The sequence below is a fragment of the Prionailurus viverrinus genome, chromosome F2 (assembly GCF_022837055.1).
Source record: "Prionailurus viverrinus isolate Anna chromosome F2, UM_Priviv_1.0, whole genome shotgun sequence".
Taxonomy (NCBI): Eukaryota; Metazoa; Chordata; class Mammalia; order Carnivora; family Felidae; genus Prionailurus; species Prionailurus viverrinus.
In genome coordinates, this window is record NC_062578.1 from 79,764,986 (window position 1) to 79,906,674 (window position 141,689).

The window sequence follows — 141,689 nt, forward strand, 5'->3', positions numbered from 1 at the left end:
GAGCACGTTGGACGCCGGGCCAGCCGGGCAGGGTTCATGGCAGGAATTCGAGCCATGGACTTCCTCCGCCCAGAACCTATTCATGGCTTCTCATCGGCTGAGGACAACAGAATCCTGGTGGTGGGGCGCTGTCACTGGCCAGAGAAGGCATGCTCTAGTGTGTCACTCGGTCTGATTGGAGAGGCTTTGATTTAATTCAGAGCAGACCATGATCCCTGACATCTCAAACCTCAGGAGAGCCAGGGCTGGGTGGGACCAGAGTTGGATCATCACCTCAAAGTCCCCTACAGGCCTCAGGGCCCAAGCCCCTGGGAGAGGTTTATCCACATGACCTTGTTCTGGTTGCTCTGGTTCACCTAGGGACAACGGAGGGTGACAGGCACGGGGTGGCCCCTGGCCCCACTACTCTGTGCTGCTGGTTTGATTGAGTGCCGTCTGCCCAGCTCCTGGAAGATGCCTGGTACAGAGGGATACTCGACAGGTCGTTTGTTGAGCCCGTGAGAGCAGGCACCAGATTTATCATCAGTGAGGCGAGGGACGTCTGGGGAAGGGGAACAATGTGTACAGAGGAAGGAATCTGCGGCCCCAGTCCCCTGCCTGGCATTGCTGATTAAATATAGACTTCTACTCTTTCCTGCCAGGACTTTAAGAGGAGGTGGCTTGTAAGCTGACAGTGACATTAGAACAATTAAGAGTGCCTGGGGAACTCTAGACCCCACCGCGAGAGAGGTACGGAGGAGGAGCGCTTATCTCCTGTTTTAATTATTATTAAATACTCGGTAATTGTGCTGGGCCCCGGGGACGCAATCTGCCAAGCAATTAGACCCAGCCAGGCCTTCGGAGGGTATTACTGGGGGAAGCGGTATTTCCAGGCAGTGAGCTCCCCAAAGCGAGGCAGGGTCAAGGGGGAGGGGGCCTGCCAAGCTACCTGCGCGGGGTCAAGAGGCTCCAAGAGACAGGGGCAAAGTTGCTCTCCCCTCCCCCACAAAGCCCGGGCCTGGGGACACGTTTGGCCATCTCCCAGAGTGGCAAAGCCGCTGAGCGCCCTGTGTGGCAACCCTAGGTGACTCCGCTCTGGGCTGCCACCTGTGCCCATCTGCCTGGGACTGGGGAGTCCCAGCACAAGGGACATGGAGAGGAAAGTCGCAGGCAAACCAGGATGACTTGAGCACTCCGCGGTCGCTGGCAACACCAAGTGGGGGGCAGACCAGTCTGTCCTCTGAATGGCTCACAAAGCGGGTTATCCCCCTGCAGAAGCTGGAGCGGCTCTGCTCCCCCGCTGCCTCAGTTCATGTCACACACCTTCCGTCTCTCTAGGTGGGCTCCCGCCCACCAGGCCCCAGATCCACCTGTCCGTGGGGGCTCCAGCCAAATGGTTGCCTTGGAGTCCAATAAAAAGACCATAAGTATGGGGCGCCTGGGTGGCTCAGTCCGTTAAGCGTCCGACCTCGGCTCAGGTGATAATCTCAGTTTGTGAGTTTGAGCAACTGTGTTGGACTCTGTGCTGACAGCTCGGAGCCTGGAGCCTGCTTTGGATTCTGGGTCTCCCTCTCTCTCTCTGCCCCTCCCCTGCTCATGCTCGCTCTCGCTCGCTCTCTCTTTCAGAAACAAATAAATGTAAAAAAAATTTTTTTCTTAAACTTTAAAAGACCGTAAATAGAGGTGGGAGACCAGGAAGGGAGGGCGAGGCACCCTGAGCCTAACTGTGGGGAGTCTTCTCCGCTCTGGGGCCAGAAGGCTCTGGGGCCAGAAGGCTCTGGGGCCAGAAGGCTCTGGGGCCAGAAGGCTCTGGGGCCAGAAGGCTCTGGGGCCAGAAGGCTCTGGGGCCAGAAGGCTCTGGGGCCAGAAGGCTCTGGGGCCAGAAGGCTCTGGGGCCAGAAGGCTCCGGGGCCAGAAGGCTCCGGGGCCAGAAGGCTCTGGGGCCAGAAGGCTCCGGGGCCAGAAGGCTCTGGGGCAGGCGGAAAGGGGAGCTGCCAGAGACCAGACACAGACACAGACCACTACCATTCCACGGCCAGGCACGGAGTGGTCAAGGGGTAGCATGTATGCTGTTCTCCCTTCCCGCCCTCTGTCTCCCCCCAGCGTCTGCCACTGACCACCCCCCAGCGTCTGCCACTGACCACCCCCCAGCGTCTGCCACTGACCACCCCCCAGCGTCTGCCACTGACCACCCCCCAGCGTCTGCCACTGACCACCCCCCAGCGTCTGCCACTGACCACCCCACACGGAAGCCGGAGGCGCCTGCAGAGCAGGGCAGGGTGGGCAGGGAGCAGATCTGGAGAGCGGTCGGCACACGCATCCACAGGAAGGTTATCCCAGAACTGAGCCTCGGACCCCTTGCATGCAAGAGCTCCAAAGCCAAGCAGGTACCTCTTCCAAAAATGTGAAGTATCCGGGAGGTCATGAGCCTTCCAGCCACACAGACCCTGGCCTTACCCACAGTCCGGGCTCGGTGTCCTCCACCATCACACGAGGCTAAAGACCCCTCAGTATGGAGGGCACGGAGGGTGGGAGTCAGGGGACGGGGGGCCTGCAACCTGTGTGCAGGACGGGGGTGCGAGCGAATGCACAAAAGTGCTTGTCCGCTCTTCTCAGCTTGAACTCCGTCCTGGCCCACCTCGCCTCGATGCACAGCATCCGGCAGCACTCCTGGCAGAAAATAACGTTTTCTTTGCCTTCTGGCCCCTGCTGGCTCCTGGAAGGGCTTAGACTAAGTTAGACAACCTACTCTCTTCTTTGGCAGGTACCTTTTGATCCCCGGGTGCCAGACAGGGTCTTTGTGAGGATTAGAGGTGCTGAGAAGGTGCCTGGCACCTGGTGAGGATTCCCCAAAGTCCTCTGTGGCTACCATTGCTGTCGGTTCTTGTTGGAATTAGGCCGAAACGAAACCCCCTGGGTAAATCCTGCAGCAAGCTCCCGAAGAGCCTGCCAGCCCCATTCTATCGAGAAGCTACCGGTGACCGTGGCCTTTGTGTCAACCTGGGCCCTGGTTCCTTGGCCAAACTCTAATCTGGGCACTGCTGGGAAGGGTTTGTTTTGTTTTTATTTTTTTAATGTTTGTTTTGTTTGTTTATTGAGAGAGAGAGATTGAGAGTGAGTGAGTGGGGGAGGGGCAGAGAGAGAGGGAGGCACAGAATCCAAAGCAGGCTCCAGGCTCTGAGCAGTCAGCGCAGAGCCCGACGTGGGGCTCGAACTCCTGAACTGTGAGATCATGACCTGAGCTGAAGCCGGGCGCTTGCTTAACCGAGTCACCAGGCACCCCTACAGCGTTTTGTAGGTGTGCTTAAAGGCCAGAATCAGGTGACTTCCCTGAGGAAGGAGAGACCCCACCTGTGGACATGGCTTCGGCCTGTACTCGAGAGTTCCAGTCTGCCCTTCCTGGTGGTTTGCCCTGTGGATTCCAGACTCACTGAGCCACAGCTGGGACTCCACAACTGTGTAAACCAACTCCCTGGAATCTCTTACTGCCTAAGTCCCCCTGGTTCTCCTCTGGTTGGGCATCTGAGCCTTGGAAAGGTTGAGGGACTTGCCTGGGTTTACTTGGTGAGAGGTGCGGACCCTGAGCCCTGCACTCCCCCCTCTAACTGGGAAAGGTCAGGAGCCCAGGGATGAATGGGCACTGGTTATGCCCCCCATGTGCCTGGGGATTTGGTGCCCTGCTCCCCCATCATGCCCAGCACTGCAAACTATAGCATGCAGGTGGTAGATGTTTGGCTCCAGAATGAACGGAAGGGCCACCGCTGGCAAGACTGCTGGAAAGGAGAATCCTGTGCCCACTCAGAATCCCTCAGGGAAAATCCCCTCCCCCAGCCTCCTCCTACCTTTTACGAGACTCCACCCACTCACCCTTCAAAAGCCATCTATTCCTGGTGCTGCACTGGGGCATTACCATGGCAACGGAATGACGCGGGGGGGGGGGGGGGGTCTGGTCAGCCGGCTGGCTTCTCTGATGGCTCTATGGGGACCTCATGGTATGCAGAGCAGCTGTGTGAGCCAGCAACGTCTGCTCTGAGCTAGGATCCCCTCCCCTCCCCTCCCCTCCCCGGGCTCTACTTCCAGACAGCCCATGGTGAGGGCCATAAAAGGAACCCTGGCTGAGTTCTGATCCCAGCTGAAGCCAGGAGCAAATGGGCCCCACCAATACCCTAGGGAAAAACTGGCCCTAGAACCCCCCCCCAAAGGGACCTGCTGGGTGCATGGTGCTCCTGAGGTGAGTGGTCAGAGACCAGTGTCCCAGCTGTGTCACTTCAGCCTGGAGCTGGAGGGGCCAGCCTTCTCTAAGCTGGGCGGTCAACAGACAGAGAGCTGGACTTGAGGGGGCTGGGCCCACATGCCTCCCAGGGTAACGTGTTCCTGGTCATTCCCTCCCTACCCCTCCTCAGGACGGTCCTCCACACCAGGCGAGTGAGAGCAGGTCCTCCCTGTCTGCAGGGGGGGTGGAGGGGACTGTGGGCTGCACATTGGCTACGCCCATCACTCCTCACTGCCTCATAGACTCCAACTCGAACCTGTTCTAGAATTCTCAGCCATGACCCTACAAGGGGGGGGTCCAATCACTTCTCCTTAACTGTGTGTGTCCTGTCGCAGTTCCAGGTCTGTGGAGGAGGGGGGAGAGGCGGCATTGGCTGGCGTGGCTGGCTCCTCTCCTTCCTCAAGCCTTTGCTCAAGTTCACCTTTCAGCCCTGAGTGCCATTTGCACAGGCTACCACCTCCTGCTGGCCTCCAAGTCCCCACTCTGGCTGCCGCCTCCTCCTCCTCTGTTCTGTGACCACACCCTCAAATGTGGGGACAGCATCACTTCTCTACCACATTTATCATCTCTCATCCCGTACTATATACAAGCTCTTCAAAGGTATCTTTGTGCCTGTCTGGCATATCCTAGGCTTACAATTATTTCTTGAATGAACTAAATGAGAAAAGATGGCTCAAAACAGAGCTCGCCTTACTAAATAATAGATGTGTGGTTTTGTGTATGAGGGACTAGGTTTGTGCTAAACATGCCCACAGAGCACAGTCTACCTTTAATTAATACTTTGGCCTATTTGGGGATTCAGCATTTGGTCAGCACCAGGGTGTCTAATTTAGCTCTTCCCTGCATGACCTTGGCATGATGTATTTTAACTTCTCTGGTATAAAAAAAACCATGAAGGCTGCTGCATACAGGTGTACCTGTTGTGCACTGCACAGGCAAGCTGGACCAAGGTGGCATGTGGGAATGGAAATAGGGCTGACCCTCACCGAGCTGTGCTTCTGGGGCCAGAGGCTATATCCATGCAAAGGAAAGAGTGATTTTTGTCTTTGTGAAGGTGCCATCTGCTCATCAGATCCTGTGGCCACTGGGTCGTATCTCAGTTTAACAGACACACCACACTGTCCAGGGACACATTAGTCCCACTTTACAGCTGAACATTGATGGGACTGTGTGGAACCCCCAAGTCCTCCCCACAGTCTTAACCTCACCTGCTCTGCCATCCACCCCTGATCTCCACTTCTTTACCTCTCTCCTAGTAGGTAATAGATGCTGCCTTTGCAGGGCACATGGCCACAGGACCCTGGACAGATGGCCGACCACATTATGAACCAGTCTTGGTGGAGGGAGGGAGGGGACTGGAAGGATGTGCCAAGAAGAAAAGAAGACACCGTGAACACAATTATTAATGGGGATAAGGGAGACCCTCATAATGGGGTGGGGGGCTGGCAATGTAAACAGTTTACAAACGAGGCCGGGTGAGCATCAAAACCTCTGAGAACCTGTAATGTGTTTTTGCTTGAACAGAAATGTTGTCCGCCCTAAGCCACCCTAGCCACCCATAGATGGGCATCATCATGCCAACCACAGATGTATGACCCAAACCAAGTTTGGCTCGTCAGATTCTCTCTGGGAAGTGGAATCGAAATACTGTGAATTAAGAGTAGGAAGACAAGGCAAGAGATCAGGTCAAGTGGGAGCGTGGGTGTAGCCCTAACTTGACGTGAGAGACCCGAGAGCTGTGAATTTGACTTGGGTCGTCGGTCAGGTGCTGAGCAACAGGATTATTGATGACCCTATGTCTAGGCTGATCAAATGATCAGTACCTGATCATGATATCATGGTTCATCAGCTTGAGCCCTCCATTGGGCTCTGCTCTGCCTGTGCATTGGATCTGTTGCTTGGGATTTTCTCCTCTCTCTCTCTCTCTCTCTCTCCCTCCCTCCCTCCCTCCCTCCCTCTCTCAAAATAAGTCAATAAAATAAGAAACTACCCAATTCCCATCGCTGGTTCTGTTCACCTGGAACTACTTGCAGTCCCCACAGCTGCATCCCTCAGGCATCGGGGTTGGGATGATGTGGAAGCCAGACGTTCACAGCAGGAACTGGACCCTGCACAGGTGCGGGTGGGCCATGGGGCTCTGGAAAATTTTATAGCAATATGTATATTGTTCCTCCGTAGATTTTTCCAGTGGCTCAGCCTCCCCCTGCTTTTGTAACGTTCCAGGATGTTCATATCTGTATAACAAATAATCGCCAACAGCTAGAAAGAATGTCCGTGTACCATGGACTGGCACGCTTCTAGAGTGGAACTCAGCAGTGAGAACAAATGCCATAACAGGCAATGGGGGCGAAGTTTACATGTACACAAAAGAAGCAGATATTAGCAAGTACACACACATGGGTCCATTTATTTAAGATCTTAATATAATCAGAGGTCAGGAGGGTAGTGGCCTTGCTGGGGTGTCCGTGCCTGGAGAGGGTGAGGGCAGCCTCTGGGGTGCCCGTCATCTGCTTCTGGACTTGGGACTTGGGTGATGTGGATGGGTCAGTCTGTGGAGGTTCATCAAGCCGCACACTTAAGATGGGTATACTTTTCTGTAACACCTGCCATGCCTCAATAGCACTTAAATTGAAAAAAAGGAAGAGAATCTCAGCTCCAGATTTGCTTTCAGCAGAAGTTGAGTTGCTATTGGATGGCCGTATGTCCATTCAGGTGGTTATTCCAGAATACCACAGACTGGGGGGCTTCTCAACTACAGAAGTTTATTCCTCCTGGTTCTGGAGGCTGGAAACTCGAGACCAAGAGCCCAATTCCTGGTTCACGGACAACCATCTTCTCGCTATGTCCTCGCATGGCAGAAGAGGGGGAGGGAGCTCTGTGGGGTCTCCTTGATAAGGTCACCAATTTCATTCATGAGGGCTCCACCCTTCTGTCCTCCTCACCTCCCAAATGCCCTGCCCCCCGATACCATAGCACTGGGGCTAGGTTTGAACATACAAGTCTGGGGAAGACCTAAACATTTGGTCCAGAACAGACCATTAAGAAATGTAGTGAACACAAGAGTTCTGCTCTAAAAGCAGGGCCATCCTCACTTGTGAAGGGTGCCAGTTCTTGGGGTGAACTGTTCCAGTGGGAAACCCGGCATCAGAAGTACCCAAGACCATGCATGGCAACAGAACAAATGCCAGCTTGTTTCCTAAGCAATTGCTCTCCTTTGCTAGATGACTCGTTAGCTTTCCCAAGACCATTGTTTGGGCAGAGATGTATGTCCAGCTCTCAGAATGGTCTCGTGATCTTTTGTCAACGTCGGTTTAGTTGTGTGCATGTAGCAATCACGTGTGTGCAGCAGGCGGGGTCCACCAGGAGAGAGACTGCATACTCACAGTGGATGAGTTGAGAAGAGTTGATTGCAAGAGCCATTTTCAAAAACTCAGCAGAGTACAAGGAAACCACAAAGGGTGGTACAGTACCTGGGGTGAATGGCAGGGCACTGTGGCCCTCTTGGGGGCAGGGGAAGGGGTTAGTTCAGAACCTTGAAAACCAGAGACTATGAAAAGAAGGCCACCTGGCAGAAGCTGGGACCCCTGCTTTAGAAATCATCCAGAACCCAGAGTCTCCCCAGGGCAAACCAGGAATAAATGTTCCCACCTTCCTTCCCCCCCAACCCCAAACTCCAGACTTCACTCTGGATGCTGCTTATTGGCCAAATCTAAATGGAAGCCACAGGTTTGTTTCCATGGACACAGCAGCGTGAAAAAAGGTGGAGAGATCTGGAGAGGAAACTCCCAGCTCAGCCTCTGACTTGGTATGGTGGATCACCAAATCCCACCTCACACTGGCTTCTTAAAAACTGAAGACCTCATCAGCCAGTCGAAAGGGCAGGGGTGGATCTGGCCTTGATCAAGGATGCCTTGATTCAGGACTTAAATACTCTAGGCTCTGTAGGATGAGTCTGAATTCTGGCCTCTTCCTCTCCACCTGCCTGCTTCAAGGGACCCCATGCCACGGCTGGTGGCACATGGACCCTTCTCCACCAGCTGTGGGGGAGAGAAAGGAGGGCTCTGATCAGCTGCTCTGGGCCACAGGTTCATTCCTGGAACAATCACCTGGTGGCACAGGGGACACAGTGCTCTAATCAGAGCCTGGGTGACCAGCCATGCATGTGGCCAGGGGCAGGGTCTGTTTCCAGTGAGGGGATCCTGCTAGTTGTTGAGCATGGCTACCCCACTGTGCATTCCAGAACTTGAGAAGCAACACAGGGTGACTTGGGAGGCCCCCTGTGAGCCTGGTTGGAGCTAAACTGCACTGATCACCTGACCTCCATGAGCCTCTGCTCCGATGGTGGACCACATGCCAGTGTGGGTCTTCTGGAATTTGTGTCCGTTCAGAGCCAATGTCCAATAATCCCCCCAATTCTGGTTATTCTCCCTCCCACAATGCACGGTCACCCTGGCAAATGGCCATAGGTCCCTTCAGGGAAGGCTGGGAGGAAGATTAATAGTATCAATTTTTGGCAGTGTAGCTGGATCTTTCCTCAAGGGGACCTGGCCTCCCTTTCATCCAGCAGTTCTGCGTCACTAAACTGGCTCAAGCCTGGAGTGTTCCCAGGATAAGGGGCCAAAGGGGGCACGGGGCAAATAAACACTCTAGAAGCCACTTTTCACGGGAGACCTACGGCCACGGGAACGTGCTTGGAATGCACACAGCTGAGCTGAAAGGAACAGCACAGAAACTGCATTCTCGGTGCCTGGCACACAGCTAGCATTTATTATGAGCATTACATATATTATCTCAGTGGGTTGCTTGGCTCATGGGGAGATGTTAATAATAATAATTCCTCAAAAGAACCTGGTTTTACACATGCGAAACCTGCAGTGTAATGAGGTTAAGTAGCATTTCCACCTGAGACTGTGGGCTCTGAGCCGGGCAGCTGACCCCATCCCACGGGGGACGCCCCGCGGCCCCTCCTGGCCCTGCAGGGGGTGGCCAGGTGAGGGAGTCCTGCATGCCAGGCTCTTGGGTTTGTTTATCCACGGTGTTCTTGGTCTGGCTGGGGCTTGAGTGGACAGGAGCTGCCGGGAGGTGGAGAGTTTCTTGGACAGCACAACTACCAAGCTGATAGACCTTTAACTCTGTAATGAGGACTTGAAAAGGCCGCCCAGGCTTCACCCGACACCTGGCCCCCGGAGTTCCATCCAGACACGTTGTGTTCTCTGTTCAGATGAATGACTCAGGGTTCTGATGAGAGTTTGGCAGGACAGGAATCCCAGCCATGGTTCTGCTTGTTTCTCCTCCCCGCTCCAATCACCACCACCACCGGCTCTAGACGCATTATGAAAACCAAGGCCTGGATTGCCATCCGCGGCCAGTGCATCCCAGTCCCCTTCGGCCACTGCTGGTTGACGGACGCTAAGGATTCTGGAGAAGTGGCTCCTTGGCTTTGTCCTTTGTAGAAGGTGTCACCAGCCACTGCAGGGGACTCCCCCAATTGGGGGGGGAGGGGGGTGTGCTGGACGTACCAAAGAGAGGGTGTGAAGACAATCCCCGGCACGGAGATGGGACTGCAATGGGGCAATGCTTGACCCAGATAAGGAGGAGCCAAAGTGGGGTTTCATTGTAGGCAACTGCCCCCAGCAAGATGCTGCTGGCCAGTGGCTAATTCAATGAATTCTTATGTGCCAGACACAAAAGGGCTGAGGACCCAGTGTCCTGAGACACATGGACCAGTTGGGAAAGTCAGAACTCCGGTAGGACTCAAAGGTATTTTTCTCCTTCACTTTATATGTCCACGGTTGGCCAGCTGGGGACTCTATGCTTCATGTCTTCACTTAAAGAACCAGACTCGGCGGCCACTATCTTGAAACCTGTCAGCATGACAGAAGGAAAGAGAGTTCCAGAAGGCCTCACACCGTGACAGTTAATGCTCCAGCCAGGAAGTGACCTATGTCGCTTCCCTCATGATGCATTGGCCAGAACTAGTCCTAGGAATCCACTCACCCAGGGTGGCTCTTCCCGGCCCCCTATCATGTGCCTGGAGGGTAGCGGACTGGAAGGAGTGGGTGCACAGCATGGCTGACCACCAGGGGACACACGCCTGGGGCTCCAGGCACGTGAGCACGTGTGCTGGGGGGGGGGGGGTGGGCGCAGTGCTCCTCAGACCCATTTGCTCAGGAGTCACCAGGGTAACAAAGCTCAAAAGTTTCTTCAGGATAGCAAAGGCTGTGAGAAGTTGTGGTGTGGTAGGCTATGAATCACCAGGAGAAGGACATAGAACACAGCAAGGAACATCACCTTTCGGGGGATGAGGGGAGGAGCAACTTGGAGAACCAGTGTTCTGGGAGCACACTGTGAGAAATGCTGCATCATTCTGTGAAAAGCACTTGGGGGATGAGTAGGAAGACGATTTCAGGGCGGTGAAACTACTCTGTATGATACTCTAATGGTGGATACGTGTCACCACACGTTTGTGCAAGCCCGTGGGGGGTACAGCACCAAGAGTGGGCCCTACCATAAACTCGAGGCTCTGGGTGATGATATGTCCATGTGGGTTCGTCTTATGGCGGGGGATGCTGACAACGGGGGAGGCTTGGGAAGGGGGGAGGAAGAGCTCAGGGAACCTCTCTGAACTGTCCTCTCCATCTTGCTGTGAACCTTAAGCTTCTCTAAAAAAAAAAAAAAATGTTTAGGGCACCTGAGTGGCTCAGTCAGTTGAGCGTCCAACTCTTGATTTCAGCTCGGGTCGTGATCTCAGTTTGTGAGATCAAGCCCCGTGTCAGGTGATGTACTGTCCTATGAGGAGCCTGCTTGGGATTCTCTCTCCCCTGCCCCCTCTCTCTGCCCCTCCCTCACTCAAAATAAATATTTTAGAAGGGGACGAATACTAAAGAGGTGAAAACGTTATCTGAACATCTTCTCCATTAAAAAGCACTTGGCACACAGTGATAGTATCTCACCATTACTAAGCAGTGACTACTTGGCCCTTAGTTAATAGTGTCTCTCTGCCCACGTGTAGATGAGGAATGTCCAAGGACATGGCGCCATTAAATGGTAGAAGTGACAAAGAATTATTAATCATCATAAAATAAAGTTCCTTTTACTGCTCCTTCTGGAGGACACAGAGGTGCCCACAGAAGCAGCTGGATTGAAAACCAGCTCCTGCGATCGGTGATGTCCACCCTGTGGCTTTTGATGATGGGATTTTCCATTTGTGGCAAGGGAGAATAAAATCTTCAAAATCTCACGTTCTTTGCACTGTGACCTGTCCCCCGCCCCCCAATAGGAGTCACAGGACCTCTTTGTCACCTTGGTTTCAGCCACCCTGGTGTCCTGTTTAGGGACCCCCAAAGTGAATGTTTTTTATACTATACTTAATATCGGGCTAACATCAACATACCCTACAATGTGGTGAAAAATCCAACAATGTGATACAGTAACAAACAGAAAAATTACACAGAACTTTACTTAGATGGTCATTTTTATTAATAGGTGCACAGTGATAACTTTAAGGGTGAATGTTGATGAACAGATTCCCTGAGTAGGCTCCAAAGTCACCACCCTGTGAAGGCAGGACATGGAGACTGGACGTGAGCAGGTTCTCTGTGCGGTGCAGGATGTGGGACAGCGGCCCCTGCCCCCTGCCCCCTGCCCCCTGCCCCCTGCCCCCACCTCGGGCGTGAGGATTGCTGCGTCTGGCCCTTACCTGTGACTGCGGGGTCATGGCCATGTCTTGGCCCATGCTGGGGTGGAAGGAGGCATGGCACAGAGAGAAAGAAAGACAATGCATGGGGTGAGGGTCAGGGAAGGCTAGTCTGGGTCTGCCCAGGGTAATAATCTCTCTGAACCCTCCCAAGAAGTGGCAGCCCAAGAACAATGGGTAAAATAAAGGCTCCTCCAACTCGTGACCTGATTTTAGCCCTTCTATCGTAAGAAGCAGGAAGCTGACAACCTTCAAATTCTGGCTCCCTGCCCCCCCAACCTTTTATAATGACCTCACAGAGGGGTTCACAACAAGGGTCTCTGTATGGCCTCCCAGCTCAGAATGACTTTTACATTATTAAATGGGGGGGGAGGGGCCAGAGGAGAATAATATTTCGTTGCCATGAAAATGAGAGGAAACTCAAACTTCAGTCTCCATAAATAAATTTTTTATTGGGCACCATCCCATACGTTCCTTTATGAATCCTCTCTGGCTGCTTTCCTGACACGTCAGCCCAGTTAGGTTGTCGCACGGAGTCTAAGCTACCTAGCCGGCATTCTGTAGAAAGTTTGCCGATGCCTGGCTCAGAAAACCCAGCTCCTGAAGCCAGGCATGTGTTTGGGGAACAGGTGCAGTCACCAAGAGCTCAGGTACTCACCAGGGTCCGTCCCGTTTCCTGTATGAACCTCTGGCAAGCGCCCGAGGAAGCCACACCAAGCTGGGAGGGCAGCTAGGTGTTCCATGAATACAGACATTTCCTACAAGACAGGCAGCAAGGAACCTGGCCTTGTGGGGCTCCCCCTGTGGCCATGATGTGCTTTTGGCCAGGGTCTCCCCCTAATCTCAGTTGGGACAGTACGGAGACCGCTGTCTTCAAGGTGGGGCCCCCACCCCAGCAGCGTCAACATCACCTGAGACCTTGTTAGAGGCACATACTCTCGTCCCCATCCTGGACCTACATTCAGGGTGGGGTCTGGCAGTCTGTTTGTGGGAGCCCTCGGGCAAAGGTGATGCCCAGATTGGGAAGCCACGGCCCCCGGGAAGCTCTGACCCTGGCATCCCCAGGTGGGGCTCCATGAGGCCTGTGACTCCAGAGCACGTGTGAAGTCAGGAAGCCCCCAACGTCGGGGGGGGGGGGTGGCTACCACAAATTTTGCCCTTGATTTAGAGAATACCGGGCACCTGCTGTTTTCCCCATCTTTCTTCAACACTCAGTGGTTGGAAAGGGGCAAAGGGGACGTCTCCTGTTTTGAACTAAGGCTCCTCACTCAGAAAAGAAAAACAAATGCTGTGGGGCGCCTGGGTGGCTCAGTCGGTTGAGCATCCGACTTTGGCTCAGGTCATGATCTCACGGTCCGTGAGTCTGAGCCCTGCGTCGGGCTCTGTGCTGAGAGCTTGGAGCCTGCTTCCGATTCTGTGTCTCCCTCTCTCTCTGCCCTCCCCCTGCTCATGCTCTGGCTCTCTCTGTCAAAAATAAATATTTAAAAAAAATTTTTTAAGAAAAACAAACATTGGCAAATCAGCTCTCGGTTCAGCTGAGGTCTTTGTTGGGCTTTTTAGGACCAAGGCTCCTTAGTGGGCCTGCCATGGGCTGCCCAGTTTTGACCCTGTCTACCTCGCTACAGGAAGCCGTCAGAAGGTGGCTGAGGGGTGGGGGGCCCCACATCAGGGGGACTCTTGCCCTTAGTAAAGGAAGACAAAGACACATTTGCAAACGTGCCATAGAGATTTTAATGAAAAAATTAGAAAAGTGCATTATTTTACAACACTACAGTAAATGATTCTTTCTTTTTCTGTAAAGACATTGTAAAATATATACAGGTTGCTTAGTGCATTCGTTACAAAAGAAAGATGCAATCCCTTGCATAAATTACATATTTTACACGGGCTGGATGTCTACTCGGACTTGTAAACATTGGTGATACAGTTTTGTTTTCGTTCTTCAGGTAAGCTGTGACAATAAATACCTCTGATTTCAGTTGATGGTTATCTCATTCTGTTCAACTTCAGAACGGCATGCTAAGGCCATTTGTGAAGGCGCCCTCTCCACAGGCGGAGAAGGCCAGAGAAGATCAACAAAGGGGAAACACAGGAAAAGGACAAGAGTAGGCTTCTTGGAATTTGGTTCACTGTGGTCCAGTTGGAATCACTGGTTTTGCCGAACCCGGAATGGCTTCCCACTGCCTGGTCCGATGCCCAGACCACAGTTAGACTCGTGGTCCGGTGCCCAAACCACCCACCAGGGTGGGAAGGGAGGTCCCAGCTAGGGGCTCGGGACAAACCATCCCATCCACCTGCAGTGTGGCCGAGCCGGCCCAGCTTCTGGTAGAAACATCCTGACTTCCAAAACCGTCCCCTGGGAACATCCTTGAGGGCCTCCAGCCACATCCACATGCCCATCAGAACCAGACCCCTGTCCTCTTCACACGCAGACATGAAAATGTCCAGCAATGAACGAAAACAAAAACAAAAACAAAACTCAGATACCCAGTCAGTGCACACACACACACACACACACACACACACACACACGCTCTAAATGAATATGTGAGAATCCACATCTCTGTGCCCGCCCCATTCCCGTGCATATATACCCATCATTTCACTGCGTGTGAGTTTGTAACTAATTCAAGCTTAACGACTCTATGCGTGGGGTCACAAATGATGCTTTTTTCTTGTTAAAGTTTTGAGGTACAAGGACACACGGTTGGCTGACATTAAAAATTGTGCGTCTTTGAGGGAGAATCTGTAATTTCTTGGCCTGCTGGGAATAGACTAGAAATTCTTCCTCCTTGTTAACCAGATCAGTGGTTTAAAACCTACTTGTCTTCTCTGAAGTCTCTGCCTGGGTCTGATGTCGGTTTAGTTGCAAGCCCCGTAGTTAACATTTAAGGGCATACAAGACTGCTTCAAACCTTCCAGTGGGGGTAAGCTGGATAATGTAGAGGGTGGCCTAAGAGAACCTCTGGAAGTCCCTGCCATCCCCAGATGGCTGTCAAAATGCTATTTGTAGGCTGAATAAACCAATATATAATTTGCCTTTTTTCAGGAGTGTGTTCTCTGAGGAGCCATCAAATTATAGAGAAATATTATTAATTGTGGGTTCTGCTCCACTGGGTTCTCGATATCATGTTTTTTCCATTTGTTGGATTTTTACGTTTCTACCTAACTCCTAAAATTCAGCTCAAACTACAGTAATTGCTGAAACATGTTCTCATCCCAATATCTGTTCAGCCGACTCTCTTTCTAGACCTCGGGCATCTTGGAAGCATGTGCTAGAGTTTGGTGTTCGGAGGTCAGGGACCTTGATGGTCCCATTCACCACCATGCCTCTTGCTGAGGCTGGCCCATGGCCGATGCCCAGCATGCTCAGTGAATAATCAGCAGGCCATACCACACATAGGGGCCCGTGGAGCCACCAGGGCTGCAGCTCACACCTGGTGGCTGTAGGGTCCCCTTAGATTAAGGAAAGGCAAGACTTTCCCCCAAGGTTTGTCAGGGGCTTGGGACAGACTGTGGGCTTCGGGTCCTTGGAGGACCTCCCACCCACCCCATCACCAAGCATCTGGTCCACTGGGAACTGAAAGGTGGGGCCAGAGAGGAGAACCCATCAACAGAGAGGGGTCGGAGGAAGTAGATGGAGACTTGATTCATCGGTGTGAGAAGGCCTACAGAAAACCTGTACCTGAAAAATGTGCTGTTCCTGGGAGAGAAGAGCTGGTCCAGCTCAGGAACCCTGCGCTGGGAGCACCTGGTCCTGCCCCCCCACTGAAAGGTCAAGCAAGAGCCCCACACATAATGACATGTATTTCCTTCATCACCTATACCTATCTGGGGGACACCTGCTTCTCCTTGGCTATTACATCATCCTTCGTGGAAGAGACTAAGACACGGCTTGCCCAAGGCCATGTGGCCCAATCACAAAGGGGGAGGCAGGAAGCCAGGGCCAGGTGCTGACAGAGGTCCCTGAGGCCGCCAGCTCCCAGTGCTGAGGAGCTGGAAGAAGCAATGCTAGGGCTTTGTTTTCACTGGCCGAGGCTGAGGGCCACACCTCACGAAACCAAGAGCTGCTCTCTGGATGCTGGAGGTCTCCAGGAACCTGAACTGGGACCCAGGAGTGACAGGAAGCCATGAAGAACACAAGCTTCCCCAAGTAGAGATGCCTCACCTTGCAAGTGCCCTCCTGCCCTGACTCCTCCCATGGTCACCAGGCAAGGAGGCACAGGTGCCAGGAAGGCCATGCCCCTGTGCCTCAGGCAGAACCCAGGCAGCATCTAAAGGACCGGGTTTTCCACTCTCAATCCTTCTGGAACAATCCCACCCTTCTAGACCCTTCACAGGGGCCCAGGGAGATGGGGCATGTCCACCCGGATGACCTATCTGAACGTCAGTCCTCCTCCAAGCCATTCTCATGTCTCCCTCCCAGGGACGGTGACCTCCCCAGGCACAGAGTAGACTATGGAGAGGGTTCAGCTGAAGTTCTTCCGTCCCCTTTGGCCAGGCCCTTTGCCTCATGCAGGAGACCCTATGGCCTTTCTGGGAGACCCGCATCTCATAGTCACATTCTGACTCACCTGCCTGGGTCCACCAGCCCACCCTCCCGTAGCAGGGAACTGCCCTCTGGGCTGGGGTCTGCCCTCTGGGGCCACTGCTACTCAGCCAAGACACCTGAGGACGAAGCTTGGCATGATTAATGACAAAGGCTTGCTCTGAGCATGGCTCTCCTCTCGGGCTTTGGGCCCTGGTGATTTGCACAGAGCTGGGCATTTGAACCATGTGAAGGAACCAGCACATTCAGCAAATGCTCTTCCTGAAGGCCCAGAACTTTGTCCTGTCCAATGCCCGCCCATCTGGAAGCCTCCCCGTTCACCTAGAAGTGACCCCCTTCTTCCTCCCCCCTCAGGCAGTCCCCGTGTCCCTTCTGGTAAGCAAGACGACCCACCTCTCCCTGTGAGCCTGAGCACAGAGCCTGGGGAGGAAGAGCCAGAAAGTGTGCATTCAGGGCTCCCTCCCAGTGATGCTACTTCTGAGCCCACCCGCCCCACCCAGCACAAGACTGGAGGAGCAGTAAAGGGGCTGTCTACATAGTGCCACACTGCGTGCAGGCCCAAGAGCTGTCGTGGCTCAGCCCCAGCAGAGAAGAGCTGTCGTGGCTCAGCCCCAGCAGAGCAAAGACAGCTGACCTGAGTCAGATGGGGCCCTGCAGGAGGCCCCGTGCTGAGCCAGTGGCTTCTGTAGGGGGGCGACATATCCTCCCAGGAAGCAAAGAGCCCTGAAGTCAGGACGAGCTGAGAACACAGCAGGGAAGAACAGAGGTAGATGGAAGGGAGAACTGGGGTTTCCGGACTAATGGGAAGGCAGATCCTGGGGAGGCAGACCCATCCTCCTACCAGCGAGGGGGAGGGCTGCAGACACGGCGTCCCAGGGTTCCCCCGGGCACAGGTGCTCTCTCTTTAGAACAGGCACCTTGCGCAGTCAGGGTGCCTTACGCAGACCCAGGAAACTAAGCAAAGATGCACCGCAAGAAGCTATCGATTAATTAAGGATCCATGTGCCATTAAACACGTCTAACTGGGAGAGTTACCTCCAGCAGAAGGTGTCTGGGTTGATACTTCCAGATGCCGGTTGACGTCAGCCCAGCTGGTCCTCCCCAGGCTGGAGCTGGGGGCAGAGAGAATGAGGCAGACAAGGTTTGGGGAGGGGTGGGGCACGGTGGAAATTTGGGACCTTGGCCAAACCCCTCAGTCTAGAAAGGAAGAAACTCGGGCCCAGAGAAGTGAAATGACTTGCTCTGGGTCACACAGCAAATCACAAAGGCAAGGTTTGAACCCTGGGTCACATTTCCTAGGCTAGACTACTTTCCACTCAGCCAATGCCTCCCCTCAGCCTCCACCACTCAGAGGCCTCGCCTCAAAATCAAAGTCTACAATGCATTGCCTACGGGGGTGGGTGGGGAGCTCCATACCAGGATGCCACTCCTTGACCTTGACCGGACATCATGGCACATGCCCGCCAGCGCTCACCACGATGGCAGACGGCCCTGGCTCTTCAAAGGGCCCTGCCCTCAGCACCACAGCCATAAGAGACCCCAACTCGAGGGGAGAAACCTGGAATAAGGGCAGGGGCCCAGACCAGCATCTGCAACTCCCATGAGGCCTTAGCCCAGGGCCCGAGGCCCTAGTCACAGGCAATCACAGAATCTGTTGATCAGGGAGTGGCAAATTCTTCACGCCAAGTGAGCATGACCTTTCCCTTTTCCTTTCATCAGCTCCATGCTAATCTTTGGTAGCTGTCAGACTTTGCCAGGACAAGTCCCACGGATGCCCGAGTGACAGACCAAGCAGCCCTTATCCAAAAATGTTCCCCTATGCAAATTAGAGCCAATGTCCAGAAGACTTAAACACTCCTCCCGCGCCCCACACACACACACAACCATTAATGCCACCTCAACAATAAGACTCCAAAGGCTTCAAGTTTGGTGAGACTCCAGGATCTGCCTGTGGAGTTCTGTCACGAGAGGAGACCCCAGTAGGGACATTCGGATGGACAGGTCCTCCACAGAAGCCTGAGACTTGGGCTAGGGTGTGAGGGGGAAGGGCCTTGAAATAAACTTACTGTGTGGGCACTGGGGAGCCAGGGAATGTTCTTGAGCACAAGACTGGCCCGAACGACTGAGGATGTGAGCAGCTTGTGAAGGGCCTGGACAGTCGCGCCGCCTCCTGTCTGTCGGTGTGGCTCTGGGGCAGGATTCCACTGCTCGCTGGCTGAAATCTGCACTCCCGTGCCATGCCTCTGCTGAAAACAGCACCCACCTGCTCCTTCAAGGCTTGCCCAGAGAGTTCTAAAAGCTACTTCCTCCACAAAGCCCTACCTGAGTTCCTCGACCAGACTCCATCACTTCCTCTCCACGGTATGATTTCAAGTCCAATGCCTGGGAGTTAACCCACGGGAGCCTTGAGGCTGGCTGCTCTGAGAGCAGCAGATGGTGAGGGCACCAGTGGGGCACCTGGCATGGACCGGGTACCCAGTGTCATCCCCTGTGGTTCCCGTAGCCACTCTGCACAGCAGGGTTTATTTCTAACCTCCAACTTAAAGCTAGGGAAACGGAGGCCCAGAGAGGCAAAACCACCCCCCACCTGTGAATGTCAGAGGCCAGTCTTGGGTGTGCAAGGTGCCACCAGACTAAGCGGCTTTCTCCCCACACGCTGCCCCACAGAGGCAGGAAGAGTGTTCCTGTGTCCCAGGGCCCCAGAGCCATGCTGGGCAGGTGCAGAGCTGAGGCCCCAGAGGTTCCGGTCACTCACTGTGCATGGTCCCACACTACTCAGCCTCTACTGGCGGGACTTCCGTGAGAACACAGCGCTGACCTGGCTCCTGGTGACAGACGGGGCCACCACAGGGCCCCCTCCCCCCACTGCAGGGTGAAATGTCAAAAGCGTGCTTCTGGAGACTGAGGATGTACCAATCACCCACTTTATGGGAAGTGCCCAGCCATGGGCAGCTTGGGGCACACTCAACATTGGCAGGCAAATGACACGGAGTAACCAATGGCGGGTGACGGATTTCTAGCACACGGGTGTGCACCGATTTTCAGGGAGGGAGCAACTACCTGCATTGAAGGTCAGACATGTCTTGATAGCGGGGATGAGTGGCCACGTAGGCAAGAAGCTAGAAATGGGACTGTCACGGTTCACCTCTCTGGGTCCTCCCAGCACTTACAGCGCTTAAGGCCAGGGCCATTGCTGTTTGCCCCCCACAATGTTCTTCTGTGACAGAAAGAACTAGGGAGCCTGGAGGAAGGCATCCCTGAATCCATCAAGGGACAAAGGGTCAAGAGCGGCTTTTGAAGGATGAGGGAGAAGCCCCCTTCTCCACTTGCATGCTGGAAAGCAGCAGGGAGACCTTCCAGGTAGCAGGAACGGCAGGGGCAAAGGCTCAGAGGTGGGAATCTGCCTGGGCATGTTTTCTTGATTTTCTTGATCAAAATGAAAGGTTACTTAGCCACGGCAGGTAGGCTGCTTGATGGTATCAGAACCAAAAAATCCGTGCTATAGAACCTGCCGGTGTAAAGATCTCAAAGACAGAGGTCAGAATCACAGTCTTTAATAGCCAAGAGCACTGCCATAAAACCAATTACAGTTCTATGATTATTAATGATAGGAAAGGCTCAGCGATCATTAATACTCATTGAGCAGCTATCAGGTGCCAGAGCACCCTAACTAGCTTACAGGATCCTTACAACAATCCTACTGGGTTCTACCTGCCAGCCAGCTTTGAAATCGATAAAAGCAGATCTCTGTGCTTCATGTGTATTTATAGCTGGATCACCCCTACAGATGTTTAGGGAAAAGATGGCTGGTGTTTCCACAGCACAGCAAAGAGCTCCGTGTCAGAAGTCAGAAATAGCAGGGCGGTGTTGGGCTTCGGTATCCAGGGACTCATGGACACCTCCAGAAGCTTCCACTAGTCTCACCAACACAAGAGAACCACGTTTAATGTGACTTCTCTTTCTACAATGAGAGAGGTAATCACAGAGGTCTCAAGAGAGCCAAACACCTCAAATGTGTTAATCATGGCTACACATCTCCAGTGTTTTCTTGCCTAAAATTCCCTAACCTGAGCAAACCAGCAGATGGAAGCAGATCATGGGTCCGTTCCCCAAGACAACTGGCCTGGACTCTTCAACATGGCAATCTCCCAAAAGAAAAAAATGGTGAGAAAGATTGTCCTAGATCGGGCAAATCTGGGCCAACCAGACAGGCAACATGGAACGTGACCTTGGGCTGTCTGTCCGATTCACAAGAAAGCTCTGGAGGACGTTTCTGGGACAATGGGGGAAATGTGGATGCTGTATTTGAGATATTATTATTGTACGAATGCTAACTTTCCTAAGGTATTAAGGGCACTGTTCTCTAGGACAATGCTCTCGTTCCCAGGAGATCAGCAATTTTTTCTTTGGCTGATCCACCTAAATGTTCCAGACCCCACTTCATTCTCCACCTACCTCAGCATGGGCATGAGGGCATGGGAAGGGTGGGAGAGGTAAGCAAATGTCACAAACTACCAAACACTGGGGAGTCTGGGTGATAGGTATACGGAAATTCATCATGCTGTTCTCTCAGCTTTAATCTGGAACTTTCAAAACAGTCGGTGGGGAGAATCATGCAAACAAGATCTCCCCCCACCCCACCCCACCCCGTCCCCCAACAGCAACGCCTACCAAGGTGTGCGGTCAAGACGGATTTCTGCCCAGGGCTCTGGGGAACCCAGAACGTACGGGTCCTGGTTCACGTGATGACCTCTGTTCTCGGTGTCACCACATGTCCCTCTCTGTCTCCCCAGCACCCTGCCAAACCAAATCGTTGCTGGTATTCTTTCTGGTGTCCTGACCTTCAAATATGCCCATTGATGGGGGCACCCAGGGCACACGTCTTCATGGGTCAAATTCATTTTGTGCTAAGTGCTCATCAATCCCACCCAAGCTGTCCCGTCATGTTATGGGACAGTAAGAGGTCTGGGAAGGTCCTATGACTTCTGGGGGCCCAGCGAAGCAGCTTGTATGCACCAGGTCCCTGCCCTGCCAACCCTTCCTCTACTGGGAGGCATCCAGAGTCCCACACAAGCCATTACCGGAGGAAACCCACATCAGAGCCCCAGCAGCAGGCCTGCACGTGACACGCGCCCAGTCTGACACCCCTCTTGGAGCGCTTCAGAAGGTGGTACCTGTCACACTAGTAGAATGGATGCATTCCAACACAGACCTCAGACCTCACGCCTCTGTGGATGCCCGTAACTGGTATCTTAATTAGGGCCATTTAAAAAGACTGCGTAAAGAAATAGGGCCATAGACCTCAGTGGTGGGTGGCTTTCCTCCTCTGATCATCTGTGCTCTTACCTCCCTCTCCAAGTAAATGTGCACACACAGTGAACGCCTCTAACCCGTTCCTTCCAGCTGCTAGTGATCGTTGCTAGGAATCAGGATCCACAAGGCTTTCAGATCTAGGTGAGGCAGAGAAAAACGACCTCCTAGACTTATTGGTGGGTTTCTGAGTTACTGTCCAGACGGTTCCCCACTCAAGGCCCCTTGCGCAGAGAAGAAACAGCCAAGGTTCTGCAGTCACCCTCCCCTTCTTACAGATGGGGTTTCAGCACCTGCAAAGGCGGGCCTCCTGGCCAACAGCCTGGGTCCATCCACTTCCTCTCCCAGTGGGGATCTTTGGGCTGCAAATGACCTGCTGTGATCATGCCCAGTGCAGGCAGCTCTTCCCCATCAGTGATGCACGGCAGGAGCACAACAGATGCTGCAGGGAGCACCGGGCAGCTGACTGCGCTGAAGGGTCTGGTGCCTGGGTTTCAAGACAAAGGGGTGTGGGTGGGAAGAGACCCGATCCCAGCTCCGGGGCTAAGCAGGCATCTCAAAAACCCAGACAGTGGGTTCACTCTGAGGTAAATGAGAGTCTAACAGTCCCGTGGTGTGATAGCACCTTCCACCCAGCAAGGGTGTGGTGAAGAGGGAAACAGGGAAGGTCTCTAGAAAGCACCCAGACCTGTTTGGGACCATCAGGGCCACTGCCCACCCTCCTGTCTTTGGTGGAGTGGATGGATTAAGATCTCCTAGGTAGAAAACATTCGAGCAAGAGTCCAAAAGCTCTTGAAGGATCTACAAGGCATGTTGACTTTTAGACCCTGCATCTAGAACTGGGTGGCCAGCCAGTCCCCCTGTGATTCAGGTGGAATGCAGCTCTTCTCAGCTCGTCCTAACTGAAGCTGAAGCCTGCCTCCAAATTCCTGTGACTTCTCCCCTTCGCCGAGTGGGCACTGCTACCTGGAAGGGTGTGAGAAGCCTGACTCCGGAAAGAAGTTGCCAGGCATGAGAGGGAGGAACAGAGACTCCTTGAGGTGCTGAAGGACCTTGGGGGTATAAGCAACAGCAGTGACCGAAGAGCCAGAAAGAAAGCAGGAGAAACCCACAAGAAGACCAAGGGCCTGGCTGGCTGACCTGAGATGCCAGCTCACTCTTTCTGCACCTCAACTCCTCCCCCACCCCCCGAAAAAATGAGGGATCTCGGTGAGGTGACTCAGACTAAGCTTCTTCTTGGCTTTTTGAGGATTCTTGTGCTGACTGAGCAGGTCTCAGGTGTCCAAGCCCTAGATGGAGATTCCTCAGACCCATTTTATTGGAAGAGAAGGACCCTGGAGGCCCTTGACTCACTGTCCCCAAGAGAGCACCTCATTGGTGCGCATGGAGAACTCCTTGGCCAGAGACCACGGTAGCGAACCGCTGGGCCATCACCTAAGAAAGAGATGGCCGTCACAAAAGAAGCAAAGCTAGGTTCCCCTCTGTCCCCTCAATATACCAAGCATGAAAAAGGATGTTTAACTTTGGAAGAGAAGACTCACTGATTGTCCTTCAGAGGGCTGAACAGTCGCCAAGGACAGAGAAATAAGAGGGATATGGCAGGACAGGTTCCATGCTGCTTCCAATATTTAAGTTGGTGGTCATCACTGAACGGCAAAAACTCCATCCTATGATCCTTAATCCTATACAGAACAGTCAACTCTGTGGAAATATAGAATACGGAATGTTTTCCCAATCTCCCCAAGAAAGGAGGAGCTCTCTGTCACTGGAGGCATTTAAGTAGAAGGCCACTTTAAATGGATATTTGAGTCAGGAAACCAGCTCTGAATGAAGAGTTGAGCCCATGCTCCTCTGACTCCAGGGTCCTGGTGCACCTACCTGTGGACAGAGAGGCAGGTGCCCTCAGTAGGGGGCCTAACGAGGACACCGTGGTGTGGTGGGGTCCGCTTCCTGGACCAGGACCAGCTCTGGGACATTGAGCAAACCCCTCACCCTCTCAGTACCTCAGTCTCCTCTCTAGATCAAAGACATCTGAGGACACACCTTACAAATGTTTTGATGAGAAACCTCACACTTCTTCTAAGCGGACTCCTCCAATACATGAAGCACTCTGCAAGGATGGGCTAGTATTTTCATACCCGTGACCCCCTATCACCAAAAATTTCTTCCGATGGGAAAAAAAAATTACTTCTATTTTCTGGACAAATTTTTATCCCTAAAATATGCATCTATTCAAAATGAGTGCATTGAGACAACCTTGAAGGTTGAGAATGGTCTATTCTGGCCTCGAGAAGCTGTGGTTCCCAGACCCCTTCCTCAGGCTCTGTGTCCTGATGCAGGCGCCATTTTCAACATGTGATGTAAACACTGCAGTATCTGCCTCTTTGGAGGAGCCTGGACTGCTGCATTTCAGTCCAGTGGCCCAGGTGCTTGGGACTGGTGGCATTTAGTGCCCTCTCCTTTCAGGAAGCTGGAAGGTCCACTCTTTCTAGGGAGATCCTCCCTTCTGGGAGATCCCACGGGGGCTCCCACTGCTGCTTCTGGGCAAAGCAGTTAAAGCCCTTTTCTATCCAAGAGCCGTGACCTTTGAGTTTATGTAGAAGCCATGGGAGGATAGGTGAGTTTTACAAATGACAGGGGTGGTGACCAGGCAAATGAAAGGCACCAGACTTTCCTTTACTCCTGTCATTGAAAAGGCCTGCAACATGCCATATTCAATGACCTAGCTGCCCCCAGGAGACTAACAGGCCTTCCCATTGAGCCATCTAAAGGGAGGGTGGGGAGGAATTTCTCCACTCCTCAGGAAAACCATCCCCGGAGATCGACAAGTTCCCAACAGGCCAAGACACCACCCTTACCTCCAAACGCTTCCTGAGACCAACACAGACTTGCCCTTATTTACAAATCAAATGCAATTAGAGACCGTCTTTCTTGAACTACATACATACATATATATATATATATGTTTTAAACAAGGAATGCCCTGTCATTTTTTATTAGGAAAAGAAACCACATCCACGAATACCCATTCTCATCCAAGCATCCCACACTGTGATTCTTACTTATGCAGATCGATGCTGCATAAACCACCATCACCACCATGTAAGCGAGAGGGAAATAACAAAATAGATACTCTGAGGTTCCAACAATTTTCCAGTTTCCCCTGACGCTTCCAGTTGTGCGGTAAATTGTTGGAACTGGAGATGATAAAATTAAAAGTCTTTAATTCGTATTATTCTTGGCTTTTGATTAATTCCGCTGCTAGTTCTGTTTTCTTGCGTTGATAATGCATACCAGTTTTAACAAAGTGCATGCTTTTAAAAAATTTTTGAACTGGCAAGCTAAAATGATCCGTATCTTCTTTCCCACCCACCCCGAAAAAGAAGTTAATATAATTTAGAACGTAGCATCTAAAGAATACGGTCATGACACATCTGGGATAGAGCCTGCTTATGGAGCATGCTTGATTTGGCAGAATGGTAAATCAAAAGCCTCGTGGGTTTTGTTTTCCCGTTTTTGTTTGGAAGCAGCTGAAAGCAGGTTCTTAACAGAACTGTGTCGTGGAAAAGAAAAATTAATACCTGCCACTTTCCACTTTGTCACACGATACACACACACACACACACACACACACAGGTACACGGGCGTGTGCACTCACTCACACACCATCCGCGCACGCACACCCACCCAGTGCTCGGGAGGACGAGAGGGAGGAAGTTAGGGCAGACACCACGTCGGTGGTCCCTGGCCGGCTGGCAGCCTGGGGGGCAACTTTGGGTCGGGTATATTCTCTCAGCTCTGCCTGGTGGTCTTGGTCTCACACCTGTCCTGGGAGAGCCACCCCAGAGGTGGGGCAGGCTGGGGAGGGGTGTAAGGCATTCTTCGCTGGGAAGGAAGGAAGGGAGGAAGGAATCCATGCTTCATGCTCAGACGCGAGTCTCAGAGGGAGTCGGGCCTTTCTCTCCCCTTGGGCCTGCTCTGTCTCGCCGGGGGCAGTGGGGGAGGACGTGAAACCTGGGGGGGGGAGGGAAAAGGAAGGAGGGAAGGTAATCGTGACAATGACCATCACAACCAAGGATGCTCGGAACGAATAAATGAGAACGAAAAGACGAGGTGGGCCGGTGGCACTTGACGTCAAGGAGGACAAGCGACTTTTCCCGCCTGCCCGGCACGCCCCGCACCCTAAACGGACTTCCGCCGTCGCATCAGCCTGTGGTTGTCAGTAAAGCTGTGTAACCCGGGGGAGGTGGAGCTGATGGGGGAGGGGAAGAGGCTGTTTTTCAACGTGCTTGGTGAGATCTCCTCGATCTTGTACGAGATGGAGTGGAAGTACTGGGGGGCGAGCTTGGCGCTGAAGGAGTTCTGCTGGGCGGCCGGGCGGCCCCCATACTCCTGCGGGCGGTAGCAGGTGCAGGAGCACACGTACTGCAGGTCCGGCGCGTCCGCCTTGTAGCGGGGCCGGCCCTGCCGCGCCTCCTCGGGGATGTGGATGACCATGCTGTTGCGGTTCCCGGCCAGGGACGCCCTTTCCTCGGCGTCCCGTCGCTCGTCCTCGCTGTTCATGGTCAAGAACCTGAGGACCACCAGGTTGAGGAAGGCGCCGATGACCGTCAGCCCCACCAGGATGTACATGAAGCTGAAGGCCACGTAGAGCGGCTTCTTCTGCAGGGCGCCCTTGGTCTGCAGGGCCACGTAGTCCCCGAACCCGATGGTAGTCAACGTGATGAAACAGTAGTAATAGGCGTGGAAAAAACTCCACTCCTCGCACTGGGAGAACGCGGCCGCGCCGATGCACAGCGTCCCCATGCAGGAGAAGAAGCCCACGGTCACCATGTTCTCCATGGACACCTCTGTGTTGCGCATCCCGCAGCACCTCTTGATGCGCTTCAGCAGGTAGCGCACAAAGGTGTTCATCCGCTCGCCCAGGCTCTGGAACATGACCAGTGTCAGCGGGATGCCCAGCACCGCGTAGAACATGCAGAAAGCCTTGCCTGCGTCGGTGCCCGGGGCCGCGTGCCCATAACCTGAGGGGAGGGGTGAGAAAACAGGGAGAAGGCGTGAGGAGAGGCCCCGTGAGCTCTGGGGTGGGGTTGCACTTGGGCATCTCCGTTGGGGTGGGGCTGGGACAGACAGGGAGGGAGAGAGGAGGACAAGGGCGAGCCGGGGAAGAGAGGTCGCTGGAGGCTGGGGCTGGAAGACGGTGGAGGCCGGGAGAGGCGGGGGAGAGGAACAAGGAAGAATCGGTCAAGGGTCCTTTGCAATTCAGGGGTGGGGAGGGACTTGGGGGTGGTTCATCTGGGGCCGTTCAGAGAGGTGCGGAGGGCCTTTCCCTGCTCCTCTTAGAGCAAAGCAAAGCTTGAAAAGGAAAAGCCGCACACTCACTAATGAGAAGACTGCAGAAGGAGTGAGCCCAAGGGAGAATATTACATATGCCCACCATGCAACACCAGTGCTGCTGCCTCTCTGCTGAGTCCTGGTCCTACGGTGCCTCATTCTGACCTCCTAACAACCTTCCAAACCCGGCACGACGAGTCCAACACCAAGGGCGGGAAAACTGAGTCAGTTACTTAATAGCAGGATAACTTGATTTCTTCAGAGCTGGGATTTGAGCCCAGAGTTTTCAGGCACCAAGAATAAGGCGGATGTTGACAAGAGGAGTCATTGCAGAGTGGAATATACACACCACGACAGCAAAGACTCGTATCTGCTTTGTTCACGGTTGGATCCCCTCACCCCCCCACCCACCCAAGGTGATAGGTAGCAGGTAGAATATTGAACAAATGAAGGAATAACATTGTGCCACTTTGTGAATGGGGGCTTCTCAGGAACGAGGGGACCAAAGAATCCTTCCAGACCTCCCATGTGTAAGTGCTTCTCAAACTCTTCATGCAACTTCATCCATCCCGTGTCAACTTTACAGAGTTGAGCTGTATTTTCCTCACATTCTGAATGACGATGGCAGTGCTTGAAGGGTGAAGGCACCTGCCAGGGTCATTCAGCTAGTTAGTGATCATGTGAGAGCCAGGATAGGGTCCGCATAATATGGCAGAAAGAACATGAGACTCGGTAGGCTCTAGTTCAAATTCTGGAACTAATACTGTCCAGGAAAAAAACAAACCAAACCCTGAATCCTGGGGCGGTATTTAGACTGAGACCTACCAACATGTCAAATCCTGCCCCATCAAGAAAGGCTTCCCTGATGTTACCCCGAGCCATTATGGGCCCATAGCTCTTTAATCATGTGCACTATCTTGGGCACCAACCCTGGTTTCTTCCTGTTACTATCATCCCATGTAAGTCCCAGTCCCCACTGGGACTGGCTTGTGCAGATCTGCTGAGTCAGCACCTAGTCAGGGCCTGGTACCTCCGTAGGGACCAACCAGTCCCCCAGACCTCCACCTGCCCCTTCTCCCCCCTAGGAAACAGTCTGACTACTCAAGCCCCCAGCTCTCTACCAGGGCCACATCACTTAGGGCCAGCTTGTCTGTCTCTCCCCTGGCGTGAATCTGTGCATGCCCTACCTGCCCCAAGGGCCCTAATCTTGCTAGAGCAGTGACCTCCTATGCTTGCCTCCAGGGCGCCTTCTCTTCATCCTCTCTGGCCCTCAATCCCACTGGGCCAGCACGGAGCTCCAACCCCTCAGAAACCCCATCGTCCTTGCACAAGAGGGAAAACGACAGGACAAAGTTGGAGTCAGGCCAGAAAGGCTAAAATGGGAAAGAGAAAGCCGAGGGGGGGAGCAACCAAGATAGTAACAGAAATCACCCTGAAGAACAGCAAAAGCAGATTAAAAATAAATTCTCAAAGCCTCAGAGACCTTTAGGAAAATATCAAAAGGCATCCCAGCAAGACCAAAAAAAAAAAAAGTGAATAGCCAAAATGGACCAAATTTGGTGAAAGACACAGATTTACAGATTCAAGAAGCCCAGTGAACTCCAAGCGGGAGAACTCCAAAGAAAACCAGCCATCAGAGCCAAACTGCTAAAAACCAGAGAGAGAAGTCTTGAAGGCAGCCAGAAAGAAACAAGACATCACACGGAAAACCATCTCAATACTCCTCCTTCTAATCCTAAGCAATAGGAGCCAGGAAACCATGAAAGAACATCTTTAAGGAGCTTGAAACAAACAAAAAAAGACTGGTAAGTTGGAATTGTGCATCCACAGAAAACAGCATTTAAGAGTGACGTCAAGGGACACCAGGGTAGTTCCATCAGTTAAGCGTCTGACTTCGGCTCAGTTCATGATCTCACGGTTCATGAGTTCGAGCCCCACACCGGGCTTTGCACAGTCATCACAGAGCCCGTTTCACATCCTCTGTCCCCCTCTCCCTCTGCCCCTCCCCTGCTTACTCTCTCTCAAAAATAAAATAACAAAAATAATTCTAAAGAATGAAGTCAAAGCACGTTTTAACATGAAAGAAAACTTGTTCCCAGATCTGCACGGCACAATTACTAAAGGAAGCTCTTCTTCCTAGAGGGAAAGGGTACCAGATGGAAGCTTAGGTCTTCAGGAAAGAATGAGGCACATCTCAGTAAACAAGTGGGTTTATATTTATACAAAATGCAGGGGTGGGAGTCCCACTATGTCTCCATATAGCTCACCTGCGTGGCAGATACCAAAGCCAGATGGATGGTGGGGAAACAGTAGATTGTTGGACACGTAGAAAGGTGGTGATGTTAGCTGATGGCTCTGGATGCAATCTATTTACTAGAGGAGACCAATGATGCATCTGCTGGGTCAAAAGCTGCTCATGGGGCTCCCGGGCCCCACCCACACCTGTCAGCAGTGATGGTCAGAAGCCGTTTCCTTCACGTGGCCCTGGGGAACAGCAGCCCCAAGCCCGTGGCAGGGTGGTTCGGTTCTCCGGCCATCTGTCCTGCTGCATAATGAAAGCACTTCCTCATTCTGGTGCCCCCACGGCGTATCCCGCTGCTCCATTACAGTGGTGACACACAGCAGTCAGGTGCAGGTGTTGCCGAGTTTGGGATATGGATGCCCCCAGAGGTCAGGACCTTCCGAGGAGGAGACAGCCAGGCAGGACCTCTTCAACACCCTGCTGTCTGGCTTCCAGTTAGGTCGCCAGGAGGCCAGAAGAAGACCAGGACCTTGGTCATGAGCCTCATCTGCCAGCAGCCTCACAGCCTCGAGCCACTCTCCACAGTCCCAGTAACGCAGACCGCACCTTGCCAGGGAGCCACGCCCTCCCTGGTGGCTTTCCCTCCGCCAGACTCACCCTTTCCAGAAGAATCTATAAACAGCCCATTAATTGACTGCTCGAACTGAGAGTGCTGCTTCCTACACAGGCCCCAACCGACACACCGCATGTATTCTCCACCAGACCCACTTCCTGTCTCTGCTGTGACACAACACTACAACCAGGGGTACAAATAACCACGTGTGCATGTAAAGTATGCACAAGCTATCTGTGGAACACACAAGGGCAGCGTCTACAGGTACATCACACAGGACGTCCACAGCACAGACAGGAACTTTGTGACCAGCGTGAACGTGTACGCGGAACGGGACCCATAACCACCTGCATTACACCAATACCCAAAAGGCACATACGCTGTATTCCTAGCACACCCGCGTTCAAGGACACGTTCTATGTGCAATGTGTGGTGTAGAGTCACTCAATGCGCAGGACGGGTACACCCTGTTCCTGTATATGCTGCAGGGATTACATGCAAGGATTTGAAATTCAACAGCATCCATGCGATCTGAGTTACACGTATGAGAGGAAAGCAGAGCACGTGCACCAGACATTGGGAAGGCCATCGCTCCTTCCCCAGAGAATGAGGCATAAATCTCTGGGGTCTCATGGAACCTGTGTGACAGTTCAGGCCCTGAAAGACGGGGTTTTCCGTCCATGCGTGAACAAGTACACCCCGGCCTCCCTGGGTTGGGTGCCATATTCATTCAACGATTCATGTGTTTTCTGTCCAGACTGGAGACTGCGCACCAGGACCTGTGCTTGTCACGGGGGATCCACAGGGACTTCTCCCAAAATCTCCCAAGGGGCTCTAGCCAGCCAGCCTGGGCCCAGGGCCCTGCCCGATGCCTGGCACGATGGGTCCTGGGAAGTTGAGGGCACATGGGTGTCCAGGCCACCGAGGACCTCCAGGCTGAGCCGCCCCTGTCCTTGATCATCTCCCGTCCCCCAACCCCTGGTTAGGACCAGTCCTGGCAGCTCAGGAGCCACATCCCCGTCCAGGCTTTCCCACTAAGTCCCCAGGCTCCCCACGCACCCGGGCCAGTTCCCCCTCCACCTCTGGGCCCTGCAGAGGCAACATAACATCAGAGATCCCACCGAGGACTACACTGCCCATCCCGCCCCCCCCCCCCCCCCGTATGAATAACCCATCCTTCTGGCAAAGCAGTGTCAAAAAATGATTGACACGGCATTCAGGAGGCATGCACAGGGCCCAGAAGAGATACCAACACCAGGTATCTGGTGCCTGCCTCTGGGCTGCGGGCCTGTGACCTCTGCAGGGTCACTCAGTTCACTAGATGGAGGTGGAAGAGGAGGCTGAAAAGGGGACAGTAGACCAGCTTGCAGCCGCCCTGGAGAGGCGGGGTCATCATTCCCCAGCCCTGCAGGTGACCAGCGCTGACCAACACCCAGAGCTCACGAGCCGGAGCACGCACTACTGGGTGCAAACTTCCCTGTGCACAGGGGCACAGCCGCTCATGCTGTCCGTCCGCACCCAGTCGTGCCTCCTGCAGACTTTTCCACGTGTGCAGAGTCAGGGACGGACTTGCTTGTGGCCCCAGCGCTGGCCCTGACAGGCTGCTTGGGTGGCTGCTGGGTGTGGGGCCAGCCCCGGGGCCTGCTCACAAGGACAGCGCACAGTCTGAAAAGCTGCCCCCGGTGCTGCACCCCAAACACCATGCTCCCCGAGTTCCCGGGTGCTGAAGCTCCGACGAGTCACCCGTGAGTCCGTCTGAGGAGGTGACCCATCCTCACCCCCAGCACCTGCTGTAGCCTTAGCCTCCCGACCACTGCCAAGGCTCTACCCGCCCCCATCTACGGTGTTTGTGCGGTGCCATGGGGTGCCTGGGGCTGGCCAGGAAAGAGCTGAGTGGCCCCGGCTCGAGTCCAGTCCCCACGCTGTAGAGGCTCAAGGGTTCCTGGCCCAGCACAGGAGCTGACAAGGACACAGATTGGAATCGAATTCAAGGGACCTCAGTGCCATGAGGCAGCAGAGTCCTCGCCAGAGGGACCCCGGCACCTGAGACCCAGCTTAGCGCACTGGCTAAGGCGGGGCCATTGCATAGGGCCCAGGAAGCGGTGGGCGGGGAGGGCACGGGTTGAACTACAGCTACTGCCCTCCCCGGGCCAGGCCCGGCCCTGTGTGGGCTGCTGGAGAATCAAGAGAGGAAGACAGACCTGACTGCCAACTCCAGGGAGGTGAGCAGGGTCAGAATCATCTGCTCTGCCGGGTGCAAAGTTCTAGCACGAGGCCCATGCCGGAAGCAGAGGAAGCACAGAGGAAGGACCCAAGTCAGACGGGGACATCAGCCTGCAGTCACTGCCTCTACGCAGCCTCCAGGGTTTTGATGGGTAGGTAGGAGTTTGCCGGGAGGAGAGGTGGCTGCAGACTGCTCAGGCTGCCCACCTCCGTGGCGTTCGGACCTCGCTCTCACCAGTCAGTGTCCCTCCCCGGGCCTAGGAGCTCTCTGTCAGCAGGTGGCAGGGCCTGAGCCCATCAGGAGCGCTAAGGACAGGGCAGGGGGTGAGGGAGGGCAGGGCCAACGTGGGTGTGTGCGGTGAAGCAGGTTTGGGAGAATGGGAAGGAAGACCCGTGCCCCGTGTCCTGCCCCAGATTCTAGCACGTGAACCCCCACCCCCAGGAGAGCACCTACTTGCTAAGCCTGGAGGGGGCTGGAGGGTCGTAAGAGCCGCGAGGCTATTCGTTACGAGGCATGCGTGCAGTGACCCTGGAAAAGGCCCGTGTCACCCGCCCCACGATCAGAGAGGCAAAGCGAGGCCCAGGGGCAGGCAGGTCGCCCACCACTCCACACACCAGGCCATCACCACCCAGACTGTACTCCCCTCTCACCCACAGAGAGTCACAGCTGGGCTGCTGTGGGCCAGGCCACGGGCAGGGGGTCCTGGCCTCCCTCCCTTCCACCGCCCTCTGGCCAGACTGTGAGCTCTGAGGACAGTACTGCCCACTCCTGACTCACCTCCGTGATCCCAGAGTGTGGCACGGGGGAGGCACTTGGAGTTTAGAAGGATGCATCACTGGGTAAATGATTTCTGTCCCCGGGGCCCTGCCTGGAGTCCTGGCCAATCCCGAGCCCAGCACGGCTGGGGGCAGCTTTGCCTAAGACACTGCATCATCCAGCCTGATTTCATGGCCTCTTTAATATACTTCCTGGGTCTCCTTGATCTGTCCCGGGAGAGGCTTTGCAGAGAAGACGCCTGCGTCTCCCGGCTGCAGCTGGCTAACAAATAAAATGAATAGGCGCCAGCTTTCCGGAGGGGAAAGATGCAGGGAAGAGGGTAATAACACTCATCATTTCTGTTGGGTCTGGGGCTCCCTGAAGAACCAGCTGTGGCTAGAAGGCAGCCCTCCCTTCCAAGACGCCTTGTGCTCCTCACTGGCTCCTACTAGACTTTCCAGAAGTTGACAGTCACGAGACACAAGAAGTTTCCCAGACCTGGCCCCTGTTCCGGGCAGTGATTCATTAAAGGTGCCGTGAGGGTCCGGCAGGCTCTCCCCACTGTGAAAAGTAAGTAAGGCAGCCAGACAGTGTGGGTCACAGAGCTGCCTTGCTCCTGGCACGCTGGTGCTCAAGAACTCTTTGTGGCTCCCCTTAGCTCCCTGGAAATCTAGGCCCATCAACAGCTGGCCTAAAGGACTTCCTCAGGCTTGCATAGCACCGAACAGTTTGCAAAACTTCCTGCTGGGGACTGCCCCTCCCTGAAGCCTGCCCTTATCCCTTGGCCAGAATTCCACCCCAGGACATGGCAATGGACGAGACTGGCCCCCGGCATGGGGCCAATTCAGGTTGGAGCCCCGACTCTGGATGGTCACCCTCCCTCCCCAGGCACCCTCACTCTCTTCTGTCAAGTTCAGGGGGGCTGGGCTGCTCCCTGAGCCATCACAGGCAGGTGCTGGGTGAGGGTGGTGGGGGCTGTCAGCTCCAGCCCACAGCTGCCCGGGTTGGGGACAGACTGCCCCACACAGGGAGCGAGATGGCTACATGGGCCTTGGGTAGTGGGAAACTTGCTACCGGAAGAGAATGAAATGTTTATAAAGGACATACAAGGTTTTTGTGCCGATAGGAATTAAAATAGGCACACACTGCATTAAAGAATGACTCAGGGAGGTGCCAGGGAGGGGGGCCGCCCTCAGCCCCCTGTGCTTCCTGGCTGGCTCCCCTACCTCTGTGTGCAACACGCATCTCACTCCTGCACCCTCCCACGAAGCTGGCCTTGCTCAAGCCCCCAGTGAGCGCCGCATGATTATTAAGACCCAGGTGTCTGCTGACACCAAAAAGGAAAATGACTCATGGGCGACCAGGGGGTGGAGAGTGGGCAGGACGGGTTCTCAGGAGGTTCCTGGGTAGGATCAGCAGGTCCCAAGGTCTTCCACTCACTGACCATGACCTTGGGAAAGCCACCTAGACCCTCGAAGCCTGAGCTTTCTCTCTCTAACGGGGGAATGTGGAGGGAAGCAGTCCCTTGGGGTTACACGGCACCTTACAGTTCACAAAGGTGAGCTCTGAGGACAGTTCTGCCCACTCCTGACTCACCTCTGTGATCCCAGAGTGTGGCACGGGGGAGGCACTTGGAGTTTAGAAGGATGCATCACTGTGTGAGTGAGTTCTGTCTCCGGGGCCCTGCCTGTCCACAAAGCTTGTCCACATCCATTCTTCCATCCGAGAGGGACGTCCTTCCTGCAGCTTCCCCAAGTCGGCTCTGCCTTCCTGCAACGTAACAGAGCTGGGTACCAGCGCCTGGGCTGGGCTCATGTGCAGGTCTCTGTTCGACCCCTGAGAGGGTCCGGTGCTTCTTGTGGGCTCTGATTGGGTGGCTAGCCGAGCCCCCCGAACCAATGAGCCTTTGGCTCTTTCCCGCCAGACTAGTAGGGTGCCAGAGCGTGATGTCCGGAGCCGCTGAAGTAATTTTGGCACCATGAGGATGGGTGCAACCACAGAGGAGAAATCCCTGACCGGAGAGACCGGGCGGATCATTGCACCCCTGTGTCTGAGCCCAGCTCACAGACGGTCCCGCCTGGTCCCCAATAAGTCTTTTGGCTTCAGCCGGTGTTTTGATTGCAATTGGTTAACACTCCACATGCTCTACTGCTTAGCATGACTAAAAATAACGAGCAACAGTTTTGTATGGACAACGCAGTCCTCTGTAGGTCACTCTCCCCGCACCTGACACGGCTTCTCCCACAAGCGCCTCAGATCCGTCCGAGGGCAGACGGGTGGGGGAGGCGAGGCAAGCCGGCAGGCGGCCAGTGGCACGGCCCAGTCCCCAGAAAGAGCAGCTTCTCCAGGGCCCGGCCACAGGGCACAGGCCAGGGCGGCCCAACTTCCTGATTTTTAAAGAGAAGCTGGAAATACAGATTTTGTAAATGTAGAATCCAACTGGTGTCTAATTAAACATTTTAATGGCACAGGCCAAACAAAACGAGACAAAACAGACCATCTGTTTGTCTAAAACAAGAGGTCGTGATGCTCCAGAAATGGGGGGAAAGGAGGTAAGAAGGGCAGGACAGAAGGCTGGAAAGCGGAGGTGGGGGAACAGGGGGAACGAGAGGTCAGTGAGCCCGCCACTCGTCACTCCCTGCCACCAACCCTCCACGGTCGCGAGCCCAGGGGACAGCAGTCACCAGCCAGTCCGTCTCACAGATGCACAAACCCAAGGCAGCAACAGGTGCCATCGCCCATGGAAGCTCCTCCCCAAGTGGGCTGAGGCCAGCCCTGCCTCCCGCCACGCAGACGGGAAAGCCACACCCAGGCGGGCACAGTCCTCCTGGGTAGACTGAAGCCCCTCCCACAATCCCCATGGGGAGCTCCACCCCCACAGAATGCACGAACCCATCTCACAGATGAGAACACTGAGGCTCTTTGCCCAGAGCCCATGGATTCCAAGTCCCCAGCCCTTCGCCCTTCTTGGAGCCATGAGGAGGCCCCAGTGATTTGCTGATTCACAGGTTTGGCACTCTGTGTTCTCTGAAGGAAAATCGGGCAGATTTGGTCTTATTTAATGAGAGAACATCTCCCTCAGATACTTTTAAGATTATTATTAATTTCCCAAATAGTTCCCTTTTGGTTTCCCTTCATTTTATGTCTTAGGGGGAAAAGGGGACCTGAAAATTTATTTTTGGAAACTATACAAGCTTAGGGGCACCTGAGTGGCTCAGTCGGTAAAGCGTCCGACTTCCGCTCAGGTCATGATCTTGCAGTTCGTGAATTTGAGCCCCGCGTCGGGCTCTGTGCTGACAGCTCAGAGCCTGGAGCCTGCTTCCGATTCTGTGTCTCCTTCTCTCTTTGCCCCTCTCCCCCTCTCCCCCTCATGCTCTGTCAAAAACAAATCAAAAGCATTAAAAAAAAACTTTTAAAATGTAAAAACAAAACATTGTCTAAGCTTATAAAAGGCATGAATCTCTGACCAGAGTGCCTGACCGGCCTCTCTGCTCTTCTGTCCTGTGCGAGGGCGGGGCAGGCTGGATGCGGGGTGCTGGGTGCGGGCACAGCCCGTGCTGGCCACAGGGAGCCTCCACACTTGGCACGTCGGCCTGGCGCCCACTCCCGCAGCTCCGCCAAACGGACATCCTATCTTCTCGTCGGTCTGCGGGCATCCCTCAGGAGGGAGCGCCCTCTCAGACTCACAGGAAGCCTGGCCCAGACCCCAGCTGCACCTCCACCCGTTTCCTTCACCTTGGGAGGGTCCAGTGGGGGTCAAGTAACAGGTTATTATCCCAAGTGATGAACGAAAAGCAGCCCGGACGGCCACACACACGTCTCCGTTAGTCCCTAAAACAACTGTGCAAGGTGGGCATCAGGGAACCCTTGGGGGCACAGGTGCATCCAGGGGGGCCCTGCTGGAGGCGGTGTGCCCACCCAGGAGTCCGCGGGAAGGCAAGAGGCAGGCCTTACAGCTTTCTCCGCTCTCGGCGCCGACCCAGGTAACAAAGAAATGCATTCTTTAAACGTTATTCTTAGCACTTCTACTGTACGTGTCTACACCCAAAGACTCGACAATAAGTCTTTAGACACTCGTACGCCCATGTTCACAGCAGCCAAAAGGGAGAGACCACCCCAATGTTCCCCCGTGGATGAATGGACAAGCAACCTGTGGTCTACCCCCACGAGGGAATATTACTCAGTCTTGAAGAGGAAGGATATTCTGACACATGGTAGAATGTGGATGAGCCTTGAAATATCACGCCAAGTGAAAGATGCCAGGCACCGAGCCCATACTGTAGGACTCCACTTCCACGAGGGGCCCAGAACAGGCAAATCCATGAGGCAGGAAGCAGGTGAGCGGTCGACCGAGGCTGGGGGAGGGAAGAATACGGGGTGGTTGCCTGCTGGGCCCGGGGTTTTCTCCTGGGGCGATAAAAATGTCCCGGAACTAGACAGGGGTGGTGATCACACGGGATTACGAATGGACCAGATGCCACTGAATTGTACACGTTAAAATGTGAATTTCATGTTGCGTGAATTTTACTTCAATGGAAAGAGTAAAGAAGCTATTTATTTTTAAAGCAAAACTCTCCCCCTTTTCTCCCTGAGGCTGAGGGAGGGAGGAGTGGCGGAGGCCTGGGGGTCGGTGGGGTTCTGGAAGGAGAGGCTGAGCTGGCCTGGGCACAGGGCCCCCGGCAGACTGAGTGCACCCAGGAGAAGCCCGGACTCTGGGCAGCACAGCCCTCCCTGCCAGCCTCCTGGGGGTGCAGGGGCGACGCAGCCTTCACACCTGCCCTCCACCCCCAAGCCTCATCACAGTCCTGTGGGCTCCCTTAACCAACCCCCACTCGGGCCTCTGGACGCAGGTGACAGGCATCCGTCCTGAACCAGCCACGGGCCACCTCCTCCAACACAAGGCCCCCCTGGCAGGCAGCTCTGACAGCACAGCCTGGCGGGCAGAGTCGGAGCAAAGGACCTGGACCAGGGTCGGAGGCCCAGGCCGTGGGGCGGGCAGTGGCCCAGCCCGCTCCCTCCTGCCGTGAGATACATGGCGATACACCCGCCTTGCTTTGCCGGGCTGCCCGGCTCTGATGAGGCACCCACGGGGGGTTGGGGTGGTAGCGGGGGCGGGGGGGGGGGGGGGGAGCAGCTCTGACACCTGGGGCAGGGCGAGGTCAAGGTCAGCCCCGCCCACTCGAATACCCTAAGCCGGAAGCACAGAAGCCGGGACTACAGGGCTAGGTCTGGGAGAGGCTAGTGCCGACCACCCACCAGGCAAGCTTGTTCCTGCAGGGGCGCCCCCTCCAGGGGACAGGGAAGCGCGCGTGGGGCGGGGACTGGCGGAAGCCATGACCCCATCCTCCCGGTCGGGCCCTCTCTGGGGCCAGGGCGCTCCGCTCAGCGACCAAAGAAGCTCGGGCGCCCTCTGGCGGGCACTCGGCGCCCGCAGAGCCGCCAGCCCGGCCCGCAGCCCACGTTTCCCTGGGCGGCATCCAGAGCGCATTCTCCTCCTCCTCAGTGATCCTTGTCATGCGCGGAGTCTCTTCCCAGAAGTTCCCATCAGTCAGCGGCAGCGCTGACGACACAGAGGAACGATTGTAATAACGCGGCGCTAATGACCGCAACCACCTATACCGAGGGCGCAGGCTGGGCCAGGAACTGAGCTAAATGGTTTAAAGACTCCCTCACTCTGGGGGGAGGGGACACCCTCTGCAGGTGCGTGCTGTCACCTCCACAGCGTGGAAACGTGCCTTGCCCCCACCTGGGCTCCCACGCAGGCCCCAGGCACGACCGCGACCCCACTGTGGGCGTGGTGGCGCCCACCCCTTCCAGAAAGTGCCAGAAGCCCGTGGTTCCCTTCCTGCCCTCCTGCGTCCCTTCCTAGTAACAAAAAAAAGAAAAAGCTCCTCACTCTGTTCTTCTCTCCTTTCCTCCTCCCCCACAGTACAAAATCCCCCCAAAAAGAAACCAGAAGAAAATGTGGTAAAAACAAACCCATATTTAAAAACTTAAGTTCGGGGGCTGCTTGGGTGGCTCATTCAGTTAAGGGACCGACTTCAGCTCAGGTCATGATCTGACGGTTCATGGGTTCGAGCCCGACGTCGGGCTCCGTGCGGACCGCTCAGAGCCTGGAGCCTGCTTCGGATTCTGTGTCTCCCTCTCTCTGCTCCTCCCCACCCCCGCCCCCATGCGTGCTCTAATAGACATGTAAAAAAATTTTTTTTACTAAGATCATAGGAATAAGTATATAAAATTTGGCTGACTTTTGAAAGTCAATGGTAGAATAAGAAAATGTAAAGTCAAGCAAGGCCTAACGCCCTTTAATAACTGGTACATTTTTTAAAAAGAGAAACCAAGTCAAAAATATTAAAACTCATGCTGTCTGATGTGGAGACTGTCTTTCGGGGCTAATTCACCCTGGAGTGCACGGGAGGAAGGAAGTGAGAATTCATACCAGAAAGACCAATAGGGCAGAACATGCAGAGCCTTGAATGCCAAATTACTCTTGGCTCTAAGAACCAGCCAAAACTAGGCAGGTGGCCATGGCCCCAGGGGCCGGCAGATTCCACCGCTCTGTTCAGATGCTCCCTGCCCTCTCAAAGGACCCTGTGCAAATGCCACCTTCTCCAGGAAGGCTCTCTCCTCCTTCCTCTGAATCCTCAAAAGAGCCCGGGCACACGTGGATCTAAGTGGCATGGAGTTACGGGGCCTGATGGCAAGGTCCTCATCCCTCATCTGTGACATGGGCATGACCCGTGGGGCCAACAAGGCCTGGGGAGCAAAGACAAGGGCGCACATTCCGAGTTGAAAATGGTAAACTACAAACACCCGTGCCTCTCAGATACCTAACGCGCCGAAATGAAGGTAAAAAGCGTTGCGTTTGTGGCTTCTGAGGCGTTGCTTCCTAAACTTTGGTGCTCACGGGGACTGGACAGCCTGGGATCTTATTATAGTGCAGGTCCTGAGTCAGGAGGGCTGGGAGCCCAGGACTCTGCATTTCTACCTAGGCCCCTGGGGACCCGCTGCTCCATGGAGCTCCCGCCGTGCCGGTCGGACCCAAAGAGAAGCCAGGTCACATCAGAGCCATAGGGGGGCCAGTGCCCCTAGAGATGGTACCAGGCCTTGTTCTAAGCACATCTGAGCTGGCGGAATTGAACTCGTTTCCTGCTCACACGCAGCAGCTGCAGGAGACGGATGGCAGCACGCTCCCTTCCAGGGCCTCAAGCGTTGGGAGATGCTCATTTTGTCTAGAAGCAACAGGAAAGGGCGGTTTCGAGCCCGCTGGTGCCCACCCACATGCGTGACCTCCTCTTGCTCGTGCGCACACAGCTGGCCCACGCCGTCCCTTGCGAGTAGACACGGCGTATGACTCAGTGACAGCAGCAGGGTTCCGGCCTGGCCCATAAACACCGGCCTCACAGTTCTCTCGCTCTCTCCTCTCCTTCTCTGAGTGTGTCTGTCCCCTTCCCTCTCTGTCCCCCTCCCTCTCTGTCCCCCTCTCCCTCCCTCTCCCTGAAGATTGCAGAAGACTCAGGATCTCGGGAGGACAGAGCCTCTGGCTGTCAGGAGCCGGGGTTCCTGAACAACCACACAGAACACAGCCCTGCTGACCCAAGAGGACAAGTCGCTTGTACTGCACCACGCCCCTGAGACTCGGGCCACACCTGCAGTGACGCGTCATAGAGATGGCGGTCTACGAGCTGAGAGGCCAGACCCCAACGGCAAACACGTACAGACGGACATGGCCCAGCAGGCCCGAGGAGAACCCACACTTGCATGTGGACACAGACCCCACAAAACCCTTCTCCAGCCCATCCTCACACCTGCCATGCGGTCAGCACTGGCACAGTCCCGTCCATTTCACACGGGAGGAAACTGGATCTCAGGTCCTGTGCATGTGCACACACAGACACACGCAGGCCCGTGCACACGCAGGGATGTGTGCAGGCACAGGAACATGTGCACACCCAGGCACACACAGGTGCACACACACACAGGCCCACGCAGACTCACACACGCACGACCCCTGTGGCCCTGGATGCTCTTGGAGAGTCATGAAAAAGGAGCAGGAAAAACTGAAGAATCTTAGCCCCACTCCCCCCACTCCCCCCACTCCCTAACTTTTAGTGGTAAACACGCATTAAACGTGAGCGCTGATAAAAAGCACAGAACGATGCTCAGCTCATAGCCTTTCTGTGCTCGGTTTCCTTGTTGGCAAATCGAGAATACCACTGCCGCCAGCCTCTTGAAGTTGTAAGGATTAATTCAGCCGAGTCACTTGCCCGAGGACATACGATCCTACATAGACAATCCTCAGTTGCCACAAAACCACCCTGTGTCAAGACCGTGTGAAAAGGCTGCCTCCGGCACCTGCGGGAGAACATACGCGCACACGCACAGACACACATGGCCCAGACCCACCCTAACAGAACAGTAACCCCAGGTCTCCCAGTCTCAAGGCAGAGTGGAAAAACCCAGACGTAGAGGCAGACCAGCTCGGCCTGACTCCTGTTCACCTGCACAACTTCAGGAACAGGCTTTGGCACCTTGCACCTGGTCTGTTCTGGAGATCAAGTACACACAGCACCTTCCCCCGAGGCTTGCTGGGAGTTCAAGATAACAGATACGAGTACCAGGCCTGTGCCTCCCTAATGTCAGGGGCCTCTCCCTGGACCCTCTGGTCTTGGCTTCTGCCTTTCAGTTTCCAAGATAGCGGGTAAACGTTGTCCAGGAGTTTATCACAGGTGCACACGATTCCTATTTCTTCTGCCTTATGCCTCAGGACCTTTGCACATGCAGAGCTGCCGGCCTTGAACACCCCCTCCTCTGCTCGACACCCTGCCTGCAGGCTCACTCCCTTTTCCCTCAGCCTTGGGCTGGGACAGCTCAGCGGCGGGGAGCCAGGGTGCTGAGTCAAAGCACTCCTGCTTCTGGCTCCCTCAGGCTGGTGGTCCCAAGTTCAAATGGCTTTGGGACCATGTAAGCACCATCTGCAGGGGAACAGGACTTGTCTCAGAGGTCAGAGGGAAGTAGAGACCCCGATGAAGGAGACAACCACCAGGGAGCTCCGGGCGGCTACTGCTTTAAGGGAGGGAGGCCCAGGAAGGGGGGGGGCCGATGCTCCCCTTCTCTGAAAGGCAGGCCTCCAGATGCATCTGTGGACGGAGTGCAGACCACGCGTTCGCAAAGCCCCTCTCTTATTGCTACGTCCTCCTCATCTGCCCAGCAGGATGCATTTGTGTCTGTGTGCCAGTGACCCGCCACTGCCCCCCTGTGGCCCTCACTCCCTGCGGGGTCCGCGGGACACAGGCAGCAAGCCCACCAAATCACTGGCCACCTCTTGAGATTTCCCACACCCTCCTGCCCCCTGGAAAGGGCCCTTCACAGAAGCCACTTGGGTTATCTGCACTGTGGGGGGCAGGGGGGCATCTGTTCTCCCCAGACCAGCAGGAGCACCTCAAGGGCAAGCTCTGACCCCAACTCTTTCTGAAGTCCTGGGGCCGTGCCGGGCACACAGGGAGCGGGTGCTTGCCAAACAGCTGGGTAAGGAAGGTCTGCTGTGGTGTCTCTCCACCTGGTCTCCTTACACACGGGATGGAAGCTTTGAGTAAACCGCACCCTTGAATGAAGGGGGTGGTAAGTAGTTTATAAAGAAATCAATTCACCGGGCCTGCCCTGGACTCCTCAGTGGGGGGACCCCCTCCCGGTGTGTGGGGCACTTGTGTTTTGCCAGAAACTTTCAGGGGCTTTGTTGAAGAGGTGTCGCCCTGGGGGTGGGGAGAAGCCACCTAGACAGACACCTCAAGGTGCCTGGGCGGCTCAGTCGGTTAAGCGTCCGACTTAGGTCATGATCGTGTGGTTTGTGGGTTCGAGCCCCAAGTCAGGCTCTGTGCTGACAGCTCGGAGCCTGGAGCCTTCTTCTGATTCCGTGTCTCGCTCTCTCTGCTCCTCCCCCGCTCGCACTCTGTCTCCCTCTCTCTCTCAAAAATAAATTTTAAAAAAATGTAGCAAACAAAACCATTAAGAGCATAAGGATGTCGGCCATGTGCCGGGCACTGTCCTAAACACCAAAGTGCTGTACCCATATTTTAAACGCGGACTCTGAGGCTCAGGGGTTAGTAAGCACAAGGTCACTGTCAACCTGGCAAAGCAGAGATTCAAATCTGCCCCACAGCCCTGTCCCCTGGGCCACCTTGCTGCCAGGGTGGCCTCAGCTTGTCCACAGAGCAATGCTCACTGTCCCAGAGGAGGGTGGGAGGGGCGTGGGTGCAGGGCGGGGAAGGAGGCTGGGGCAGGAATGAGGGAAGGCCACAGAGAGGCAAGCGGAAAGTGTCGACGTGGACAAGAGGCAGGCTGAGGGCCCCGACGTCAGGGGGGTGCGCCTGCCGTCACACGAACAGACTGTCACCGTCCGGGCTGGGGGCACCTCCTTCCTTCCTATCTCGGGGGATGAAATGGTCGTGTCGTTCGTTTCGGCATTCCCAGTGCCTGGCACGTGTGGGCACCTTATCTAGTGCACTCACTCGCCAGGTGACTACTGGGCACCTAGCACGGGTCGGGCACCATGCCAGGCACTGGGGAGCAGTGACAGCGGTGGCCACGGTTCTGCTGACCGCAGCACAGTGATGGGCAGGAGGGCGCTCTGTGCGGGGCCCTCTTCTCCAAGCTCTAGCCGCCGGGGACAGTCGGCACAACGCTCACAAGGATGCCACACAGCGTGTGAGGGAAGAACTCTCGGGTGGGCCGCTAATAAGCCCATTTCACAGGCAAAGAAGTGAGGCACAGGGAAGCTGTGCCCACTCAGGGTCTCACCTGCCCAGCCCCCCGCCCAGGCCCTGCCTGTAAATGGGAGCCTGGCCCCGCGCTCGGATTCTGGAGCGGCCCGCCCACCTGCCCTGTGGGGAAGGAACAGCCGCACACCTCCATCCCTGTCTGCAGGAGGCGTCTATAAACACAAGCTGGCCTCGATTCATCTCTCCGGAGCCACGGAGCCCTTTTAATCAAAGCGGCTGCCCAGCTGTCTGTGGGTGAGGGATGGCCCGGACCGTGAGAACGGCCCTGCACCTGTCTTGTTAGCGGCCTGGTGTCTGGGAGGCACGGGGCGGGGAGGGACACAGCCTCAGCCAAGGAGCCCGGACCGCGGGGGCCACCCCAGCCCGGGGTGCCATGAGCTCTCTCTGCCAGGACCAGGCCCGGCCCCTGCTCAGCCCCCCCATCCCCCCGGGGGGAAAACAAGGACAAGTTCAGCTTCTGTGGCTGCCACGGAGGGGGGCCCCTCCGAGAGCCCAGATGCTGGCCACGGGGGGCCGTGCTGGGGAAGGCAGCCTTCACGGGACGGGTCTGGGAAGAGCGCTGGGCTCAGGTCACAGTCTCCCTCTCTGGGGCTCCATTTCCCGTGTCCCTTGGGGGTGAGCTTGGCCCTGCTGCCTGGGGTGGCTGTGAGGGCTCAAAGGAGCGACCCTGCGGAGCGCTCGAACTCTGACGGGGTGCCAGGCACACAGCAGGTGCCGTGTCGACGCTAGAGAGAGCACAAGGCAGCCTTCTGTTCCGAGCTTCCTCCTCAGGGCACCGCGGCTGTGATGTCACAGACGTGAAGCACACAGTGGGCCCTCCACAAATGTCAGTGGGAACTGAATCCCGTCTGCCATCCCCCTCGTTCCCACAGTCAAAAGCTGTCCCCAGAACACAGTCTTCGACCAGGACGACCTGCTGGAAGGGCCGGGTCAGCCTTGCGGCAGGAAAGCCGTCCCCGCCGTTGAGGACAGGGCCGATGTCCAGGCAGCCCTGCACCGGCCGGTCCTCGTGCCGGCCGCTGGCCGAGCCTGGTGTCCTCCTCTGTCACAGGGCCCGCAGCCCCTCCCCAGCCCAGTGAGGTGGGCGTTGTGTGGGACCCGTGCAGCCCAGGCCCGAGCACAAGGACGTCCCCACAGTGGTCACCTTTCCTCCCAAGCCAGCCCTGGGCCACCCCCACATCTTTCTGCCAAATCCCGCATCATGTCCTGCCGAGGGGCCAACCACCCTTAAAGTGTGGCCACAAAACGTCCCTGGGAAGCCACAGAGTGCTGGTCAACACGCAGGTTCCCAGCCCTGACCCTGACCCATAGAACCAGGACCCTGGGCACAGGCCCGGCATCAGCATGGCAGAACCACCCAAACGAGTCGAGGAGCCACAGCCCCCACATGCGGGGCTCTGGGCTTGGTGCCCACTCCGGGGCCTGCCATGAGGCAGGAGACGGGATGGGTCTCCGGGCCTGTGCAGTTTGTGCGGACGTCCACAGGGTCCCCAGGGGCAAAAGCCCATGGGGTCCCCAGAGGCAAATACCCACCGATCAAGCTTCCTTCCACCAGCCCTGCAGGGAGAAAATCATGCCTGACCACAGCATCGCCCCTGATACCCTTCCTGAAAAAAGCCAAGGATGACAGTCGTTTGGGTGGACTGGCTCCAGAATCTGTCACCGCCAGTTCCCATCACTGCCCAGCGCTGGGCACCACCAGCAAGGGAGCAGGCCGGCAGCTCCAGGGGGCTGCTTTGTGATCCGATTACCCTTCCTCACTGTTCGAGGAGACCCGGGTCCTGGCACCAGCCCCTCCCTGCCTCAGCTCTGTGACCTTGGGCAAGTCACGTAACCTTGCAGAGATCAAAACCTGAAACGCAAAACAAGAAATGGAGAAATCCCCACAGATCTAATCCTTCTTAATTTATCTCCTAGACTCCCAGCTACTTTATTTCCTACTTCTTAGATTTTTTTCCATTTGTAATTTGCTAATTGTAGGAATAATGCTCGCTGCAAAGTGTCATGAAAAGTCTTTTTAAAAGGCTACGGAAGCAGGAGAGCATTACCCACAGACCGACCAGTTCAAGAGGCAGCCTCGTGAGCGTTTTCTCATATCTTCCAAATCCTCCTGCCGAACACACCTTCCAGGGCTGAGAGCAAACTCTAGAGAAGCAGTTATGTGGCCTTCTTGTAAGAAAATGTTTGTGTCGTTATATTACCGGTAAAAATTCTTCACAAACATCATTTTTAATTCTTCGTAAGCTTCAAGCGGACGCACCATAATTTCTTCACCTAAATAAGCTAAATAGGGAATCCGAGGGGCTCTAATTTGTCTCCATTGCTAATAACCATTTGTGTTTTGGCCAAAAGCACACCATTTCCGGCCCTTGGGATCTTATTCTTACCACGTAAAAAGACCAGACACCGATGAAATGCCAGAACGCGGGATGAGCACTGCACAAAATTAAAAAATAGAGATGCTTCATCGTCTCCTTTCCTGAGGGAAGGGTCTAAAGAGAACCTTCTTCTCATAGTACCCCCCAACTGCTAGGGATGATTGCTCCCGTTTTCCTAGAAGAAACATGTTCAGAGAGGTCGAGTCCCGGCTTCTGCTGATGAACCCAATCCTTAACGTGCTTTCTGAGGTCACAGAACCTCACTGACAGCCAGACAACTTCCAGAGTGGCAGGGTAAGGACTGTGAAAGATCTTCTCCTCCAAAACCATGAGAACACTCCCGAAAGTATCTAAATCAACTTTTTTGAGGGGCGCCCAGGGGGCTCAGTCAGTTAAGTGTCTGACTTCAGATCAGGTCATGATCTCACAGTTCATGGGTTTGAGCCCCGCATCAGGCTCCTTGCAGACAGCTCAGAGCCTGGAGCCTGCTTCGGATTCTGTGTCTCCCTCTCTCTCTGCCCCTCGCCTGCTCACACTCTGTCTCCCTCCCTCTCAAAAATAAGCATTAAAAAAGAATATTTTTAAATCCACTCTTTTGAAACCTGGAAGTTAACTGCAGGCTTGCAATAATCCAAGAAGTGTTTATCCAAGAAAAATAACTACATTTCAGAAAAAAAGGAAAGCTTTATGGTGTTCCAACTCACCTACCCTCTTCCCACCTCCCTGTTCCCAGCTCCGAGATGGCCTTGAAAACCAACAGCCCAGCAATCACGATCTCTATGAAAAACAGCATCCACCAGCCACAGGAAGGGGGCAGAGCAAGTCTGGAGCACCCCCTCCCCAAAACCTCACCCCAACAGAAATGCCATTATTTGGCCTATCTGGCGGCTCCCTGTAAAGTTCCATTTCCATGGTTTGTCTTTATGTGATCTGACTCAGAGCCTGCTCAGTGATAAACCATATCGCCAGGACATTTGTTGAAAACAATCACAGGCCATTTTTTTAACATTACAGTTGCCTGAATGGGGATTACTAGTTGGAGCTCATAAGAGGGTGACCTTAAAACTAGAAAAGAAAAACTGGAGAATGGGAGACTTTGAGACACTCCAATACACCCATGGGAACCAAAAAGGCCACACATGCACACAGGGCTGTGCACGTTACCAGGAAACCCTTGAGGTGGTCCCCATCCCTCACTTCCGGCTGACCTTGAGGCCCCGCACAAGCAGGAAGCAAAGGCTAAGATAGCTGTAAATGTCCTGCCAGAGCACTGCGTACCCCCCCCACCACACACACACACACATAGCTTCTCTTGGAGAAGACTGGGGGACCTGCTGGCTTAAGGCCTTTAAGGAAACTTCTGTCCAATGATTAGCTGACCACGAAGCAAACCAAGGAGAGATTTTGCGGCCACATGTGACAAAGATTACAGATGTTACAGAATTCATCCAGCAAAACACAAACAGCAACAACACTGAACCCTGCGAGGAGGGAGAATTGATTCCCAGAGTTGCCATATTGTATCATTTTAAATAGTTACTTTTGAACAGAAAATTCTAAGGCACACAAAGACCTAGGAAAGGACGGCCCATCCACAGGAATAACACACAGTTGGTAGCAAATGTCCCTGAGGAATCCAGAGATTAGTAGAGATACATCAGCTGTTACAAATATGTTCAAAGAATAAAAGAAACCACATCTAAAGACTTACAGGAAAGTAGAATGGGGTCTCACTAAACAGTAACAATTGAATAAAGCAGTAATAATAAAGCAGTGTTGAAGGGCTCAGAACATATACAGATGTAATTTGTATGATAATAACAGAGCAGAGAAGAGAGAGGAACGGAGTTTTGTGGCATTCTGCATACTATTGAAATTAAGTTGGTATTAATCCAAACTACACTTTAAAAAGTTAAGATGTTAATTATAACCCCCAGGGCAAGTACTAAGAAAATAATTCAGGAAACACAGTAAAACAAACAACAAAGGAATCCAAATTGTATACTAGAAAATATCTACTTAAAAACAAAATGCAATAACAGAGGAATCAAGGCACACACACACAAAGATATACAGAAAACAAACCGCAAAACAGCAGACTTAAAGCCTACCTTATCAGTAACTGAATATAAATTGACCGCATACTACTATCAACAGGAAAAAACTGGCAGTATGGACAAAACATGATCCAGCCACATGCTGTCTATAAAAGACACACTTCAGATTCAACGACACAACCAGGTTTGACTTAAAAGGACAGAAAAATCACGCAAACCACCCAAAAGAGCCACAGCGTCTATACTGCCATCAGACAGAACAGACTCTAAGACAAAAATTTTTACTCGAGCCAAAAAGGGAGATTTTACGATAGTCAAAGCTCAATCTGTCAGCAAGGCACCACCATTATTCACACACCTAACGGCAGAGCCCCAAATACGTGAAACAGAACGTCACTGCTGTAACCGCTGGTTAGATTTTTCTCCGTCACCGCCTTCAACCACGCCCTGTCAACCGTCCCATCGCCCATTCAGGACACCTGGGGAAGAGTCCACAACTTCTCCGCCCCTTTCAGTTATTCAAACCCCAAGCTAGTCTAAGCGTCCTCTCAGACTCCATCTGAATCTCGTCTCCTCCTCTACGCCCAGTGCGGACCGTAGCTGGGATGCAGACGGGGACAGGAAGGAACGCAAGGGGACCCTGGTCTGGCCGGGACGCCTCCTGCCCCTTCCCTCACAGGCCCGCCTGTGTGACCCCAGGGACAGACCGCAGGAAAGAGCGGAGTCCTCTCCCCGTCTGCCTCCTGCTCCCTCTGCCCTGCGGTGGCCGAGGACTGGCACTGCTGTGGGCACAAGCCTCGGTTCCCAGGTGCTTTCATGCCCCCGTGCCAGCGTGAGAAGGAAGAGCCCCCACCCCACCCCCCTGTTGCCACTGGGGTCCCCTCACCTCAGGTGGTGGCCGCTGTCCCTCCCCAGAGTTAGGCTGGACCCAAGAGGGCCTCTCTCTCCCCGGGGCAGGGACCCCCAGCAGGAATTCCTGTGCTGGAAGTGGTGACCGCCCCTCTGCACCCGGGCAGGCCACAATCAGAGCCCTCCCCCCCCCGCTCCCGCCTGGGTCTCCAACATCAGCTTCCAGGTGGTCCCTAAGTCTCATGCCTTCCATCCATCCGCGTCCCACAGCCCACCCCCCCCCATAGCCGCTGCCAGGCCTCAGCGCCCTTACCCCCTGCCGGAACCTGCTGAGGGGCTCCTGCCCCGAGCCCCCTGCACGGCCCCGCTGCCTCTGACATCTTCTGGGCATTTGCTGCCAGGTGGATTTTACCAGATGTATTCTGCAGGCCACAGAGCCATTCGGTGTGTGATCCGAATTAAATAAACGGGAGGGGCACGGAGACGATGCAACCTGAGCTTTGGAGCCTGGGAGCTGTGCCACCTTAGGAAAGTTGCTTCCCCTCTCTGAGCTCCACTTTTTCCATATAGAAAATATCAGCTGCTGGGGCGCCTGGGGGGCTCAGTCGGTTGAGCGTCTGACTCTTGGTTTCGGCTCAGGTCGTGATCTCATGGTCTGTGAGATCGAGCCCGGCATTGGGCTCTGTGCTGACGGTGTGGAGCCTGCTTGGGATTCTCCCTCCCTCTCTCTCTCTCTCTCTCTCTTTATGCCCCTCCCCTGCTCTCTCTCAAAATAAATAAAGTTCAAAAAAAATATTAGCTTCTAACATTCACTCTATGCCAAGTGATTCCACGCGGATAAGCCCACTAATTCTCCCGACCACAGCAGTCACCGCAGGAGTGGATCTGGAGGCTCAGAGAAGGTGAACAGCCTTATCGAAGGCCAGGCCTCCAGCAAGTGGTGACGCCAGGGCCTGACGGCACACTGGCGTATCACGGGTGACCTGCAAATGCCAGCACTCTCCCCTTCTCTGCCCACAAGCGCCAGCGGACCCTGAGACGCACACGATGAGTCAGTGCCCCGAGCTGAGCAAGTGGGTGAAGGGTGAGAACCAAATCACAAAGCCCTTTGCCCTGCACTGGCCGGTGGGTCCGTCTCCACAGCTCTGGGGGTCTGGAATCCGGGCCCGGTCACGGGGCTGGTTTTAGCCAAAGGGACAATAGCAAAGGAGAGGAAGAAAGGGTGACAACACACTTCTGATTCCGGGCTTACGCCCTCCGATTGCCTTCAGGGCTCAGCCTCCGTGTGACAAGACCCCAGCCCACGCGGAGCAGAGAGTGGCCGGCCCGGCTGAGGCTCCAAACCAACCAGCCCCCCCCCCGCCCAGCCCGCAGCCAAGCCCCAGCCGGCTGCCCCCACCCAGGCCAGCAAGACTGCCCAGCCGGGCCCTGGACGTAACCTCCCTGAGGACAGCATCCGCATCTGTGACGTGAGGTAAGGACCCCGGCCCTGCCCCCTCAGCACACAGGTGCCAGGGGGAGAGGGCAGGCCTGTGCCAGGCCCGAGCCGCTGTCCGTGTCCCCTCACCTCCGCTGAGCCCGCTAACACATACCTCCAACTGCCCGCCCCCCACCTCTCCCCTGCTCCTCCAGGCAGGGCTCAGGTCACAGCGACTCCCGTGGCTGGGACTCCTTCTAGCCCCAGAAGAGCAGCGGACATCAGCAAACCTCAGCTAGCACGAGCGTCCACAGGCACCGCGGAGCTGAAATAAAATAACGGTGGGGCCCTCTCACCTGCAGACCATCGCTGCCTTGGGGGTGTCAGCGGTCAAGCTGGTCGCTGGCACCCTCGTCTGTCACCTGACCCACCTCTTTAAGTCTGTCCTCGCTCCACTGAAAAAATCGCGCCCAGCTCCTGCCACACCACGCTCATCTGTTCACGGGACAGGCCAAGTGGCCGGGACGATGATGGGCGAGTCCCTCGGCCTGTGACGCCTCGCCCCCCCTTCCCCCAGGAGGGCAGTCGGCTTGTCTCCCGGGTCCCTCTGGACCGGGCTGGGGGTCCCCTGCCCCGGGCTCCTGCAGCTCCCAGGCTGGCCAGTGTCAGAGCCCTTTGCTCACAGATCTGTGGGCAGGATTCAGGGGCCCCAGGAACTCGGATGGGAAATCAAACCACTGCCCTAATCTCCGCCACCCTCTGGCTGACATTCAGCGTCTCCCACCACGCACGCGAACAAACCGAGGAGGGGTCTGCGGTGGCCGTCACCGCTGTCACCGCAGCAGCGAAGGAAACGCTGTATTTCTGTGCCACGTTCGCGGCTGGGGACCCTGACACATCGCGGGTGCATACTGTCACCTGGAGCCCAGCATAGTTACCCCCGGCCGTCCTTGCTGAATGCATCGGTCAGGAGGCACACTTCTCATCGGATCCCTCCGCAGAAATTATCTTCCTTTCCGCGTTTCGGTTTTACTGGTTTCTTGGGGAGGGTTGAACAAGATCAGGGAGTCACCTGCCCAGAGTCTGGTGCCCCTAGAGGCTCCCTCCCTCCTGGCGCAACAGGGCCGCCTGTGACCCGCAGGTTTGGGGGTGGACGTCTGGGCCGCCGTGCAGGGCCGGGCCATCTGTGCCCTGCAGCTGCACGCTGGATCCACGCCGGGTGCCCTCAAGGCACGGGACACTCCGTGAACTCCCCTCTCCAGCGCTGCCCTCCTGAAAACCAGCCATCAGCATGCAGGGCTCAGCACAGGTGCAGACCACAGAGCCTGTCCCTCATTACTGGAGGGACACGGGCCTGGCTCTGGCATCTTAGTGCTTGCCCACCCCCCTGAGACGGGCCACACGCCCTGTCGCGCGTTCACCGGGGTCTCCCTGCACCTGGCCCGGCCTGGGAGTCAAAACCATCCCCGAGAAACCACAGCCTGCCCGGAGTACGGATGATCGTTAGCAGGACTGGCCCCCAGAAGGGACCGCCAGCAACAAGTTCAGGGGGAATCAGGGTCTTGGGACAGACACTCCTTTCTCTCAGCAGCAGAACCCTCCCTCCAGAACGTGTTAGAGCTGGGGGAGGGGGTGGTGAGCTCAGCTGTGCTGTTCCCGGGGAGACGGGGAGGTGATCTGCCTCCAAATGAGGGAGCCTCTGGCCGGGGTGCCCTGCCACCAAGTGGGTGGGGTCCGGCAGCCCCACGCTGGACTGAGGGACACCGCAAGGAAGGGGGGTGGGGGGGGAGAGCAAAGAAGATTCTAGAACCTGGACCCAGAAGCCCAGTGCGGTTTGGTCCCTGAATCTGTTGTGTGATGCTGAGGTCAACCCCGCTCTCCAATCACTCTCTCCACTGTGACATCATCGAGCAGGACAGCTCTCTGGCCCCCTTCCCCAGAAGAACAAATAACGCCCCTCTGAACGCCACCCTATTCAGGCAGAGGGCTGCATGAGGCTGGCTCCGGCAGGCCCGTCCGTCCGGGACACCAGGAAGCATCCCTCCTGGGCAGGGGAGAAGGCTGGGGGGTTGACAGCCCAAGCACACAACCTGGGGACTGTGGTCAAAAGGGGACACCTGCCGTCCATCGCCCTGCCCCAATACACCCAAGGGCCACCCCCTCCGCAGTCCTGCCAAGGAGGCCCAGCCCCCGGGCCTCTCCCCACCTGCCCTAAACCCGGCTGGGCCTCATGCTCTCCGCGCCATGCCCCTGCCTCCCGGGTGTGCGGTGAGCCAGCTAGCCACGGCCACGGCCACGGGTTGCCTCTGTGACACGGGCCCAACGGTATAAAAATCCACAACGCCAGCCAAACCAGACGGGCCCCCAGGAACCCTCACTCAGCAGTTCCCACCCTCCGCCATGCTGTGCCCACCGCTGTGTCTCCAAGCCGATCCCTTTCCACCAGGCTGCCTCTTACAGGAAGCCTCCCTGCCATTCCAACAGGAAGCATTTTGGAGAAGGTGGGGAAGAACGTCCCTTCTCTTGCTCAGTCACACACTGTGCAGGCATCATGGGAGCCCAGAGCGCTTGGAGCAAACAGGTCAGGGCTGGTCAGTGTGGAGCCAGCACCCCCAATCGGAGGCCACGTTCAAGGCCACCCTGATCAGTCCCTAGGCTGCGGGAGGGGACCTGGAGGAGACGCTGGGAGCCCACACAGGTGTCCCTCGCCCAGACCCCCGGACTGTCCAGAGGGCGCTCCCTGGAGGGGGCAGCAAACCTCATCTCCCATCGGGACTCAGCTGCAGCTGCACAAAATCCCGGGGAGCAGGGGTCCCACATACGACTGCCAGAGCCAAAGCCCAAGGGCTTCTAATGCAGACCCTGGGAAAGCCAGCGGGGGAGCAGGGGCCCTCACGGGGGCTCCCCCACACCTGCCCTGGACCCCTCTGGTAGCTATTGTGAAACAAAGATCATCCAGGCTTTAATACTCTTATTCTGCAGAGCTGGGTCCACACAAAGCATATCTACAGACCCCCGAGAAGAGGGACAGGGGAGGAAGGACCCCTGTCCCCAGCTCATAGGTGGCACAGCCGGCCGTCGAGCCCAGGCAGCCCACAGGTGGACCCGAGCCCAGGACTGCGTCCCAGCAGCCGGTGCATGCAGCCTGACTCCGGACAGTTTCTCTTGCCATTCTGTTATTTGATTCCATTCTATTATTCTATTTCATTTTTTAATATTCTAGCTGTGACCCACTAACTCGATTTCGTGACCCACTAATGGATCATAGCCCACGGTTTAGACAATATTCCCAGGCAGGGTTTTTCAGCCAGAGGCGGATCGGGGCAGGCCGGGAAGTGAGCGGGCTTGGAACGTCCACACGGGTCCTGAGGCTCAGACCCGACATTCCTAAAGTGGGCGCCACTGCCCCCCCCCATGCCGAGCTGAGGAAACTGAGGCTCAGGAGGCCTGCTCAGCAGCCCCAGGTGGCACAGGGAGGTTTGGAGCCAGGCCCGGCTGTGGCCACACCAGGCAAAGAGAGCTGCGGAGGTGGAAGGCTGGCCTCAGACCCGAACATGAGGATGCTTCCCTCCACGCGCACCGCTGCCCCCTCCGCGGAGACCCTCTCCCCAACCAGAGGAGCCCTGGAGAGTGCACATGGGGCCCTGGGCACGGAGGTCGGACAGAAGACTCATGCTGTGTGCCTTCTGGGTGCCTCGCTCACCCTCTCTGGGCCCCGGGGGTACCACCTATAAGAAGAGGTCAGGACTCCTTCACCTTCCGAAGGCTGGGACTCACCCAGCTCAAGGATTCAGCTCCAGAGGGCAGAGTGCCTGCCCCCAGCACCAGAACGGGCAGGGGCCTTCGAGGTCTAGGCTGGGAGGGCGGGAGGTGGCAAAGCTAAGCAAGGGGGCGCTGGGACCCTCCCCAGCCCGGGGCTTCCCTGCCAGTAACCAAGGCCTGAACCCCCTCCTGCTCAGGCTGTGGGAAGCGCCACCAGAGAGGATGTTTGGAAACATGGCGCTCCATGGGAGGCCCGGGGCAGGTGGTGGGAGCCAGTTTCCTGACCCCCTGCCCCTCCCCCACATTCCCAGCACCCGTGTGTCTCAGGGTCAGCCTCAGCCAGAAGTCCCTCACGTCACCCGGAGCCAATTAGCCAGCCTTCTGCGCACCTGCCCGCTGCCATCCCCAGAGGCGGATGGGAGGGCTCCATCGTCACCGCCTGGGGCCTCACCTCCCTCAACCTGCTCCCCAGCCTGCACCCCCCAGGCAGCCCAAGGGGGTTCCTGAACCTCAGACCTGCCCTTGCCGGAGACCCCGAATGCTCTGTGACTGCACCCCGCTGCCTCAGCTGGCTCCTAGCACACCCGGGGCTCTGGAGAACACCTGTGCTCCCCCATCGCCATCCTCTCAGATGACCGCACCCCACGGCCCTGCTGCTCACCTTTCCAGAAAGACCCCCCCTCCCCTCCTCAGGTGGGAACCGTACCCAGTGTTCAAGGCCTGGGTCTGAGGCCACCCTCCCCAGGAGGCCCTGTCTGCGTCTAGGGGACAGGGGAGCCCCGGGGGCAGCACCTATCAGGAAAGCCTCGATCGGGGTGTCTCTGCCTCTGACACTCTGCATGGCACATCCACATCCCGCTGGGACACAGCCCCACAGCCTGCAGGCCCCGTCACGCTCCCCGGCCGGCCCCCTGCCAGCCCCTGCAGACACACCGTGCTGGTTCAGTGTGCAAAGCCCCAGACCAACAACAACTGACGTTTTGCCAAAGCCATCAGTTTCCGAATCTCTTCCAGTATCCCGTGGAGGAGACAAGGGAACGCGGGCCAACGACAGGTCAGCGGCTTCCAAACTTCTGTTAGTAAGAACAACAGAGACCCAACTGCCGGGTCAACGCGGAAGGAGGTCTCTAGTGGCCGGCCACAGGGCTCCATCTTGACCCGAGCGATATTTTTCACTGATGATTCAGATATGACCCAGAAGAAGCCTCACACGGAACAGAGAGGGACACCCCACCAGTAAACGCTCTCCGTCCTCAAGGATGGTCCTACACAGGGGAGCGTCAGGTATTCCAGGGGCATCTGCTAACTGACGGGCTGAAAGACTGAACGAACGAGCTGTATCGTGGAAGAGAGTTCCGGCCATCTTTCCAACCTTTCACAGTCTAGAACTTAACAAGGGAAGATAGATCAGATTCCTAGAAATGGAGGTACATTTGCGGCTTAACACTAACTGGCTCTTCTTGGTTTAATACAATGAGGTGATGTGGTCGCCCCAGAAGGGGGGACCCTGGTTTGTGGTCTGACACAGGCCATCTGCTACCACACCCACCTGTGGGCTGGGCACGGCCGCCCCCTCCCCCCCCCCCCCACGGTAGTGGAGAGCTCCACAAGCCTGAGGTTCGAGGGCACAAGCAGAGAGGTGCTCGGGCCGTGCTCCGCTGAGCGTTAGCATTAGTGGACTGTCCCAGGGACGATGCCAGGAAGGAAACAATAGAGGCTGAGAGGTGGTTCCAGGCCTCCCACCATCACTAGCCCCTGAGGAGTTGCAGGGGGTGCTTACGGCAGAAGCTGATCCGTGTCCTTCACTCCATTCACCCATTTAACAAGCATGTACTGAGCACTCACAACCTGTCAGGCCCAGTTGTAGACATTTAGACTCTTTGGGGAAGGAGAGGGAGGGAGACAACACTAAACACAATAAATAAGTGAACTGGGCAGTAGGATAGGAACTAAGGGCGGGCCGCCTGGCCGGCTCAGTCCCGGAGCGTGCAACTCTTCAACTCTGCGGCTGTTAAGTTTGAGCCCCACGTTGAATGTAGAGATTAAAAATAAAATCTTAAAAAAAAAGAAAGAAAATGCCAAGGGCCCGTGTCATGCTCTCCTGCAGTGACCCCCATGGCTAAGGGGCAGCCGTGCAAAGGTCCTGAGACACAAGCATGCTGGCCTATAGGAGGAAGCAGAGGGACAGGGTGGCCAGGGGGCCGCTGGTGAGGGGAAGGAGGCAATGACATCACACGGACCCCATTAGCAGGGTTGGCGGGCCATTGTAAGGACACTGGCTTTTGCTCTGAGAGAGACAGGAAGCTTCTAGAGGAGACTTCTAGAGCTTCCCAAAGTGCCCTGCCCTGACTTTCACTTTACAGGAACCCCCCCCCCGGAGTCTCCAATTTCTACCTCTGCCCCCTCTGAAGAAACCGCCTCAGAATACACAACGTGCAGCCGCTGTAGAAACAGTCAGGCAGCTCCACAGAGAGTTCAACCCAGAGTTTCCACACGAGCCAGCGATTCTCCCGGGGAATATACCCACAGGGCTGCCAAGAGGACCCCGACCAATACTTGCACACATCTGTTCCCAGCAGCACCGCTCACGGCAGCCGCGAGGAGGAAGCAGCCCACACATCCGCACGTCTGTAAGGGACAGACCGGCCGAGTGTGGCGGGACAGCAGCCACGGTGGGGTTATCCAGCCCTAGACAGCCACGAAGGGCTGAGCCAGGCGGCCAGCATGGATGAGCCTCGAACACGTGAAACTGAGTGAAAGCAGCCAGAAACAAAAAGCCACATGTGGTCTGGTGCTGTCTGTGTGCAGTGTCCACAACAGGCCAATCCGCAGAGACAGGAAGCAGGTTCCTCGTGCCGCCAGGTCTGGAGGGAGGGGCGCAGGGAGTCGGTGTTTACGGGTACAGGGTCTCTCCTTCTTGGGGGGGGGGGACTGGAACGAGACCCGAGTGGCGGCTGTGCAACACCGCGAATGCACTGGAAGCCACCAGACTGCATACTTTAAAGTTGCTAATTTTATGGTATGTATTTTACGTCAAGGTGGGGCGGGCAGAGGCTGGCCCAGCCATCCGCGCTCAAGAGAGCAGTGGCCACCACGTCACCCCTCACAGGGGGCTCCTGCCCCCCACCCCCTGACCCAGGGGGCAGCCACTGGCTCAGCACACAAATTCAGAAGCCGGCTGTTGCTGAGTGCTGACCACAAATGGCAGCTGGCACCAGCCCGTCCCCAGCAGCTGCGTCTCAGCCCTCAGCCCAGAGGTACAAGTGGGGTTAAGGATCTTCCCAGCCTGCAGACTGGTAAGGACCTGAGACTGCCCGCAAGGAGCTCGCCGCCAGCCTCCAGTGTCCTGGGGGGCTCTGACCGCCGGGCCATGATGGGTACCCTCGGGCATGTGGGTGTCCCCACCACTCCAGGCTGGGATCTGGCCCGGGGGGCGCTGTCTCTCCGGATTTCAATCTCCACCTCCCACGTCCCCTGTGGCGGCAGGTCACTCCTTACAAGGGGAAAGAAGCCACTGGAAGCCTAAGGAATTATGTCCACTGGTTTTCATAAGCCCCTTCTGTGAATGTCCTCCCAAAAATAACCGAAGAAGGCTGAGCTAATGTTCACCCTCCAAGAAGTGTTCTCTGCCCACCCCAGTGCCGCGGGTCCCCCCCCTCCACACCGCCAGCCTCGGATGGGACTGTGGCGCTTGGGCTCCCCTGAAATTCTCCTTTCTCACTCCAACTCGGCTGGTGGAAAATGGCAGGATTTTCGAGCAGAGGCGATCTGGAAAATCGGTCCTAGCAGCGTGTCACAAGCGTGTGTTTACTTATGCAGACGCGGAAGCCTGGGGCACGGGAGGCTGCTCGGTGAGCTCGGGCCCTTCGATTCAGGAGGTGGCAAGCCCGTGGCTGTCATGGCTACAAAGTGAGGGTGGATTTTGCGAAAACAGAGAGTCACCGGGCGGGCCACAGTCGCTCCCACGCTTCACGGGGCTCCTGCTCAGAATCCCACCCTGGGTGGCCCCAGACTGGCCTTTCTGTGGCTGGTCCCATTCCTGATCCTCCTGCACTAGGCCAGCAGGGCGCTCCCCTGTGCAAGTGCCTTCCATGGCTCCCTAGCACCTGTAAGACAATGGGGTGTGGCTTTAGGGCTTCTAATCCCAGTCCTACCACTTAGCTGTGTAACTCTGGGAAAATGACTTAACCTCTCTGCCTCAATCAGTCATTAAGAGGATACTTACTGGGCACCTAACATGCCCTGAAGTCTGGGGACAGAGCAGAGAACAAAGTACCACCACCAGATAGGCAGTAAACATTTCCCCACCAGGATGGAGACTCCGTGGGAGCTGAGTGGGAATTCTGTGCTCACCAAGGAAAGAGGGAGGGGTAGGAGTGGCAGTCAGGAAAGGACCCTCTTTTGTCATCTCCCAAAAGGTACTGAGAGAGCAAGCCAAGGAGATACCTGGGGAAGAGCATTCCAGGCAATGGAATAGCATATACAAATGTCCTGTGGTAGGAGCAGCCTATTCAGGTAAGTTAAGATCAAATGGGGCCTTGCGGCCGCATGAAGAACCTAGTTCAGAACTCCTGAGTGGCTTCTCGCTTCACCCAGCATAAGATGCAAAGGAGTGAATCTGTCTGATCTCCGATATCTCATTCTGGTTACTGTCTGAATACACCAGGAGCACAAGTGGGGCATCTTAACACCAGTAGAGCCTGAGCTCACTCACATCACTGCACAACTCTGTGGGATCCTAGTCGTCTCCCCGCCCGTCCCGGCCTCCATCACATCTCACCTTGAACACTGCGACAGCCTGGCACACACAATGGTTTAATGAGCACTAACGACTATCGACAGAGTACTCAGAAGCCCGAGGGGGGGGGCCAGCAGGGGCAGGTGCTGACTTAGTACAGAGGAAGGGGCTGAGCAGAGCCGGGTGCCCTGCGGCTGCCTGGCTGCTTGTGTCTCTTCTTCCTTGTCCCCTCTCTGTCTTCCTCCCTGTCCTCCCACCGAGAGAGGCTGACCCTGTGGAGGGACTATGTCCTGTCCCCACGTTAGGGTCCTTGTCATCTGACTCTGAGCAGGAAGGGACTGGATTTGAGCCAGACAGGGTTGAGCCAGTTTGCATCTAGACCAGAGTGAATTTCAACAAGCACAAATCCCTGGGAATGTGGGTGAGGGTCTCGACCCCGTGGTTGGTGGGAGGACCAAAACAGCTGCCCGTCGTCCCTCAATGAGCTGAACCCGGAGATTCACCAAGACCCCACCAAGCCCCTTGTCCCCGCGTCCCTCCCAAGTATTCTGGTGAGCCTGGTGGCTGGCCGTTAGAGCCCACCCAATCCTGAGAACACTTGTTCCCATTAATATGGAAAGCTTGAGAATATCTGGATAAATGCAGGATAAATTCATCCAGGAGAGTATCCGGATAAATATCTGGATGAACGCTGGGCCACAGGTCACTGCAAACACGGCTTCATTGCCACTTTGCTGCTTCCTAGCTGCAAGACCTAGGGACCATGGTCCCCCACGTGCCCCCAGTCCGTGGTCCCGGTGGGGCCTGCCAAGCACAGCCCCGTCCGGCCCCTTGCCCGAGTCCTCCCCTGGCATTGTGCACAAGGACACTGGATCTTTGCTCTAGACTCATTTTCTGGGACTGATGCTCTGGCCTGAGCCGGGGAAGGAGCCCACCTGTCCACCACGTCGCCCGGCTCTAGCCCTCCCCAACCTCAGATCACATCGGTTGAGGCCCAGACCCCAAGAACCCGATGTCCAGTCTATTCCAACACTCCCCCATCTTATGAACCCCCTGCATCACCAGTTGAGTCTCAAATGTCCTCACTCTCAACCCCCACGAACGGGTAACATCACCCCCAGCTGGCAAAGATTTGATAAGACAGTAAGTGACAGGCACAGGCTCGTGGGGTGCAAGTGGAAAACACCCACCACAGAGGGTTCCCAAGGCACCAAGCCCTCCCAGCAGGCTGGAGCCAAACAGCCCAAACAGAATTGGCCACATGGGAATGCTTACAACCTGAGCAAGCGGGGCGTGAGGAGCTGACCACATGCACACGGGACCCCCGGAGCTGGGGGACCCACCCTCCCTCCCTGACCTGTTGGCTGTCCCAAGGGCTCAGTGCTCAATCCACTGTCCTGCTGCCTGCCTGTGCCAGCCCCAGCACCCCTCCCTGTGCCACTTTGGTGGGGGGGGGGCTTCCTCTGATGCTCAGAAGACAGGGTGCTGCCCACTGAGGCATCCACCAAGGGCGGGATTCTCCTGCTGGGAGCTGGAGGTTGATTAGATGGTTATTTGTTTTGCCTTCCACGGGCGGGGTGGCGGGGGGGCGCATGTGGACCCTAAAGAGCGTTCAGGAGAAAAGTTGGTATTTTATGGGCCCATAAATACACAGAGTGCCGCGTAGCCAAAGGCTGTCCCCCACTGGCTGCCAGGAGCCCAGTTGGCAGGTGGCACAGTCAGGGCACTCCTGACACCCAGTTCCTCGCTGGCAGCCGCGGTGGGTCCCTCTGTGCCATGGGGGCTCCTGGCGTGGGCTCCTCTCCTCTCCTGCGGCCTGAATGCAGCGTCCCCGGGGGCTAGGGACCATGATGCCACCCACGTGGGGCGTTGCTGTGCCACTTAGGTCCCTCCTTCTGCCCCACCCGCACTCCGTCTCTGTTCAAATGTTTCTAGGATGTTGATGGAGCACACAGCCCGGCGCATCCCAGCCACCCAGTGTTCGCTGTATGAAGGGCGGACAATAGTCACAAAAGCCACCAGCCCTGCGGGCCTCTGATTCCATACTGGGCTTTCGAGTGACAGAGAGCACTCTTTTTGAAAGTATTTTATTACAAGAAATCACAAATATATGGCCAGGAACAGAAGACGGTATAAACATATTTTACACGCATTTGGCTCTATCTTAATAAAAAGAGCACCTGAAACGTTTTATTTCTTTGTGCCATATTTGCTTTGAATCGAATCCAGGTCCCCCACCCGGAGCCTCCGCCTACTCTAGCCACCTCCCCCCCCCCCCCCACCACAGGTGACCCTCTCCCAGTGTCAGGGCTCATCACTCCAGTGGTCCACACTCACAACCGCCACGAGAGACCCTTTCTCTCCTCTCCAGACACTTACGAGGTATCACTATATTTAAACACTTGTTTAACAGACACTCAAACCTCAAATCAGACGACGTAAGGGGAAGTGCTTTCAAAACCCATAAATCGCTCGACAAACACGAGGCGGTATTATCAGCTCAAGAAGAATCTGTCTTCCACGCCCTCTGGAGGCCCATGAGCTCACTCCCCCCCCCCCCCCCCCCCCAGGCCAGCTCACAACTCAGCTCTCAGGCGGCACCCTCCCCAGAACTTTGGCTTCCACGCTGCCAGGGACCTCGATTCTCACGTCCCCAAACTCCAGAGCCTCAGGGCCGAAGGGGTCAGATCTAATCCCCATTCTCATTTCACCCTGGGGGTGGCGGGGGGGCGGGGAGTGGAGGTCCAGAGTGGGCAAGCTAGTATACAGAGGCCACACAGCAAGTCAGTGCCCAGGCCAGGACTCTGGGCCTAAAGCCTTATCCACTCAATTCCCTCAAGAACAGAGCTTTCTAGTTTAACACCCTTGGGAAGGAAAAGGAGGAGTCTTTTTTTAAGAGAAAGAAAAGTCTAAATAAGACCAAGCATAACCTAGGAATAGCTGAAGTTTATCTCAATTTTCTGCTTACACAGCCAGAGAAGGCTCTGGGGAGTGTTTCTAACATTTACTTGTAAAACACGAGCCACCAGGCCCCTGGGTGCCCATGTCCCACTGCCCCAGCTCCCTTCCTTGGGGACAGCTCTGCCTGGTGGAGGAGAGTGAGCCTGAGGACAGGAAGCTGGCCTCAGAGTGCGTGCCCACACACCCAGACCCTGCCAGGCTGCCCACGGACTGTACCCAGCGGGCAGGCAGACGGACAGACGCTCTCCAGCACGCAGGGCCGAGCACTGACCCTCCACTCCACACCCACCCCCTCCCTCTCTGACCCCTAGACCCTCTGGCTTTCTGACAACAAGCCCATCCCTACTCAAGGGCCTCCCCCAGGCTCTTCCCTCAGCTAAGGCGACAGCAGCGGAGGCACACGCTGGGCGGATGCCTGGACTCTGCGCGGTCACAGATGAGATATCACATCCTCTAAGAGTCTTTCATTTTGGTCCCTGTGTGGTCGCTTCACACTGCACTTTGTTCAAAAGCTTTCCCAGCACCTGAGGATACTGTAAGATCTAGAAGATAAGCATTCAATGCTGAATTCATGGCCTCTGTTGGGGAAGGCAGGTGGCAGTGACATGTCTTGTTTTCCATTCTATCCTGGGGCCTCACACGGCACCAAGCATGGATTTATGGAGCACCTATGGTGCCTGCTGCGAAAGGCTGGATGCATGGGGGGTTGAGTAGGTGGATGGGTGGATGGATGAGTACATGGGTGGGTGGTGGGTGGCTGGGTGGATGGGGAGATGGATGGTGGAGGGGTGGGTGGCTGGGTGGAGGAGTGGGTAGCTGGGTAGATGAATGGTGGATCAATGGATGGATGGGTGGGTGGGTGGATGGATGGGTGGGTGGCTGGGGAGATGGGGAGATGGATGGATGAGTACATGGATGGGTGGCTGGGCGGATGGCTTCCTGGGTGGTTGGGTAGATGGATGGTAGTTACCTGGATGGGTGGCTGGGTAGATGGATAAACAGATGGGTCGGTGGATGGATGGGTGGCTGCGTTGTAAAATGGGTAAACATTATGAACAGGTGAGAGGATGGCTGGGTGGGCAAACGGGTGGGTGCGTGGGGAGACAGAGATATGGATGAGGGATGGTTGGGAAGATGGATGGTGGACGGGTGGGTGGCTGGGTGGATGGATGGTGGATCAATGGATGGATGGGTGGGTGGGTGGGTGGATGGATGGATGGATGGATGGTGGGTGGATGGGTGGGTGGCTGGGGAGATGGGGAGATGGACAGATGAGTACATGGATGGGTGGCTGGGTGGATGGACGGTGGTTATCTGGATGGGTGGCTGGGTAGATGGATAAACAGATGGGTCAGTGGATGGATAGGTGGCTGGGTAGAAAAATGCGTAAACATTATGAACAGGTGAGAGGATGGCTGGGTGGGCAAACGGGTGGGTGCGTGGGGAGACAGAGATATGGAAGAGGGATGGTTGGGAAGATGGATGGTGGATGGGTGGGTGGCTGGGTGGATGAGTGGGTAGCTGGGTGGATGGATGGTGGATCAATGGATGGATGGGTGGGTGGATGGATCGGTGGGTGGGTGGATGGGTAGACAGGGAGATGGATGGATGAGTTCATGGATGGGTGGCTGGGTGGATGGCTACCTGGGTGGTTGGGTAGATGGATGGTAGTTATCTGGATGGGTGGCTGGGTAGAGGGATAAACAGTTGGGTCGGTGGATGGATGGGTGGTTGGGTAGAAAAATGGGTAAACATTATGAACAGGTGAGAGGATGGCTGGGTGGGCAAACGGGTGGGTGCATGGGTAGACAGAGATATGGATAAGGGATGGTTGGGAAGATGGATGCGTGCGTGGGTGGGTGGATGGATGGATGGATGGATGGACGGATGGGCTGATGGATAGAGAGATGAATAGATGGTCCAAATGGACAAATGGATCGGTGGGTGGATGGATGGATGGACGGATGGTTGGTTGGAAATGGACAGGTCAGTGGGTGGATGGGTGGACACACGGGCAGATGGCAGGGCTGGAAATAAAATTCTCGTGTGTCAGGATCCTAGTTCCCTGCTTTCTCAACCCTCCCCCCAACTCCCCTGCTCTCAGACACGGCTTAGGAACAAGCTGACAGCGACAAGTGATGGGGGCTAGGCTGCAGACCCATGCGGCCTCCAGTTGTCAGGAAGTCTGACAGTCCGTCTCACAGAGAACCACGTCCCTCCTTCTCTCCCCCGAACCTTGCTCGGCTCACTCGGTGTCCAGGAGAGGAGAGGGGAGGCAGGACTCACCACCTCCTGTGATCACGAGGAACAAACAAAACAAAACACTCCTTCCCCAGCTCGTTCCCAAAATAGCCTCTCTCGCCACCCAGACACGCTGGCTGGCTGGCTCTCCCTCATTCAGACCTGACTAGGCAGATTTTCTAGAGCCCTGAGCTAGGGGGAGGGAGGGGAGTGGTGGGAGAGGCTGACTCCCACCGGGTCCGGGGCCAGAATGACAAGGGCAGTGCCACCCAGCAGAGCAGCCGGGAGCGGAAGTGAGTGGAGCCAAGCCCTGTGCAATCACCGGCCATCCCGATGCCACCCTGCAAGGAAGCTGCTGTCACCCCCATTTCACATATGAGTAAACCAAGACCCAGAGAGAGGGAGTGACTGCTGAAGGCCACGCAAGCTGCTCTCCCCATGTCCCCGGGCCTCCGTATCCCGGGCAATGCCAACCAGAGTCAGGGGGAGAACGCAGATCCCAAGCAGTCAGGGAGGCTTCCTGGAGGAGAAGGCAGGGTACCAGAGAGCCTCCAAGCCTCCAGCAAGGGCAGCTCCTGGAGCGCCTTGAGTCTCTGTTTCCTGGTCTGCACAAAGGGAACAAGAGCCCTGGGAGGAAGGGCAAGAGGTGAGGTTCTTCTAATGGGAACTGAGCCACAAAACACAGGGGGCACGCAGGAGACACGGCCACCCTTCTCGTGGACACAGCCACGGAGGTCAGGGTGGGCCAGGGTGGGGGCAGGCAGACTCCCCGGTGCCAGTGAATGGGCCCAGACCTGAGGCGAGAGGCAGCTGTCGGCCCTCCGGAGCACAGGAAGAAAGCAAAAACAAGCAGCTTGAGCAGGGAGCCTGTGCTGGCTCAGCCCAGGACATGGCGGTTCTGCCTCCCCCTGCCCATGCCTCCTGCCACCTTCCGCAATGTCACCCTTGCTCCCCTCTGGGCTTCCACCCGTGCTCTTCCCTCGGCCCCAAGGGCCCTTCCCATTCTCCTGGGTGCCCTCAGCCCTCCCCCAGCACCTCAGGGAGGACCCCTCGGCCCTGCTCCCAGAGGGGCTCCCAGCCCCAGGAGCAAACGGATGAGCCACCTCAGATGGCCCCTCCTCCAGGAAGCCATCCACAACCCCTCACCACCTCCCTGCACACAACTGACCACTTTCTCTTTTAGGTCAAATTTTGGAGGGGCCCAAACTGATACAGTGCTCTGTCTTCTGCCACCAATACTTCCTAAATGACCGTGGGCATGTCCTAGACCTGTCGCCTATCTTGGCCTCCACAAACAGGCTGGCACAGACCACCATCACCTCTCACCTGAAACACACCATACCCTCCTCACGGCCTCCCTTCCCCGGTCCCAAGGGCCAGACCACAGGGTGACCAGAGCGAGCCTCAACACAGATCACGATGCCCCCGGCTCAGGCCCCGACACAACCTGTGCTCCCCTCTTCCAGACTCGTCCTCCCACAGACCCTGGCCCCCAGGCCCTTCCCCACCCGCCACCAGCGCCCCCACACCACAGCATGCTCCGTCCTCCAACAGGAACGGCCCATCTGCAACCTGCACGGTCCTCCTGGCTCAGTCCTGCCTGTCCCCTGGGTCTCACCTCCCACCTCGCCACCCCCAGGACGACTGCCTTGTCTCTCCAGGCCACACAGAGCAGTGGGAAGTCAGCTGCCGGCTTGAGCCAGGACAGGACCCAGGCACCCTGGTGCCCCTAACTGGCTGTGTGACCTTGGTGGGTTGCTGAACCTCTCGGGGGTCTGGCAGGGAATGAGCCGACCTCAAGGCTTCGGAACAAAGAGGATTCCACCCAGAGCACTGGTCACAGAGGTGACAGGGAAGCCGAGGCAGTCCAGAGCCGGAGGCACAGGACCACCCACCAGGGGCCAGAGCCACAGGGAGGGAGGATGTGACGTGCCTTCTCCGATGTCCTGCCCACTGAATGGGACAGGAGTGAGGGGTTTCAACGAACACCTCCGTGATCTGTCTTAATATCTGGGCTACGTGAAAGCATCACCTGCTCAAACAGCTGGTCAGGGCTATTCTGTTTGTTTATTTTTGTGTTTACTCACCCTGGGCGAGTAGCACCTTTCCAAAGGTACCAATGCTAGTGGTGAAACAGAGTCTCCACCTGCCTGGAATGTTAGGATGTTGGTTAAACGGGAGAATGTCTGCAAAGCTCTTAGACCACCCAGTCACTGGCAGCAAACACTCAGGAAGACGGGAGCTATGTGCCCCAACTTCACCGTAGAAGGCACAAAAATGTCGGTAAAACCCACATATTGGATATATTTTTCATTCAGCCAACAAACATTTATTGACTATGAAAAGTACACGCTGCCTTGTCATCAAGGGGCTTAATTAGCACATGAAACAGCCACTTCTACACAGGCTGTTCTGAGAACTTGGACATGTCTGTGACCGTCTTCATACTCCAGATGGGAAACTGAGGCTCCCAGGAGTCATCTGCCTAAGAAGGTCTCAGAGGCTGTCGGTAGAGGAGCCCGGCTTCAGGGCCCTCCTTGCTGCCCCCATCCCACTCCCGAGGACCCCCTCACCACCCTCCCCCAGCTCCTGACCAGCACCTACACCTTCCATGCATCTTTGGTAAAAATGCAATGACTCTGTCTCTCAATAATAAATAAACATTAAAAAAAAAATTTTAAAGAAGGGGGGGCACCTGGGTGGCTCAGTCGGTTAAGCGCCCGACTTCGGCTCAGGTCATGATCTCACAGTCCACGGGTTCGAGCCCCACGTCGGGCTCTGTGCTGACGGCTCGGAGCATGGAGCCTGTTTTGGATTCTGTGTCTCCCCCTCTCTCTACCCCTCCCCTGCTCACACTCTGTGTCTGTTTCTCAATAATAAATAAACGTTAAAAAAAAAAAAAAGAATGCAATGAAAATGCACAACTCCAGATACTTTCCCAGAGCGGAGCCAGGACTCAAACCAGGTGTGGTGGACTCCACAGCACCAGCTCCCCAACTTTCCTCAGGCCTCAGGCTGCACAGTGGGGCCAATTCATGCAGGCCACACACACATAATGAGCGCCTACTGTGTGCAGGCCATGTTCTAGCCACTGAGGAGGACAGTGATTTGGGGGAGCGGCTGTAAACTCCCTGCTGTGGAGACATGACCACCTGGTGAGACAGAATAAGGCAGGGCCCGGGCATAGGTACATAACACGGGAGGGGAGTAAGGGTGATGACAGAGGGCTTGGAGCTCACTGAGGCAGGAAGTGGAGAGGTATCTCCCAAAAGAGCATCTCTGCCAGAAAGATGTGGTCCTGGGCAGGTGTCGAGGCAGCAGGCAGGCGGGAACAGAAGGACTGCATCTCCTGACCTTTTCCTGCTTCCCGGGCTGGGGGTGCAGGGGAGGCAGGTAGCCCATGGCTTCAGGGGTGCCCTGAGGGCTTTAGCACTACTTCTTTGTGGGAAAACTGAGGCTCAGCGTGGAAATCTGGTCCAGCTTCCCAGGTCTTCCTGGAGAATGAGGCCCGGACCCCACGACCCCCAGGGGGCGGCCAAGAGCCACCACCCAAGACAACCAAGCGAGCTCACTCCTGCCCTCCAGAGCCCGAGCCACCTGCTTCCCCACAGCCACGGCAGCTGCCTTAAAGGGCCCTGCTACCCACTCTGAGGTGGTGGGGTGGACACGAAGTCAGGAGAGCCTCAGCTGAAGCTAGAAGGGGCTCAGGACCCGACCCCAGCGGTGCTGGGCAGACAGCTGTGCCCTCCTCCTCCGGTGACTGCCCAGGGCCCGGACCATGCTCAAAGCCCCACCTGGAGAGCCACTGCCTGGGTTCAGGACCTGGGAGCTGTCCGCGCCCTGGGGGACAGTCTCCTGGCCTCTTCCTCAGGCCTTACTCTCTGAGTCCCTTTGCTCCTGAGGTCCCATACACCCTGCCAGCCTCCAGGCCCGGCCTCCTGCCCACAAGCCCACTTTACTGCGGGCAGGGAGGGACAGGTGGGCAGCATGGAGGTGAGCAAAGAGGCCTGTGGTCCCACCCTCCCGGGCCGGGGGCTCAGGGAAGCCAAGTGAGGGCTGGTGGGGGAGGAAGTCTGGCAGGAGGCACAGGGGTGGCCAGAGGAGGACAGGCACATGGTCAGCAACGGCAGGAGGGGAAGGAAGGATGAGGTCTTTGTACTGAGCCACATGCCAGATGACTCTGCTCTCCGCCAGCTGCTCTGGTTAATGAGACAGGTAAGCGCAAAAAAGGAGATCATAGTTCTGACCATCATCCTCTGCTAACATTCCCCCAAAGGACAAGCCTCCAACCAGCCTCTGGCCGTCCTGGTGTGGGGGGAGGGGAGGGCTGGGGGACTAACCTCAGGCCAGGAGTAGCACCGGCATGGGTGTAGGGATGCTTTAGGTGCAGGAATCCAAAAAGGGAGCTCCCCTGCTCCTCACCAGGGCAGCACCCCACTCCCACGAAGGACACCCCACGCAGAAGTGTTTGGTAGTTCTACCTGATGGATTTGGGGGGATGCTTACTTCCCAGAAGAAGGATGCACAGACCCCATTATTGTTTTATGCAGAGTAATCAAGCTGACATCTGGTGACGGCATTGTTTCTCGTAGCTGCCGGAACAAACTGCCACAAACCTAGTGGCTTCACGCAGCACAAATTTCTTTTCTTACGGTGCAAGAGCTCAGAAGCCAAAGTGTGTCTCACTTGGCTAAAAATGGGGTGGGTTGGGGGGGATCTCATTCTTTCTGGGAGCTCCTGCTCTCTGCTTCCCTCGTCCCTCCCTCTGCCTACAAAGGACCCAGAGTACATCTGGCCCCCAGGATCATCCAGGACACTCTCCCTGTCTTCAGGTCAGCTGCTGAGCAACCTTAGTTCCATCTGCAACCTTAATTTCTCCTGGCCACGTAAGGTAACGGACTCACGGGTATGCGGGCTTTGGGGCGGGGGCATTACTCTGCTTACCACAGTGCGCAGCTGCTGGGCGCCCCCCACCCGCCCACAGCACTGCGTGGGGGCGGGGGCGGGGGGGGGCTCATGGAGCTTACAACTTCCCCTTCTGTGAAATGGAGCAAGGAGGCATGTGGGGGGGGGGTGTCATTACCCCCAAGATCTGCCTCAAAACAGCCAGGGCAACATAACTTGTCCAGACCAGCGCCTCCCAAACTTGTAACAGTCCCCGGGGCCTTGTCAGAATACAGGATGCAGGTCTGGATGACCCCAGCACTCCCCCTGTCTAGCCAGCTGTCAGGTGAGGCCCCAGACCGCCCCTTGCATGGCCACCTGTGAGAATCTCCGCCCTAAACCACTTCACAAGAGCCAAGTTCATCAACGCCCCCCTTCTGCTCCCTCAGCACCATACCTGGTGTGCAGAAAGCACTCCCACATTAGCCAAGTACTCCCAAAGCTCAGTCTTTTTTTTTTTTAAGGTTTCTTTTATTTATTTTTGAGAGACACAGAGAGAGAATGCGGGGAAGGGGCAGAGACAGGGAGAGAGACAGAATCCCAAGCAGGTTCCGCACCAGTAGCATGGAGCCCGATGCAGGGTTTGAACCCACAAACCATGAGGTCACGACTTGAGCCGAAGCTGGATGCTCAACTGACTGAGCCACCCAGCTGCCCCCAAAGCTCAGTCTTTCAAGGGAGAGGTCAGGACCCACCTGGGATCTGAGCCCAGCTTACCAGGCATTCGAGCAACGGCAATCTGGCCTCCCTGTTATAAGGTGGAGGAAAGAACAGCAGGAACCACCTAACAGGGACAGAGGTGCAAATCCACTTTTACATATATATATATATTTTTTTAATGCTTATTTTTGACAGGGGGTGGGAGGCAGGGAGGGGGGAGACAGGATCCTAAGCAGGCTCTGAGCTGTCGGCACACAGCCCGACGTGGGGCTCGAACTCACGAACCGCGAGATCATGACCTGAGCCGAAGTCGGACGCTGAACCGACCGAGCCCCCCAGGCGCCCCACAAATCTACTCTTACTATGTACCATGGGCCGGGCGACCAGAGGCAAGTTCCAAAGATTCCTGGGCCTCGGTTTCCCCACCTGCGCTGTCACATAGGGCGGGCAAAACAGTATGCAATGCTGCTGCCAGGGGCTGACCCCCACTGTATGCAGTGCTTAGCAGACCCTTCTGGCCATTAAGTGCTAAGTAAATGGGTCCCCATGAGGTAGGTGCTCATAGGTCCCCATGAGGTAGGTTCCATATCTATTTCATAGATAAGGAACCTGATGGGAGAGAGGGTCCATTCATCAGCCACCCAGCTCTTGAGGCCAGTGAGCGGCACTGCTGAGACTCGAACCCGGCCGCCAGCCCGAGTCCGTACTCTCAACCACCACAGCGCCGCACACAGTGGCCCTCAGATACCTGCTGACTGAAAAGGAGGTACCTGACGACGCAGAAAGACCCAGATCCACATCAGACTGCATCTTTTAGCTGGCACCTCACCGCCTCCCCAGCAGCATCTCCAGCAGCGTCTAGTCTGATTTTCTTTCTTTCCCCCGACTTTCGCTCCATCTGGTTCTCAACCGCGGCCGTGTGCCTCCTTCAAGATAAGACCCAGCGGGGCACCCATGGCCCGTGGCCTTGCCCTGGCCTGGAGAGCTGGGTCTCGCCCTAGAGTAAAGGGGCTCCCCCATCCACTGCAGCAGCGCTGCGGCTACACTCGAGGCCAGACCGGGTCAGGTGCACGGCTGACCCGCCCAGCACCTGAGGGCTCAGTGGTGCAGGGGCCCGGAGGGAGGCACAGCCCGGCTCCCGCCTGCATGCCTGGGACATGATGTGGCCTCGGAGCAGTCCCGGTGGGACAGGGGTCAGGCTGCCATCCCCACATTTGCGAAACGAGGCACCACGTGCAACTGTCTACAAGCATCCCTGGGATAGAGGTGAGGACACAGCACAGGGCTCAGCACATGGACGGTTCCAGCACTGCTAACGCCATGAGGCCAAGGACTTGTAGCAAGGATGAACGTACAGGCGAGAGAGAAAAGCACCCATTTCCAGAACCTGCCACACCCTACACACCCCAAAGCATGTCTGCACAGCTCATCCGCGCACAGCAACATGTCCCTGCTGATTAAAGCTTGCAGCAGGCTGGGCACTTCCCACCTCCACCCCACGGAGAACTCACCGCACCTGTCACCCCCGTTACAGGTGAGGAGACTCAGCTGTGGTGGGGGGGGGGGTTGCACCCTGGCTGGTTCCTCAACCTGGGACCCTGGCCCTCCGTCCCTCAGATGTGACATTTGAGACCAGATGGTGGGGAAGGAGCCAAGGTCAGGATGACAGAGCTCCTGGGGCGTGCCAGTACCCCATGTGAGACATCTGCTCTCTCTGAACCCCTCCCAGGACCCTGTGAGCCCAGGGCCATGGTCCACACCCCACAGATGGAGAAAACCTGTGGCCTCATGAGGCCAAGGGGATCATCCAAGGTCCTGTGGTAAGTGTGAGCTCGTCTGGGGTTCAAAGCTGTCTGACTCCCAACTCAAGGCAGGACCTCCATGAGAGCCCGCTCCCATGGGCCCAACCCTTAGGGGTGTCCATTGGCTTATAAAATACGTGACCCAAGGTCCACCTTTAGGAGTGTCTGCCCAGTTCTGCTGGTGTTTCCTTGGGCACAGGGAAAGTGGGAGAGGCGGCCCGGGCCAGAACACCTGGTGCAGCAGGGCCCCCACTGCCCTCACATGCACTCTGCCCACCCAGGCCTGCCCAAGCCTCTGCCTGACACCCAGCATGCCTGGATCAGAGACCATGGACCACAGTAGTGGGCAGAGAATCAATTTCACAAAAATGGGATCCTTACCTTTTTCTGAGGATGGAAGGAAAGGAGGGAAGGAGGGAGGGAGGGAAGGAGGGAGGGAGGGAGGGAGGGGAGGGGAGGGAAGGAAGGGAGGAGAGAGGAAGGAAGGAAGGAAAGAAGGACAGAGGGACGAAGGAAGGAAAGAAGGAAGGGAAAGAAAGAAGGAAAGAAAGAAAGAAAGCGAAAGAAAAGAAAAGGAGAAAGAGAAAGGGAGGGAGGGGAAAACAGCATCAGGGGAGCCCAACACAGTTACCACTTCATGAACTGTCTCATTTGTAAGAGTGAAGGAGGTGGGCAGACACGTACTGGGCCACAGAGTATACGGTGGGCCTCACGTTGGTCAGCCTGGAGTCTCCCGAGGCTGCCATCCAGCTCGACCTTCCCGGGGTCGGCACCGAGGCCGCCCGGCCGGCACCCAACCCCTGGCCTCTGCCTGCGTCCTCTCCACGCTGCCCTGCTCCTCCCGGGAACATGAGGGGCCCACGGGGGCGGGCGGCCTCCTGCCCTTCACATGCTATCACTCACGGCCAGGGCCACGCAGAGGCGGCATCGGGCCGCCGGAAGCCTCCTAAGTGGCCTGGGAGAACGGCGCCATCCCGGGACCCCAAGGCGCCCCGAGCGGGACCCTCACCAACCTCTGCGGCCCGGGCGCCACGGCCGTGAAGCTCTGAGAGCATCACCCCGCGGGACAGCAGCTCACTGCCCCCGCCCCCCTTCTCTCTGGGAATCGCTGCACTTAACCGCCCCCTTCCTTTGCCAGGACAGCCCCCGCCCCCCACCCTCCCCTCCTCAGGGACGGCTGCCCACAGACCCGGGAGCCGCTGAGCCCCTTAGACTCCGGGGGCCTCTGACCCACCACACCACCATTTTTTCCGCAACACCACCAGTCACTGTCCGGGGCGCCAATTTTCTCTCCTCCGCGAATGGTCTGCGGGAGCCCCAGGCAGCACCGAGGGGACCGAGGAGGGCCAGGGTCCACCATGGGACACTGGCCCTGGCCCAGCAGCGGAAGGAACTAAGGCCCAGCTTCCACCCTTGAGGCACACGTGGGATGCCACACACCCAGGGTACCAGCCGTGCACTTCCTTAGAAAGGCCAGCGCCTGACACCAGGAGGGGCCAGGCACCATGACATTTCCCCTGCCAGGGGGACAGTCATCCCCCTTACGGAGGCGAGGACACTGAGGCTCGGGGACGTCGATCGGCGGCTCTTGGTGTCACGCACAACTGCCTGGAAGCAAAGAAGCCTTAGCAACCGCCAGGGGGAGGGAAGCTCACATCAGCTGCCCCCCACGCCCACCACACAAGGGTCCGGTGGACACGGGCCCCACCTCACAGCCCAGGCAGCACCATCCCTGGGGGCCTCGCTGAGGAAGACGGAACGGAAGGGGGTCGGGCGTATGTGACCCTGTGGCCGCCCGTCTGGGGATGCCCGCGGAGGGGAAAGGGGACGGGCGCACAGAGGGGAGTGCACGGGCCTCATCCCAGCAGCCCAAGCAACGATGAAAACTCGAGTTACTCTAAGCCTCCAACACAGGAGAATGGTGAGTCCCGGCTTAGGAAGACTCCACCGCACGGACGGACGGTTGAAACCGCGCTCCAGGGCTGTGGTGCTGTCTTTACGTCCATGAAAGCAGGTTCTGGATACGTCAAACGGAAAAACACCAAAGTTACAGGGAAGTTAAGGGGAGTAGAAACCCGTTTTTATCAAGTAAACGGGAACAGGAACCAGGTGCCAGCTGTACGTGTGTTTGGAAGTATGGGCAAGTGACATCTGGGGCCTCTGAGCCGTAGATCTGGGGGCAGGAGCGCAGGAGGTCTTTGTTCCTTACGCGCGTTTTCTGTCTGCTCCCACAAGGACTGTGTGTATTGGTGCAATTAAGAGGTTTTGTTTTTCAAGGTGAAAACCATCACGGTGAGACAGCCAGGCCGAGCTTCCCACCTCCGGCCTCCTCGGGGACGTCCCACCACAGGGCAGGGGCAGGGTCCTGAGCCCGCGACAACCACCTGCGGCTGTGTCATCCCCACCCCTGCGGCCGCTGAGCCACACGGAGCGGGAACAGTGTCCCCTGCTCAGCTCAGCTTTAGACCTTGCTCATCCCAGGGGCCCCCTTCCTGCATCCACGTCTGTTCTAACAACACAGGTCACAAGAAGGAAGCACACGGAACACAGCAAGAGCCAGCCCGCGTGGGCACAAGCATGTCACCTGCCACTCTGCTCCTGCAGCCCGAGGCGACAAGGCTGGCCCATTTGCAGAGGTGCCCAGGCTCCGGGTGGCCTGGCCCCAAAGACGGGCACTCCGTGGTCGGCGCTCCCCTCCCTGCCTCCCTTTCCTGGCTCATCCCTCCTGGGTGACGCTGTTCTGGAACCCCTTGGGCCTACATGCTCATCTCCTTGCTCTGTGGCCCCAGCAGCAGGGCCCCCAAGCCTGCGGGGGAGGTGCCTCCAGAAGCTGCCATGGGCAGGAGGCTTCGTAGCTCCGTCCCCGCACGGCGGCAACCCCAAGGCCACTTGCGTAAGGTCTTTCTTTATCCCCAAGTGTCCACTCGTGGCTCCCTGCTCGTCTGCAGTCCAGTAGGACACAGGCGTCAAGTGTATGAACACACTCAGCTCATGTTCTGGTGAATGCCGGGAAGGGGAGGCCGGGGGCCACAGGAGCCAACAGCAGCCGCTCACCGTGGTCCCGCAAAGGCTCGGTGGCCAGGCCCACTCCCAAGCGCTCACACAATTCCCAGAGCCCAGGAAGTGCTCCCTGGGTCCCTCTGTCACAGAGGGCATGTGCCCTGCCCACGGATGTCACCAAGCTGATCAGAGGCAGAATCTGGGGACAGGACACTGTGTCAGCCCCTCTGCACCCACTCCACAGCAGCAGGCTGGGGAGCCCAGGCTTTGAAGGGGGTCACGGCAAGGCCCCTGTCACCTCTTACTAAACGCCCAACGTTCTGGGCAATGCCATACCCAGGAACAAAAACGGCCAAACCTCACTGGCTAGCCGAAATCCACTCCCTTGGGCAAACGTAGAAAACCAACAGCCAACACCAGGCAGTATTAAGAATCACACTACAAAACGGTCTCAAAATAGATCCCAATACATAATTCCCATGGCAACGGCCCCACGCCTGAGGACTGCCTCCGGGGAGTGGGGAGCGGAGGGGACACGGGGCAAGGTGGGTCCAGGTTCTCCAGGACATGGCCCGCCAGAGGGACACAGAGGGCCCAGCCCCTCCCTTCCAGTCCTATGCCTTCTCCAGGGACTGTGTGGGGAAGGACGTGGGGGTCCAGAAGCATCCTAGAATCTGTGGGGCTGGAGGGCCGTGGGGAGAAGCACCCAAGCCTGCAGACCCCACCACCACCCCAGGCTCCTCACCGGGCCGATCTTCCCAGTGTCGCCGGGCTCGAGGCTACGTGCCAGGACGTACAGACTCAGAGATCTGGGGAGTACGAGTCCAGGGAGTGGGGACAACTGACGAGACAAGAGAAGTAAACAGCCATGGTTCAACCCGCCCACCACTGACAGAGCCCCTGCCCCATTCCAGGATGGGATGTGAGCACACAGAATGACAGTAAGGAAGCCCTGGGTTCTTGGAATCAGGGACCTGATGCCCCCCTGCTGCTGAGCGGCCGGATGAACACCCAGCAAAGCCTGACACACAGAGAGGAGACCAGTGGTTGCTTCAAGCTGGGGGAAATGGGGGAACAAGGGGCAGGAGAGGGCTAAGGGCTGGGGGCTTCTCTCTGAGGCAATGGACGGGTCCTGAGGCTGAGCGGGGCGCTTGCACAATCTGAGAATGTACTAAAAACCATGGGATTGCACACTCTGAGAGCGAGAATCGGACGGTATATGAACTATATCTCAATGAAGCTATAACAAAGACGACCTGGCTGTACCTGGGCCACCAGTTGGGACAGGACACCCTAGAAGTACCTGGCAGGTGCCGGGTGAGCAGTGGGGACCCCGTGCATTCCACCTGTCACCTCTGCAGGTCAGTATCTCAGTTAATGGCCCTGATGGTCTGACCTGGTAAGCACCGTGAGCCCATTTCACAGATGGAGACAATCGGGTTAGGAAAGCTTCGGAGTTTACCGAGGCTGCACAGCTGGCAAACAGCAGGCCGGAAAGAGAATGCGTGTCTATAAGCAAGACGTCAGCTACGTATATTTGGGAGGACGGGCAAAGCGCCTTTTGGCAGGTTGCAGAAATGCCGTCCAGGAGATGGCCAGGCCTCCCTGAGCTTCTGCAGCGGCCGGCAGAGGGGAGGGGCCTCACGGTCCAACAGGACAGAATTCACCCCAGCAGCACCCGTCACCCACGGCCACAGCAACCCCTCCAAGGCCAGATTCGGGGCCCCCTCCCCCCGCCGGAGCCAGCCCCAGCTGCTGGGACCCCATACTCGCCCCTCTGAGTTCCTCGGGCCCTAGCCACGCCCAGGACACGGCAGCCCCAGCTCTGTTCCCACAGCCCACCCAGGGTGTGATCTGAATGTCTGTGTCTCCCCCAAACTATGCGTTGAAATCCCAACCCCCAAGGTAACTGGGTATCGAGTCGATCGTAACAGTGGGGCCCCATGACCATAAGCGTCCTTCTGAGAGGTGAGAAAGCAGCGTGCTCTCTGAGAGCGACACGGAGGCCGCCCCCGAGCCAGGAAGAGGCCCTCACCCGGCCACGGGGCAGCAAGGGCACATTCCTCCGGAGCCGTGAGGAATGAATTCAGGGCGGCTAGGCCACCAGCCTGTTACAGCGGCCGGCAGGCCAGGCAGACAGGCTGCAGTGTCCCTGGTGCCATCTGCGTGCGAGGCAGGGGACCCCATGCTCCCGTTTCACAGAGGAGGCTCTTTCTCACACTCGGGCACACAGCTCCAGAGGGAGGAGCCGGGGTTTAGAACCCCAGACCCCGCGACCCCAGCGCCCCGCGCTGCCCTGAGCAGCTGGCCAGACAGCCTCCCTCCCCTTGCTCTAGAGCCCCGAGGCCCTCCTCCTCTGCTGACGTGTTTGTGGGGACTAACAGCACCCATGACGTCAGGGTCACCCAAGCTCCAACTCCCACTGGCCCCGAGGCCAGGGGCAGAGCAGGGGATCAGCACCAGGAAGGGCCCGAATGTGCCCGCATCCCACAGGCCGTGCTCCCCGCAGGGCAGCGCAGGGACGTGGCAGTGCCTCCCCCCAGAGCCTCCCCCACGCGGGGTCCCCACCCCGCGTCCTCTCAGTCTCGCTGAAGCAAAGCGGTGTGGGGTTCCAGAAATAGCTCCAGCCGTAGAGTCACGCACACCAGGATTCAAATCCGGGCTCCGCGCTACTTGGCTGTGTGAGCTACGGGAAAGCGACTTCATCTCCCAGAGCCCCGCTGCCCCCCAGCCCCACAAGAGCAGAGGTGGACGGACTTAATGAGGTAATAACGTCCCTGGCCAGGCCCTGCTTGGAGACACAGGCGGTGCCTGAACTGGAAAGGACGCAGGGATGGGGGCAAAGAGGATGGCGGGGAGACAGGCTATGACCTCCCGCACTCCCTTCCACCCACCCCGACCCCCTGGGCTTCTTGCACCCCCAAAATGAGCTGGATGCTCTCGTCCCTCGCCCGGGTTGACCCCGCCCCACCTCCTGCCACCTTCCACAGGCTGAGCCACACTCGGCTTCTCCCAGAAGCCTCCACGGCAGACCCTGCTGGGCTCGCCAAACCTCGGCTCCCTCCTGGGCTCACAGCTAGCCCACATGTGCCAGACTCCTTTGCGGTGAGGCAGGACCACGTGACTGCGTGCCGACCCGTGGATGGGGTGGGGGGGGGGGGGGCGAGACACGGCGATTCCAGACCCGGCCCGTGAAAACGCTCCACGCACGCCTCCAAGCTCTTGCCCCACCAGCTAGTTGAATGGACAGGACACCGAGGACCTGAGGAGAGCAGGGCCACAAGCTGGAAGGGGCCTGGGGCCCTGAATGACCCGGCAGGGCAGAGCCTGTCACCCGTATCCACGTGAGAGCGAGATGAGCTTGCACCGTGCTGAGCCGCTGGCACCCGGGGTTGCTTGTTACGGCAGTTAGCCCACGCTGACAAATACACAGCCCCGACTCCTCCCCCGACTCCCTCCTCGTGTCCCTCCTGGCCCTTGGTCCTCTGCACCATCATCAGCCAGTCATCTCTCTCCCGTCCTGTTCGGTGAGCTGTCGGAGAGCCAACACCTAGGACCACGCAGTTCCGTTCCTAGCTGGGGTGGGTGCAGAGAGGGCGCTCCTAAACTGTGCCCGGCAGAGGGGCTAGGATTCCCGAGAACAGGAAGTCTGTCCCCAGAGGGCCCTCCGGCCGTAGCGTGCCCCTGATCCTCTGAGAGTAAGTCTTACTAGCCACACACCAGGCACCGTTCTAAGCGCTTCCCAAGGACGCACTCACTTTGCCCTTCACAACACAGAGGCGCACTTGTCCACGGCCCATGGGGGGCAGGCCACAAAGGCAGGACAGAAGCCCAGGCTGGTGGGCTCTGAGACACACGGGCTTCCCCGGGAACCATCCAGCGCACGTTTGGGCCCCCTCCTGTCCCACGCCCCACTGAGAATGCACCTTCGGGCCATCACAGCCCAGCCCTAGGGTCCACTGCCCCCCAAGCTGCCTTCACGGGCTGCTCACCCCCACCGCAGCTGAGTGCAAAAGCTGGGGACTCTGGGCAAGACTGGGGTGGGAGCAGGCACTTCTCCCCGGCCGGCCAGATGTGAGTGTCACAGGGGAACGGAGCGCCCCGGCGGCTGCCCCACTCCCCCCAGTCCAGGAGCTCCACGTGGTTTGGGAATAAGGACCCCATGCTGGGGGGTCGGAGACCTCATGGGACCTCCAGGGCCTGCCCTCTGCACACCAGATGCCCCACAGACACTGCTGCCCCTTGCAAGATGGGCACATGTGTCGTGAGTGGTTCTCACCAACATATGACCACCGTGATGCTAAAATGCCATAACTCCCAGCGTCCGCTGGTCAGCAGCCACCCCCTTGCCTGTCACCACCCTGCCACCCCATCCCTTACGTCTCCCAGCTCGGCTGATCACAGGCAAAGTGGGTCCCGCAGCACCGATGTCAGATGTTTCCGTGGTCACCTCTGGGTGTGCAAACCCTCATGCAGCCCATGGGGAAACTGAGGCTAAGGCACTGACTCACACCAAGGGGAAGGGATGGCATCAGGCTTCCCAGCAGTCCCGCCTCACCCACGGCCTGTGGCTCTATCCACACTGCTTATACCACAGGCCAGTCTGACCCCAAACGCCGAGAAGCGTTCATCATCCGGCCGGCCCAGGCTGCCGCTTTGTTCAAACCCCAAGAGGCAGCTCAGGGCCCAGTGAGAGAGTAATTTCTCTAAACTCCAAGCACTCTGTGAGAGGTGAGAAGTGGGCTGGACCCCTTTACAAAGGAGAAGAGAAAAACCCGATGCTCCCAAGTGTCTGTGACCGCAGAGGGGAACGTGGCACCTCGTCTGATGGGACCAGCCCGCAGCCGCCCCGCTGAGGCACGCAGTCCATCACCTGCTCTCCCCACTGCCCACACCTGCTTGGCCTCGTGACCACCGGCCCCCAGGGCTCCACCTTCTTCCCCAGAGGTCTCAGGGCCCCAGCAACCCTTTGCAGGTTCTGGAATCCAGATTTCACCCACGGGTAAAAGGGCTCTCAGAGAGGGCTTTCCCCAGGAGGGGGCCTCCCCGAGCCCTCCTCTCGGATTCAGCAGTTGAACCCACCTCCCCTGTGGGCTGAGAGAGCCAGAGCCACTGCCCCTCTGGGACCACTGTCCCGTGTTCACCCCGGCTCGCAGGGTACCTGTCTCCAGGCCACTTCAAAATGCATCTGGATCTTAGCTCATGGCCAGCGTCTCTGCCCTCACTCCCAGCTGTGCTGGGATGAGCCTCCAAGAAGCCGGATGTCCTCTGTCGGGAAGGTCCCAGGTTCAGCGGCGTGGCCGGTTCTGACCTCCACAGACACCACTCCCTTTGACGGCCTGAGGACACTGGGCTGGCCTGTGGCCCCACGTGGCCAGGCTGGGGCCACCAATCGGTCCTTGCTGACATACAGGCTCCCATCCTGGGACCAGTGTCCCCGCTCTAAGACACGGCAATGAATGGTCTCTCTCTCCAGACTTCAAGCGGGCCAAACAGCTGCCCCCTCGCTCCCCAGGCCAGCCACGCCCAGCTTTTCCATCCACACGGTGGTGGAGCCCCAGCCGCCGCTGCAGGGGCCCGGAGAAACATCCCGATGATTTACAAGTTTGTTTTTGTTTTAAAGCACATTTCAGAGTAATAAGCATCTGATTCCGGGACTGCACACAGGTTGTCCCCTAGATACCTCACCCCTCGTCCTCACGAAGAGAACCTCAGTCTTATCTGAAAGCCACGGGCCCACCTAGAAATAGCAGGGGTGGCCACGTGACCCTGATGAGGCCAGGGAGGGCAGACACTCACTCCAGGCGGGGCTGTGGGAGAGTCTATGTCCCTCATACTCAGGTGCAGCCCCAGGGGACACCCCCCTTAGCTCCTCCCCTTCCTCACCCCACCCCAGAAGATGAGGAATGACAAATAAAAGCCACTCGCTAAAGACGGGGACACAGGAGGCCAGAGGGGCTGAGTCCTTGACGATCTCCTGAGGAGCTAACCTGGCCTGTTGACACCCAAGCTTCCTCTTCCGGGGAAAATCCCCAACCGAGCCGCTGTGGTCAGATTCTCCTTCCAAGAGGTCAGCACCATGCTGACTGACAGACACAGGGAGTGACCATTCGGCCCAGGACGTCTGGGTGCGAGCATCCCCGGGTAACACTGGGGGCACCACAGGGACCGGCACCAGTCACCAGGCACCTAGAGCTCACTCTCCAGCATCTTCTCAGTCAGTCCTCGCGCTGGGAGTCCCACATCACAGGTCACGTACTGCTCAGAGAGGTTGATAAGCTCACTCAAGGCCACACAGCCTGCGAGGGCAGAGCCCGGGATTTGGGCCAGGTCTCTCCCAGGTGCCCGTTCACAGCTCGGGAGACTAAAGCCGGGGAGGGGAAGCGGCCGCACAGCTGGGGGCAGAGCAGGACTCCATGCGGATTCACTCATCAACAAACAAGCATTTATCAAGTGCCTTACGTGTCACAAGCACCGAGTCACTGAGGACACAGGGACAAGGAAGGAGCCAGGACGAAGGATGCATCACCACGGCCCTCCCACCTGTGTGCTGGGGCTCCTTCCCAACTGCCCTGGAGCCCCCGTCACAGCTGCCATGATGTGTTGAGTCGGGGAGCGTCCCTGCTGCGTGTGCCAGGCTCAGTGCCGTCCCGGGGTGCGTGGCTGGGGAGCCCACAGTTCCCGGGTCCCTTCCCCTGAGCCACCTGGTCCCACCCCATGCCGGTGGGGACCTGGGAAGCTGCACCCACAGCCAGCGGGCGCTGGCCGCTTCGCTTCCTGCTGGCACAGCCTCGGCCCGGAGCGAGCCAAGTGTGGGCTCCTGGCTTGATTTTTGGCCAGCAGCAGAAGTGCAGGGACCGGAAGTTCCAGGGCCGGGTCCTCCGGGGATGCCACAGGGGCAGGGAAGGCCCAGCTTCGGGAAGGAGCCTTCGCCAGGGCCACGGGAGCGTGCGGTCTCTTAGCCCGGTCTCCCATTTCACGCCCCGTGACGCGTCCGAGCCGGGACCGCCATCCGGAACCTGCAGATGGCAGCTCGTGAGGCCGGCCAGGTCCTGCGTGTCCAGAGGGGCTGTGATCGGACAGCCCTGGGCAGGGGAGGGCCGTGGGGGAGGCGGGGGGTGAGCCCGAGGAAGCTGGTCTGTCCCCCTGAGACTTCAGTGCCCCAGGCCTGCCTCTCTCCTTCAGTGCGGCCGGGACCTGTGCTCAACGGCCGGGGGGTGGGGGCGGGAGGCTGCAGCCGCTGCCACTCTCCGGCCTCCCCACAGCCCCGCCACCCCACTTCCCCTGCAGCCGGGGGCTCTTTCTCAGGTGCACCTTGCCCTGTGTCATGGCTGCTATCATTGACTGGGGGACGGCGTGTCCTAAGTGAGGTGCACGCCCAGCGTGCACCAGGCCTGTCACCTGTAGTCCCTCTCTGGAGCCACACCCAGCCCTCTAGCACTGGCATTCTTGTGGTGCCCAGTCCGTAGTGCCGAAAACGAGGGCGGACAGAGCGATACCTGGGGCCACCCTCTAGTAAATGGCTGAGCCAGGACTTGAGCCCAGTCGGTCTCATTCTCCGGCTCCAGAGCGGAGTGCCCTCCCCCTCCGTGTCCTCCAAGGCGCCTCACCCCTGCCTTCAGTGGGGCGCCAGCCTGAAGAGCTCTCCTCGGGGGCACGGACGCCGTCCCTGACCCTCAGTCAGAACTCAGCCCCGCCCTGGCTCCTGCCTTCTCGGCACATCTCGTAACTGCAGCTCCAGACGCACGTTTGCTCTTTCCACAACTGAGTCCCCAGACGTGCGCCTCCCACCCCCTGCGCAGGGGCACCTGGCACAGAGTCTGCTTCCTCACAGCCTCCCCCGCCCGACGGCACACCTTTCGTTCACCGTGCACCGCGTGCCCACGTCATCTCACCACACCCTCACGGTCTCTCTTCTACCCACGTTACCGATGGGAACCGAGCTACATGGCCTGTTCACGGTCGCCCGGCTAGAGAAAGGCCAGGCCAGGCCGTGCCCCCAGCAGAGTGGCGCCCCCGGTGGCTCTGACCGCTGGGCACGCTCCCCCTCGAACGGGCTGCTCCACACGCTCCCACCGAGCAGAAGGAACAGCAGAGCGGCCTACAGAGGTGCCAGGCAGAGGGACCAGCCCGAGCAAAGGTGGGAGGCAGGGGCACAGGCCACCTGAAGAGAGGCAGCTGGCAGAGAAGGGTGGCTTCACGTGGGCGTCCGCACACCTCAGAAGTCTGGACGTGATCCTGCAGATTCCCCGGAGCCCCCTCGGGAGCTGGGACGAGGGCCTCCGGCCTCAGGAGGCTCACCCCTGCTGCAGAGCCGTAGACGGCACAGCGGTGGGAAGGCTGGGTTGAGTGATGCCTCTGCCAGAAAGAGTGAGAGTCCGGAACATTCCGCAGCAAGCCTGGCCGTGGGTCAGGCCCACCTCACGGGGACAATCTGAGTGGAGAGGCCACCGGCCTAGAGAGGCCAACGTGAGGGCCAGTTCCCGGAGCACCACTGCGGAGCACGGCTACTAGGCTGGCCCGCTGGCCAGCCCGGAGTTAGGGGAAGCGAGCCACCCAGAAGAGTGGCCCAGCCCCAGGTGGGGAGAGGGCTCCCTTCCCAAGCTCCTGGTGGCCCCACAGAAACCAGGCCAGGCCGTGCAGGTGCCCGGGGAATCTGGAGGGAGACCAGAAAAGTCAGTGGGTATCTCAGGGTGAGCGGAGAGGCCGAGGGGTGCAGGGAGGACCCAATCCCATGGCAGGCGGGACCGCCCTCCCAACAACGACCCACCACATTGTGCCGACGCCTGCCCTTCAGCTGTTGTTTTTCAAGAATTTGCTCTTCTGAAAGGCCTGGAGAATATTCTAGAACAATTAAATACAGCTTTTGTGGAAGCTGTTCCATTTACACGCCTATGTTCATTCAACAAACGTTCTCGGAAGGGCCTCCTCGGTGCCGGACGCAGAGGACAAACGCCTCAGCCACAGGGAGGTGAAGGCAGTCCTGCTGAGGCAGGGGAGGAAGCCAGGCCTGGGACGCGCTGAGCTGCACGCAGGGCGACAGGTGCTAAGCCCGCAGGGGCCCTGGCGCTGCAGGGACACGTGGGAGGGGCACCCAAGCAGCCAGAGAGGACTCCAAAGAGGGCGGGTCTTGAGTGGTCGGGAAACTCGGTCTGCAGGCCCCGGGTGCTGCCGGGACGGGGCTGAGCGGCAGGCGAGAGCTCCGACCTCAAGGACCGCGAGAAGCAGCGCCCGCACGCTCTAGGCCGCCGGGAGCCATCGATGGCTTTTCAGCAAGGGAGTGACTCGACGCGATCCGATGGCCCGCGGCCAGCGCAATGCACATCAGCACAGGCCTTGAGCCACCCCAGAAATGCACGCGCCTGGAGAGGGCCGGCGGGAACCGCGGTCTTAGTGCTGTGTTGCATAATGCCTGGCGGGCCCCGCCAGCCCTCTGAAAACAAATGCTTAGGTCATCCCCAGAGGAAGCCAAAAATTAGAGGGCTCCTCTCTGTGCCCAGAAAGGACCTAGGCTGGGCTGGAAAACAAAACCCGAAGGAAAAAACCCAGAACACCTCTGCTGGCCGGGTCTCCCGGGTCTGCGGTGGGGGGCGGGGGGTAGGACGGGCTTTGGCCAGGGGCGTCAGGGGCTGGGGACAGGGGCCCCCACAGGACTCTGGTAAAGCACATGAGAGCAAGGTGCTGGCTGATGGCCAAGGCCGCCCCCCCCCCGCCCCTGCCCGGGTAGCAACACACTTAACACCCCCTCTTGGGAGGCCGCTGCTGGGCCCAGGAGGAAACGCTTAAGAAGCAGAGAACGATGTCCTGCCAGCGCCAGAGTCCCCTGCCTAGAGGAGGAGAGCAGATGTCTGGAAACGAGGCAGCCCCCTCCTACACACCCCTACGGCCATGCTCGCCGCCCTCTGGGGTGCCCCTCCGTGCAAGTGTTTCCCATTTCAGTGCCATCTTCTGGGCTGATTCCTCCACGAGGGATTCTGGAGACACCCTGGCCCTTGCCTTCAGCAGCAGGAGGCCTCAGAGCCAACCCTGTCTGCAGGATCAGGATCGCTCCCTAGACGGGGAGAGAAAGCCCAGACAGGGAAGACAGATCTGTCCACGGGACTGCCTGCAAGGCACCCGGTCGCCCGTCGGCACATGTAGTGGCTGACTGTGGCTGAGGGCTCAGACGGCTGTCCCTGCCACGGGGAGAGTGTGAGCAGAGTCTGCAGGGTGAATGAACGGGTGGCCAGGGTGTCCAGGAGTCGGGGCTCTGTGTCCCCGGGGCCTGGAGGCAGGTGTGAGACGGGGTACACAGCCACGCCCCCTGCACTAAGTGGGGCTGTGAGACCCGCCCCCGGCCAACAAGGTAGGAGCAGAAGCTGCCCTGGGCTCCCAGGGCAGTGTGTCCAGAGGGTGGTGTTGGCTGGCATAACCCTGCTGACCTCTGCCCCGTCCTCTCCCTCTTGGAACAGAAATGCAGCCAGCACAGGTCCAAATGGCAGCACTCAGGAAGACAGTGGGAGAATCCGAGGAGCCTGGGCACCGATGGTCCTGGGAAGCACAGCCCGGAGACCTGCACCTTCACCCCCGGGACGGTCCACTCACACTTCCCCAGGGAATCCGCGTCCTCTGGCTGCCTCCAGGCCAGCCACACCTCAGCCTGGTCCCCATCGCTGTTCCTGACACAGGCACCTTACTCGGCCAGCCCTCTCTGACCACAGGAAAACACACTCTGGAACTCTGAGCCCAATGCGTGATGTTCTCTTTTTGTCCTGCCTCCTAGGAAGCTCCAAATACACATCAACTTGTCTCAAAGCCGTCGTGAAGGTTAATATGTATGAATCTCTCTCTCTCTCTCTCTCTCTCTCTCTCTCTCTCTCTCACACACACACACACACACACACACACACACACACACACGATTTTTGACCTGGTTTTATACCTTACTTTTACACCTTTTGTTATAAGCCATGTCACAACCTTCCTGATGAAAAAGGGTAAAATGGAAGCTAAAAACACGAACGTCTATGTAACAGGTGCTCATAAAAGAAATCAGACACAGACATAATCTCAAGACAAGAAAGAATTTACAGCTAAAAGTATCAAAAACAGGGGCACCTGGGAGGCTCAGCGGTTTAAGCATCTGACCCTTGATTTTGGCTCGGGTCATGATCTCAGCGTTCATGAGTTCGAGCCCCACATCCGCCTCTACGCTGACAGCACAGAACCTGCTTGAAATTCTCCCTCTCTCTCTGCCCCTCCCCCGCTCACACTGTGTCTCTCTCAAAAACAAATAAACTTTAAATAAGTAAATAAAGGTATCAAAAACCATAAAGAAGCTTGCTTTGTAAAGCTTCTCCACCAGGGAGAGAGAACACACCTTTATACATCTAACCGCGTGGCTTCAAAACACACGAAACTAAAATCGCCAGAAATACAGAAATACAATTTGCCAGAAATACACTGGCAAATCCCAGTGGCAAAGTGCTGAAGGGGGCACTAACAGACATCCCTCGGAAATTCATCGGGCCTCAGTAAGAATGATGATCCTCACACGATCACTGACCGGGCGTGGGATGGGATGTCTCCGGGGCCCGGCAGCGGAAGCGAGCGGTGTGGGCACCTGACGTGACCGCCACGGGGGCCGTGGGCGGCGGGAACAAGCACAGGTTCCGCTACGGGCACGAAAGGCAACCAAACAGTGATCACTTAAAACACTCTGTGTGCCGAACCCCACGTGCGCGCAGGCTGAGTTAGCCAGCATTCGCTGGTTTTCCAACCTTGAAAAGGAGTCGAATAACGTAATAAACCAGTCTGATTTTACAGGTGTACATAGAACTGTAGGCACAGCGGAGAGATAGATGTTCTTTTTCTTTTCCAGCATCCTTGGAACTTTATAAAGAGTGATCCTTGGGGCGTCTAGGTGGCTCCGTCGGTTAAGCATCCAACTTCGGCTCAGGTCATGATCTCGCGGTCCGTGAGTTCGAGCCCCGCGTCGGGCTCTGTGCTGACAGCTCGGAGCCTGGAGCCTGCTTCGGATTCTGTGTCTCCCTCTCTCTGTCCTTCCCCCACTAGTGTTCTCCTCTCTCTCTTTCACTCTCTGTCTCGCTCTCTCAAAAATAAACATTAAAAATAAGTTTTTTGGGGGGCGCCTTGGTGGCTCCGTCGGTTAAGCATCCGACTTTGGCTCAGGTCATGATCTCGCGGTCCGTGAGTTCGAGCCCCGCGTCGGGCTCTGTGCTGACAGCTCGGAGCCTGGAGCCTGCTTCGGATTCTGTGTCTCCCTCTCTCTCTGCCCCTCCCCCACTCATGCTCTGTCTCTGTCTCTTAAAAATAAATTTAAAAAGTTGGAAAAAAAAAGTGATCCTTGAACTACAAGGAAAAAGCCCAATAAATCTTGAAATGCAGAAGCCATATGTAATTCAGACATGAACTTCCAGACAGAGAACACTCAACAGCTGTTAGCGCCTTCAAAAGTTTGGAATGCAACAGCTAACTCAGTCTTCTTGACAACCTTGAGGGCTCTTGTTATTTTCATTGCTATTATTACCCCCATTTTGTAGATGGCAAAAGCCAAAGCACAGAGAGGTTGTGTTCTACACTGAAGGTCACACAGCTAGCAAATGGCCAAGACAGGACAACAGCCAGGCAGTCTGGCCGCGAAGCTCACGTTCGTAATCACGATGCTGACAAGAGTGTGTGCGTGCACGTGTGCGTGTAAATTTAAAACAGAACACTTCAAATAATTCTTGGATTAGAGAAAAAATATGCCCAGCAGTGAATTATTTACAAATAAGTGATGACAACAGACCTGCGGGATGCAGCCATGGTGGTACACAGAGGAACATGTGTAGCCGTTAATGCCTGCATTTAAAAAAGAAAAGCCTGGTATCTCTCGGTGCTTGAAGGTGAAGAAGGAAGAACAAACCTAAGGCATGTAAAAGAGGCATTTGATAAATACCACTGCAAAAGTCAGCAAGACAGACGACATGACTAATAAACAAAACCAAGAAGTTCTTTTGAAAGATCAATACGTGTCCTCAACTAATTCCAAATATTTTCAAGCAACATAAGGGCCAAAGGAAGCTTGCGAGCAGGCCAGAGCCGGGGTGGGGGGGGCAGCCGAGGAAGTGCTCCGTCCCCCTGCGCACGGCCCGCTGCCGGCCGCTGCCCCGTCCCGGGGACCCGACCGCACAGAGCCGGCCGCTTCTGCTTCGCGTTCTGTTCAAATGGTTTCAGTTTCACGATGCAAATTTTCAAATATATACTAAGGTAAGAGAACTGTGTAACAGACTCCTGCATACAAATAATGAACAGCTCATGGTCGCTCCACCCAATTCAGATTAGTTTGAGGCTGGTAATTCCCGGCAATTCAGATTATTTTGAAACAAGTGCCAGAGGCTGCATTTTATCTCTAAGTGTTTTGGTATCTATCTCCAAAAGAGAAGGACTCGTGTATTCTATAGAACCATAATAAGATAACCACACCAAAAACCTAACATTAGAGTGTGTGTGTGTGTAACTTACAGAAATACTACATGTCACCTGTTTAAAAATCCAGTTACAGACACGTTTAGAAGCAGCACATCAGACTTCGTGTATCCGAACCCACGGACATGCCGAAGGAGGCAGGATCACTCCCAGTCTGCAAGTGGGGACACTGAGGCTGAGACCAGTGAGGGGGCTTCCCCGCCACCCCCTGCCAGCATGGGGAGGGGGCAGGGATGGGAGCTCGGTCTCCCGAGGACACATCGGACGCTGGGTCCACTCCGCCACCGTGGCCTTTCCACCCAACACAGAACTAGATTTTGAGAATAACAAAAAAATAATGGGACACATCGGGGCAATAAAATATAAACTCCCCTTGACCATAATGAGACAGGCTCGTTTTCCTATGGGTGACACAGAGGAGAACCAGCGTGCATGGAACAGCCTCTCCACGCGCATCCTGCGCCAGGCGCTTTCGGGTCCGCTTTCACACTTAATGCTCAGCCCCAGGAGGATGTCACAGGCCGAGCTGCGTTCCCCAAAATCCACATGCTGAAGTCCTGACCCACAAGACCTCAGAATGGGACTGTATTTGGAGACGGGTCTTCACAGGTGTGATCAACGTAAACCGAGGTCAGGCACGGGGCCCTGCTCCAAGGTGACAGGTGTTCTTATAAGAAGAGATTAGGACACGGACACACCGGGGGACGACCAGACACCTTGACCTCAGACTTCTGTTCTGTAGAGCTGGGGGAAATCAAGCTTCTGGTGCTCCAGCCCTGGGTCTGTGGCACTTCATCGTGGAGTGGGGCTGCCGAATGCAGAGAGATGGCTCCCTGTCTGCCTTACAGAGGGGTGGGGAGCATTCGAACCCAGATCATAGTCCAAAGCCGTGCTCACTCCACTGTGCCCGGCAGCTGAGTACAGGGAGCAGCGAGGGGCGTGGTGAGGGGCGTGGACGGGCTCTGGGTCAGCCAGCAGAAGGAGCAGACAGCACCTGCAACCTGGCCTCATCGAGGGGAGGCGGATGTCCTGCCCATGGACGCTGGCTTTGATCACGTGACTGGCTTCAGCCAATGGTACGTGGACGGAATGACAGCATAAGTGTAGGGTCATAGCACAGAGCCGTCTGTCAGCCTGAAGACCAGCAGTGAGAAAAGGCGCCTGGCTGAGCCATCTGGGGCAGCCAAGCCCAGCTGAGCCACAGACTGCAAGCAGTAATAAATGGTTGTTGTTTTAAGCCTCCACATTTGCGGGTGATTTGTTACACGTCGCTAGCTAGCTGATACAGAAGGTCAAAAGAAGCAATATGTAACGGGATAGTTACAAGCACAGACTCTGAGGTCAGACTGCCCGGGCATAACTCCTGGCGTGGCCGCTCTTTAGCTGCGTGACCTTGGGCAAACTGTGTTTAACCTCTCTGGTCTACCACGTCAGCTTAAAACGGGAATACACGAAAGTATCCGTCCCATAGGGTTGCTGAGAGGATGCAACTCGTTGAGATGGAGTCTGTCAAGAACCAGAACCCCATGGAGAAATCACGAACGGTCACTCCATTGTTGTGGCGAGAGAAGGGAGGTTAACCTTGCCCCGGGAAGCTCTGGTCGGCATGACTAAAACAAGCCACCGAGAGATCTTCTGTCTCTTTTGTTTGTTTCAACACTGATGCCACATCTGCCTTTGTCACTGTGTGACCTCGGGCAAGTCACTGGATCTCTCTGAGCTTCAACATAACAGGGCTAATCTTTGACCCCACCTAGTTCACAGGGTTACAAAGATGGTAGAGAACGGGCACCTGTGTTGTAAATCAGACACCCCCCCCACCCCCCGCCCAGGGACAAGCAACCTATGGAGTGCCGGCACACCAGGCACAGCGACGGAAAAGCCTTCCATCTCCGCAGTTCTCCCTTTCACTGGTGCAGGGTGGACAAGGATGCACGCCACCGTCATCCACTCTATCCCCAAGGCAGACACGACTAATCCATCGCAGAGGGCACTCTTCCCACTGGGCTGCTTCTCAGCTCAGTGTTCCAGTGACCAAGCCAACCAGCAGGACCAGAGGGACCCGGCAAAACTTCCCATCCCCGGAGCTAGACCAGGGCCCAGGGGCTCCCCTTCCCAGGCCTGGCTCCACGGTGTTCAGAAGGTCAAGGGCCCCAGGTCCACAACTGCACCCACGGAGTCCCTTGGACCAGCTGTGTCCGAGATGACGGTGGGTTTTTTGCACATGGGGACACCAGCCTTCTGACACGGCACGACTGGGTCCCGGACACACAAAGATTGCTAAGAAAATGTTCTGAGATGGCGAGGACCTCAAAAACGTCTTCCCCACTGCCGAGAGCTGCCGAAGCCGCGGCGGCACCAGGAGACCCACACCCGCCCGTGTGGTTGGTGGGAACACTACCCGCTATCACCAGTGCCCTCGTGCCCTCTGGCCTGGGAATCCCACCGTCACCCAAAACCCTTAGGGAAGAACCCAAGCCAAGCTACACACGCACACAGATGTTCACGAAAGCGCTGCCTAGAGTTGGCAAAAAATGAAAATAAAAAAAGGTACGCTAAATTGCCATGAATGGAGGAGTCAAGAGATGACAAGACATTCTGTTACTGGAGTTAGAGCCGCGAAAACAAATCTCCCTTAAGACGGCAGAAACACAAGGCAGTGCTGGACACAAACTTAGAAACAAAAGGGCTCTGAACTGCTAGGCGTCCCCTACAGACACTATGGGTGCCTACCAACACCTAGCTCCGCTCCTTCCTCACCATCAGAACCCCAGTTAGGTCTGAGAAACAGCACGCCTCGTTTTCCAAGCTCCCTCGCAGCTAGGGTTGGTCATGAGACACAGTCCTGGCCGTGGGTGGGCCATCCGGAAAAGCTCTTCAGATAGGAGCAAGCCCAGCTGGCACACGCCTTTCTCTTTTGTTCTTCTGCTTCTTGCTAGCAGGAGGATGCCGGAGGTGATGCCGGTGCTGATGCAGCCATCTTGGAGCCATGAGGCACCGGCTTTAGGACAAAAGCCACACTAAGATGGCAGAAGAGAATGACAGCAGGAGCCAGAGTCTCTGAAGGCATCCTGGAGTGCCTGCCAGCCCACCTGCTCATCCCAGACTCCAAAACAGAGAGACAGGAAACTGCTTTTGGTCAAGGCACCACCGAAAGGGTTTTCAGCTACAGGCAGCTGAACATAATCTCTAACACGCTCATTCTGATGAAGTGATAAAAACAGTACACAAACGTGGGCAAAATGATGAGCATGTGAGCAAGAAAAGCTAAAGTCATTTGCAGATACGACCACAGAACCACAGGGGAGTTGTGGGGGCTTTTCTCCCCTCTTTATAAAATGTTCTCTGCCATTGCATTCTTTGCTCAGTGATGTGAGCACACACCAGCATTCACTCTGCCGGTGCCTGGGTCCCTCTGGCCTGAGCACTGTCCCTAACAGATGACAGACCCATTCTGCCAACCGCCAGTGTTCCCCAGCGCTCTGGGTTTATCTCCCAGAAATGGCGCTCACGCTGGGAGGCCCCTCATGACAACCAGACCCGGCAGGGACATCTCCCCAGTCACCCCCAGCATCCCGGGGCCTGGCCCTTTCCCGGGGCCCAGACAAGATACGTGGCTCGAAGCCCAGGCCAGCCCTGTACCACGAGCACCTGTTTTCACACCTACTCCAAGAGACAAAAAGGCCCCAACACCACCTGGCAGACCATGGAGCCCAGAGCTGTCTCCATTCCCAGGGCCTCAGGGCAGGGCTGGAGCCAAGGCCACGCTCCCTCAACACAGCATGCCTGGGGTGTCTGCTTAAGGGGTGGAAGCCGAGGGTCCACCTGGGGTCCTCCCAACACCAGTGAGCTTACCCTGCCCACCTGTGTGCCCCCCCCAAGACCCCTAAAATGGCTCCCCCTGAGACCCCCTAAAGCGGCCCCTCCGAGACCCCTCAAAGTGACCCCCCTGAGGCCCCCTAAATTGGCCCCCCGAGACCCCCTAAAGTGGTCCCCCCGAGACTCCCTAAAGTGGCCCCCCCGAGACCCCCCAAAGTGGCTCACCTGAACCCTCTATACGCAGGCTCACCTCAGCCCCACCTGAGCTCCCCTGCCTATCCACATCCTGATGTGGATGTCACCTCCCCTGAGAAACCCCACCACTGGGCTGCCTCTCCCGGCGTGGCCCCCACCTGCCGTGGCCCAGAAGGTGGCTTATTCTCCAGTTCCGCGGAAGAGCTTCAGGGAAGAGAAGTCACCAGGCCAGGGGCCATTCTGCACTTCACGGGACAGGTGGCGATGTCTGGGGACATTTTTGTGTGTCACAACTCAGGGGGGTGCCCTGGCAACGAGTCAGTGGAGGGCAGGGATGCTGCCCAACGTCCTGCCGCGCACAGGATGACCCCCACTGCGCAGACGCATCCAGCCCCGAAGTCAGGGGTGGGCCCCGGGGAGACCGCTGCCCCAGCCCGAGGTCACCCGGGGAGGATTAGAACCCAGCGCACCCCAGGCCCAGGCCGGGGCCCTCCGCGCGGTCCCTCCACGCGGTCCCGTGCTCTCTGCTGCGCTCACACCAGCATCCTCGCCGTGGCTCGGAAGAAATCACGGTCTCTTGCCCGCAGAGGTGGGAACCCTGCCGGCAGGCACCACACAAGCCCCCAACCAAGGCCCCGAGTCGCCGGGCAGAGTCACCTCACCGAGCTCCTCCTGGGCTCCAAGCGGCGGGCGGGGGCAGCAGCGGTGGAGGTGCGCAGGCACAAATGGTGGCGGGGGCCCGGGGCGTGAGCGCACAGCCCCGACCGCCTCCGGGGCTGGACGGCCCCCCAGGCTCTGCCCCTCATCCCCGGAAGACCGCAGCCACCCCTGAAACCCACAGCGTCCCAGCTACGTGCCCGCTCCGCACCCCCAGGGAACGGTCGACAGGACTCGGAGACACACATCACACGCTCACGCTCCCGGCCCCTGACCCTCTGGCCGACAGTCAGTCAACAAACGCCTTCTCTGCATCTTGCGCCCAGGCTGGGTGGAGGGAACAGCGCGTGCGAGGTCTCCGGTGGGAACTGCCAGGTAAGCGGTAGTCCGGGCCGTGTGTGAGGGAGGTGGAGGAAGGGAAGCAGGGAGAGGAGGGGCCCCAGGATAGGAGGCGGGGGGGGGGGGGGCGGGCAGCGCCAGGGGTGCAGCGGCCACGTGTATGAACCCCCGTGGCCCTCGGCCCGGGCAAAGGCCTCATGATGCTTGCTGGGAGGCCTCTCACCTTCCCCAACGGGGTGCCCCCCCACACACCCGGCACAGCCGGTGAAGCCAAAGGCTGTGTCGCAGATGGGTGTCCCTTCCCGCCAGGCGCCCAACTCACGTGGGTCTGTCACCAGTGGTGGGTTGGGGACCGACGTCACACATCTAAGCCGCAGGAGCGGGAAGGTCCCCATTTGGCACGACGGGCCCCTAACCTGCCATCTCCCATTAAAACCAACAGCTCAAGTTGCAAAGGGGCCTCCTCCATCGGGCACGTGCCCAGGGGCCCCAAGGCACAACCACGCGGGAAGATGGCCCCCTGAAGCAGCCAGCCCGAAGTCCTCCTGCTCCTGGGGGCCAGAGGTGGCACTTGGGTCTCTAGCGGGCCTGCCCTGAGCACCGTCCAGGGAGCCCGAGCCCAGCCCTGCCCTGGGGCCTCTGGTGTGGGACGGGGATGCTGTGGCACAGACACAAAACTAGGGCACCGCGTGAGAGGCGCCCCAGGACGGCGAGGTACAGCAGGCCGGGGGCACAGCCACGCATCCCCTGCCCAGGCAGGGAAAGGACAGCGGGGGAGGGGCAGGGCAGAGCTGGACCACGGAAGCCGGCGCGAACCGTGACCCGGGCAGGCACTGGACTGGCTGGGGCTTTGGCCCGAGGCTCTGGCCCTACGGGGAACGGGGTCACCTTCACAAAGGCGGTCATGGCGGCAGGCATCCCCGAAGCCGCATCTTCTCGGCTGGAACCGTCTGGGGAAATCGAGCACCTGGGTTTGTACGCGGTGGCCCCAAAAGACCCGGGCCCGGAGTCCCGCCCTGAGAGCCTCCTTCTGCAGCTGGTGGGAGCCCCTCACGAGGGTCCAGGCCACGGGCCCCACAAGTCGCAGCGCAGATGACCCTCGAGAGGGCGGGCAGCGTAGCGGCACGTGACCAGTCCCCCATGTCACACACAGGAGCCCGGCGTCCGCCTGACCGTCATCATCACAACCAAAAGCCCCAGGTGCCTCTGAGGACGCCTTTCACAGACGTGCGCTCAACGTTCACGGCCACACACGCAAAGCTCTAGGTCCCCATCTCACAGACAAGGAAGCGAGGCTGGTGGGTCACAGCTGGGATTGGGCGTCCGGGACAGACAGACATGGGGCAGTCCTGCCTGGGGCTACAGGCCCCCGGGCTCCGCCTGTTCCCCGAGCCCCTCTGTGCCCAGTCCGAGGAGGCACGTGGCTTCCCCTGGACAGGAAGGCTGAGGCCACCGGCAGGGCTCAGATCTACCTCCCCCACTCCCTGGACACCTGGCCCAGCATCCCCCGCTGCACCAAAGGTGTCCCCATCGCGACCACCGCACCATGGCCACAGCGCCGCCTCCTCTAGTCTGACCCCACGCTTCACCCGGGGCCACCCACTGGCTCCTTCTAAGGCTGGGCACGTGATGAGGGTGAGAACCGGGCAGGGCTCGCCCACCCCACTCAGCTAGCACCCCTGCGAGTGGCTGTTCCCCAGGCAGGCTTTGTCATTGCTCAAGGCCTGGCTGACCCCAAAAGCCCAGGCGGGAGCAGGTGGGGTGGGGATGTGGCCACGGCCAGGATGCACCCGCCAGGGAACCCCCAGCACGGACAGCTGCTCACAGTGCCCTAACCCGCAGGCCCAACACACTCCTGGCCACTCCTGAATTTCCTCCCCTTCCCCTGCCATTGCGAATTCTTCTGTCAACCATCCCCTCTTCTCTGGGTCCACAGCACACGATCCCACTCTTTTCCTCAGAGATCCACGTCAGGGACTGTACTTGGGTTCACACCGACGCAAGACAGAGAAACCGCTGCTCAGGAGCAGACGAAAGAAGTCTGCGTGAACTAGAAGCTCGAGACACGTCAACGCAGGGAGGGGCTGCCCAGAAAAGCTGGCATACCAAGCAGGAGGGCATGAACAGAAGCACAGCACCTAGACGAGGGGAGGGGATATTCTGCACTCGGAGAGCACACACGCAGACCGAAATTGCTCGGAGAAGAACCAGGCTTAGGGAGGTACGACTGGAAGACACTCGGGGGCCTAGGACTATCTCCAATTTCCTAACGTCCTTTACAGCACAGGGGGCAAGCCGAGCTCCGCTCACCCCTTCCTTTGGACAACCGTAAGCTACAGCTTGGGCGCCCTTAGCTATTCTACAGGCAGAGATCCCAGAGTCGGGATGGGCGGAAAAAGGAGCCCTCAAACAAAATCCCCTGATGAAATGAACCCCAGAACCCCCTTCCCCAAGGCTGGCAGGGAGGCGGACGCTCCACTGGGGGAGGAGACCCTCACTGGAATGCTCATATCCCAGAATTCCTCTGCCCGCGGGACTCCCTTAACGGCGCAGACTGCCTGCCCCTCCTTTGTCAGCCCAGCCCGCCTGGGTCCTTGCCGCCAAATTCCTGGGGCTCTGCTGAGACCAGGACACTTGTTTCCCACGGTGTTTTCCTGGTGCTCCGGCAAGGCTGGTGTAAAACCAAGAGTAGCGTTGCTCCGTGACCTAACTCACAGGGGCAGGCCCCCTGGGCTGGCGGCCTGCCCGTCCTGGCTCCAGGGCCAGCCACACCCTGGACTGCCCAAGCACACCCCCCTTCGGCAGTGGCACCACACGTCCATGTGCTGAGTCCCTCTTCTCTTCTGCACCTGAGCCCCCCCGTCTCCAACTTCTAAATGCAGACCTTCTGTCCCCTCTTTAGGTGACCACCACAGAGACTGGCCACCCCTTTGAAAGAATGACCCCCCAACACACACCCCGCTTTTCCACATGGTGGCCCCACCAGATCAGAACCTCACACTATACCCTCATCGCGCATATAAACACACCCTACTACCTTGCACGCAAGGGAATGAGCTCCCTGTCAGTAGGGGCATGCAAGAAGCTGACCGGCGGAGGGAGATTCTGGGGTGCCGGTAATAACGTTTCTTGATTTGAGTGGGGCTTACGAGGGTGTGGTTTGGTCACAGGAACCACTGAACGATATACTTCTGCTTAAGCGCGCTTTTCCGTGTGAACGTCGTACTTCGGTCAACGTTTCTAAAAGGCAAAAGTGCCTGGGATTGGCCGACCGCTTTTCGGGAAGGTGATGTGGCTGGAACACCTCGGGTCCCCCCACACCGGGGCATCAGCACTTACTGAGAGGCTACCCGGGGCCCTGGGCACTCCCACCCAGCACAGGGACGGAGACAGGTAAAACCCCAGCACTGGAGGGGTGAACACGGTACATGGAGGGCTGAGTGACCGTTCAGAGGAGCCAACGAGCGAACGAGTGAGAGGGGGAGTGAGTGGCTGTAGAGAAGGCCGGTTGCAATCATGCACGGACACACAGAACACGAACAAACAGGTGCCTGGAGCACCCTGGGAGGGAGTGCAAGGGGATGGGGGGCGGTGCGAACGCCAGACGCCTGGGGGACCCGGGGATGGACCGGCGACTGGAGGCGTGGACACGGGTGCGCGTGGAGGCCAGATGCACAGAGGGCCGCTTCGCCTCCTGCTGCTGCTCTGACCCTCCTGGCCCTGGCTAGTGAGGTGACCCAGGAAAGAGGAGGCAGCGGCGACGGGTGTCGGGACGGTGGATGCCGTCTGATACCTGCCCCCGCCTCAGAGCACCTGGCTAGGTGTCCCCATGCCCTTCAGGAAAGCTATCTCTCTCACGTCACCCGGAGTCAGAAGGAACCTCACTTCTCGGCTTCCTCCACGACACCCACAGGCACTGTTTACTGGAGGGCCGATGCTACCTCGAGCGCCGCGGGGTCCAGGCGGGGCCCGGGGAGGAGGAGCCAGCCACGCGCTCCCGCCCGCCTCCTGCACACCACCAGCGGCCACACCGGAAAGTAGCAGGGAGACGCCTCCTGTCCAGGCCCCGCGCGCTGGGTGAGCCGGCCCTTCACCTGAGCCTCGCTAAGCAGGTCTCCTGAACAGCGGAGTGAGAGGGAGAAGAAGAAGACGTGGATGGAATGTTCCACAGGCCCATCCTCGGCTCCTGGGACAAAGCCACAGTTGGAGCTCGTAGCCCTCGGCCTCCGCGTGGGCTGCCTCATCATGCCTCGGTTTCCCCATCCATCAGGTAGGGTGATGCTCCCACCGGTCTTGTGGGAGAAGCGAGCGCAGGTGTGTGAAAGCACCATGCTCCCTCCGGCACCAGCCTGCTCGGTCCCCCCGGGCCTGTTTCCACCCTGCGATCCTTCACAAGATGCCCGCGGGGGCGGGATGGACAGACAGTCTGCCTGGGGCGGGACAGATGATATCAACCTTGCTGGCACCAAGGGAGGCACAGGGGGCAGGGGCACAGTTCAGGGAGGCCGTGAGTGGCCGAGGGGAAGGCCACGCCTCCCTGGAGGGTGAGAACCTGCCAGAAGGATGCAAAGGGCCAACCGGGAAACGCACCCCCCGGGGCCGTCTGCACCCGCGGCACTGAACGGGTTAAGGGAGTTTCGCTGTCCCTGTGCCTCACACTGAAGCTCAACCAACCGTTTGGGTTTCCAGCTCCACCTCGCCCCCCCTCAAGGCCAGGCCTTATCTTGTCATCTAGACTGTCCCCAGAGTCTCAGAGGCAACGCAGACCAGGCAGGGGCAGGCGCACAGCAAGAGTGTAAAACTATGTATTGAAAACTACACCCAAGAGTGCCAGAAAAACACAAAAAACGCTTTCCGCTTTGTGAAAACTCCACTCGGGCTCTGTGTGTGAATGAGGAACGCTTTCCGCTTTGTGAAAACTCCACTCGGGCTCTGTGTGTGAATGAGGAAGGGGAGATGCCCCTCGGCGCTCCGACTTCAAGCCGGCAGGGGGCCTGGAGCAAGGAATGCACAAGGGCTCCGAAACTCTCAGGGTGTGCCCCACCCCCAGCCAGCAGACCCTGGCTCCCAGGCCTGTCACCTCAGCTCCCGGGGCAGCCACCCTGGCTTCAGAGGAGCCCATAGGGCCCAGAGAGACACCGCCCCTCCAAACTGCAGCCAAAACAGAAAACCTGTGTCTCCTTCCCTCCGTCTTTCCCCTACACAGATCAGTTTTTAAATGGGCCTCCTGGACCCCGCAGAGGAGATCTGAATTCTAAGCACTGTTTCTTCCTCTGATGATCCTAGAGGTGGTGACAACTTAGATCACAGACGTTAGATCCAAAACAGAAGTGTCCAGGAGATGCCCCCTCTGCTGTCAGACGGGCACTGACTGTGGGGTGCAGCGCCTCCTATAGGAAGCCTACAGACTTGCTGGGAGAGTGGGGGTCCCTTAGGCCTCTGCCCCAAGCAGGAAATTCAAGTCAGGCCCTGGCCCTGCCAGGCAGAGGCTTCCGACCATCCTGCTAAGCAGCCGAGCACAACGGGACATGGATACAGGCCTCCCACCTTCCACACGGGCCTCTCGGAAGTCAACACCACCCCATCCCGCAGGCAGCTTCAGATGGCAGGTGGCACAAACATCAAAAAAGAGAGAGGAAGGAACCGCACCCGGAAGTGGTGGAGGGCAGCATTGGGCATGCCCTTGCAGGCCCGCTGGACCTGTGCTGCCCTCCTCTGTCCGCGGTGCCCGTGCCCGAGTCCCCCGCCCCGAGGGCTGGGCGAGGTTCACGTGCCAGCCCCTCACAACCTGTCATGGGGCCGCGGAGCCAATGCAAAATGGTAACCGCATCGCTTTTAAAATCCACCTCACGGAGGGAGCTAGTAACTGAACCCGAGAAGCGCTGTTCGCCTACAGACCGCGAGCGCCACGAGGTTCCCGCCCGCCTCGCGGGCTGGAGCTCAAAGTTGAAGTCCGCTCGAGAAATCGCTCAAGGTTAGATTAAAAATAAGAACACCCGTGAAGATTCACCTGACCCGTTAATATCACCGTCCAATAGGAGACGGTGCCTCAGAGGGCCCGGCTTGGGGCTGCTTTTTGTTCTAGGCCTAGGAGGACCTTAATTTGCATTTATATTAAAAAAAGAAAAAGAAGAAGAAAACAAACAGAATTAACTAGAAAGGTGCTTTGTTTCCTGTAAATTTGAGCTCTTGGGCTAAACAGCTTCCCAGGGCAGACAGCACGGACTCAGCCCGTGTCAAAGAGCGTAAATTCACACCTACAGAGTGAGTGCTTTGCGCTATGCCGAGGTAGCCGCAGGCAGCTGGGTGCCTGCCCACCCTCGGGTCCAACTGGGCAGATCAATCCTGTGTCAGGCTCCTCCTGCAGGTGGGGAAACTGAGGTCGGGAGAAGCGACATGACCCCGCTGTGGTCTGCCAGGATGGCCAGACTCGAGATGCAAGCCAGATCGCTGGGCTCCAAGTTCAGCGTCAGGGCGGCTGAGTTGGGGCAACGTTTTCTTCCTTGTCCTTGCGTCTGTGCCCCAACCTTCCTTTCCAGAAACTGGGGTTGAAAACTCGACGAAAGAAGTGAGGAAAACCAACAGCCAGCAGATGCCCCCCCTGGTCCTGGACAGACTGGAGGCCCACCCGTGCGCCGGGCCAAAGAACACCCTCGGTCTGGCCACACGTTCCTTGACGTGTTTCTCCTTAGAATGTGCTCGGAGCTACCCGCCAGGGTCAATAAACACGCCTTGATGAGAACTTTACCAGCCTCTTTCTATTTTCAGGTAAATGGGAGCATCTCAGGGTTTGATTTTAACTCCAACCCGCTCCGCGAGGCTGGAGCTCAGCTCTCGAGACCAGATGGGTTTCAGGTGCGCGTTTCGCTCCTGGGTGCAGTGTGCTAGGGATTTCACCTGCCAGGGGCTAGATCATCAAAGGCATGCTGAGGGGATGACGGGCTCCCCTCCCCGCCCAGAGCAGTCAGTTCTTAGAGGCCCATTTCTTGTTCTCGGGCTCTCCAGCAAACAGGCCCCTGAGCCCCAGGATCGGCACCATGTGCGTCTATGACCGCCACAGCTCATGCTGGAAGTTTCACGACAAAAATGACGGTAATGACCGCCTGGCCCTTCCAGGCACTGGAGGCACAGTGGGGTGTGGGGAAGGAAGGACTTTTCTGTGTTTTGGCCGCCGGGCCAAGCGGGAGCAAAGCTAGTTACGTAGACAACAGAAGAGCATTTTCCTCCCAAAGACGTAAAAACCCGCACCAATGAATTAAACATTTCAAACAAGATGACTCTCTACAAAGTCTTCTCAACCAAGAAGCAGAGACAGGCCGTCCTGTGCTGGTACATCCTGTTGCATATGGCACTGAGAAATCCTGCTTTTTCAGCACACAGAGCTTTCCAGACAAAGAAAAATACCAAGGGGGAAATTAGAGGAGGAGGTCCAGAGGAGTCAGGGCCGACAGAGGAGACAAGCGTGGGCAGGAGGGGACCTCTTCTCACGGCGAGGGGGCACAGGGGGCTGGGCGGGCACAGAAAAGAGGCCACCCGAGCCAACACAGCGGCCCTGACAGGTCCAAGGAGACGGCTGGGCAGAGGCAGGGTGCCTCGCGGGGACAAGTTGCAAACCACAGAGACACCACCCTACCCACTGCCGTGTCCGCTGGGTTGAAGCGACCCGCTCCGGTTCCCAAGGGTCTCCAAGTGCCATGTGATCTCAGCCAGGGCCCTGCCCTGGGCACCCACTAGGGACTTTGCTCTCTGGCTAGCACCATTGGGAGAGGGACCCACGGGAGTCCCCAGGGTGTACCCATTGGACTCTCTTCCCCAGACCAGGGCTGAACCTCCCCAGTTTCTGGGGACTCCGCAGACCTGCCTCACCCACTATCACAGCCGGTGGGGGCGGGGGGGGGGGGGGGCGGAGGACAGGTCCTGCCCTGCCCCCCACCCTCCACTGCCCTCTTAGAGCACTTCACCCGGTTGCCACCCCCACCCCAATCACCAGAGAGCAAACTCTCTCTCTCCTCTTGGGGGCCTGGCACGACCGGGCTCTAGAATTTGAAGAGGAGCCCCGAGGGAGGAAAGCTGGACTCCGGGCTCAGAGAAGGCTGGAGGCTGGCGAGGGTCCCCCGCCGCCCGAGTCCCCTCTCGGCGCGGCGGAGCCAGGCCAGCCGTCTCCAAGTCCCGGAGAGGTAGTAAGTGTAAGGCTTGGAACCCCGCGCAGCCCAGCCCGCGCCGGGGCGGTGGGTGGGTGGGTGTCTGCTACGGGATTATTCTTAGCGCTCCACTCTCTTCGCAAAAGTGGCGCCTCCGCCCTCCCGGCTCCGGCACGCTCGCTCGGGGCTCGCACGCCCGGCCCAGACAGCGGCGCGGAGCGGAGCACCGGGTGGGGTCCACGAGGGGCGAGGCGCGGAGGCGCAGGAGAGGCGGGGGCTCCCGAGAGAGGAGGGGGCGCGGCGGGAGGGGCCCCGGCGACGAGGCTGCGTTTAACCCTCGGCGCCCCGCACCCAGCCCTGCGCCGCGCGCTCAGCCGCCTCCCCGGACTCCTCCCGGGGCGCGGGGAGCCCGGCGGCGGCGCGCCCGGCCCTTACCTATGGTGGTGATGACCGTGATGGCAAAGTAGAAGGAGCCGGCGAATTTCCACTGGACGCCGGCGCGGTGCGGCTCCGACTGCAGGATCACCAGCTCCAGCTGCCGGTAGTCCTCGGCGCTGATGTTGTACTTCCCCTTGATCCGGATCTCCTCGGCTTTGAGTTTCTCCTCCTCGCGCATCTCGTGGTCCGACTCGAGGGCGTCGAAGACGGCGGCGCCCACCAGCAGGTAGGTGAAGGTGCAGACGATGAGGGACAGAGTCCGCACGTTCTGCCTCTTCATGGCCGCCAGCAAGGAGCCGGCGCGGGGGGCATGTCCCGCAGGCTCGCAGCCGCGCGCGTCCCACTGCAGCGCCCGGCGGCCGCCGCCGCCTCCTCCGCCGCCGCCGCCGCCTCCAAGTTGTAAGCGGCGGCGGCAGCAGCAGCAGCAGCAGCAGCAGCAGCAGCGGCGGCGGGGAGGCGGGGGGCGGGGAGGCTGGGGGGGCCCCCCTCCGCCGGGGCCGCCACAGCCGCCGCCACCGCGAGGCGGCTGGCGGGGCAGGGGCGGCGCGGGCCCGGGCTCGGGCGAGAAGGCGGACAGGCACAGGAGGCTGCTCGAGCGCCGGGGCCAGGCGTCCGGGAGCCCCGACACCCTGCGCCAGACCCGGCCGAAGCAGCCCGCCCCACTGCGCAGGGCCATGCACGGCGGCCCCGCTGGGCACCGCGCGGGCCGCGCTGCCCTCCGCGCCCCGCCCCCCGCTCCCGCCGGAAAAGCAGGGGCGGGAGCCGGAGCGCGGCTGGAGGGCGGCCGCCGGAGCCCGCGCCCCTCCGGGTCCGGCTCCCGGGCGGCGGCGCCCGGCTAGGAGCCCGCAGGTCTGCGCGCGCGCCTCGCGGGACCTCCTTCCCCTTCAGCCCTCTTCGCCCCCCCCTCGGGGGGGGGGGTGGAAAAGTTTGCGAAGTGGCGGCGTCTCCGGAGTCCCCAGCAGGCGGGGAGGGGGCCGAGCAGGTGCAGCGGGCGGGGCGGCCGGATGCCCGAAGGTCCGAGCGCCCCGCGCCCACCCGGGCGCGCAGGGACGCGGCGGGGTCCCCGCCGGGCGTCGGCCGGTCGGCGAAGTTTGCTCGGCTCAGCCCCCGAGGCGCGGGAGCGGGGCGCGGCCCCAGGGCGGCAGGGCCCGCGGCGGAGCGGCCTCGGGGGCGGCCCGGGGACGGCGCGGCGGCGGTCGGCCAGCCCGCTCCTCCGGGGGCGGCGGACGCGGCGGCGGCGGCGGCGGCGGCGGCGGCGGGAGGGGTCCCGCGGGCCTCGCGGAGCTGCGGGATGGGCGCGGGCGCATGAGCCGCGCCGGGGTCGGGGCCCTCCGGCGTCCGGGCGTCCGGGGAGGCGGCCGCGGCGCTGGTCTGCCAGGGGCGCTGCGTGCGTGCGCGCCGGAGGGAGCCGAGTGTGTGTGCGTGTGTCTGTGCGTATGTGTGCCCGTGTGTGTGCCCGTGTGTATGTGTGTGTGTGTGTGTGTGTGCGCGCGCGCGCGTGGCACCTCGCTCCGGCGGGAGGGCCGTGGGGGGCGGGGGCCGGGCTACGCCGAGGCCAGGCCTCCCTCCCTTCCTCTCTCCCTCCCTCCCTCCCTCCCTCCCTCCCTCCCGCAGCCTCCCGGGCGCGCCACCTCCCGCCTGGTCCCCAGCCAGCTGGCGAGGCGGCCTCGGCGGCTCCCGCTGCAGACCGAGCGCGGCGCACGGCGCACGCGGAGGGAGCCAGGGAGGGGCGGCCGGTGCCGCTGGGGAGGGGGCGGAGGCGGGCCGAGGACTGGGTGTCGCCAGAGTGGGGGTGGGAGGCGGAGCCACCAGCAGGTTTCGCAAGGGGGAAGGGAGGATAAATGAGACTGCTCGGGTCCTTGTAGCCCAGCTCCCCGGGAGCGCCTGCCGCTTCGCGGGGCTGAGAGTTTGAGAGAACCGGGCCTGGGGGACGAAACGGGATTCAGCCCGAGAAGGCCGACCGGCGGCTTAAGGGAGAGGAGAGACCCGGAGGAGGGTGGGAGCTCGAGGGGAGGGCGTTCCCCGGGGCGGCCACCGGCCGGGCGCACCTCCTCCTCGCGCGCTGCGGTCCCGAGGGCCGCCTCGGTCCCTGCGAGCGTCTCCGGCCAGGTGGCCCCGCACCTGCTGATCCTGAGCTCTTACCCGGAGAGCGCGGAGGATGTCACGGGCGACTGCTACTCTCGCGGTCGGGGCCTCGGGGGGAGGATGCCGCATTCCTCCTTCCCTGTCCCCTCCTCCCTGTTGCTTTTCCCAGAAACACTCCTTGGTTCCCCGAGGCTGGGCGCGGGGTGCACCCAGAACAGAAGCCTGCCCCTCCTCCTGCACCCCAGCGCCTCGCGACGGCCCCACTGCCGGCCAGCCTGCGCAGGCGAACAGGAAGCCCAGGCTGGGGAGAGCTATTCCTTGAGTCGGAGAGGAGGCTTCGCCCTGCTTTGTCCCTTTCCCGTACCCTTCAGGTCGTCGAGGGGTTTCCCTCGACCACCGACCCCCTTACTCTCCACTTGAGCAATGGAGCTCGAAGTGGGGAGGCCGAAGGCGCGGAGACCCTGGGCTCCCCCTTGCCTGGGTCTGGCGACCTCCCTTGGACCCCAGCCGGGGAAGAGATGGAGACCTGGGGAAAGGGACGCCCCCAGGCGGCGGGCTAGGAGACTGGGCAGAGGCGGCCAAGGGCGTCGCGGAGTAGGCCAGGGAAGCCCACCCAACCTTGCGCAGCCGCTCGCGGGCGCGGGCGCCTTGAGCCCTCAGCGTCGCCCCCCTCGGGCAGTGCTCAGACTCCCCATCCGCGGAGACTCGGGGCCCCGCGAGTCTGGGAACCCTGCTAGGGCGCTCTCCACCCCACTTCTGGGATTCGCAGGTGTTTGCGCCCACGGCGCTGTGGGTGAGGGGACCCGAACTGTGGGAGACGTCTGGGTCGGCGGGCACCGCTGGGCATAGGGAAGGAGAGCCCCACCCGGAGCGGTCGCTTCCCCAGATTCATTTTGGAACCAAGGCCCCTGCGCTTGGCGAATGAGCCTGGCCTCCCGGTGAGTCACCGCGAGCGGGCGACAAGGATTCCCGCAGCTGGTAATTAATCGCGCCGCTCGGCCACGACGGAACCCCAGTCGGGCCTCCCGCCGCCCTGCAGAGGCGCCACCCCTGAGTCACAGCCGTCGGGCCTCGGCAGTCCGGAAGCCGCCTGCCCGCCGGGGCGCCACCAGGGGGCACTGGACTCCGACCCACAGGTGGCCCCGCTCTGAGCCAGCCCTGTAGGGGAGTCCAGGCTGTCCCCGCCCGGCAGGTGCAGGAGCGGGGGCTGAGATGTGCTCCATCGACAGATCCCAAGCTTTGTAGAGAGCCGCTTTTATTCGGTTTACATACAGCCTTTCGGGAAAACGGAACCGCTTTGCGTGCCTACCGGAAGGGGCCTCAGAGATAAAACTAGTCCAAACTGTTGTTTGACAGATGGGAACACTTCCAACGAGAGAGATTCACATGCCCGGGGACACAGGACAATTACCATCTACAACCAGCTCTTGAACCTCTGCCGGGGTTCTGTCCAGCATTCCTTCCAGGACCCCAGCTGCCTTCTGACCCCAAAGTCCCAGCGCCTCGAATGGCCCCAGACCGCCCCTCAAACGCTGGTTCTTCCTTTTCTGTATTTCTCCAAAATACAGCCTTTGGGCTCAAAAGAAACAAGCTCGGGGAGCCAAGCCTCCAGGAGGGACCTTGGGGGGCTGGAAGAGGGGACACACACGCACACAGCCCTCTCTGTACCCCACACTCCTTCCATGGCCTTGGCCTGCAGGTGGAAGTGAAGTCCTTGGAGCGGAACTTGGCTCTTGGCATCTTCCCTGTGTCTCCAGCCCTCTTCGCTTCAGTTGCTCAGCACGTGGGTTGGTACCACTGTCCAGAAAGAGGTTAGACTGGCGACAGTGCCTCTGGGGAGCCCAACGCCCTGTCCACCTCCAAGGTTGCAGCCCAGCCCCAGGCGCCTTGGGAGCTCAGGTGTGGCGAATCAGAGCCCAGGCTTTCCACCCCCCCACCTCCCCGCCAGAGAGTGGCTGGGCGTGGCTCATCTCTCAACCAATGGGAGCCCGGGAAAGCATTCCTAAAAGGAGCTGATGGCAGAGAGAGGGAGGCAGGAAGGCCCCTCACCCAAGAGCCACCCGCTTTGCTTTAGGGGAACAAGTGCATTCTCTGTGCTGCTTAGGCCACCGGTGAGTTAATCCCGAGCCTGAGCACTGCTGCTGGTGGCCTGTCTGTGCTCCTCCAGTGGACCGTCACTGGGCCTCCCTGGACCTCGGTGTCCTCTTCAGTAAAAACAGATGTATTTGATTAGATAATAAAGAACATCATGGTTTCATAACTAGCTACTGCCTACTTGTTTCCTAGGTTCTTTACACATGCCTGGCATGTTATTAGACCCTAGGGGCTAAGGAATATGACCCCGTCTTACCCAGAGAAGCCGAGCGGTTGATTCTGGTCCCACGGTGACTATGAGTGGCCCCGACTCCCAGCCCGGGGCTTCTTCCACATCAGCGCTCCGTGTCTCGGAAACCGATTCTGCTGCTAGCGGAAAGCCGGGAGGGCCAGTGCTCTAGGCCAGGGCCCCAGCTGGCTGCCCGGGTGCCTCCGCAGGCAGAACCATCTTGCTGGCCCACGACCACTTGCTGGCAAGGAGCCACGACAGCCCGCTGCCTCCAGAACATCACAACTCCCTGGGCAAGTTTAATGTGTTGTCGTGGTAATGCCCACATCATTGAAAGTGGGCAGGACATGCAGAATCATCGTCCCCATTTGACAGGTGGGAAAAGTGAGGCACGAAGCCTAGCAGCCCCCGAATCACAAAGAGAAGCTGTAATGCCAGCCCTATCGGTTCCTCCCTGTGGCCCCAGCTCTGCCAGCCCTATCGGTTCCTCTGGCCCATGACGTTCGCAGCTGATGAACCCAGCAGTGGCCGATTCCGGAGGGAAATACTCTGTATCCAGGCAGCTAGGCCCATCAGGAGCTTCCCAGACTGTTCTCGGGAACATGAGAGAGTTACTCTGGGAACACTGGTTAAATGGGGAAAGGAAGGATTTCTCAGAGCCCTCAGTCTCCTAACGGGCGTCATGACCCCCAGACAGGAGTAGGATGAGCGGCATTTCTCAAATTCATTTGACCACGGAATCTGCTTTTGGGCACAGAGTTGGCCCCAGCGCCAGGTTCCGGGCTGCTTTTTGGGAACCGCTGTGCCAGCCCATGGAGCTGGGCACAGAGGGGCAGGAAGCCTGGATTCCACTTCTGGTCCCACATGGACGAGCCCTCCTCCAGCTCCAGTCCTTTCTGTCTCCAGCTGAGCACTGCCCCCCTCCTCTGCCTGCAGAGGTCTTGTGAACATGCTGACTCTTGAACTTCCCTGATGGAACCCTCTTGGAGCTCCTAGTCAAGCCTCTGCCCACCCCTGGCATTGCCTCCCTCAGCTCCTGCCTCCCTGCTGCCCTCCTCCAGTGCCAGCCATTCAGTGCACATCGAGCCTCTGTGCCCTTGCTCATGCTGTTCCCTCTGCCTGTATGCCTTTCCCTGTCTTCTTTGGGCTCTCTGCTTTCAAGATTCAGCTCTGGCAGTGTCTCTTCCAGAAGCTTCCCTGTCCTCAGGCTGGACTAAGCTCCTGTGTCCCTGCACACACTTTTCTTGCAGTGACCCCTTTGGTGCCTGTCACATCTCCCCTGCCAGACTGAGCTCCTCGAGGGCAGGGCTGTGCCTGCCTCAACTCGGTCGTGCAGAGCCTGTCACTCAGCAGGTGCACAGTAAATGCTTGAAGACAACTAAAAAGCAGAGTGGGGTTCACTCACCAGCAGGCCTGAGGTCACTCTTAGGAAGTGATGTCTCTTAGGAAAGCAGGAAAAAGTCTATGCACAGAACGGAAAGGAAAAACTGCTGTGCAGACAGCAGAGGAGGCTGCCTACTGGGGTCCTGTAGGTCCCCACACTTTAGGCCTTGACTCTGATGTCGCCTGGGGTCCAATGCAGTACAGGAGGAGGAGAGAGAACAAGAAAGAGGTGGGAGAGAGAGGGGACATCAGGAAAGAAGCTCAGACAGGAAAGGGGACTGGGCCTGGCGCCAGTGGGGCCAAGGGCGAGTTCACCAGGACTGGCACTTAGGGTGCCTGTCCTTGGCCTGTGCCCGTGGCAGACACTGTTCATCGATCCCAGCCCTGTCTTCGGCCGGGAGACTCTTGAAACCGGGGTGCACACAGGGCTCATCCTGGGCTCAGCACGGACATGTTTCCTTCCAAGGCCGTCACCAATCTGGCTTCAGCTGAGATGGCCAAGAAGAACGTGGACAATGTGAGAGGACATAGGGAGCCATTGCAAGTTCTTGAGCAGGAGAGTGGTACAGAGATAGTGGGGAACTGCACCCTGGTGTGCTGATCCTGAGTGTTTCTTGAACACCTGCTGGATGCCGGGCCTCAGTTGGGCATTGCATCCTTGTAACTCTTAGCTTAGGACAGTAGCCAAGACCCCACTGCCCTTGTGGGGGTGGAGGTGGGGTGGGAGCTAGGACGCTGTGCCCTTTCTTTCCAGGCATAGGTAACAAGGGGCTGGACCGGCAAGGTGACAGGAAGGACAAGAAGAAAGAGGGAGGGTCAGCCCTGCCCCTGGTACACAGCAGGTGCTAAAAGGTGTTTCATTAATCCCATGATTGAATCCAGATGATGCCAAGATAAGTCCCAGGGCTTGGTGACATGCAGTGAGGGTCAGAGGGGAGGGAGGTGGGAAAATGGCCCAGCGCTTCTGAGATACAAGAGGCAGAGCCACTGATGGGAAACTAAGGGAAACGAAGGCTGGGTCTGCCTCCGTCTGCCCACAGGGTTCCAGAACGTTATGTCAGGGAGCAGGGAGCATGGGTCCAAGCTTGGACAGCCAGAGCCTGTGGCCTTTGGGTTGTCAGATCCCCACCTCCCCCGAGTGCCCATTGCCAGGTGACCTCGGGACATGAGCTGCAAACTGGCTGGGGCTCCTCCCTGAGTTGTCGGGCCCAAGTGGGTCCTACTGGACATTTCCGAGCTCCAGAGTCCTTGGGTCTCAAGACTTCAGTGAGGTCTCCAACTGTAGCCATGTGGGTACAGTCACCCTGGGGTTCATACTCTGAACTGCTGTAGGGACAGATGGTGTGGGGAGCCGTGGCTCGGGGCAGCTCTGATCCGCTCCCGGAGTTAGGGCACTTTTAAAAGCGGGAACTTCGTGTAGTGGGTGGTGAATGTGCCAGCCCTCCCAGACTCACGGTCACGTGGCCAACGAAGCCAGGCTAAGCGCCCCCACCTTCAAGCCAAGGACATCCTCCCAAACCCCATGCACACGTACTTTATTAGAGGACAGGTGATCAGTGGACTTCAGGCTTCTTAATGGGGCCTGAGCCACTGCCCATCTCCACACCTGATCCATAAATAGCTCCATCGCATTCCCCATGGAGCCCAAGTGCTGCCAGGATCAATCCAAGGATCGCAGAGGCTTCCTGCCCTGACAGCTCCCGGGAGGGGCCGCCGGAGGGGCGTGAACCTGCGCCCACCAGGAGCGTCTCATTAATTGAAGCCCCAGCAGCAGGCCGACCCCCTCAGGAGTCAGTTCTAAACCAGGCTCAGCCGGGTTCCTGCGCAGCAGTAAGGGCACCCTGCCCCCCCCTCCACTTCTGGGTATGTGGGACTTGGCAGGACAGAGGCTCCCGGCGTTGGCCGACTGGGTTAATGAAATGGATTTGGGAACAACAAACCGATGGCCCCGAAACGGCACTGGTGACCCTTCTCAGTCCCTTCCCCACCCCCCCAGTGGCTAGAATAATTAGATATTCATAGAGGGGACATTTGTTGAACCCAACTCTCTGCCTTCTTAAAATAAATAAATACATAAATAATAATAAAACAAGAATAAAAACCTTCCCCTCTTAAACAAAAAGAGGGTCTTCTGGGTGACTCAGTCAAGCACTTGGCTTCGGCTCAGTTCATGATCTCACACAGTTTGTGGGTTCGAGCCCCGCGTCGGGCTGTGTGCCGACATCTCAGAGCCTGGAGCCTGCTTCAGATTCTGTGTCTTCCTCTCTCTCTGCTCCTCCCCCGTTCACGCTCTGTCTCTCTGTCTCTCTCTCAAAAATAAATCATATTAAAAAGTTTTAAATAAAAAATAAAAAGAATCCTTTGGAATAAGGCACTACCTGCAGACGTGGGGAAGCAGCCCATCAGAACTTCCTCATCTCGAACCTGAGCACGATGGGGTGATCTCCTGCACTTGTGGACCAGGCGAGATAGGAGTGCTTGGAAAGTGCCAGCTCAGACGAAGGGGCAGGGCTAGGACCGAAGGCAGGTCTGGGCCTCCAGTCATGGGAGCAGCCTGCCTCTGTAGCGCACGCCCCAGTGGGGCCAGGCTGTCCATCGTCCGCACTCGGGCTGTGGAGGAAGTCCGTGCTGCAAAGGCAGGCCACCAACGTCCAGATCCCTAGGTTGTTACTTTCTCCGGCTGTGACCTGGGGTGTGACCTGGGGTGAGGGAGGCGCCCTCTCGGTGCCTCTCCTGGGTTGGTCAAGCCAGACAAGAGCCCCCGGAGAAGTGACTGGGCGTGGTGGCTCCATCATTGTGGCTACTCCCCCCGTGCCTCCCCGCCCACCCGGGCTGGCTGTCAGTGCTCCCGGTGGGAGCCGACTCACCTGGGGGCTCCCGTGGGGGTCCTGGGCACAGCGCCTGCGTGGGCAGTTTACGGATACCTGTGGAAGGTGTTGCAATACTTTCCCTTTCCAGAAGCCTGGTTCTCGCCTCTGCCATTTTCACCTTTGTGCGCAGAAGGTATTTTTGCAAACACAGCCAGGGTGGCAGCAACAGCGGGTCCCCGCGCCACACGGCTGCTATTTTGGGGACTCGCAGGTGTACGTATGGATCATTACAGGCCTGTCGACTCACGGGGAGAAGGAAGAGAGCCCCCCCTTCTGCCAACACCCCCGCCCCAGGAGGGTTCTTGCGCCAAGGCTGGGTCTGGACAAGGCCCTGTGCTCCCGTTGCAAACACCCAGCATCGTTTCTCCATTCCCCGCCCCCGCCCCCAGGCCTAGAGCATCCTGAGGACGGGGTCTGTTCAACCCACCGTGTCCCCAGCAGAGTAGGGCTGGGTAAACTTTTACTGGGTTGAATCAATGCCCAGTGCTCTGCGTGCAGGTGCCTGGGCTCTTCTGAGAAGCTTTCTCTACCTCTGACCTGCTCTCTGCCCCCACCCCCCCAACATCACCTGCCAGGCTAGGCGCTCCATGCCGGATGGTCTGGGCTCTGCAGCGTGGACGGGAGACCGCGGGGTCTGGAGTTGGAGACCCAGGGCTCACATGAGGCCTGTGGGACCCCAGAGGGCTTCCCCGCACAGGGGACTTTGCCTTCTGGTCCCCAGGCCACGGAACGGGCTAATCCCCAGCTCTCGCGGTTGTTGTGAACACTGGGTAGACTTGGCCGCACCCTGATGTGCACACAGTAGGGCAGAATCCAGGGTTTAAGTCCTTCCCCCCACCTAGGGCTGGAAGGAATGCTGGCAATTAGATCTCCTTCCTCCTTTGACAGATGAGGAGTCCATGACCCAGAGAAGTCCAGGGAGTTATCGTCAGCAGAGCTGGGACACGATGTACCTCCTGGGTTCCCTGAGCCCGGGGAAGTCTGTGCAGCTCAGCAGTACAACCCTTGCCTCCAGGGCCCACTGGGGGGGATTGGAGAGCCAACAGCAAGGTCCCTGCCATTGTGGAGCATACATCCTGCTGGGAGAGTGGACAGTAGACCAGGGAAGCGGCAGGGTAAAGCTGGAGCCAGATGATGGTAGGAAGATGAGAAAATGTGGGGCAGTGCAAGGGTGGGGTGCGTAGAGGGAGATTTGGACGTGCTGGTCAGGGATGGCCTCCCCGAGGAGACGGCATTTGAGCTGGGACGGGAAATGACGTGTTCCAATTCAGGGGGGGCATCCAGGCAGAGGGAACAGCCAATGCAAAGGCCCTGGGGTCAGTGGAAGGAGTCTGACTTGTTCAGGCAAGAGCAAGAAGGTGGATGTGGCTGGAAGGTGGCACAGAGGCGATCAGAGGGTATGGCTCCCAGGCCCCCAGCAGGATGGGAGGCAGGGCCAGATTATGACGGTTCTCACAGGCCATGGGAGGGACTCAGAAGTCTCACGTGCACTGTGGGGACAGACTTGAGGCATGTCACTCCCCACTGGGTGGCTGTGGGGCATCCATGTCCTGCCTGCATCATCAGCGCAGGGTCTGGGGCCTGGGGATCTCTGTGACCCGGAGGAAGAAGGGCCCCCAGGAAGTGGATGGCTAATTAAAATAATAACGGCTCCAACGCTGATGACTCCGAAAGCGGGCGGTATTATTTTATTATTTGCTCACAGGGCGCTGGGGGCTTCTGGGGGTGAGCTGGGCGAAGTCACTGCAGGGTCTGATGCTGTCTGATCCCCAACCCCCAGGGCAGGCCCCACGGACGCAGCATCAGGAAGCATCCCAGTCCCCAAATCACTGCCCCGGCACACCATCTCTATGGCTCTAATCTTTCAAATGGTGGCGGTTTGAATCTCTGCCTCTTTTTTTTTTTTTAATCATTTTATCCTTTTTACGTATTTATTCTTGATCACAAATAATACTTTTTGCATAAAATCTAAAAAGGAGCAGAAAGCAGAATGAGACACAAGAAAAGTACCCTCCAGGTCCTAAGGATTTTGCCCCCCACCCAGGGAAGTTCACAGCATTTCAGCAACAGGCACCAGCCCTGACTTTTACACCCTGAAGCGGATGGATGGCTGCTGGCGTAAGTTTAAAGGAGCAGGAGTGGGGGGCAAAGGCAGGGGATGTTCGAGAGGGTTTGCGGGGGAGGAGGGAGGGAGACGGGAGGCCCCAATGCCACCGGACTGGGCCCAGACTCGCATCACAGGCCTGTGCCCATCTCTGTCCCACTCAGGTCCCCAGTGCAGCCTGGGGAAGCCAGACAGAGGTTCCATCCATCCCGGGTAGATGACAGCCAGGCAGTCCTAACACCACACAGGTAATTATCACTGCACGAAGACTGACTCAAGCATGGGCACATCAGGGTGTGAAGCTTGGGGGCAGTCGTGGCTGGACAGGGCACCTTGTGCTCAGAGGTGTCCTGTCACAGTCGAGGGCTCAGTCTGTGCTCGGGGCCGGCCTGGCTCAGAGCCGAGCACCGACATTTCGTGGGTGAGGGCCCTGGACTCTGGGCCCCTGGCCCTTCCGTCGCAGAATGGGTGCCGTGAAGGCTCCTGGCTGATCAGGTGGCAGGAGGGCGACAATCCCTAATGTGAGCCATGTACTGGTTTCTGAACTTGAGATGGGGGTAGTGCAAACAGGTAGGCTTGGAGCCTGATGGTCCTGGCTCCACCGAAGACTGGCTGGCTGACCCTGGGCTGGTCACTTCACCTGTGTCTCAGTCTCCCCATCTGTGAAATGGGGATGTGGTGCACGTTGTGCCCTTCGCAGAGCGCCCTGCACAGGTGAGCACCGAATGCAGCTGCACCTGTTGTGTTTGTCTCTGTCTCTCGCCTTGAACCTTGTTCTCTTGTAAGATACCATTGTTTCTCCAGATGTAGGGACACTGGTGACCCCCACGCAACTGTCCCGGGGGGTTCTGGACCCAGCAGAGAGGCAGCACCAGAATTGGACACCAGAGAGAAGGCAGAAGAGATGGACGGTGCGGTGAGGAAGGGAGTGTTGGGGAAGATCAGAGGGAAGGTGGCAGAGGGGGTGACCAGGTGGGTCCAGGGGGCCCTCTCCTTGGTGTTTCCACCCCAGAGTCTCATCTCTCTCAGACTCAATCTTCGAATGCGAGATGACCAGGAACAGAATAGCTACATTTGTTCATTCTTTCTTGACACAAAGGTCTGCTGAGCACCTACTGAGCCAGTTCCTGGCCCGGGCCCTGGAGGCTGCCAAGATGAGGTCAGGGTGCTCACGTGTCACAGACCAAGGCGTTGTGTTCCTGTTGGCATCTCTGGTCCATTGTCAGCACTCCTACCCCTAGTTTAGCCCCAAATGCACCGACCCATTTCCGTTCTCATGTAGCCCACACCTGGCCATACTGACCCTACAAGTGCGTCCAGAGCGTGCACCTCTCAGCTGTCATGGGGAGCATGCGGGAAAAGGATCAGGTCCAGGCTCTGGAGGTCAGGCCTCTCTTTACCTCCAGTTGATTTGCATTTTCTGAGCAAGAGGCTGAATCCAACTGAGCGTTTGGCCTCTACCCTCCTGTCCTTCCTTCCCTCCCTCTTTCCTCTTTCCCTCGGGGTCAGCTCTGTATCACTGGCGATGGCTCTCCCGGCTTTCTCTCCATTTCCTCTCCTAGGCGTCCTGCCCAGTTAAGTTCTTGTGTGTTCAACTGCATCCCAGCAACTGCTTCTTGGTGGTGGCGGGGGTGGTTTCAGACTAACACAGGGCCACTCTGCAGTCGGACCTGAGCCCCCAAAGAGCTGACAAAGAAACTGCTCTCTGCCACGTGAGGCTACGACTGCTGCCGGAAAGGGAGCCCTCCCTGGGAACTGATCTGCTGGCATCCCGATCAGGCACCTCCAGCCTCCAGAGCTGTAAGAAGTATATGTCTGTGGCTTAAGTCCCCCCAGTCTGTGGAATTTTGTCATAGCAGCCAGAGTTGACTAAGACAGCACTACCAAAACAATTTTCTTTTTAGTTAAAAAAATCAGTGGCTTAAAATTACAAGAGCTTATTTCTGACTCATGTGAGTTGACAGGGAGCTTTGCTCAGTGAGGTCCCTCTGAGACCCAGGCTGACAGACGCTCTCCTCCTAGGGGCTTCCGTGGTCCCTGATGGGGAAGGGAATCTGACAGATCTGGCCGTGGTCCTGAAAGCTTCTGCTCAGAAATGTCCTTCATCACTTCGGAGTGTGTTTTGTTGACTGAAGCGTGCCACGTGGCCAAGCCTGGGGCGGGGGGCAGGGGCGGTCAGGCCAACCTCATGCCCAACGAAGACCTTTGCCCAAGAATCCTGTCCCCTGCCCTGTGGAGGTAAAAGGAAGGTGTCTGAGAGTAATTCCTGAGTCCTTGTTCATCCCCGGCATCCCTCACTCAAGGAAAAGACTCAAGAGAAGACTCAAGCCTGAACGTGAATGAGAGCAGGGCTCACAAAATGAAGATCCATGAAAAGGGAAAGACACAGCGGTGAGCAGCAGACCTTGATATGTGGATACAGTAAATCAAAATGAATAAGGATAGACCTGTCTTGGACCGTGTCATCCAAGTGCTAAGTAAGGGCTCCTGAAATAGAAGGTCCATACTAGAAGCAAAAATTCTAATGATAATCTATTTATAAAAGTCACAGCTCAGCAACCTCTACAAGTTATGGGCATGGGGAAATGATAGACTTCCCAAGGATCTCATCTTTGACGGGGACAGGAGAGGAAGAAAATAAAAGAATTCTAGAAGTGTCATCTTATCAGACTGAGGAGAAATAATTAGGAGGAAAATAGAACATCTTATTGTGTGAGATAGCCAGTATCTCATTCTCAGCTACTAGTAGAGAAATCTGTGTCTGGTTGTACACACAGGGAAGAGAAGTTGGCCGTCACTGCAGTGGAAGGTGTCTCTATGTCTGCTCTGGCTGCCATGACAAAATTCCACAGATTAGGGGGCGTAAACAAATGTTGTTTTCTCCCAGTTCTGGACACTGGTAGTTCATGATCAAGGTGCTGGCAAGGTAGATTTCATCCTCAGATTTTGTCTCTTGGCTTACTGATGGCTGCCATCTTGCTGTGTGCTCACATGACCTCTTCTCTGTGCAGGTGCTGAGGGGAGGAGGGGAAGAGAGAGCACTGTGTGTCTCTTCCTATAAGGACACCAATCCTGTCGGATCTGGGCCCCACCCTTAAGACTTCATTTAACCTTGCTTACATTCTTAGAGGCCCCATTTCCAAATATGGCCACATTGAGTAGTAGGGCTTCAACATAGGAATTTTGAGGAGACACAAACATTCAGCCCATAACTGAAGGGCCAAGGTAGGGATCTGCAAATTAATAAAAGGAAAAATGGAAGGACCAGGAACTTGATGAAACCATCAAAAATGAGGAACAGTGATGCAAAATACAACAGACTATTATAAAAACCACATTAAACATAGGAGATAATATCTCAAATGGATAGGACTGAATTCTCCCAGTACAGGAAAGGCACTGTCTTACTGGGCTCAACAAGAAAAAGGAATAAAGGAACAAAGTTAATTATATGCTGTTTTTTAGAAATACACTTGAAACAAAATGATATTTTAAATATTTTAAAAAATTGTTGGGAAGATATTTACAAGGATAAAGCAAATTAAAATAAAGTAGAACTAACAGATATTAATCTCAAACAGGTTCAAAATACTTACATGTGATAAATTAGAATATCATACAATAAAGTGATATATGGCCATAAACCTGTATCAAAAAAAAAAAAAAAGATACAAAGCTGTATATAGCAAAGCCAATTAGGAAAGGACAGAGAACTTGATAAAAATAAAATTAGAGTATGATGCAACTGCACGTTTCTAACAGAAATGGATGAAAGTATCAGAAATTAAGGAGCAGTCTGATGTATCGCATGGCCACTGATTAGATCATAGTTTGAACAAATCAGATTTTAAAAAGTCATTTTAGAAACAATTAGGGAAATTTGGGGTGCCTGGGTGGCTCAGTCGGTTGAGCCTCCGACTTCAGCTCAGGTCATGATTTCCCGGTTCGTGAGTTCAGGCCCCGCATCAGGCTCTGGGCTGACAGCTCAGAGCCTGGAGCCTGCTTTGGGTTCTGTGTTCCCCTCTCTCTCTGCCCCTCCCCTACTCGTGCTCCGTCTCTCTCTGCCTCTGAAAAATAAAGAAAATAAAAAAAAATTTTAAAAGAAACAATTGGGCAAATTTGAATATGGAGTTTTAGAAGATCATGGAACATCACTGTAATTTTCTCATGTGCAATGATGGTACCTCGACTATGTGGAGAAGCCTCCTTTTTTTTTTAAGACAAAGTCTATCCTGGAGCAGTTCTTTTTCTTTCTTTCTTTTTTAATGTTTATTCATTTTTGAGAGACAGAGAGAGACAGAGAGCAAGTGGGGGAGAGGCAGAGAGGGAGGCACAGAATCTGAAACAGGCTCCAGGCTCTGAGCTGTCAGCACAGAGCCCAACGCGGGGCTTGAACCCATGAACCATGAGATGATGACCTAAGCTGAAGTTGGGTGCTTAACTGACTGAGCCAGCCAGGTTCCCCAAAGCCTCCTTCTTTATTAAGGAGGCAAACTGAGCTATGTAGGGATGAAATGCCATGAAACCTATACTTTAACTTTAAATACCTCAGTAAAAAACATATATGGTAAAATGCACCATTATTGAAACTTCCTGATGAATATATAGTATACCTTACATTTGACTGTTTTTTGTACATTTGAAATTTTAAAACAACAAAGTAATAACACCAGAATTGAATAACTCAACCAATAAATGTGAATATGTATAATATACAATTACATATAAAATTTTATACACACATATCACATAATTACATAATTATAATATTTATTATATATTTTTAATTCATATTAACTACATTATATATGAATATCATATATAAAAATTATATATGTAAACACACATATTCTCCGTGAATACTTTTTCAGGCATTTCCAAAGTCCACTGATAAAAATCAGCATATAACTGTATTTTTATTTTTTTTACTTATTCTTTTTAATGTTTATTTTTGAGACAGAGAAGGAGACAGACTGCAAGCAGGGGAGGGGCAGAGAGAGAGGGAGACACAGAATCAGAGGCAGGCTCCAAGCTCTGAGCTGTCAACACAGAGCCCGATGTGAGGCTCAAACCCACGAGACATGAGATCATGACCTGAGCTGAAGTCAGACACTTAACCAACTGAGCTACCCAGGTGCCCCATGTATTAAAAAAAAATCAGTATATAATAGGCCACCAAGAAAATTTTACCCAATTCAAGAACACAAGAATAGTTTTTCACCTTGTGCCGTATCCAATGCAAGTAGAAATAAATGATTTTAAAAAGGGACCCAAAATCTTCACTTGAAGATTTATTTTTTTTTAATTTTTTTTTAAACGTGTATTTATTTTTGGGACAGAGAGAAACAGAGCATGAACGGGGGAGGGGCAGAGAGAGAGGGAGACACAGAATCGGAAACAGGCTCCAGGCTCTGAGCCATCAGCCCAGAGCCCGACGCGGGGCTCGAACTCACGGACCGCGAGATCGTGACCTGGCTGAAGTCAGACGCTTAACCGACTGCGCCACCCAGGCGCCCCTTCACTTGAAGATTTAAAACATTCCTATAGAACTCTTGGGTCAAAGAGAAAGTCAAAGGAGAAATCACACACTATCTGGAAAGCAAAGACAAAGATGTGTCACACTAGAACAGTGGAATGGAGTGAATACAGCTGAGACTCACAGGGCCGGGGATGCTTTCACTAGGACCAGGGAAGACTGAGCACAACATGGTTAGAAATCAGGAAAAGAAACAACAAAAGAAATACAACAGAGGGAATTCATGAATATAAGAACTGAAATTGAGGACATAGAAAACATTTTAAAATAGTGGAAAGAATATGTAAATGCAAAAGCTTGTTCTTTGAAAAGGCTAATAAAACTTTTTTCAAAGCCCTGTGAGTCCAATTATGGAGAATAAAGAGGGAAAGTGAAGTTAGGGCAGATTACGAGTGAGGAGGCAGACAGACCAGTATAACTACAGATACAGGGGAGATAAAAATAATTATGAGGGAATATTCTATGCCACTCTGTGATAACAAATTGAAAACCTCAGGGAAATGGGTGATTTCCTGGTAAAAGTAAATTACTAAAGTCAGCCCAAGAAAAAATGGAAAATTCTAATAGACCAATTACCATATAAGAGATGAGAAGGTGATTGGCGGTCCATCAGTGAAAAGGCACCATAATCAGATGGGCTCACAGCTGAGTTCTATCTGGTTTCTAAAGAACTAATCATTTCAATGCTGTTTAGACTATTTTAGGCCATTTAAAACGATAGAAGAGAAAGTCCCTTATCCATTCTGTGCATCTAGAATAACTTTAATACAAACTATACAAAATAAGGGGTACTATAGACCAGGGCACTTAAGAATATAGGTGAAAACTTCTAAATAGAACACTAGCAAATAGAATCTAGCAATTAGTCGAAAGAAGAGTATGTCACCCTTCAGGTTTCTTTTGGAAATGTGATGTGATTGAGGACCCTTGGCACTGGGGACATGTTGTAGGCACTGGTCACCCTCTTCTCAAAGCATTTCTTGTGACAGAGTAAAGATTGGGCAGAACTAAGACATTGTTGCCAGATACCAAGACTTTATATGGGAATATTATGGGGCTTATTTCCAAAACAAGCTCTAAAAGGTAGTATTGGTTCATCATCTTTTAAATGTTCCACAAAACCAATTACTTTCTGATTTGAAATCCGCTAAGGGATTTCTTTTTTTTTTTTTTTTTTTTTTTTTTTTTTTTTTTAATTGAGCACCGGTACACAAGACACTGTACTTTTGTTTGTGATACGTCTAATATCATTGAATCCTTGCAGCAGCACTGTGGGGAGTGGGTGTGATGGACACGGAGGCTTAGAGGTGCAGTGACTTCTGAGAGCACTCAGAGTCTGGACCTAACCCCTGCCGGACTGACTGCTAAGCCCATGGGTTCAGCGGCATACAGGGAAGCCACATGTGGAAGTCCCCCAGTGACTTTCTAGTTCCTGGAGGAGTTCCAGTCCTCTCCTCCAAAGCCAGGGGCAACGGAATGAACACTGGATTAGGCTCCAGGAGACCTGGGTTCTAGTTAGTGCTCAGCCACCAGCTTGCTGATGGGTTGGGTTTTGACTCTGAAGACCTTTGCCCTTCTGCAACGTTCTGCAGCGCCAGCTCTTGGTCGCTGTCCACGGTGCTGAAGGCACTCCTGCCCCAGGGCTCCAGCTTCACCCATTTTCAGGGAGCTGGCCTGGGTGGTTGCCAGGAACATACTGCGATTAATCAGCAGGTTTGAAATGGCAAACTAAATTCTAAAGGTGGAAGAAGGGAAGAATTCTTTATTGGTGTGCTGAATCAGTGCCAAAGGATCTTTCCTTTTTTACCGAAAGCCATGTCTTTGACAATTCTTGTCACGCAGGCCTGAATTGAACATCTCAATTTTTGGAGAGAGGCGTATAATTAAGTTTCCACTGCCCAGGTGAATAAATGGAACATTACCTAATTCCCAAAACCCCCTGTTTGCTCCTCTCAAATCCAAGCCTTCTCTTCTTTACCCAAGAATCTATGCCAAATTTTATGTCAATTACTCACTTTTGTCCGTATGCTTTTTTTTTTTTAAACAATCTGTGTATGTATCTTTAATAAACACAGTGATTTACTTTTGGGATTTCAGGTAACTAGAATCGTAGCACATGTATTCTTTGATTGCTTTCTTCATCCCGTCAACCTGTTTTTGAAGTACATCTGTATTGCAAATTCACCATTGTATATAGCGTTCTGTTACACACATATGCCACAACATACATGTACATTCCATTCTTAATATGGCAGATAGACTTAAGTCCCTTTTTCATATTATGAACAATTCTATAAACATTCTGGCACATGGCTCACATTGCACAAGCCATGAAATATTAAGATATGTACATTTTAGTGGGATCATTGGGTCATATGGTATGAGCAGTTCAGCTTTACTAGCATTGGTAAAGACTTCTGGTGCTTTCCATTCTCCCCTCCTCCCTATAGGAGACATGCCCCTTTTGCAGTCAGGTGGGGCCATATAACTTGCTCTTCTCTGTGGATTGTGAGCATGAGTTACATTATTTCCAGATTGAATAATCTCACTACAGTGTCAGACCCTCCTGTTTCTCCCAGTTTGTGAACTGTCTTTCCACTTTCCTCATGAACAAAAGTTCTTAATATAGTAAAATTTATCATTTTTTATGGCTTTTGATTTTTGTGTCTTATTTAGGATAGCCATCTCTACCCTAAGATTGTAAAGATATATCATGTCTTCTAAACATTTTATGCTTTGGCTTTCACATTCAGATCTTAACCTAGAACAGATTTTTGTATATGGGGTTTAGTAGGGTCTCATGTCTCTCCCTATGGCTACTCAGTCTCCCAGCACTATTCAAGGAAGAGTCTATCTCTTTCCATTGGCATGTGGTAGCAATATGTGTAGGGGTCTGTTTCTGGGCTCTCCATTCATCCATTTTTCTATTCCACAGTGTCTATTTATTTTGTATCATGATACATTTTGACTTATTCTTCAAGAATATGTTGGATATTACTGAGCCTTTGAATTTCTAAATAAATTTTAGAATCAAGTTGCTAAGTTTCACCAAAGAAAAAGTTGTGAAGATTTTTATTGAGGTTGTATTGAATCTATAGATCAATTTAGTGAGAATTTATATCTTTATGCTATAAATACAGTGTTCCACCATTTATTTAGATCTTCTTTAATACCCTCCAATAACTTTTTTTCTTCACAATGATCTTGCACATAAGCAAGATTTACCCCTGGGTTCTGTATTATTTTCTTATTGCTGCTACAGCAGCAATACAACAATATAACAATAGCAGTAGGTGACTGCAAACTTAGTGGCTTAAACAATGCAACTTGTTATAGTTTGGATGTCAGAATTCAAAATTGAGTCTCACTGGGCAAAATAAAGGTGTTGGAGGGCTGTGTTCTTTGTGGAGGCTCTAGGACAGAATCTGTTTCCTTGCTTCTAGAAGTTCAGGCATCTCTTGGCTTATGGACTCCTTCCTCCATCTCCAAAGTCAGGAATATCAGGCTAAATTCTTCTCAAGTTGCCATCTCTCTTGTTCTCTTTTGTCTCCCTCTTCCTTCTTCTTTTATGGGTCCTTGTGAATACATTGGGCCCTCCTGGATGCTTCAGGATAATGTCCCTATTTTCAAGTCAGGTGATTGGCGACTTTAATTTTATCTGTACCCATAACTACTCTTTGCCATGTAACCCCATATAGTCACAGGTTCTGAGAATTCGGACATGGACATCTTTGGAATGCCATTATTCTGCCTGCCACAGATTCTTTTTTTTTTTTTTTTGTAGTTTTATGAATGGTAAATTTTATCATTTTATTTTCTAGCTGTTGGTTGCTGTGGTACAAAAATGCTGTGGATTTTTCTATATTGACTTTGTATCCAACAGTTTTGCTAAGCATTTATTAATTCTAATAAATATGAATATTCTTTAGTTTGTTGTTTGGTTGATGATATAATGTGCAAATAATGATAGTTTTGCTTCTTCCTTTCTAACCCTTATGCCTTTCAGTTTGTTCTTTTCTTGAATTTCTCTGCTGGCACGGACCACTTATACAATGCTGAACAGAAGTTCAGCTCAGAAATAATGAGCTTGTTTTGTTCCTGATCATAAAGAGTGCTTATAATATTTCAACATTAAGAATAAGATTTTCTGTATGTATGGTTTTTATAGATATCCTTTTTATCAGGTTAGGGAAACTCTCTTCTAGACCTAAATTGCTAAGCGGTTTTTTGGGGACTTAGGGGGTTTTTGAAAGTCGTGAAAGGACATTGACTTTTATCAAAGATTTTTCCCACATCTATAAGAACGATCATATAATTTTTCTTCTTTCATTTGTTAATGTGGTGGATTCATAATATCTTTACCAATGTAAAACCAACCTTGCATTCTCTGAATAGATATAATTTGGCCATGATATGCTATCTTCTTCACATAACACTAATCTGCTTGCTAACATTTAGATTTGAATTTTGCATCTACACTGATACATGATTTAGCCTGGAATTTTCTTTTCTCATGCTGTTTGTCAGATTTTGGTATCAAGGTTATAATGGCCTTCTAAAAAATATGAGTGTTTTTCCTCTTTCCCCATATTCAGCAATATTTTGTATATCATTGGCATTTTTGTGGTTGTTGTTCCTTGAACTAGAATTTACTAGTAAAAACCATCCGGTCCTGGATTTTCATTTTGAAACAGTTTTTAACTACTGATTTGATTCTTAATGGCTCTAGGATTATTCAGTCTAATTACTATTATCATAAATTTCAATTTTTATCACATTTTTCTAGAAAATTTATATTTCATTTGTTTTCAAGTTTATTGGTATGAAGTTCTTCATAATTTCCTCTTATAATATCCTCCTATTATTGTCTGCAGTATCTGATGTCCCCTCTTATTTGTAATGTGATTATTTGTGCCTTTTTTCTTTATTAATCTAGTCAGAGGTTTCTCAGTTTTATTAGCCTTTTCAAGAAATAACCTTTGGCTTGTTGTTATTGTGTGTTTCTTCTTTTATTAATTTATGATCTTATCTTTATTATATTCTTCTATTTTCTTTAAATCTCTTCTGCCATCATTTTCAGCTCCTGGAGATGGTGCTTAGTTCATTAACTTTTACACTTTTCTCTTTTGAATATAAGCATTTAAGTATATATAAGCATCCCTCTGAAATCTAATTTATCTGTATCACACAAGTTTGGGTACATACTTTTATTATTGTTCAACTTCAATATTTCTTACTTTCCAATGTAATTTCTTCTTTCAATTATCTATAAATGTTTCCTAATTTCCAAATACATGAGACTTTTATAATCATATTTTTGTGATTGATTTCTAACTTAACCATATTGGGTTCAGAGAATGTGTTGGTATGATAACAGTCCTTCAACTAAATATTGGGTCACAAAGCAAATCTCAACATATGTGCTTGATAAAAATGTCTCTCTATAGCTGTTGAGTGAAGTGTTCTATATAAGTCTATTAAATCAAATCTATTGAGTTTTTCCAATATTCTACATGTTTAATACTTTTTGTCTTCTTGATTTTTCAGTTATAGAGAGATATTTGTTTACTTCTTGTGGTTCTATCAATTTTGCTTTATGTATTTGTAGCTATATTATTGGTTGCATATATATTTAGTATATGTGCTGCCGAAGCGAGCACGGTTGCATATATATTTAGAGATACTATAGCTTCCTGGTGAGTTATCACTCCTATCATTATGATGTTATTGTCTTTATCTCTAGAAGTAATTTATTTTTTGCTTTAGACTTTCTATTATTGGGATTTTTCAGGTACAGCTTTTCCTTGTGTAGTCTTTCATTTGGGGTATATCAGTACTTTATTTCTATAACTTATTATTTTTTTAATGTTTATTTAATTTTGAGAGAGGGCATGAGTGGGGGGGAGGGATAGAGAGAATCTCAAGCAGGGCCTGCATTGTTAGCGTAGACAGAGCCTGACTCCAGGCTCCATCGCACAAGCCATGAGATCATGACCTGAGCTGAAATCAAAGGTTGGATGCCTAACCAACTGAGCCACCCAGGTGCCCCTCTATAACTTATTTTATAACCAATTCTGTTACTTACCTGCTGTATGCCTCATTTTTCTCAACTATAATATGAGGATAATATAATTATTGTTGTGGTTTTATTTGTTCTGCCATTTTCATTTTATTTCTGTGGTCTTTTTTCTTTTTTTGCCTTCTTTTTGGACTGAATAATTCTGATTTTTTTAAAGTTCTTTTTTTTAGAGCATCTAGTTTAAAGTTGCTCATGCTATTTCTCATTTTCCTAATGGTTACCCCAGAATTGAAATTTACATGATTAAAGCAACAAAGCTTAAATCTAACTTAGTATCTTTACCCTCATTCTAATACTTTGAAATTGAAATTAAAGCACTGTAGGGGTGCCTGGGTGGCTCAGTTGGGTAAGCGTCTGACTCTTGATCTCAGCTCAGGTCTTGACCTCAGGGTCATGAGTTTGTGCCCCATGTTGGGCTACATGCTGAGCAAGGAGCCTACTTTAAAAAAAAAATTAAAACACCTTAGAACACTTTGATTCCAGTCATACCAATATTTATGTTATTTTGCTATATATGTTAATTCTGCTTAACTCCATAATCCATAATTATTTACACAGTAAATGCTTATTTAGATACTCACGTATGTGCCACTTTATTGTTCCTTTCTTCACGCATCTCTATCTGGTATCAATTCTTTCTGCCTGGAGTTCATTCTTCAGAATTCCATTTAATGGGGGTTTGGTGGTGGAAAACACTGCTTTTTTAAATATTAAAATGTTATTTCACCTGTTGAAGAGTGTGTTACTTAGCATATTCTCAGGTATTATTCCACTGACTTCTGAACTTTGTTTTTGCTGATGACAAGTCAGCTATCAAGCAAATTGCTATTTAAAAAAATATTTTGAGAGGGAGACTGAGAGTGTGGGACAAGAACAGAGAGAATCCCAAGTAGTCTCCACTGTGTCAGTGCAGAGCCCGACGCAGGGCTTGATCTCACTTTTTTTGAAGGTAATTTGTCTTGTCTTTCCAGCCCCTGTTAAATTATCCCTTTGCATCTGGTCTTTGAAATTGTATTATGATGTGTGTACTGTGTATTTTAAATGTTAAGCTACTTGAGTTTGTTGAGCTTCTTAAATACACGGATTTTTGTCTTATCATTCTGAGAAGTTCTCAGTCATTATCTCTTTGAATACTGCCTTTTCTCCATTCTCTTTACTGTCCTCCAGGACCTCTGATGAGATATATGTGAGAGCTTCTCACTCTGTTCTCCGTGTTCTCTTAAGTCTCTTTCATGCTTTCTGATCTTTGTGGGCTGCATTTTTTATAACTTGTTCGGCTCTCTCTTTCATTCACTAGTTCTCCCCTGAGCTGGGTTTAATCTGCTCTTCAACCTATTCATTAAGTATTTAATTTTAATTCTATTTTTCAGTTATAGGAGCGCCATTTGATTATTTCTTTATGTTCTAGATCTTTACTCGTTTTAATCTTCTTTTTCATTTCTCCTAACAGATTAAGCATGCTTATTTTATAGTCTGCGTGTGATAAAACCAATACCTGAAATTTTTTTTTTTTATCAAGCCTAAGTTGATTTTTTTCTGGCTCTCACGAATGAGGCATTGTGTCCTTTTATATTTGATAATTTTCTTTTAACACTCCAAATTATTCATTTTCCTTGTAGAAACCCTTGGAATTCTGAGAAAAAGTGGATTCTTTCAGAAAGGATGTGCTTACTTCTGTAAGGTGCCGGGTATGTGATGGCAGGGTGTGTGAGGTGTGTAGGACCACTTTCAAGCTTATAAATGACTCAAGGTTCGGGGAAAGCACTTAGGGAGTGTGGCTTGGGAATGCACGTGCATGGGAGGGCCATTCTGGGTGAGAATCAAAGCGTGGAGACAGAAAAGTTTTATTTCTGCTCTCTGAGTAGGGTAGGGGATATTTTCAGTTCATCCTTTACTAAGGATTTAATCCTTTGGACTCCTAAATTCATGAGGAGCGGTCTCCTATGATTCCCCACCTGATGCGCCCAAGGGGTTGTCTTTCTCCTCTCAATTTTTTAAGACTACAAAAACTGATACTCCTATGTTGACAAAAACCCTCAAAGTGAAAGTTGGCATCAGTGCCCCACTTGCCTCTCTGGAGGTTCTGGGGCTGAGTATCTCTCACTTTCCTGCCAGCTAATAGATGCATTCACAAATGTTTTTTGTATAATTACCGTCCTTTTTCATTGTTTTCCGTAAGAGTCTTGGGGCCCCTAACCCATCACATTGACACCCTCTTTTGATCCTTATTTATAATTTGTCTTAATCCCTTAAGACAATGTTCAGAGTCCCCAGGAGCCAGGCGACCCCATGCATCCCACTCTCTTCTCTGCTTACTGGGACCAGGCTGGCTCAGAAGGTGTCATAATGACAGTGCTTTCTGGGCTGGCAGGGATGATCTTTTGAAACCATCCACAAATCCAGCCTTTGCTTGAATACAAAGAGCTCACTGTGACAAGTCACAGAGCTCACTCCTTTGCCAGGCAATCCATTTCTCACTTGGGCATGTGCATTAGAAAGACCTGCCCTCTATTATTTCATGTTACCTAATAAATGAACCCAGGGAGCAGGCTAATGGGGAACAGAGACATCAGGTGTCAGGCTTCCTAGAAGACTAGTGGAATGCCAGGCTCAGAGCTGGACAGGTACCTGGTAGGACAAAGAAAGACAGTGAGAAGGGAGGAGAAGGAAGCCGGGATCTATCAAGGCATTGCTATCGTGTGTAGCAACGTTGAGGACAAGGTGCCCATGAAATGAGAATTTTTATCTCCATTTATCCAGAAGAAAAAAGAGGCTTAATTTAAGTGACTTGCCTGAGGTCAGAGTTGACAAGAGGCTGAGCCGGGCGGGGTCCAGCTCATCCGGCGTCTTCCTATGGATCTTTGCTTGGTGAATTTTGGATGACAGAGCGTGACAGCTGGGTGATTATGGGGCCATTGCAGGCCTGTCCTGCCTAAAGGGAACAAACGTCAGGAGGACGAGACCAACCCGGCTCAGCTGGTGAAGTGAAAAGCACACAGCCTATTCCTGGCATAGCTTCTTCTGGCCCTTGGGAGATGGGAGGTTTCTAGATACCCCAGCTGTAGGATGGCAGTGCCCAGGAGCACACGGCACCTGGAGGAACCAGGATGTGGAGCCCTCACCAAGACACCTGCTCCTGGGTTCCTGCCTCGGCCAATGCTAACACGTAACACAGTTCTGTGATTGCGAGGACTCAGCCACACAAATGCCGACAAGCAGCCACCCCAGGTTTTCATGGGTCTTGGCTCCCGCTGAGCCCGCGACAAAGCTACAACTTCCTACAGTCCACGTGGCCTGACTCCGTTCACGTCTCGGCCTGAGGGTGGTGGGGGCATTCTGGCAGCGGAAGGGGACGGGGGCATCGGAGCACAGGCTCTGGCTGGGTCATTTTTCGGGGTGCCTGTATTCTTTCGAACATCCCCTCCTCCAAAAAGACAACAACCTCTGCCCTTCAAGACTTCCCTCTCGTTGCAGTCAGTATCTTCTCCGGTAAGTGTTGTGAAGTTTCTGTTTGTTTGTGGAAACAAAAAATACAGAAAAAGTCAAAGAAGGACAATTGCCACTATGCTTCCCGGTGGGAGTCCCACGCTGTCAGGGTTTTGCACAAGCTTTCCTGTGCTTCCATCTCCGTCCTCCTGTCTCCACCATCTCTCTCCGTCTCCACCCGTCATCTCGCCCCCTTTCTCTCCATCATCTCTATTTCTACCGCACCTCTCTTCCCCCTCCCCCCACGTACTTGTAAAAAGCAAGTTGCCATGACTGAGGTGCCCCCAGCCTGCACCCCATTCTGAAGCCCCCTTTTGGCCCCGAAGGAGACCACTGTTCTCAGAGAGGTATATATCCTTTCCATCTCTTAAACGTGTTTTTCTAGATAGCTTTTGATGCATAGAAATGTAGAGTCTGTTTGTTGGGGGGGGGGGGCGGTTGTTTGCCTGAGCGGGGTCAGCTGCACACATCAATTCCATCTACAGCGGCCCCTGGGACGTGTGCACGCTGGGTGCTCAGGTACCGTCTGTCCCATTTGGCCTCGTCTCCATAAGTGCAGTAGACTCGTCCAGTCCCCATTAGTGGCCATTTAGGTTGTCTCGAGTTTTTTGCAAAGCCTGTGGTGATGAGACGCGTCTTGGCTTCTGCCGGGCTGGCTAAGCTCTTTGTCCTATTTCCTGTCTCCTGATTCCTGGTCCACCCCCTCTCCATCTGGGTGGGTGGAGGCCCTTGGGAGCCCGCCTGTTGGCCCTGCTCAGGAGTTTACAGAGAGCTGATACATGGCCTGGGGCCTTTTTGTCTCGAGGGCCCTGATAACCTGGGCCCAGTGTTGTGCCCAAGCTTCCCCTTCTCCATCCCGTGGCCTCTTCCCTGACTGTGTGTTGGGGGTGGCAGAGGGGCAGGGTCGGATGAATACGGACCACAGAGCATCCTGTCCTGGCTTTGCTCAACATTTTTCACAGGGTGGAGAGTTGGGGTCCTACCTGCCTCAGAGAACCCCGTCTGGACAGCTCAGAGCATCTTGGGGGTCAGGAGAGCCTTGAAAGAGCCTCATGTCTTCTCCTCCTGTGGGTGGTGGATTTGGGGGCTGAAATGGGGTAGATCTCATTTTATGGAGCAGGACACTGAGGCCAAGGTCATGTGCCTCACAGGGCCACGACTGCTTCACAGCCGGGGAATGGCTATGTTCATTCTTTCATTCAACCCATGTTTGCTGGGCACCCAGGCATGTTCATACATTCCAGGCTTTTAGATAGAACCTTCAAGCTCCCGCTGAGCTGCACATCATTATCTCCATTCTACACATGAGAAGTCCAGGCTCAGAGAAGTGGAGTGGCCAGCCCGTGGTCACACAGCAAGGCAGAGCAGGAGCTGTGTTTGAGCTCCAGACCTCGTGCTCGACCCACGCAGGGCCCTGCCTCCAGACTGGGGACGGCTCGCAGCCACCTCCCACCCAGTGCCCTCCACCCACCGGCCACCTTCCCAGGGGCTCACATTTCAGCAGAGGACAGAGCACACAATGCATGAGCAAGCAAAGAGACCATTCCAGATTGGGCCACCTCCTCCACGGACAGCCGGGTGGTCAGGAGGGGCCCCTCGTGGGAGGTGATGTGGGGCTGAGAGCAGATTGCAGGCGGCCCCGTGAGGCCGGTGGGCAGGGCACCCATCCAGGCAGAGAGAATGGTCAAGCCCCCAGGGCACAACAGGCTTGCTGACGGAGAAGAAAAGGCCACCGTGGCTGGGGCACACTGTGTGCCCTGTGGGAGGGGTACAGGACGTGAGGTGGAGAAGCGGGCAGTGGCCAATACCCCCGTCCCCCCAGGTCCAACAGGACCCAGCCACAAACCCCACACCCCCCGCTGGCCCAACCCCCTCTTCTTTCCCTCCTGTCTCCCGGCCTGGCCTCTCTCCTGGGCTCCTGCCCGTTGGGCTCCTGCCCGTTTGCCTCCTGGGTGTCTCCGCCCTCCTCAGGCCCCCGTCTGGCCCCAAACAGAACCCGACCCCCTCCCCCGTGTCCCCACAAGGTCACCACCTCTTCGTGGGGCCTGCCCCAGCCGAGCACAGACCCTGTCAGTCCTCAGTGGCGGAGAGGAGTGGCGGGGCCCCTCCGTGTTCCAGGGGCTCACGAGCCTGCTGTCCTGCCTCCAGGTCTTCGCTCTGCCCTCCTGCACTCCTAGAAATCCCTTCTTCCTCCCCCACCCCACGCCACCTCCTCCAGGAAGCCTTCCCAGACCCTCCTGCCCACAGGCCCAGCCAGCCGGCTCTTTGGTCTCCCAGGTGCCGCTGCTGCAAGCGGGTTCCATATCCTCAGTCCTGCTGCTGGGCCCTGTGCACCTGCCCACCGGCCCACCTGAGGGCGGCGCTGAGTTCCTGGCTGCCCGGGACAGGTGCCCATCTACCCGCTAAGAGCACGGCATTCAGTTTAATCCAGTTAAGCCCCACAGTGTCCTGGGCTCCTTCCTCAGGCTGGGGCAGAGTAAAACCAGGTCTTCCCATGTCCCTCTTCACTGTTTGCCCGGCCCTGGGCAAGTGGCCCCCCGAGCTCAGCAATCCTCACCAGGGAACTGCTTCGGTTTCCTTCTGAAGGCGTTTCTGGACTCGAGCCAAGGATGAACAGCCAGCCTCACATGGTCCCCACCCGTCGGGGTGATGCATCTGTAACAGGTGCACAGGATGGACCACGAGTGGACCCCCTGCCAGGAGTCCCAGGCTGCCCGGGGACACAAGGCACATTCCCTGGCCCAAGGGCCAACTGGCCATTCAGAGAGCACCTACTGTGTGCAGGGCAGCGGAATAAGCCCTTGTCTTGGATCCCCTCATCTGAGCCTCACGCGAGGAGCGTGAAGACGCCTCAGGCAAGGAGCCCAGGAAGCATCTCAGCCAGGACTTGACCCAGGACGAGGCCTCCTGCAGTGGGCTTGTCCATCTGACCTCCGTGGACGGAGCATCTCGGATGGGGAGCCACGGACGGATGGTCACACGGCCCGGGAAGGCGTTTTCTGGTGCCCGAGCAAAGGGCTTTGGCCGTCTGCTGCCAGCAATCCTGCTCCGAGGCCCCAGCCCCTGCCCTGGTGGCCACCTGGGCCTGTGTTCCGTATGGAGCCGTGAGCCTCGGGCAGCCGATGACGTGTAGCACTAACTCCCGCCACCCACGGCATGCCCGCCCCGACTGCCCCGCAGGAGGCCACGGACGGCAGCCCGGACACGGGGTCCCTGGGGCCAGATGCTGCAGGGGGACCCTGTGCCTGGGGAGGAGGCTTGGGCCTGGAGTTTCAGGTCCCTGAGAAGCTCCCCGGCCCCCAGGCCAGCTGATGTAACCCCCTTGCCCCGGCCAGGAGACGAGGCAGCCGGTTCCCTCCCTGACTTAGCCAGCGAAACGGCCTTCTCACAGCGCCTTCTGATGCCAAGTGCGTGGTTCCCACCCCAGCCAGTTCCCCGCTCCGGCCCTGGCTGGGTGTCCTGCAGGTCAACTTAGCTCTGACGTGAACTACCGGGAGCTAGGTCAAGGGCTCAGTCCCATAAAACGACCACCACTGCACACACTCTGCAAGTCCTGGCCGCCTGTACTTCTGACCAGCCAGCTACAAACTGGGGTTCCCATGACCCCCTCCCTCAGGTCCCAGAGCAGCTCACAGAACCCAGGAAGATGCTGCTTATGTTTACCGGCTTATCATAGGAGATATTACAAAGGGTACAGATGAATGGCCAAATCAAGAGGTGCACAGGGGAGGTCTGGAAGGGTCCGGGGCTGTCCCCTGAAGCTGGGGTGACCCCCTCCAGCACGTGGATGTGTTCACCAAACAGGAAGCTCTCTGGAGCCTAGAGTTCAGGGAGTTTTTTTTTTTTTAATTTTTTTTTCAACGTTTATTTATTTTTGGGACAGAGAGAGACAGAGCATGAACGGGCGAGGGGCAGAGAGAGAGGGAGACACAGAATCGGAAACAGGCTCCAGGCTCTGAGCCATCAGCCCAGAGCCCGATGCGGGGCTCCAACTCACGGACCACGAGATCGTGACCTGGCTGAAGTCGGACGCTTAACCGACTGTGCCACCCAGGCGCCCCTGGAGTTCAGGGAGTTTTGCAGCGACTTCATCTCACGGGAACAATGGGTCCTTAACTCAAGCTCCAGCCCCTCTCTGCCACCACCCACCTGATGGAGGGGGTGGGCCCGAAAGTTCCAAGCTTTTAGTCATTCTGGGTCTTTCTGGTGACCACCTCTCATTAGAACAAAAACACGCCTATCACCCAGGGAATCCAAGGGACGTAGGAGGCCTGTGTCAGGAAGTGGGGGCAGCAGTGGGATATCATTGCTATGCCACACCCAGCCCGTCTCAGAAAATGGCCTTGGGCAAGCCCCCACTCCCCATCCCTGCCTCCAAGATTCTGGGGAACTTCCAGTGCCCCGGGGACAACGGGGAAGCATTGGCTGCCGATCTGGTAGTGCCCGGCAGGTGGGCAGCAGGAACCAACTCCGGGGGATGGAGTATACGCGCAGGCTGGGGGCCCCGAGGCAGGCGCTCTCTTGCTACTGTGTTCCATCACCTGCCCTTTCCCTTCCCTTTGACCCTCACTCTCCACAGGGCTGGGGGTGGGGGTGGGGGCTCCTCCTAGACGTGCTGCTTGGGCTGATTCCTGTCTCAGGGCTTGCTGTGGGGACTCAGACACGGACCCTTCCTAGGTCGGCCTCTGCTGAAAAGCTGAGGCTTCCTCCTGCCTGGGGGATTGGAGGCGGGGGTAGGGGTGGGGCTGCTCAGAGCAGAGCTCAGTGAGAGACGTGTCCCGTGAGGGTGGACGCTGAGGAGCCGGGCGCGGGCCACCACGGTCCCCACGGAAGCTTCGCGCGATCTCAGTCAGGTGCCCCTCCCTTGGGCGGCACGAGCCAGCAGGGCAAAGCTGGGCTCTGGCCCCACTCACCCTCCCGTGGGAGCCGCTAAGCAGCCTGACCTCAGGGCCAGGGCCTGGACGCACATCCTCAGAGTGAAGTGTGGGGGAAGGCGGCCCCTCCTGGCTGTCTCCTGGGTGCCAAGGGCTGCAGCAGCAGGGAGGACCCCTGTGGGGTTCTCATCCCACTCGGCCATCTCCTGCCATGTGCTCCAGGCACGTGGAGGCTCAGTTCCCCGCCTTCCCCCCCCCCCCCACCCCGTGAGGGGGATGGTGCCCCTGGGCCCAGGGTAGTTGGGAATGCACAACAGGGCCACATGTCCCAGCCATACTTGGCACAGGGGGGCACTGACCGGATGACCTCTTATGAGGTGGGGCCTGTAAAGTTCTCCCCACCCCGAACCCGCAGCTTTGACTGGGACCAGGGGGCTCTAGACCCCCTCAAAGAGCACCCACCTCTCAAGTCACAGGGTCCCCCTGGGTCAACGCACCCAGGCCTTCCTCCTGGATAGGTGATGGGTGACCATCCTTCCTCCTCTGTCCCTGAGGGTGAGTCAATGCCATACCCGCTGTCTGGGTGGCTTCGTGGAAATGGGGTGGCCCCGGAGTCCCACCCAGAGAGCGATGTGTGGCAGACAAAAAGCAAAGCTGGTGGGGCAGAAGTGGGGCGCTGGGGCCCGCCAGGCAGGGAGGGCTGCAGGTGGCAGGGGGCGGGTGGCCCCGAGGGAGAGAGGAAGAGGGGAGTCCTAGGGGAGAGCCGCCCCCACCAGCCAAGGGCTGCCGTGGCCTCAGCAGGGCTTGTTCCCTGGGGCCAGGGACGCCCAGCCCAACCTATGCCCGCTGTCACTCCCGAACGTCCTCCGAGGGAGTGGAAGGGGAGAAAGGAGAGGATGTGGTGTGGATCCCATGAGAGAAAGTGGGGGGCCGAGACGGCCAGAGCTGGGGAGAGGGGCCCGAGTCAGTGCTGTGACAGGGGCCGGGGACCCAGGCCCAAGGAGTGCATGCACAGGGCAGGGCTGGGGTTGCAGAGACGGACAGACATAGACCCGACCGCGTGGGCCACCAGCCATGTGTGACATGGGGATTTCTGTTCCGTGTCCCTACCGGAGCTGGGGGCTGACAGGCTGGGTGGGTGGCCCCCCGACCACACTGGACGAGGAGATGCGTGGATACAGGCGGAGCAGCAGAGAAGCAAGGCGGGCCTTTTATTGGAGAACTTGTCACAGACACACAGACACACAGGCCCGGCCGGGGAATGGCCCCGGGCCCCCCGACATCGGCCTGCTGGGGGCAGACTCCCTCCAAGCCGTCTCTCCTGCCGGGGCTGCCTCAGGGGGGTCCCTGCCTCACGTGTGCCGTCTTTTTCCCCTGGCTGGGTTGTGATCCCCAGGTCCTGGGAGCAGGTGCAGGGACCCCGGGGCCCGGGCCGGGTGGGCGCTGCGCTCTGGGGTTTGGTTAATGCCAGGCTCCAGCAGAGGGTCCTGCTGGCCAGTCCAGGAAGGGGTGAGGCTGCCGTGTCTGGGGCGCAGGAGAGAGGGGAGGAAGAGCAGGGGCCGAGACCGGGGCCGGGTGGAGGGAAGGCAGGGGCCAGGCCGGGCCAGCTGCGCCCACAGGAACAGGGACCCCGAGGGGGCGGGAGGGGCTCAGGCCTGTGCGTCCAGGGCCCGCACGTGCACGCTGGGCAGGCAGAACCAGGATGGCGGCAGCTCCTTGCTCGCACTGTCCTGGTGGAAGTGGATGTGGAGGAAGAAGTCACCCGTGTACAGGAAGAGCAGGGCTCCGAGGCAGGCCGACTGGCCTGAGGGCTGCACCTGTGGGGAAGAGGGAGCGATGTCAGCCCAGAGCAGCACAACCCCCAATGCCACCAGGACACCCTTGAACCTGCCTGGATGTGGGGGCAATGGGGTGGGGGGGAGGGCCCCTCCCCAAGGGCTTTCCTGCTGTGCTCCCCCAAGCAGGTGGCTGTCCCTCTCTGAGCTCTAGCTTCTGGCTTTGGAAGGAGCATAGCACTTCCCTCCCTGGACCATCCAGGGGTGCTGGCAGGGTGGGGAGTGGCTGGGGGGAGGTGTCGTTTCAGTGGCGTGAGGGCTGCTCTCAGTGGACTTCCCCAGTTCTCCTGGGCCGCAGGCTGCCGTGAAGTGGGGGGCGCTGACCGAGAGGGGCAGGGGCCGGGGATGGCGGCAGTAAGGCCCCAGGTCTCGCCATCCTGGTTCACGGCCAGGACTCAGTACACAGAGAAGTGAGCTACGTGAGGCCCACGGTGAGTCAGGGAAGTCCCCGTCCCCACCAGGGGAAGGCAGGGGGCACTGGGACAGTGGCCGTGGGGGCCGCTCTGGGGCTCACAGACCGCCACGCACCGCGTCAAGGTAGAAAGTGCTGGAGCCCACGAAGGAGACGGCGTCATGCAGGTCGTAGTTGTGCACGCCATTCTGGTGGTCCTGGAAGGGGGACACGGTGAGGGCGAAGGGCCCCACGCTGCGTGGGCTCTGGTTGGTCAGCCGCACCTCCAGACGCACAGGGTCGCCCACCCGGCAGGCTGCAGCCTCACAGTCACATGGCTGTCCGTCCACCAGCACATCTGCAAGGGTCACAGGACACGAGAATGTCAAGGGCACCGCCCAGCTGGCCTCGCCAGCCAGCCATCCATCCATCCGCCCATCCATCCGCCCGCCCGTCCGTCCGTCCATCCATCCATCCATCCATCCATCCATCCATCCATCCACCCCCTCACTTGTTCCCCCACGAACGCAGCCAACCCCTCCGTGTAGGCTGAGTTCTGGGACACAGACATGTGGCCCGGTCCTTGCCGTCCTGATGTGCAGGCTGGAGGAGACAGGTGTGGGCACCAGATCTGTAACCCAGAGGGTGTGTGCCATGCTGGAGGGGCCCCGGGTCATTTAGGGGTCTCCCAGATGCTCCTGCCTGAAAGGGCTGAACCGAGATGGCAGCCCATGGGGGCTCCTGCAGGTGAGAGAGACTCAGAACCCCAGGGCAAGACTGTGGCAGGGGTGGCACATGGTGTTTGTAAGATGAACAGCCAGTAGGCACCTGGCTGGGCCTCTGCCACACACACTTGTTGATTCACACGCAGAAGGGCCTGCCCAGCTTCCCCCAGACACCCCAGAGGTGACAGGATGCCAGCTGGGGAAAGGTCTGGAACCCAAGGAGCAGAGCAGGGATTGGGGGGCAGAGGTGCAGGGGAGAGGGGGGTGGGGGCCGGTGGACTGGAAAGTGCCATGCTGGGACCCCCAGCCCCCCGGAGCCCCAGCACATCCCAGTGGGATGATGGGAGGGGCGGTCTGGGGGACCTGCCTGGAGGCAGGGGTTGGGGGCACAGGCTGGGATCTGAGCAGGAGACGTTCTCAGGACAGGCAGATAAGGGGAGAACAGACCCCGAGGAGAACCCCTGTGAAGACGAGGCAGAGACTGGGGGCCGCAGCACGAGAAGCTGCAAGACGCAGGAAGGAGCCTTCCCCGGGGCCTCTGAAGCGGAGCACAGCCCCGCGGCACCGTGACTTTGGCCTTCCGGCCTCCAGACCCTGCTGCGTGGAGCCCACAGGTGGTAACTTCTCACGGTGGCCCTAGACGCCGACACGGCGGGTCAGGAGGTCGTGGGGGTCAGGGAGGGGGTCCTAAGGCTGCATCGGGACCTTGCATCTCCCGGTACCGGTGCGGCTGCCAGCCCGCCTCACCGACCTCTCCCTGTCACGTCCACGGGCCCATGGAGGAGTGACGTGACCGCGACCTGCAGGTGTGCACGTCCTCACGTGTGAGGACTGCTTGGAGCCACAGAAGCGCTCCCGCCCACCCCGCCATGTAATGATTCCTCTCGTGTTCATGAGCGTGACCCCGTTATCGCCACTTCCCACTGCGGGGGCCGGCTGGGGTCGACAGGTGGGCGTGGCAAAGACCCTCCTGCCCGGCAGCCGGGGGGCCCAGGCATCCACACGAGGCTGATTCCTCACTCAGGGTCCTGGAGGCGCAGGCTTGGGGGAAGGTCAGGGTGGCCTGCCCTCGAATGGAGGGGGGGGGAGATCTTCCCTCCAGGGCGAGTGTGGTCCTCAGGGAGCGTGTGCATCTGTGGAGCTGACCCTGCGTGGCCAAGCCAGGGCTCGGGGTACGTGAGCGTGTGTGTGTGTGTGTGTGTGTGTGTGTGTGCGCGCACGTGTGAGTAAGAGCATGCAAGTTATGGGTGGGAGTGTGTAAGTACTGCGTGGGGGGAGCATGCATGTGTGTGTGTGGGAGTGCAAGTGGGCATGCGAGTGACAGTGTGGGTGTGCGTATGAGTGTGCATGAGTGGGAGTATGCGTATGAGAGCGTGGGTGTGGGTGGGGTGAGTGTGCGTGAGGGGCAGCGTGCGTGTGAGTGTGGACAGAGAGGGGGAGCGCCCGGACGGGCTCCGTGGGCAGCTGGGTGGGGGGAGGGAGCTGCGGGTCCAGAACCCCCTACATTTCCCACCAAGTCCGTTCTTCCAGCGTAGCCTTCTGAGATGAAGTGCCCCCCACATCCTTTGTTTCTTGAGAATCACAAGCTTTTACGACACGTTACGGAAAACTTGGGAAGTTCATAGAAACAGAACTCATTTTCTGATAAGCCCCCATAATCCCAGCCCTTCCCCCAGCCACACTCAGCGTCACGGTGCCGACTTCCTTGTGTCTTCAGTACCGTGGCCCGGTAGCTGCTCTCTGGGACCATGGAAGATAAGCGTGTTCCACATGTTGATGTTTCTGTGAGCACATTTTCAAAGCCTGCAGGGGATTCCATTAAAGCAATAAACTAACCTACCCACCCAGCCCCATGCAGGCCGTGTCCACTTTTTCGGTATATAAATATCCCCGATGTACACATTTTTATACTGAGCTCTGTCTGGATTCCTGCCTCACGTTCCTGGGATACAGTGTCGGGCGTGGACACGAGTGAAAATGTCTCTGAGAGTGTGGGTGTGGGGCGCCAGTGGAGACTGACCTCCAGGAAGCCCCAGGGCCCGCCCCTTGCCCACCCCACATCTCCAGGAGGAGAACCCACTCCCTGCCGCCCGCCCCAGATCACTGGATAACATTCACTCGCTCTAATGTTCGCCACCCGCCCCACAAATCCCGCTAGCATCTGCAGCGAAGGTGACAGGAGCAGAGAAATGCACAAGTCCCAGCCTTCAGAAAGTTCTCAGTCCAGACAGGCAGGCCACGAGCTGGGCCACGCTGAGCCACACAGCCAGGTGTGCAATGGTGGGCGGGGGGGGGGGGGGCGACTGCTACACGGCCCGGAGGACAGGCTGTCACCAAGTGCAGGCACAGGCCAGCCCGGTAACCCTAACGTCTGCTCAACACTGAACTGGACGTGACCCGGCACCACCTAAACCTCTCGAATCAAATGGGGAAAATGGAGGGAGCAGGTGTCAGGGCGCCTCGGTTGGTGGTTCCATTAAGGGAAAGACACGATTATGTGCAAATCAGTGAAGGGTGGCTGGCTCATTACATCTCTGCTCTTTTTTTCCTTGCAGAGAATTGTGTGGGTTGCGGGCTTGCTAGGGCAGCTGAGGACTGGCCTCTGGCTCATCTGCAGAGTGGCCCCCAGCCTGCCTGTGGGTGCTGTTAACCCTTCCCTGGCCTCCAGCTCTGTCTGCCTTCCGCCCCCCACCCTGGCAGGGGACAGGGGAGACAAGGCTCCGCACGCAGCTACTGGTGGTGACCTTCCCTCAGCACTCTCCAGAAGGAGCAGGGACTTGTGGCCAGGCCAGGGCAGCAGGGGTGGGGGACGGGCCCCTGGCTAAGCAGCAGACTGGGCTGGGGTGTCAACTTTGCCTTGACCCTTCATCCTGGGAGAGGCCTCTGCCCACCTGAGTGTCCTTCACCTCATCTGCAAAGCTGGGATACTGATCCTGGCCTCAGAGGCCTGGGGTAGGGCTGAGGACCAGAGAGAGAACAGAAGACCCAGCCAGGCCTTCCCTGCCCTGGTCTGAGGTGAGCAGTCCCTGCTGGGCCCCCAGATCTTTGGCTCTTACTCGTAGATGTGACTGTTGGGCCCCTGGGAAACAGGCTGTGGCCCTCCAGAGGGGCAGGACCCACCTGTCTTGCCACCTGCTGGGTCTTCCCTCATAGGGTGACAACTGTCCCTGTCATCCTGGCCTGAGGGCTGTGTCCTCCCTCACAGGGTGACAACTGTCCCCACCATCCTGGCCTGAGTGCTGGGAGTCCTGGACCCAGAAAACCCCTGGTACCAGGCAAACTGGGAGCGCAGGGCATGCCCCCCCAGACCTGGCACCCATAATGACTGCCAGGGTCAAATCAGGGAACTTCTGCGCTCAGAAAGCAGCTGTTTCCTTCCTTTCTGCAGTCCAGTATCTCAGATCCGGGCACCAAACCTTCCCAGGTCACTGGGAGGACACAGCGGGGCAGAGCAGAGGGCTGTAGTTCCCTGAGAGAAGGACAGGCTTCCTGAATCGAGAAGGGTGGTGAGGCCGGTCTCCCCTGGGACCCGGGGGTCGGAGGTCGAGGGCTATTTCAGAAACCTGCTGAAGATAAGCCCAAAGATGCTGGGGACGTGGCAGATGCTGGCTGTGCTCAGGTGGGGTCTGTAACCCCACTGGCACTGCTTCCCCAGCACACGCCGGGCTCTGGCTCTGAACCGGGCCAGCTGTGTCCCGTCCTGGGAGGAGGGCCCTTCTGGGCACAGCGGGCAGAGGCAGCCGGGACCAGAGGAGAAGACTGAGCTTTCCGCCAGTGGTTCACGGGACTCACCGGGAAGGGGATGGGGTTGGATAACTAAATACTTCTCAAAGGCGAGCTGTTCTGGAGTCATTTCTAACGTGCCGGGGAGGGGACGAAGACCACCCAGTCACCACGGGCCTGTGGCACATGCTGGGCTCAGCTCCAGCTTCTCGGTTCGAGTCGTCTGCAGAGGCCCTTGTGAAGGCCTCCCCGCCAGGTCAGCCCGCTGCCCTCACACGGGGAAGGCGGGTGCAATGTCTACCCGTTCACGGCAAGACTGGGACCTTGAGAGCCTGGGACCGCGGCAAGACTGCGACAAGGAGCTTCCGCTCTGTGTGCACAGCGGACCGGCCAGCCGGCCCCCTCAGGTGGGCGGGGACAGCAGGTGTGTGATGTGTCCCACGCAGGCGGCACGTCCCCACTCGAGTGTCCCCCACGACGACCACCATGGTGCCTTTCTATGGCGTGCGGGGTGGGCTCATCTGGGGTCGGTGTGAGTGGGGCCAGTTTCCCCCCTTGACCTCCAGGGCCACCTGCCCCACTTCCCCCCACACTGGTGGGGATACCCCCCACGTCCCTCTGCAGGCGGGGTGGGGTGATCCTGCCGTCCACCTCTGCACCCGCCACTGCCTGCCTTCTCTGAGCCTCGGCTTCTGCTCTTTTAGATGGGACAGCAGAACACGTTTCGGGGGCTTTTGTGAGAATCGGGTGTGTGTGAGCGGAGCTGGGGGTGCACGGTGGCCTCAGGGCTGGTCTGACTGGTGCTGTTACCACTGTGACTGGCACCCACGCTGGGGGTACAGGTCGGGCCCGTGGGGCTGTCCCACCAATGCAGACTCCCCAGCACCCTCCTTCACCCAGAGGACTGGGTGCCGCTGGGGAGCGGGGCCTTGGCAGCGAGGGGCTAGGAGCCAGCGACAGAAGGGACAGACGCGCAGCCTGTGAGGCCACATGGCCGGGACCCAGAACGTCCCAGCCTCAGGGAAGCGGAGCCCTGGGAGGGGCCAGCCCACGAGGCGCCCACCTGCCCCCCAACCCCGTGCCAGCGACAGGTGCCCAGCAGCTGCGCACGGGGCACTCCCACCTGGGAGCAGAGAGCAGGACAGACGGGTCTCCGGCTTTGGAGGGTCCCACCTTCCAGAACCCTGAGTCTGCTTTGCTGCCACAGGGATGGTGTGGAGACAGAATAACGCCCCTCTAAAGATGTCCACATCATAATCCCTGGGACCTGTGGAATATGTTCCCTCGCGTGACAAAGGCACTTTGCGGCAGTGATGAGATTAGGGATCCTGAGACGGGGAGATGATCCTGGAGTATTGGGTGGGCCTGATGTCATCACAGGGGCCCCGCCTTGCACCTGATGGTCACACGGAGGCCACTCCACCTCGGCACCCACACCCAGCCCATTGGCACGACCGCTGGTCAGTGGCCACCACTCCCTTCTCCACCCTAGCCCTGGCCAGCTTCCTGGCAGGCCTCCCTGTGTCCACACTTCCTGTTCTACCCTTTTCCACACAACAGTCAAAGGGATGGTGTAAAAATGCCATTCGATCTTGTCACCCCCTTGGTTGACCCTTGGCTGGCCTGTGGCTTCTCTTTATACTCAGAATGAAAGGGAGGTTCGATCAGACCATGGCTACTGACCCTGGCTTCCCAGGCCCTGCGTGGCTCCAGCCAGGGTCCCCCACTTCCTGCTCTAACCACACGACCTCCTTCCTGCCCCTCCAGCACGCCCGGCACGCACCTGCCCTGGGCTTCTGCACCTGCTACCCTTGCCACCTTGGCCCTGTCCTCAGGCCATTTCGGACCACTCAGTGAAAAGTCTTCCTATCCTTTTTCCTCTTCACGACCCCTCCGTCACCCTCGACATCTTATCTCTTGTTTACCCATTTGTTTAATATTAACTGTGTTCCTTCTTCCCTGGACACTCCGGGAGAACTGGCACCTGCTGTGTCCCCAGCACCAGGCCAGGCGGGCACTCGCTGCTTGCTATCTGCGGGGTGACTGAGAGGCTGGATGAAGGAATGCATGGGTGCGCTTTGGGGCTGCCACGCCCTGCCCCCTTGAGGCCCCCAGTCACTCGTCCGTAACTTGTGACTCAGGGCGACTGGGCCACGTCCCTGAAGTGCCCTGTGGGGAGGATGTTCAGATCAACCTGCCACTTCCTGGCTCCGGGCCCCTGACTTGTCCACCAAGCTTTCGTGGAGGACATTATTCATGCAGGAGAATCTCATGTTGTAAGAATTCTCCTGGGAGCAGATTAGTCTCTTCCCTCAAAGCAGTAAATCGGGTCCACCTTCTCCCTCCGCCCCCGGCCCTGCTTCTCCTTCACTTTTAATACCAGCCAGAGTCACGGACTTAATTTTGTCTGGCCCAGAATTCTTCCCAAAACCGCTGCCACGTTTATGCTACAGCACGTCCCCAGGCTCTGGAAGAAGCACAGGCTATAAATAGAAGCAGGGATGAGGGAAGGGCCCCGGGGGGCCCACTCTGGAGAGGCGCGAGGAGGAAGAAGCTGCCGGTGCCAGCCTGCTCTTTGGCCGAGGGCAGCCACCGTTGGGTGGGGGTTGAGGTGCGGAGCGAGCCACGAGATGGGGGAGAGGTGAGCACCCCG

General features: G+C 56.5%; 2 protein-coding genes across 3 annotated transcripts in view; both read right to left on the bottom strand.

Annotated features, from left to right (window-relative positions):
• Positions 1–25,989: 25,989 nt before the first annotated feature.
• KCNK9 (potassium two pore domain channel subfamily K member 9) lies at positions 25,990–101,902 on the bottom strand. Its single transcript, XM_047842842.1, has 2 exons — positions 101,620–101,902; positions 25,990–26,831 (listed from the first exon to the last, which is right to left on the bottom strand). Exons 1-2 carry the CDS (start codon positions 101,900–101,902, stop codon positions 25,990–25,992), a joined length of 1,125 nt encoding a protein of 374 aa, XP_047698798.1.
• A 31,652-nt stretch (positions 101,903–133,554) lies between these two features.
• The window catches only part of TRAPPC9 (trafficking protein particle complex subunit 9), a 568,190-nt gene continuing 560,055 nt past the window's right edge, over positions 133,555–141,689 (bottom strand). For both annotated transcript variants that reach the window (XM_047842486.1, XM_047842485.1), the window contains 2 exons: positions 134,726–134,946; positions 133,555–134,179 (listed from right to left, as the gene is read on the bottom strand). In XM_047842486.1, the coding sequence (XP_047698442.1) occupies positions 134,012–134,179; positions 134,726–134,946 (389 nt within the window). In that variant the 3' untranslated portion in view covers positions 133,555–134,011. The remainder of the gene's footprint in view (positions 134,180–134,725; positions 134,947–141,689) is intronic.

Excerpts from the sequence above, each read along its gene's own strand:
- KCNK9 (XM_047842842.1), bottom strand. The coding sequence starts at position 101,902 with ATGAAGAGGCAGAACGTGCGGACTCTGTCCCTCATCGTCTGCACCTTC. Across the intron at positions 26,832-101,619 it reads CACGGTCATCACCACCATAG|GTTATGGGCACGCGGCCCCG; the intron begins GTAAGGGCCGGG and ends CCCTCCCCTCAG.